Consider the following 144,179-nt stretch of genomic DNA (forward strand, 5'->3'; position numbering starts at 1 on the left):
GTTTAGAATTCTACTTACAATTCTTTCTCATTCTTTGTTTTTCTCCTTGAAACAAATTTGTCTTTCAAGATTGAGCATTTTGTGTTTGGTTATTGGTTGTAGTGTTCATTCAGAATATATTTATTGAGTTTCAGCCATGTATTAGGCACTAAACTGGGTTATTTGGGGACTCTGAAATATAATTTGGAAAAATAATTCATTTAATGATATGCACTTATTTTTTCAAAGGCTTCATAAAATGATCATTAGCTGTTGTAAGTTTTTGAAAAGATTTTATCTGTAGTATTAAATATATCTATATATTTTTTTACTGATTAAAAATTTTTTTAGAGAGAAAGGAAAGGAGAGAGATTGAGAGAGAAACATGGATTTGTTGTTCTACTTATTTATGTATTGAGTGGTTAATTCTTGTATGGCTCTGACCTTGTAAAGAATCCACATCCTTGGCATATTGGGATGACGCTCTAACCAACTGAGCTACCTGGCTAGGGCCCTATTATATTTTTAATTACCTGAAAATTGTAGAATATATATGAGTTTCTGAAAATCAGTGCTTTAATATTAAGCCTTAAACATTTAGTAATTTCTCAGGGACAGATAGAAAATTAATTAGGCTACTACCTCTTTACATTTAAATGTATAACATTTTGAACATTTAAGATGTCAATGTGAACTGGAAAAATAAAGTATAGCAGTATTTATGACATCCTTACATACTTGCTTCTAAATTGTGATATTCTGTTTATTTAGATGAGAAAAAGTTATGCATGTATAAGTCTATTTGGGCTGCCATTACAAAAATACCATAGACTATGGGTGGCTTAAATAACAGAAATTTAATTTTACAGTTCTGGAGATTGGGAAGTCTAAGATCGGGGTGCCAGCATGGTAGGTGTGCTTAGGTGACTCCTGTGGGCCAGAGTATGGGAAGAGAAAGAAAAAAAGATCTATCCTTCTTCTTCCCCTTTCCCACCTCCTCCTCCTGCTGCTTCCTTTTCCTTCCTCTCTCTCCTTCCTTCCCTTCTACTTCTTCCACCAGTCCTATTGGAATATGGCCCTTCCCTTATGACTCATTGAATGTTAATTATTTCCTGAAAGCCTCATCCCCAGAATGAGTAACATTGGGGTTTAGGGTTTCAACATACGAATTCTAGGAGGACACAATTCAATCCATAGCAGTTGGTGAGCTCTATTTAAAGAAAATGTTTGATTGAAAAAAACAAAAACATAAAAGTAAAATGTGACGTATAAAAGTCTTCACATATAAAATCAATCATTCACATTATAAAAGAGGAAGGAACTAGATGCAATATCATTGGCCAGGCATTTTATATACTTGATCACATTTCATTATCCCTCACAGTAACTGTGAGATGGCATTATTTCTATTTTATAGGAGAGGATGTTGGAACCAGAGAGAGGGGTGAGCTTAGATCTGTCTCTCTAGTTTTCATGATCTTGTCAGTGTTTCCCCATGAAAGGAGCTTTTATTTCCAAAAGTAGTCACTTTCTGGATCCCTATAAACAGTATGTTCCCCTGGTAAATTGCAAATATTTTACTTTGCACTTTCCTTTCTATCCATCTTTATATAAAGAGTGTCCTCTACTGTATGAGCTTTCACATTTTTCAAATGTGTTATTGGTATTTCTAATTAGGGGGATAAAATGAAATTAAACATATGGAAAGCACTTTGAAATTCATAAAGGTCAGAAGATTGTTACAAGTATGATCATTTAGTTATAGATATCAGAAGATTCTGATAAGTGGTTGAAAGATAGCACTTAAATAACCATTTATTGACTTATTAAAAACCATTAAATTTTTTAAAAAATATATTTTTTTATTGATTTCAGAGAGGAAGGGAGAGGGAAAGACAGAAATATCAATGATGAGAGAGAATCATTGATTGGCTGCCTCCTGCACACCCCTCCTTGGGGATGGAGCCCACAACCCGGGTATGTGCCCTTGACTAGAATCCAACCTGGGACCCTTCTGTCTGCAGGCCAATGCTCTATCCACTGAGCCAAACCAGCTAGGGCAAAAACCATTAAATTTTACAATAGAATATAAACAAGTCTATTTTGCCACTCTCCTTAGCAAACTAATGTTACATATAAGTTGTAATTTCAGATACAGTCAGCATTAGAATAATAATGACTGAGCAAACAAATCTTGCTTGTCCACTATATTGTACTTCATGTCAGTGTATGGTCTCTCTCATGTATTTAAGAATATCTTTAACAGTGCTGGGTACATAGAGGAGACATCTTTAACCTGAGGCCTCTGGGCCCCTAGAGGATGGTAAATCCAGTGACAAATTGTGTTTTTATTTCAACATATTGTTTCATTTCAAGTAATAGATATGGCTGTATTCCAATAAAACCTTATTTTCATCCAGCAGTGGCAGGCAGGGTTTAGCCCATAGGCTGTAGTTTGCTAATCCCTGATGTAGAAAAAAAGGGAGAAGGGAAAAGAGATACTGCTGGAAAAATTGTAGTCATCTTTATTTTAGGGAGTAGGGGAAGGAGGCTACAGAATTTAATCATTGGAAAAGTCAGCCATCCTTTTTGGGGAAGAGTTAATTGGTCTTTTGGTTTTAGAAGGGTTAGAATAACAGGAGTCAAACTGCTCTGCACAATGAAAAGGGTGTTTGTGTTTGTAGGTGGTGAAATTATATTCTTTGTTTTCTCTGGAGGAGATGATCCTGGAGAAAAGGACTGTGGCTTTTCATCTAAGTGAAGGGGGTGGCACAGGGGTCTGAGAGAGGGACTTAGGTGCGATTCATTCAATTCAACAAATGTGTATTTAACCTTCACCATGTGCCAGTTTTAGATGTTAGGGATAAATTTGTGCATTTATAAGCGTACTTTCAAACTGAGGGAGACACAATAAATAATAAGTGAAGAAACAGTATAATATGTTATAAAGTAAGTGTTCAGAGGAAAATAAACTGAGAAAGGAAATAGAGTGGTATGGGTACAGGGTTACAATTTTAAATAATGTTGGGTGGGACACTAAGAAAAGAACCGAAGGGGGTGAGAAATCAGCCATGCAGATTGAATAGTTAAAAGAAGTTAAGTGCATAAGAGATGCATCTGTGTGGACACAGACAAGATACAAATAAGTTTAGGGTGGCAGGCGAACACCAGAGGGATAAACTCATGGCCCACGGGCTGCATGTGGCCCACAACGAATATTTTTGCGGCCCAGCCAATATAATGTGATCAAGATGGTATGTAAGAAACATTTTAATAAAAATTTTGTAACTTAATTTTTACAATATCTTGATATACATTATTAATAATGAACTACAATGTTCGCTAATGACTGATTACTATAATTGTGTTGCATTCATTTCCCTAATGCGCCTTACGCGCAGGCGCACCATCTCTCTCCACTAATACTAGCAGCGAATATTCTAGCAGCCAATTTCCACATCATTAGTCTTGTACTGACTTGTTTGGTGTGTGCAAGAGGAAATATTTTGCTTTCGGAGAACAAAAAAAATAGGTTTATTTGAGTTATGCTTATTAATTTGTGCAGTTATTCAGTGTCTGGTAAGTTGATATTCAAGAAAAAAATTAATTTTTATTAAAATGTCTTGTTAACAATTACTCAGTTATTTCAGCCCTTTGTATTCAGCATGTCTCGATCAAAATAAACCTATGTTTCTATGAAAATTGAAGCTTTTTTTTGTGTGGCCCACATAAACTTAAACCTTGTTTATTCAGTCCGTGTTAGCCTTTGAGTTTGACATGCTTGCAGCGGTCGCCAACTGTGGTCCGTGGATCACTGGTGGTCTTTGAGGTCCGAAAGATTGGCGACCCCTGGACTAGAGAATGGGACTACTAAACTGCAGACTGTTGAATTGCTCAACAGTCGTTTTAATTTATGTGCAATAGGTTCTCAAAACCTTAGAAGGAACCAACCCTGTCAGCTTGATCTGAGACTCGAAACCTCCAGAACTGAGATGATTATCTGCTGTTTAAGCCACCCAGTTGTGGCACTTCGTTACAGTAGGCCCATGAAATGAATCCCGGACCTTTCCTAATTTAGGCAAACTTAGCCAAACATCCATGGGACTGCATACTCCCCGAGGGAGCAACTTTTTCTAAAGGACAGCTGTTGGCCGCCTAAGCTTTCTTCTAGAAAGCCAACTCACTGTCTCAAGTTGCTGAAGGCGCTCTGCCACCAAATGGATTTAATGTGTCTGATTGGTTAAAGTCTATTGTGTCATCTGTACGCTTAAAGATTCTTAAATGCACAACCAGTTCAGATAAATCAATTAAAATCCCCAACACTAATGTGGACCTTTTTTATTTCTAGGAAACCATTATAGGCCTCAAAACAATTTCTACATCAGATACTACATATGAAAGCCAGAAAGTGTAGTAGTCTTACTTAAAATATTCTTACTCTTCTTGCCTCCCTAAAAATTACATGTATTTTTCTTTCCATTTTTGGGGTGAGAAGGGGGACAGGGAGGGTTATTGATAGCAAGTGGCCTATGATCAAGGGAAATGATATCAGTAAATTGTCAGTTTTCTGTCAGTCAGAAATAAGTTTTCTTATTGTCTTGGGTTATAGGTGTTCACTAGAAAGAAGAAATAACTACCAAAGACAAAGAGCCTATCTTCAATTTTATTGTTTGGAATCTGCAATTACAAAGTTTTTTGAGGTCATTTCTTAAAACATTACACAACACATACACACATATTTAGAAAAGTTATAAAAATGTTCTTTAAAGTTTGTGCTCTAGTAGAATTTATTCTATTTTACAAGTCCAAGCATAAAAAATATACCCCAAATGCACTTCTAATTTTCCCTACAATCTTTTTTGTTTTTATTTTTATTGATTTCACAGAGGAAAGGAGAAGGAGGGATAGAAACATCAATGATGAGAATCATTGATCGGCTGTCTCCTGCACGCCCCCTACTGGGAATCGAGCCCACAACCCAAGTATGTGCCCTTGACCAGAATCGAACCTAGGACCCTTAAGTCCGTAGGCTGACACTCTATCCACTGAGCCAAACCAGCTAGGGCTCCCTACAATCTTACTGACATTATTTATAGTGAATGTGTATATACATAGAACTGAGGACATTATTTTACTGCCACAACCTTTATACAGATGTTATGACAAGTATATTCTATGTCAAGGGTACTTAATATTTGTAAACATTAAGAAATAAACATATTCCCTCTCCAAACCTCTAGCTACTGTTTGCTCACTATTTTTAACTTTTTTATACACATAAATATATTTGGAAATGTGTATAAATCACAAACATACAGTTCAATGGATTTCACACACTGGACAAGCCTGTCACCAACCAGATAGACATGGAAAACTGTAGCACCCCAGAAACTCCTCCCATACTCCCTTATGGTCCATACAAGTTTCTGTTTAGTTTTATTTTGTGGTCATTGTAGGTGCTCTTTCTTTCTTAGGTGCTCACTGTTTTCTAAGGTGAAGATTTCCCTTCTCATTGGATCATGCAACACTGAGCAGGTCCACATGTTCCCACAACCACCTTTGGGCAAAAATTATCTCTTCAGTCTGGGTATTTCCTGAGCACCCACTCAGAGGGGCCCACGCCCAGGTAGGAGCTCTCTTATCTACTAGTAGACTTGAGAATGACTTCAGAGTGACTGTTCCGGGTTGGAGGCAGAGCTGACTTCAAACTGCTGTTGTACACCGTTTTGAAAAATCAACTCTTGTCTCCCCTCAAGGTGTGCCATGATGGGGGAGTGTGTGTGTGTTTGTGGTGTGACTAGAATAAGCACAGTATTGGCACTTGCTGGGGAGGTTTAGAATGACACCTGGTCTAAGAAGGTTCTCTTCTCATGACACCTTAAAATTAAGAAGAAAGGAAAGAGCACAGAAGCAGAACCGATGGAATCTCGTAAACAATTAATGCCATGTGCCAGGCACTATGCTGCTACTCTCAGGAAATATCTATGTAAGAAACCTATGTCCTTTAGCTCTCTTCTGCAATGAAAATTGGTCCTGGGTGCCCTTCCTTCCCTTCCCTTTCTTCCCGCCCCTTGACCTGGCCGGTCCCATTATCTGCTGCATCATTTGTTCCTTGACTCATCAAAGGAATGTAGGAGGCACAAGAAAGAATGATGCTCTTATTTAGTCCATGCAACTTGCTATAACAGGAGCTAAAAAGGAAAAAGAAGAGACCAGAAATAAAGCAGAAATTTGTTATCCATGAAGAGAGGAGCCCATTAAGTATTCTGAACAGCTTAAAATATGCATATGCAAACTGAAGATGGTGGTCTTCCTCTCTCAGGGCTCATTTTAAATTCTTTTCCTGTGTGTTCACTAAGTTGTTGATCCTGAGTGATGATGTCAATGTCTTTATTTACGATCTTCTAAGCTCAGCTTCTAGGAGCCTGTGAAGACGGTCTGTGCCATTATAAAGAAAGTTCTTAAAAGGCAGTTTCACACACTAATGACAAGGAGAGTTTTTTGGCTATTGGTATAAAACAAGGATAGCTGCCAAAATTGAGAGGAATATTAGATAAAAGTTTCCATGGTAACGGCTTCCTGCAGAAAACGTGATCCGACCTTCAACTGCTGGATAAATGACTTTCATTTTTGAGATGTATTGAGAAACCACGTTGATATCTTGGTCACCTAGGAAAACATGGACATTATTTTAGTGACAGGAAAGGTATCAATAGTCAGAGAGGAGACAACCAATGCATTTCTCTCAAGTCCTTTGTAATTGTAATTGGGGGAACAGTCCTTTCGTTGTAGAGGTAAAGTGTTCCGGAAGAATAGAAGAGTGCTGAGCACAAGTGCCTTTTCGTGTTCCAGGTGTGAATGCAACTCAGGGGAAAGGTTGTGGACATCATTGCCTTTAAAGCACTTGGGGAACGGGGCAGGAGAAACGAGTTGAGACATACAGTGGCTTCCTTTTGCTTGCCTGCTCCAGAATCATTTCCACATAATTGCTGGAGAGGCAATGGGGCTTCATTTCCAAAAGGAGAGCTAATAAAGAAATACTAATTGCCTACTACAACAAACCCTTAGGAACCCAGCAAAATTTATTTTAAAAATACCACTCTATAAATCATGTATCTGATAAGAGGTTTGTAGTAAAAAAATATATAGAAGTCATACAAGTCAGTAGAAAAAAATCTGGTTAAAATTGGGCAGAGGATTTGAATAGACATTTTTCCACAAAAGTCGCACAGATGGCCAACAGACATAGAAAAGATGCTCAGGAGAACCAAGATGGCAGCATAGGTAAACACCTGAATTTGCTGCCGCGCACAACCACATTAAAACTACAACTAAAAGACAAAACGAATATCATCCAGAACCACAGGAATGCTGGCTGAGTGGAAATTATACAACTAGAAGGAAAGAGAAAAGCAAATTGAGTCCAGTAGGAGGTGCAGAGGTGTGGAAGTGCGGAGGTATGGAGGCGTGCGTGAAAGGGGCTGGCAGCTGGGTACACTGTTGTCTTTTTCAATTGGAAGGGAGATACAAGCTCCCTCCAGTTCCGGGTGAGAATTTGGGGACCCAACTCATACGGAGAGAAACTGGACTGTCTGGCATCGGGCAGGAACGTGAGGGCGGCTTTCTCCCAGAGGTGCTTGCAGCGGTCATTGTTCCTGCACGAGTCGCGGGACACAGATCCGGGGACCTCTCCGAAGCAGAGCAGACTGGCAGCCATTGCGGTTTGCTCCGCCCTGGTGATTCCTTGAGATCCCTCCCCACCCAATTTACAACCCCACCCAAGCCCTGCGCAGAGGCTTTTGCATATGAATGGCCTGGCCTTGCTCCACCTAAAAACCTGGGCAGACTCAGTGAGTGCCAAAGCCCCACTGAAGCAAGTCCTGCCCCATAAGGGTGTCTCCAGCACAGCAGTTCTCCCATTGTAGACACAACTGGTCCTCACAGCCAACTGGCCTGGAGGTCAATTCTTCCGAGGGATACCAACAGCAATTAAGGCTTAACTACAACAAGACTGTGCACACACCCCACAAAAGGGTGCACCAAGAGTGTCCACCTCAGGTACTTAGTGAGGCTGAGCCACTGGGCCCTATAGGACACCTAGCACACAAAGCCACTCTATCAACATAGGGAAGCAGCCAAAATGCGGAGACAAAGAAATAAGTCACAAATGAAAGAAATAGATGAAAGCAAACTACTGGATATAGAGTTCAAAACCATGGTTATAAGGTTACTCAAGAATCTTCTAAAAATTTCTGAAAAATATAGCGAGACCCTCAAGGATATGAAAAAGGACCAATTAGAAATTAAGCATACACTGACTGAAATAAAGAATAATATACAGAGATCCAACAGCAGACTAGAGGATCTCAAGAATCAAGTCAAAGATTTGAAATACAAAGAAGCAAAAAACACCCAACTGGAAAAGCAAAAGGAAAAAAGAATCCAAAAATATGAAGATAGTGTAAGGAGCCTCTGGGACAACTTGAATCGTATCAACATCCGAATTATAGGGGTGCCAGAAGAAGAGAGAGAGAAAGATATTGAAAACATATTTGAAGAAATAATGACAGAAAACTTCCCCTACCTGATGAAAGAAGCGCAGAGAACCCCAAACAAAAGGAATCCAAAGAGGACCACACCAAGACACATCATAATTAAAATGCCAAGGGCAAAAGACAAAGAGAGAATCTTAAAAGCAGCAAGAGAAAGACACTCAGTTATCTACAAGGGAGTACCCATATGACTGTCAGCTGATTTCTCAACAGAAACCATGCAGGCCAGAAGAGAGTGGCAAGAAATATTCAAAGTGATGAATAGCAAGAACCTACAACCAAGATTACTTTATCCAGCAAAGCTATCATTCAGAATAGAAGGTCAGAGAAAGAGCTTCACGGATAAGAAAAAGCTAAAGGAGTTCATCACCACCAAACCAGCATTATATGAAATACTGAAGGGTATTCTTTAAGAAGATGATGAAGAAGAAAAAGGTAAAGATAAAAATTATGAACAACAAAGGGACAACAAATACATATCTCTCAACAAGTGAATCTAAAAATCAAGTGAATAAAAAATCTGACGAACAGAATAAACTGGTGAATAGAATAGAATCAGGGGCATAGAAAGGGAGTGGACTGACAATTCTCGAGGGGAAGGCGGTGTGGGGGGTTCGGGAAGAGACTGGATAAAAATCGTACACCTATGGACGAGGACAGTGGGGGGTGGGTAAGGGCAGGAGGTAGGGTGGGAACTGGGTGAAAGGGAGCTATGGGGGTTAAAAGGAACAACTGTAATAATCTGAACAATAAAGATTTAATAAAAACAAGAAAGAAAAGATGCTCAACATCACTAATCATCATGGAAATGAAAATCAAAACCACAGTGAGGTATCCCCTCACACCTATTAAAATGGCTGTCATAAAAAAGACAAGGAGTGTTGGTGACGATGTGCATTGTTGGTAGGAATACAAATGCACACAGCCACTATGGAAAACCTTATGGAGGTCCCTCAAAAAATTAAAAATGGAGCTACCATATGATCCAGCAATTCCACTCATGAGTATTTATCCAAAGAATATGAAAACACTACATAAAATATATGCACCCCATGTACACTGCAGTATTATTTTCAGTAGCTAAGATAAAGAAGCAACCTAAGTATCCATCAGTGGATGAATGGATAAAGAAATTGTGACATACATATATATAGGTGGGGCAAAAGTAGCTTTACAGTTGTTCATATGGAAAACAATATAATAAGAATATAAGAATAAATTCTATGTTTCAAAGCATCACAACTGTACACTTACTTTTGCCCCATGCTGTGTATACACACTATTCAGCCATAAGAAAAAAAGAAAAAAAAGAAATCTTGCCATTTGGGACAACACAGATGGATCTTGAGGGCATTATGCTACATGAAATAAGCAAAAAAAGACAAATATCATATGATTTTACTTATATGTGGAATTCAAGAACAACAAAACCAACCTAACAGATACTGAGAACAGATTGGTGGTTACCAGAGGCAGGGTAATGAGGGGTGGGAGAAATGGGTGAAGGGGATTAAAAAGTACAAACTTCCAATTATAAAGTGTTGGGAATGTAAAGCTCATATGGTGACTATATCAATACCACATTGCTACGAGAGTAGACCTTAAAATCCTCATCACAAGAAAAATATGTATTTTTTGTAACTATGTATGGTGATGGATGTTAACTAGACTTGGGTGCTTTCACAATGTATACAAAGATCATGTCATTACGTTGTACACCTGAAACTAATGTTATATGTCAATACAATCTCAGTAAAACACACACACACACTCTAATACTTAAAAAAGACCTCCTCTCTGGTTCTCACCCCTGGGAATACATTAGAATCACTGGAAGAGACTTTTCTCCCTACTCAATTAAGTTAGAATCTCTTAAAGTTGGGGCCAAGGTACTGGTAGTTAAAATGCTCCCTAGTGGTTCTGATGTGTAGCCAGGGTTGAGAACCCTTAGGGCCCAGGCCCCCTCAGCCTCTGGTTAAGTTCCTCTTCTCTAACACCCATTGGCCAGGGTGGGCTTGGTGCTGCCCAGCCATCAGCCTCTGCCTCGTGGCACTAAAGAGAACACCTTGTTAAGCTTGCCTTTCCATTTTCTGGCGTGGAGTGCACAGAAGTCGCCAGTGCCTTTCCCTGGGAAGGGCTGCCTCCTCTGCCCTGACTGCTCTCTACCTCCTTGGAACCAGCAGCTGGAATGGTGGTCTGCCCTGGCAGGGCTGCGGAGGAAGCTGGCTGAGCTGCACCCCGAAGATTCAGGGGAGCTGTGCCCGTGTCTTGCAAGCACACTGATTTCTCCCTGGAGAAGAGGAAGGGGCAGTGTATTCTCTCGGTGGACTTCATGCACATGATGTGGTTCTCAAAAGGCTTTTTAAAAGGCTGGTGTCTAATGGCCCTAAATGGTGACAGAAATACTGACTGGCTCAAGTGTGGTTCCCATAACGTGCTCCACCAACGTGCTGGGCTGAAAGGGCGGGGTCATCTCCCATGCACCCCTTGACCCACTCACACTAAAAGCTTCTTGTAGAAAGCTGAGATGATGTACTATGATGATTTTCCACGGCCAACCTAAAGTTCTAGAGCAGGGGTGGGCAAACTTTGACTCGAGGGCCACAATGGGTTCTTAAACTGGACCGGAGGGCTGGAACAAAAGCATGGATGGAGTGTTTGTGTAAACTAATATAAATTCAAAGTAAACATCATTACATAAAAGGGTACGGCCTTTTTTTTTTTTTTTTTTTTTTTAGTTTTATTCATTTCAAACGGGCCGGATCCGGCCCTCGGGCCGTAGTTTGCCCACGGCTGTTCTAGAGGTATGTTTTTTCTGTAAATGAAAAAATTCATTTTTCAAAATTTAAATAGCTGTTTATATGTACATAAAAGAGTTTTAAAAACAGTTTTGATTTATAAATGCATTTTCCCTGGTGTGGATGGCTGGGTATGGGTGCTGGGAAGGGACAGGCACATGTTCCCACACACGGGAGGGAGTTGGCCTCTGCCTTGGCCTCTCTGGCATCGTGAGTAGCTCCCCCCTTTGGACCAGCACTGTTGTTCCCGAGTACCTGTGGGACGTGGAGAGAAACAGGCACCTGTGCTTACCTGAGTTATGTTCTAGTACCTCTTCTTTTAACATCTGGAATCCATCTCCACCGCTGGCAAGGAAGCTCGGGAGGACCACCTTATACACCTCATCCGTTCTGAGAGGCTCGTAACGGGGCACTCGGCACCGGGTGCAGAGAACATCTAGTTTGACCACTCTGTCCCCAGGTTTTCGGGAAAGATCATACACCACGTGGATTCCTAGAAAAGGAATGAGTCTGTGTGTTTTCACTGGACCCAAAGGGAATTTCTGTTTTCTGAGAAAAAGATATTGGCCAAAACCTGGAGCCAGGGCCCTGGGCTTGGTTTCCATTGAGTTTGAGCGCGAGTGAAATTTCAGCAGGAGTTGAGGTGACATTGCAGCTACCCTTCCTGGTTAGGGTGAGTCCTTGGGAGGCCCGAGAACCACTGGAGGAAAACGGGCTCTGGCTGAGAATGGGCAAGGACTGGCTCTGTGGGAGAAACTACGTCTTTCCAAAATCCCAAATGAATTGGCTCAGCAGCTCTGGCAAATGAGAAATAGATGAGAGGGCAGGCCATTTGTTACAATGCTGACGAGTACAAAATGGTGATAATTTGGACGTGAGTGACTTCCACAGGACATACGACTCCCCAGCACCAGGCTGGAGCATCAAAACCCGCTGTTCCCCCCACTCTCTCCTGGAAAAATGCAGAATGTGTGTGTTACCCCTCAGGCAGCAGGCCCGAGCCCAGGCCCCCCACCTTCTGCAGCCCCTCAGTCCCAAGCGTTCTGCAGAGGGAGAGCGCCACAGTCACACCCATCGAGCGGGGCCACCATCTACAGTAAAAAAAAACAACCCAAAACGAGGCCAGGATATCCTTTCAGGATCAAGTAAGAATGTTAATGTAAAGGTTAATGCACGGGGCTGTGGAATTATTGACAAAAGCGTTTCAGAAGTCCTTGGCAATTTCAGAAGAATTTATTTTCATTCGATGTTCACTGGGATTCGTGGGATGGGCAGGCAGGTTTCCTCTGCATTGGGAGATGTTGAGGACTTGCCCAGGTCACCGTGGAACCAGACCACTGTAGGGTGAGGCCAGGACTGGAGCCCGGCCAGAACAAATGTTCCGCCCAATTCGAACCCCTTGCTTCAATAATCAGGTGTGTCTACACAGCAGGCTGCCCCTCCCGGAAATCGTCCGTGTCAATAACTGATTGGACGCTGCACGCCTCTGAACCTCTGCAGGGTTCCAGATGGTTATGATTAGAACACAGGAAGGACTTTATTTTATTTTATAAAGAGTATTGAATGTTTGAACAACTAAGATTTTAAGAGAAACGACTTCAAGGCAGCTGGCCCGTTCGAGTTAGGAGGGCCTGCGCCTGCATAGGGCCCACCTGCTGTCCCAATCGGACTGTCAATACTGCTCAGTGCTGGGCCTCGGAGCTTTGGCGCTGACCTCATCTCGGTGGTCTGCGAGTCCGCATCCTTTAAAAGACTGTGCACCAGGGTTGGCCTTTGGAAAACCTGAACAGGCCTGGCCACAGAGGTCCTGGTGAAGAGGAGCGAAGCCCACCAGCTGGGAATCCCACCTCACCCGGGAGGGACTTACCGCCCACCTGCAGGAACTCGCCGGTGGACTGGCCGTAGCGGTGCACGCTGTGCTCGAAGGCCTTCTTCAGGGTGGAGCCCTTTACTTGGACCAGGTCAAAGGTGCCTCCGAAGGGTAAGACGGCCGCCAGGTTCTCCCACGTGATCGTGCCTGAGGGTGGTCACAGAGGAGGAAGAAGGAGGTATCTTGAGAACAAGCATTCCCCAGACCAGCTTCCTTTAGGGCTGGCGGGGGAGGACGGGGGGGTGGGGATGGGAGGCGATTAGGTCAGCACCCGGAGTCTAAGTGGCTCCTGACACAGCGCAGGTGGGAGTGGATTCAAGAGGCCCTTGGCCGTGCCCTCCCCCCTGAGCAAGTTGGCAGGAGCTGGTGACCGGTTGTGGCTCCCGTCGCCTGTGCCTAGCCTGGACCTCCTGGCATGAGGCTGGGTCTGTAGTGAGTGTTAAGCACTGCTTAGGTCCTCCAGGCAGACAGCATTTCCCTGCCGCCTGCCCCTGATTGAGACAACGCGACCAGCTTGGGGCTTACACCAAAAGGGGCTGGTTATGACAGTGTATCAGGCAAGACAGCCTGAGTGTCTGAGCCGCTGTCTGGCTGGTGTAGTTCACCATGTAAGTAACCCTGGATGTCTGTAAGTGCACGGAAAGGATTGAATCCAGTGGTATGTTTCCCAGCACAGAACAGTGTTGCCTTTCTCTTTCCAGATATCAGCGTGCAGGCTGCCAATACCTTGCATGAATCAGCAACAATTCCCATTTAACGTTGTGAGTCAGAAGCTTAGATCAAGCTTGGGGTCCACAAACCTCAGTCTGCTGCCTCCACATGCAAACACACCTGAGAAAACACGTCTGTGTGAGTATGTGTGTGTGTGTCTGGGCGAGGCAGGACTGAGTGGCAGTTAGCTCGCACTGACACTGTGGTGCGTGGCAGGCTGCAGGGCTGAGTCTGCCCGTGGGGGCGGCCACCCCGAGCCCAGGGCCCGAGCCTGGGGAGCATACCATTGTTCCGCTCGTCAATGGGAGACCGGATGCCACCGCCGTTTAAAATGCACATGGACACGTGGTTCCAGGACATTTCATCCAAGTGTCTGAGGTTGTTGTTAATCTGCAACGGTAGCAGAGTTTACGTGAGTTATTCTGGGTCTTCCTCCTTGAAATCCCGTCCAGGAATGTGGTTGGCTCCCCTGAGGACATGAAGCTGCTTCTCCCCGCTCCCATGTTCCCAGAGAGCTCTCGAGAGTCATCAGAATGAGAAGACAAATAAGACTTGGTGACCCGTCTCAAGCTCCGAGCCCCTCTCCTAAGACCCCGTGCTCTCCATGGGCCTCAGCGAACCGGCTCTGAGTCAGGCCAGGCCTCCGTTCGGACTGGCCTACGGGGCTGTCCCTCCAGGGCCTGCCCCACACTGGCTCCTGAAGGCGGAACCTGAAAGCCTTTTGACTCCAGGCCTCAGGCCCACAGGACCCTGGCCTCCACGTCCAGGTCCCCAGCCAATTCCCAATCAGCTATTTTGAAGGCCCAAGGACAGCCTCCTGAAACTGGGGAGAATCAGTTGCATTCTTACTCTTCTTTTACAAAATATATGTTTAGTTACAAGAAATAAAATGAATATATTCTCGTTTGGAAAAAAAAATAGTGCAAAACGGAGAGTTTTCTTACTCCGGCCCCAGTCTCTTAGCGGAGAGGTAAGCACTGCTTACTGTGGAGAGCGGCCACAGTGTTTGGACAGGTTCAAGCCTCGGATTAATGAGAGGGCACAGTCCTCTCATGGCCACGTGCAAGCCCCAGCCTGGAGGGCAGAGCCCTCCCAGCACAATTATAGCCAACAGCTGTAGTTGTAAGCTTGAACCTATGGTCCGAACACGTGGCCCCACGTGTTTGAGTGATGTGGGCTTGATAGAGTTCAGGTGCATGTAGTTGAGTAGGATTGAAACCCACGAGAATGTTGTAAACATCTTGACCACGCCCTTACTTTGCCTCGTGGAATCTGCTATGAAATAAAGACACGGCTTGTAGTCCGTGGTGTTGTCTCTCCATCAGAGAGGGCAGCGTCCCACTGAGACCCAGCTTTCTTTTCTTGTTTGTCTTTTCTCAATCCTTCACTGTCCCCTCTCAGGGCCACCCTTGGCGGTGCTGGTGCGGCACAGCTTACGGCCTGGGGTGTTTCCTTCCGGACCTTCCTCAAAACATCACACATCCTGGCGAATCTCCCACTCACAGCCATGGTTTTACCGTGGAGAGTGTGAACACTCATTTACACGGCAGACATTTACTGGGCGTGGCTGCGTCCCAGGCATGTGCAGAGCACAGGCCGAGAAGTGTCCCGTGGGTGTGGGCTTTGCCTCTGACTGGGGAGACCTTGGCCCAGCAAAGCCCCCAGAGGGGTGGGCAGAGTGGTGCTTTGCAGGGTCACCTTGCTCAGCCTCAGGAGTGGTTGGCATCGTCGTGAGTGTGTGTTGTCACCCTCTGCTTGTGCAGGAGGTTCTGGTCCCACCAGCCCTCGTTCTCTGGAGCCAAGAGGACAGACCCGGGAAATGCAGTCTCCACGTTAGGCCCAAGCAGATGTGTTTTACCTACTGTGTCTACATCCTCAGAGGAGCAGAGTTTGCGTATTCTGATCATCTTACAGGAAAAGCAACACCCAAAATTCAGACCAACAATGAACACCTTACAATAAAGGCTTCAGTCCTTGCAGATCCAAGCGATGGCCAGCTGGTCTCGCTCACACTCCTTCCCAAGGTGCTCAGTGTGAATCCTGCCCAGCTCTTGTCTGGGCACTGATTTTGTTTTAAAGGCTCAGTTCTATAACCATCAGGTTGTCGCCCTGCATCTTCCCTCCCCCTCTCCGTCTCCCTCTTCCCCTCCGTTAGCCTGGGCCCTGCACCCCGTGGACCACTCACCATGGCATCACAGATCAGGTTGCCCATGTTGCACTCCTGAAAGCGGCACGACTGACTGGAGCCGTTCAGGTAGACGACGGTTTTCCCCAGCTCCTGGGAGGAGTAATTGTCTAGTTTGACCCGCCATTTGTTAATGTCTGCTTTTATGGTCGGATCTGGAAGAAAAATAAACAAATAACAACAACAAAAAATCAGTCTGTAGTTAAAGCCGATCCCACACTGGCCTCCATTTTGAGGAAGGAATCCAACACCATTCCGCAACCTGTGTGAGTATGCACTGCTTTACCGTGCTTCTGTGCATTGTGGTTTTGACTATGCAATTTCCTTAGGAGCCTCTATTCTGTTTCCTGGCACTAAGACCTGGAACGAACCTTTATTTGAAGATGTGCAGCGTCTCCGACCATCAGTTCATCACCTCTGAGTCCCGGCTGGCCCGCCGGCGATGGCGCTGGCGGTGCTGGTGGGTGATGAAGGCCCAGGGGCAAGCACACAGGCTGCTGAGGTTCTGCCGTTTGCGTGGCCGGCCCCTCCCTCTGGCTGTTGGGAGGTCTGTGTGGGGACCATTGCCCTTCAGGGCACTGTGGCCCCTCACGGCCCCCCTTCCCTGACCTGATCACGCGAAGCAGCAGGCGGCAGGTGAGAGGTGTAGGAGTGTGTCTGTGCGTACTGGATGAAAATGGATGACATAAGATGTATTTTTCACTCCGAGACCCAGACCAAAAAGGAAGAAAGACACTCCTTCATTTGATAAATGCAGCTGAAGCCCCTGAGCTGGGGCGACTTGCCCCAGGCACACTGCCGTCGGGCCGTCGGGCAGGGCAGGGCTGGAGCCCTGCTCTGCCGGGTCGGAACCCCTTTGCTTCAGTCGTCAGCTGTCCTCTGGACGTGAGCTGAGAGTGGCTTTCCCACGCCAGGGCCAAGCTTGAAAAGGCCAAGAGGCAGGACAGTGTCTGATGCTAAAAGGACTCAAAAAAGCAAACAGGGATTTGTGGCATTTGGGTGTTTTAAATCTCTTTATCCACAAAAATGATAAATTCAGGAGAAGCCCAATTCTACAAAATATTATAGTCTTGTCCTGAAATAATAACAAAAAAGGGAGGAAAAATCCAGCCACCTAATTTTGGGGTTAGTGGGACATGGCCCCGAGTTTCACATACCTTCAGGAATGCTGCTGTTGAGAAGAATGGGATTTCCATGGGACGTGATGACATTTCCTTTTGCATCAAACTCAACCTTTAAATAGCCTAAGTATTTGCCAAAAGCATAGGCCTGGACCACAGGAACCTTCCGTCCGTCGTCGGAGGTGACGATGAATGGGTAGTTCCCAGCCGGCACCTCTTTGGAAGGCGGGGTGCCTAAAATAAAAGGGCCAAAGCTGATCAAGTCAGCCCTTGTACACGGCTGGCTGCGGGCCAGCAGGCCACTGGCCCAAGGACAGTGAATTCTGAATTGATGACTTGCCAGCCACTGCTCCACACAGCTGGTCTTTCAGAGCCCGTGGGGCACCTGCCATGTGTCCGAACGCCCCTTTGCCACACAGATCCTTCCATTCTCCCCTCAGCAGGCATTTGCTAAGCTCTTCCTGAGGCCAGGCACTGTGCCTGGTGCTGTGGGGACAGAAAGATGCAATACCGCTAGGATGATCCGCCCTCCCTCCTGACCCAGCCCCATTCTCACTACCCACTTCACTGCACTGCACTGTAGCTTCCACACCCGTAAAAGGGGTGAAAGAACTCCTACTTCACAGGGCTGCTGTGCGGATTCAATGTCTGAACTCCCTGGCCCAGTGCCTGGCACATGGTAGATAATAAACGCATATTTCCTTCTTGTGAGGTGATGGCAACCTCTAGACACGCTAGACATACACTCCAGACCAGGGGTGGGCAAACTTTTTGACTCGAGGGCCACAATGGGTTCTTAAACTGGACCGGAAGGCCGGAACAAAAGCATGGATGGAGTGTTTGTGTGAACTAATATAAATTTAAAGTAAACATCATTACATAAAAGGGTACGGTCTTTTTTTTTTTTTTTAGTTTTATTCATTTCAACTAGTAGTTTGCCCACGGCTGCTCCAGACCTTAGGACTGTTAATGAACAAGAACAGAAATGACAAAGGGCTGCCTTCAGGTTTTGCTGCTAAATCCTGGGTCCCCTCAGATGGCTTTCGGAAGAGCCACATTCACCCTCTGGCTGACCAGCACGCACACTACCTGTCCACCAGACCGCACATGGAAGTTCGGCTGATTTCCGTCTCAAAGGGGACCCCTGAGAGCCGTGGGAGCCACTCATCACCCCACTGTGCCTCCTGGGCACGTGTCTGCATGAGGGTGGGGAGCCCGGCCACAGGATACAGGGAGCCTCGCATCACCAGCACGTTTTAGTTCTGTGGCTGCACCCCTCCTTCAGGCACGCTGCAGTTCATAGCTACCTCCTCAGCGACAATGACCTAGTTTGGGTTGTCCTGATAGAACAGATACCCTTGACCTGCCACTGGCCCTATCACCTCCCTCCTTCCTACCAGATGTTAGGGGTCCAGGGAACTTCAGCAGGCATTGCTTACTCATACGGACAGGTTACGGGAGTCAGCCAAGAGCCAAGCCGGGGCTATATCTCATTTAATCCTCCAAGAATCTCACGAGGCAGGTCCTATTTTTATCCCTGATTTATAGACTAGCAGACTGATTGTCTTAGGACTTAGGCTCATGTCCAAGGTCCCAAGGCTGGTATGCGAAGGGCACATTGAAAAGCAGGCTGTGAGGCACTGAAACTCTGTTCTCTCCTCACCCAACACAGCCCACAGTGTTCTGTTCTCCTATGACCAGCAAGAGCTGGTGGCCAAAGGCCCCTCACCGAGCCAAGTGCAAGCCCGGGCGGCCCCTCGGGCCCTATGCTGTTTCTGGGCTTGTCTTTACACCTAAGATGAGATGCAGTGCATGTGATGGAAACCCGCCCCTGCTCTGCTCCTGTGCGAAGGGCACCCCCTCCAGCTCAGTACCCACAGAGAAGTGCTGCAAAGGCCAGCACTCACAAGCAGGAAGGGCTGCTGCCAACCTTCATTCCCCATTTTCTGGAAAAAAAGAAAAAAAAGAAAAAGAAGTCCTTAGCACTTTATTCTTAGGAAAGCACCTGACTTGAGGAGCCGTGCAGGCCTTGTCCCATCTCCACCTGCAGTGTACAGTTTTATGGGCTATGGCAGTTGTGGATGATCTGGAGCAGTGCACAGTAGCAGGGAAGATTAACATTCTCATCATGCTCATTCTGTTCTGTGGGCAAGCCTGGAACCTGCTTTTAGGGGGTCAGGGGGTGTGGCAGGCCCCTCCCACCTTCTCAGCTGGGGTGGGTTACAGTAGGTGGTTCTCTGAGCCCCGAGAAGCTTGGGGAGGCGCAGTTCCCAACATATCCACAAGGTGGCGCAAAATACCCGTCCAGGAGGAAACAGCATTAAATGCGTTTTGGAAAGGACTGGCAGTTTCCTGGAAACCCAAGAGAAGGGTTAGCCTGTATTTTTCTGCCTTCCATAGAAATATCTGAACTTGAACAGAATGTAAGCGTTAGAAATCTGAGGATGGTCAGATGCCCCATCAGATCAGCACGTTTTCTACACACAGGAGCTACAAATCCCAGCTCCCATCCGGCAGGGAACACTCTCCAATCCTGAAAGCCCATGACGCTCCTTTTCTTAGAAGAAGAGACGTGTCCTCGGTGTCTTACTTGGACTCAATTAGGTACTGGGAGGCCACTTCCTCTGTGGCGAATCCCTGCCGCCATGGCGGAGCCCTCTCTGCCCCCCCTTCCCCTACTTGGGACCCCTGAAAACCACAGGCAGAGAAAACAACCCCGGACTCCACATTTCCACACCATCTTATTTTCTGCCAAAGACGTTCATACCCAAAATATCCACTCCACACATCTGTCTTTAGAAACCCAGCTCGTCATCTTGGCAGAAGTTATTCACCAGAACTCTATTCCAGCCACGCGGCAAGGAAGTAATCTGGGAGTCAAACTTGGAGAGGCAGAAGTTGTGGGCTGGCATTTAGAGTTGGTCAGGGGGGCATTTCCTAGCACAGAGTGGGTGCCTGAGAGGCCCTAACAGGGAGTGTCCCACCGGGGAGCCCTGGCCACAGCAGCCCCTCAGGACCCTGATGGTGTCAAGGCCAGAAGGGGCTGAGAAGGTGGGTCATGGTGACCCGGCTGCCAGGGAGCAGGACGTTCACATGGTTTCCAATGGGCTGAGTGAATTACAAGTGGTTTTAAAAAAATATTTTTATTGATTTCAGAGAGAGGAAGGGAGAGGGAGAGAGAGAGAGAGAAAGAAACATCAATGATGAGAGAGAATCATTGATTGGCTGCCCCCTGCAGGGCCCTTCCTGGGGATTGAGCCCACAACCCGGGCACGTGCCCTTGACTGGAATCGAACCTGGGACCCTTCAGTCCGCAGCCCAATGCTCCATCTATTGAGCCAAACCCGATAGGGCTATAGGTGTTTTTTTTTTTTTTTTTTTAAATCATCACCCAAGAACATGCTTATTGATTTTAGAGAGAGGGAAAGGAAGAGAGAAAGAGAGAGAGACAGAGAGAGAGAGAGACATCGATCAGGCGTCTTCCAGTACTTGCCCCAACTGGGAACAGAACTCACAACCTAGGTATGTGCCCTGACCAGGAATCGAACCCCCAACCTTTTGGTGGACAGGACAGCACTCTAACCAACTGAGTCACACCAGCCAGGGGAAAATTATAGAATATTTTAATGCAATCCATATTATGTTTTTTTTCTTTTTATTGAATTTGTTGGGGTGACTCTGGTTAACAAAATTATACAGATGTCAGGTGCACCATTCTACAACACATCATCTGAATACTATGGTTTTTCATATATATGGGAATCGGTTTAAGAACTTCCAAACTGCTATGAAGGACTGGATAAAAATAATTGGTAATTAGCATATTTCACATCATTGCTTCAGTCTTTCTTTTAAATTACCTGGAGGTGCTCTCTTCCAGCAGACACTGCTTATCTGTCTGCTTCTCTACATCTCCTCAGGCAAGGTCGCAGTTATCGGATGCCTGGCTACAGCAGCCTGAGTGACCTTTCTGCTTTAAAATGTGCTCCTGCCCTAACCGGTTTGGCTCAGTGGATAGAGTGTTGGCCTGCCGACTGAAGGGTCCCAGGTTTGATTCCGGTCAAGGGCATGTACCTTGGTTTTGGGCACATCCCCAGTGAGGGGTGTGCAAGGAGGCAGCTGATCGATGTCTCTCTCTCATCGATGTTTCTAACTCTCTATCCCTCTCCCTTCCTCTCTGTAAAAAATCAATAAAAAATATATTAAAAAAATAAAATGTGCTCCCTGCTTTAAAATATTTCCTGCTGGCCGTAGGCAAAACAATGCAATTTTTGGCGTGAATATCATAAACTATTGTATCTTCACGACGTGGCTCTTTCTTTCTTTACCAGCTTCATCTAGACTAGACCAACAGCCCTGCACATCAGCAGTCGGTCCTTTCATTCCTAGACCACACCCACCTCCACAGCCTTCCATGAAGGACTAAGACCTGGAGCTAGAGACCTACAGGAGAATTACATCATTGTACTTTAGTTTGTTCATCCGTGAAATGAAGAAAATAACAATACCTGCCTTGCTGGGTTGTTGGGAGGATTAAAGAAGTTAATGCAACAAGTGAAGCTGGCTTAGGCAATTGCTCAATAAGATTAGAGGTAATCAGGTATCAAGCTAACTCTTGGACATCTTTCTGACCTTAGCCCAAATGTCATTTCCTCAGGAGAACACTCCTATCATCCTGAGACTGACCTCCTCCCCCACAGGCGCCTTAGGTCATCCTTAACTCAGAATGTCCTGTCTCCCCATGTTTCCTTGCTGTCTCTGAACCTTTCATGTATGTGGGGTCGCTGACTCTCTCATGTATGTGGGGTTCCCATGTGTATGTATGTTAGTTAAATTTGGTTATTTTCTCTTGTTAATCTGTCCCATAATTTAATTATTAGACCAGTTGAAATAACCTTGAAGGTAAAAGAAAAGTCTCTTTCAACTGAAGGACTTGTATGCATGCATATAAGCATAACCAATGGACATAGACACTGGGGGGTTGGGGAGGCCAGGGGATTGTCAAGGGCGGGGAAAAAAAGGAGACAAATGTAATACTCTTTGTAATACTTTAAGCAATAAAACAATTAAAAAAAGAGAGAGAGAGAGAAAAGTCTCTTCCTCCCCTAAAATGTGACATGATTGACTGATTTGCACACTGGTAAGAAGAATCGGACAAGGTCAGTGTGCAGAAGAGACTATTCCACAGTGTGACCACTGCCTGAGACCTAGGCCAAAAGAGGTTGCTTCCTGAATCCCAGGCTGTCGGGTTGACCCTCTCCTGCTCCCCAGGCATGCTGGTTCCTGGCACAGGCTGTCACCCCTCCCCAGGCAAGTTTGCAAGTCACCTTCCCCTTATCTGGGGCAGGACACACCCGTGTCCTTATCCATCCTGCCCTGTCTCTATGACCCCTGAGCACCTGCCACGTTGCCCTGACGTGTCTTCCTCATGTGTAAAGTCCCTGAATAAACTCCACAAGCACTGTACAGTTTATTAAGGGCCGCGGTATCTCTGGAATTTGCCTAGCACATAGCAGGTTAGGTGGTGGATAAATGTTTGTTGAATGACTAAGCTGAAGTAATTTAGCCAACACTTTTCCATAGATCAGACAAGATTTTGATGCCTTTTCTGTGGTGAAACCCATTTGTAGAGAGGGGCAATGCCTGTGTGCCCACCCCAGCTCCCCACAATTACATTTCCTCAACTAAAGCTCGTTTGGGCTCCCAAAGCGAATCAGGAGCTGGGAGTGAAGAGAACGGGTTTTGGTCCAAGCTCAGTTTCAATCTGGTTTCGTGATCGTGGGAGAGACGTGGAGTTCCTGGGGTCCGCATGTATTTCCTAACTCTATAAAGAGAGGTTTGATTGGATTGGTGTTTTAAGCCAAAAGTGGTTTCAGGTTTCGTTGTTGTTTTTTAAAGCTCTGAGCATGGTTAGCACACAGGAACTTGTGTGGCAGTGAGAGCCGTGAAGCAGGCTGCTCAGGTCGTGAAGCGTGAGGTGAAGTCTGGCTTCAGGGTCTGCCCGGCACTCTTCAGGGCACCGTGTGGAGACTGCGGGCCCAGGTGCCCTCCACGCCCAGCAGTGAGGCCAGCTGCCGTGTGCCCTGCCTCTTGTACAGGAGCAGCTCCGGGTGCCCAGGGCTCCCTCCCATCTTCACAGCAGAGGTAAGAGGTGGTTGTCAACGAGAGTGCCGAGTCATGGTCTCCCTGGCCACCTCTGTGCCCCACCATGATGCGCCCACTGCCATGGTCCTCCAGGGAACCCAAGGGGCCACATGATGTTGTCCATATCCAGACTGTGTTCCTCGTTTCTGCACATGGTTCAATTTACTCCTCACATTCTTGCTCTTGGGCTTTCAAAGACAACTGGGAGGTCGAAAAGAGATTAATTATGCATCTTCAGGTAGTACTCAGCATGGCACCCAAGGAGGATGGTCTACAGCAGCAATTTTCTTTTCTTTTTTTAAAAATTGAATTTATTGGGGTGCAGGTTTCAAAAAACATCATCTGCACACACGGCATCGTGCACCCATCGCCCCAAGCAAAGTCTCTTTCCGTTCCCATCCCCCCACCCCCCTTTGCCCACCTCCACCGGGCTCCTTCTGGCTATCACCACACTGTTTGTTGTCTGTGTCTATGTGTTATATATACATGGCTTTTTGCTTAATCCCTTCACCTTCTTTCATCCAGTCCCCCAAACTCCCTCTCCTCTGACAGCTGTCAGTCTGTTCCATGCATCCATGCCTCCATTTCGATTTTGTTCATCAGTTTATTTTATTCATTATATTCCACATATAAGTTGGACCATATATGGCGCTTGTCTTTCTATGACTGGCTTATTTCACTTAGCATAAGAATCTCCAGATCCATACATGCTGTCACAAAAGATAAGCTTTCTTTTCGTTTTTACAGCTGCATAGTATTCCATTGTGTAAATGTAACACAGCTTTTTTTTACCCACTTATCTGCTGATGAGCATTTGGGCGGCTTCCAAATCTTGGCTATTGTAAATAAGGTTGCAATGAATATAGGGGTGCATATACTCCTCTGAATTGGTATTTCAGGTTTCTTCGGATATATACCCAGAAGTGGTTTCACTGGGTCAAAAGGCAGTCCCATTTTTAATTTTTAAAAATTTTAAATATACTTTTATTGATTTTAGAGAGGAAGAGAGAGGGAGAGATAGAAACACCAATGATGAGAGAGATCATTGAGCAGTTGCCTACTGCACACACCTTACTGGGGATTGAGCCTGCAACCCAGGCATGTGCCCTGATGGGGAACTGAACGGTGGGTCGATGTTCAACCACTGAACCACACCAGCTGGGTTTGAGGTCTTTTTTGGTTCTACATAAATTTTTGGAATATTTGTTCTAAATCTGTGAAACATGCCATTGGTATTTTAATAGGAATTGCATTGAATCTATAGATTACTTTGGGTAGTATGGGAATTTTAATGTTAATTCTTCCAATCCATGAACATGGTATATGTTTCCACTTTTTGTATCTTTCTCAATTTCTTTCTTCAGTGTCCTATAATTTTCTATGTACAGATCTTTTTACCTCCTTAGTTAAATTTATTCCTAAGTACTTTATTTTTTGTTGTTGTTGCAATAGTAAATGGGATTGTTTTCTTAATTTCTCTTTCTGATAGTTCATTATCTTATATAATAAAAGCCTAATATGCTAAGTGTCCAGTCATCCCGTTGTCTGTTCAACCAATCAGAGTGTAACATGCTAATGATATGCTAAGGCTGCTCAACTGCTCACTATGACATGCACTGACCACCAGGGGGCAGACAGTCGACTGATCGACCAGTCGCTATGATGTGCACTGACCACCAGGGAGCAGACACTTAACACAGGAGCAAATAAATAAAATCAGAAATGAAAGTGTCGCTCAGTCAGAAACCAGGGTCATGGCTGGAGAGCACAGCGGTGGTGGTGGGAGCCTCTCCTGTCTCCGCGGCAGTGCTAAGGATGTCCAACTATGGGCTTAGGCCTGCTCTCCAAGGGCTCCCGGACTGTGAGAGGGCACAGGCCTGGCTGAGGGACCCCCCCGCCCCTCCCCTCTCCGCCCCAAGTGCATGAATTTCATGGACCAGGTCTCTAGCTGGTGTATAAAAATGCCACCTGTTTCTGAATATTAAATTTTGAATTTGCTACTTTGCCAAATTTATTTATTAGATCTAGTTGTTATTTTTTTGGTGGAGTCTTCAGGGTTTTCTATGTACAATATCATGTCATCTGTGAATAATGACAGTTTTATTTCCTCCTTCCCAATTTGGATGCCTTTTATTTCTTCTTGTCTGAGTGCTGTGGCTAGGACGTCTAGTATTATGTTGAATAAGAGGGGTAAAAGCAGACGTCTCTGTCTTGTTCCTAATATGAGGGCAAATCTTTTAGTTTTTGCCCATTGAGTATGATGTTGGCTGTAGGTTTGTTATATATGGCCTTTATTATGTTGAGGTATGATCCCTCCATTCCCATTTTATTGAGTTTTTGATTTTTAATCATAAATGGGTGTTGGACTTTATCAAATGCCTTTTCTGCATCTATTGATACGATTATGTGATTTTTAGCTTTCATTTTGTTTATGTGATGTATCACATTTATTGATTTGTGAATATTGTACCAACCCTGCATTCTTGGAATAAATCTCATTTGTTCATGGTGTATGATCTTTTTAATGTATTGCTAGCTATAGTTTGCTAATACAGTGGGGCCTTGACTTACGAGTGTCCCGACTAACAAGTTTTTTGAGATACCAGCTGTCTCTCCGCCGATTTTTTGCATTGAGTTGATAGAGTAATTTGAGTTAACGAGCTCCTTAACGAGCTTGGTCTCAGAACGAATTAAGTCAAGACCCCACTGTATTTTGTTGAGGATTTTAGCATCTATGTTCATCAGGGATCTTTGTCTATAATTTTCTTTATTTCCAGGGTCTTTATCTGGTTTTGGAATTAGGATAATGTCGACCTCATAAAAAGAGCTTGGAAATCATCCCTCTTCCTGAATTTTTTGGAATAGTTTGAAGAGAATAGGTGTTAGTTCTTTTTGGAATGTTTGGTAAGACTTACCTGTAAGTCCATCCAGTCCAAGACTTTTGTTTGCTGGGAGTTTTTTTGATAACTGCTTCAATTTCATTTGTTGTAGTCAGTCTATTCAGGTTTTCTGATTCCTCCTGATTCAGTTTTGAAAGATGGTGTGTTGCTAGGAATTTATCCATTTCACGCAGGTTGTCCAATTTCTTGTCATATTGTTGTTTATAGTATTTTCTTACAATCCTTTGTAATTCTGTGGTGTCAGTTGTTACATCTCTTTCATTTCTGATTTTATTTATTTGGGTCCTTTCTCTTTGTTTCTTGATGAGTCTGCATCAATCTTGTTTATCTTTTCAAAGAACCAGCTCTTGGTTTCATTGATCCTTTGTATTGTTTTTCTTTAGTCTGATGCTATGTCATTTATTTCTGCCATGATCTTTATTCTTTCTTCTACTTTCTCTGGGCTTTGTTTGTTGCTCCTTTTCTATTTCTTTTAGGTGTAGATTGTTTATTTGAGATTTCTCTTTCTTCTTGAGGTAGGCCTGTAATGCTATGAACTTCCCTCTCAGGACTGCTCTCCCTGTATTCCATAGATTTTGGGTTGTATGTTCATTTTCATATGTCTTCAGTAACTTTTGACTTCTTTCTTGATCTCATTGTTAACCCAGTCCGTGTTTAATAACATGTTATTTCGTCTTCATGTATTTGAAAGTTTTTCACTTTTTTTTTTTATTGTTGATTTCTAGTTTCAAACCATTGTGGTCAGAGAAGATGTTTATATGATTTCAATCTTCTTGAATTTCTTAAAACTTATTTTGTGGTCTAACATGTGGTTTATCTTTGAGAATGTTCCAGGTGCACTTGAGAAGAATGCATATTTTGCTGCTTTGGGATGAAATGTTCTGTAAATATCAATTAAATATCAATTAAATCTGTCCAATCCAGTGTGTTGTTTAAGGTTGCTGTTTCTTTATTTTTTTGTCTGGAAGATCTATCTATTGATGTCAGCTGAGTGTTAAAGTTCCCTACTATGTCTGTATTGCTGTTGATCTTTCTCTTAATGTCCATCAAGATTTGCTTTACATATTTAGGTGCTCCTATGTTGGGTACATATATGTTTACATGCATGTTTTTTAAATTCTTGTGGCACACTGGTTGAAAATCACTGGTCTAGGTGAAGCTGGCCTGAAATCCAATCCAGGCTGCACTCAACCCTGACTGGTTATAGGAGCATCAAATCAGGGAGCTCTACATGGAATGGGCTACCACATCATTCACTCACTCAGCAAACCTGTACAGAGCTCCAACACCTGCCCAGTGTTGTGGATGTCCACTGTCCACGGGCCAGGCCTAAGGTCTTGTTTCATCTATATGGGGCTGGGAGAGGCTGCTCAACCGAAACAGAGCAGGCAAGGAGTGATATCTCCTTCTCTTCTGAAGGATCTAGCCTACCCATGGCTCAGTACCCTTCCAGATACCAGACTTCCTATTCACTTTTTACACTACAGAACAGGGCTTTATGAAACAAATGAAAAATAAAAACAAGAGTCATAAAAACACAGTCATTCTGAAACCAAGGCTCCTTATGACTTCCATTTAGTTTCAAATCCTAGCTCTAGAAATCATATTCCTCTCCCCCACACCCTTACCCTTCGGAGACCTAACCTTTTCTCCTGGATAATCAGCAACCCCGAGGCAGCAGGGGACAGTAGCCTGGCACGGAGTAATGGTCACAAGACCTGGACCTCCGCAGGCTGGAGATAACATCTTAACCTGAGTTATGCTTCAGCTCCTGAGCCCTAAGGTGGAATGGCCCCCTGGCTACTTTCCCGTGAGACCAGACGGAGGGGCCCAGAAAACACCTCAGAACTATCCTCCACTCACTAACAGTGTTCTTTCCAGAAGCAACACCTAATTTCTGGAGATTAATAAGGAGGTACACACAACCACAAATTCATGTAAACCTGATATGTTTCTGTAGGGAAAATCAGTATTTAGCTGGAGAAGGCATTCCCAAGGTAGTGGTCACATCCAGTGGTCCAGTGGGAAGTGCTGTGTTTGTGCTAGTGAGGGGGGTCTTAACAGCTGATTCCCACCAACCATTCCTTTCAGTTGGGTTGGTGAGCAAAGGAGTGTGCAGTACACACTTTAAATAAAGAGAACCTGGAGATCGTCTGGCATGGAAGACCCAAGCTCTGCTTCCAAAGCCTGACAAGGTCTTTACAAATTCCCCTGCAGATAAGCCTCGAAGAAATTAGAGGTAAAAGTACGTTCACTGCACTACCCTCAAGAAACTATAGTGTTCTGCCAGAAAATGTTTTACCTCCCCTGATTTTGGAAAGTAAGCAATCAGCCTCTTTGCACAGATGACTTTCTGGGGAACAGGGTGTTCGAATGGAAGGGATCAATCCTGTTATTCTGCAGATAGAGAAACTGATGTCTACTTCCACCCACGGCCACAGCCAGCCAGGCTGGCTGGTATAACCCAAGAATAACTCAGAGTCGTGGGAGGCCGAGAGACAGCACCTTAGGAGTTGTCCGCCTTTACGGGCTGACACAGGACAGAGTCCCCGGGAATACCTGCTGCTGCTTTCAACCTGCACTCACCTTGCTACCTTTTTCTCCAAAGGCAACAACCAGGACTTAATTTCTTCAGAGAAGATATGTGCGTCCCAGCCCTTGTCCCTGCAGCTGTAACATTTTGTAAGCCTGGTTTTGGGGGGGGGGGGAGCGTTCTCCTCTTCATTCTGACATGTGCACCGGGGTTGTAATCAATAGAACCTAGACTGATGCTCAACATTTGCAGAGGGGCTGTTTATGTACTGTTTTTGTCATACCTCATTTAAAGCTGAGTTTTAAAAAATTTATTATTTTATTTTTTCAACTACATTTATTGGGGTGACATTGGCTAATAACAGTATCTAAGTTTCAAGTGTACAATTCTACAACACATCGTATGTACTAGTACACTGCATTGTGTATTCACTACCCAAAGTCTAATCTCCTTCCATCACCATATATTTGATCCCTTAAGGGGTCAAACGGAGACTTCCAGGCTTCAATCTCCCCCTATTCTGCAGCTGAGTTTTCAAATTAAGTAAACAAATTAAGTAACAAAACAGAAAAAATACTGGGTGCAATCCAGATCTTTGTGAAATTCTCTTTCAGGTGTGTGTGTGTGATGGTGTGTGTGTGTGATGGTGTGTGTGTGATGGTGTGATGGTGTGTGTGTGTGTGTGTATGTGTGTGTGATGGTGTGTGTGTGTGATGGTGTGTGTGTGTGATGTGTGTGTGTGATGGTGTGATGGTGTGTGTGTGTGTATGTGTGTGTGATGGTGTGTGTGTGTGATGGTGTGTGTGTGTGTGTTTGTGATGGTGTGTGTGTGTGTGATGGTGTGTGTGTGTGTGTGATGGGGTGTGTGTGTGTGTGTGTGTGTGGCAAGTCCTGTATGTGTGTTGAAATGATTTTCAGCAAGATTTACAATAGCAAGAGATGCATTATTTTTAACTATTTTTTTTTAACTAATAATATTTAACTTAACTTTATGCTAATGCAATTCAAACAATTCAGTGGAGGTTTGTGTTTTTGTTTTTTTTTTTAAAGCTGAAAAAATGTACTTAAACAAGGAAATACGCCTCATCCCTTCCTGTGTCCTGGAATCCCCTTATTACCTTTGTCAGCTCATTCCTCAAAATGATGGGTATCAAAACTGAAAATTTTCACAAGAGCAAGTTTAATCTTGCCACGCAATCAGAAATCGTGCAACGGATGGCTAAGACTCCAGAGGCAGTGTTCTTCAGAGGCTGTAACCATCCCCCTTGAGATTTATGGGTAAGCAGCTTATACCTTTTACCCATACACCTTTCTTCCATCGAGTCATTCATCATTAAAGTCGGCTACTTAGCAAAAGGCACACAGTGTTTTGCAGGACTTCATGGGCTGGAACAAAGTGGCAAGAACAAAAGGACAGCTGCAGAATTCGTGGGAAGCCAGGCGGAGCCAGCAACCCTTTTCAGACCCAGCAGGGCACGCTAACGGATGGCCTCACCAAGGCTGTGGATGGAAGTGGTGCTGTAGGAGGGCTCAGTTAAGGTAAGTCCCGAGGAACCCGGGAGTGGCTTCAGCATCCGAATGGAGAGGTTCGAGCCTGAGATTGTTCATGCTCTGTCTTCGTCACAACTCATTTAAAGCTGAGTTTTCCAAAATATGGGCTGGCTACAGTATGAAGAGATTAAGGGTTGTAACCGGCACTTAGAAAAATGGAACAGAAGAACAGAAGAGATCAGGGTGCATTCTGGGTGCTCCATAAAAGTTTCTTTGCGTTTGTGTGTTTATGTGTGAGAATGCACACGCACGCAGACACACACACACACACACGCAATGCCGTTCTTACTATGGATTATAGCAAAAAAGTTCGAAATCACTGCTCTAAGCAGGAAGTGTGGGAAGCACATCTCCAGCTCCCGCGATGTGTCCTGGGGCTCTGACACTGCCGCAGAGAAAAGCTCAGAAGAGGCTCCAGGGAAGGCTTTCGTGAGCCTTGTCTACAGACCAGGGCCAGGACTGAGACACGGACGCCGGGCCCTGTTCTGAGGCTCTTGCCCTCACCCACCCTTACACACCGGCGTCCCAGTGACCCTTAGGATAGGTTCTGTGACTCCCACCCTCACTCTACAGCGAGGGAAATCAGGCCGAGTCAGGGCCGAACCCCCAGTGAGCGGCACACGCAGAGCACTTGACGCAGTGCCGCTCCGGACTTTCCCGTCTTGGCGCAGTCGGTCCCCGTAACTCTCCCAAGGTGCTTCGTGGCGCCCTGATGTTTGATCGCGCCATTCCCCGCACCGAGAAAGCGCACATCCCTGTCTGTCCATCCCCGTCCTCGCCACACGGATGTACTTACTGCCTGCTACGTGCCTGGGGCTGTTCTCACCACTTTATATAGACATCTTTTCCCATTAAACAGCAGAAAATTAAACACAGGGGTGACGTTTGATTGTCTAATCTGTTAGAAAAAAAGACACCACCCACTGTTTTCTAACCCACCACATTGCCTTCACACTCACGGATGGGTGTAACCCACTCTGAAATTCTTTAGCCTGTGTCTGCCAACAGGGAGACGACGTGAGCCGGCCTTGGGTGAGCCCCTGTCAATCCTGGCATTCTTTTCTCACAGGAAAGCCAGCCCCACCATGTGCAACAGTTCACGGTGTCACCGGTCTAACTGGCCTATTTCACCCGAGGGCAGCCTCCACCCCCTGCTCACCCGAGGGGGTCAGACAGCCCCCCGCGAGGTGCCACCCGGGCCTGTGGGCCACTTTCGGGTGAAGGCGATCGAGACCCTACGAGACCCTACGGCCCAGAGGAACGTTTACTTCTCCCTTAAAGAATGTAAATGGGGGCCTTGCCCAGAGTGAGAGTTATCACCAGAAACAATGTCCGTCTCACCTCTCTACAGGGCAGGGGCGACTTCCCAGTGCTGAGCACCTGGTCTTCAACGGCCTCCTCCCCCCTGGAGCCTCAGGCGCCTTCCCTCATCCTTAGCGCAGAACGTCACAGTTACCACCTTCCAACCCTCAGTCTCTGGCTCCCGTGTGGGCGGCTCCCATAGTTATGCATGTAGTAATTTTGGTTATTGTCTATTTCTAATTTGTCTCATGTCTATTTGATGACAGAACCTTGAGGAGACGTTTGCTCCTTGTCCACACTCTTCTCGGTGACAACCCTTTGAAACATCTTCTGCGGTTTGGGGTGTAGTCTATCTTTGCTTTTATCACGCTGGAGAGGCTACCCCGAGATGTGCGAAGGAGCCACCTCTTCCAGGAGTGGCTTGTTCCCCACCAAGGCCTTCCTTCTCGCTGCAGCCAGGCCTCTTCTTCTTCCTTTGCTTGAAAACACTTTAAAGCTCCATGCAGTGGTGGTGTGGGGCACCGAGCCAGGCTCAAACATTTTGGGGCATTATAGGTTAGTTTCTAACTAAAACTATATAACACCAAGGAGAGAAGGGGAAGGAGGGGAGAAGGAAGGAAGGGGGAAGGGAGGGAGGAGGAAAAAGGAGAGGAGCAAGAAAGGGGTGGATGAAAAAGCAACTTTTCTCTGTAAAGTAAGCTCACAGGTGATCTGATCATAAATCCCTAACTGGGCAGGTCATGGTGGGTAGTCACAGCCCAGGCCTATAGCTTCTTTACTGGAAGGTTTTAAGCCAGCTCTCCCCATTGCTCCTGTGCATCCAGGTTAATACACCGCTGAAATGCCAGCAGTAAGACGCCTGGGGTGGAGTATTCACCCTCAAGAGAGCACACAATCCTGTCAACTATTCTGTAATCCAGCTGCCACCTTGTTTTCTTCAGTCTTCCTTATTTCCTCTCTTTAATTTCAAGTGCATAAAATAGACTGCAAAAATTATTTTTAGGAGCATCTGAAATCTTGCCCCCAGCATATATCCTGTTTGGCTCCAATAAATGCTCACAAAAATTCTCCACAGCTTTGGATGTTTCTTACATAGGTAAAGGGAGAGAGAGAGAGGACTGAGGTAGAGGGGGCAGGAGCAAGAGATAGGGGAAGAAGAGGAAGGAGAAGGGAGAGGGAGCAGGGGAGGGAAAGAAGGGAGGCGGGGGAGAGCTCACACTCTCCAGAGGGGCAGGGGCGGCGTGGCTCCATCTCAGAGGCCTGGATGCAGCTGAGTCAGGACTTGAACCCAGGGTTCCAGCTCCTGCACCTGTGAACCTACAAAGCAAGCCCTGTCCCTTTGAGCGGGGAAGGCCTTATTTACAGTAGCTTGTTTATGCTTATACATTTTCATATGACTTATTGCTTTTTTTTATATAAACTGACTTTTGGTTGGGGTTCAGTAATCTTTTTGCTATATATATATGTATATATCTATATTTGTATATATATAATGTATATTTACAATATACATACATGAAACTGACAATCATGAAAGCAATAAACTGTTCTTAGTAATGTCTCTGAGTGAGATTTACACCTATTACCTTTCAATGTGTATTACATATGTATAATATATTACATATATAATTTCTGTAATATGCTAAACAGTAGTAAAAATAATAATAGCAGTTGCAAAGGCAAAAGAGACTAAGCTATGTAGACCCCTGGCTGGTATAACCCTTCTGAAGCAATTACCTGTGTAAAGGAACGTGTTGGTGTGTCCTCCCACCACGACGTCCACGCCCCTCACTTTCTGAGCGATGAGTTTATCCATTTCAAAACCAGAGTGTCCCAGTGCAATAATTTTGTTCACATTGAGGGTCGTTAGCTTATCTACTTGCATTTGCAATGCAGGGATTTCCTCTTCAAATACTAAATTTGGCCCTAAAAGGAACAAAACAAATACAATGGGTATGTATTAATACTTTTTATTATACTACTTATTGTACACACTAACATGCTAAGTAAAAACATCTTAATCTGCTAAAGCTCTTAAATGATTAAGGCCAACACATTTTATTTATTTACTTTCTTAAAAAATATTTTTATTGATTTCAGAAAGGAAGGGAGAGGGAGAGAGAGAGAGAGAGAAACATCAATCAGCTGCCTCCTGACGCCTCCTACTGGGGATCAAGCCCGCAACCTGGACATGTGCCCTTGACCGGAATTGAACCTGGGACTCTTCAGTCCACAGGTTGCTGCTTTATCCACTGAGCCAAACTAGCGAGGGTGTCAACACATAGTTTTTAAATTAAATATAAAATCGCTACAAAGCCCCTTTCTGCCCATCCAGGTTATTGATTCTCAGTTACATTCACTTAATGTTGCATTCATTTAAGGTTGTGGATCATATTATGCTGCTCAGAATTCAAGCTCAAATTATGAGGAGGCTTCAGACCTGCAAGCCTATTTTTGTTTTCTATTCTATTTTTATATGTAGACTTCCTTTACACCAATGCAGAAAATGCTAAGGCTTTGTTTGCAAGTTTAGGATAATCAGTCTTAAACTTACAACGCTGTCAGCAACTAGTTCTTGTATGCCAATCTTTTTTTTTTTTTTAATATATTTTTTATTGATTTTTTTTTTTTTTTTTTTTACAGAGAGGAAGAGAGAGGGATAGAGAGTTAGAAACATCGATGAGAGAGAAACATCGATCAGCTGCCTCCTGCACATCCCCCACTGGGGAAGTGCCCGCAACCCAGGTACATGCCCTTGACTGGAATCGAACCCGGGACCTTTCAGTCCGCAGGCCGACGCTCTATCCACTGAGCCAAACCGGTTTCGGCCTTGTATGCCAATCTTAACACGCGGGCTGACAACTCCATTCTGCTCACTGGCTAAAGGTCAGCATGAGAGTAGCACTGAGCTCTGCATAGACAGGGGTCCCATCTGGGTATTGAGAGTGTTCATCTTCACTGGCTGCCTTCTCCCCCCACAGTGGGGACAGACCACTGCCTGTTGGCAAGTGTGGGTGAGACTGCACAGCCTTGCCCTCTGTGGGCTGCCAGCATGTGCTACTAGGTGTGGCAAGACCACCAGGCTCTGTCCCTGCAGCCAGGCCTCAGCAAGCCTTGAGGTCTTATGGCCTTTATTGGCACAGAGTGATTGCAAACACAGACAGACACACTGCCCTGGAGTCACACCCAGCACTCAGTCACAAAGGAGTCCTCCAGATCATCTATCCCAGTGATGGCGAACCTATGACACGCGTGTCAGAGGTGACACGCGAACTCATTTTTTTGGTTGATTTTTCTTTGTTAAATGGCATTTCAATATATAAAATAAGCATCAAAAATATAAATCTTTGTTTTACTATGGTTGCAAATATCAAAAAATTTCTATATGTGACACGGCACCAGAGTTAAGTTAGGGTTTTTCAAAATGCCGACACGCCAAGCTCAAAAGGTTCGCCATCACTGAGACTCCTGTAAGCAAAATTTCTAATAATCATCACTAAAATGAAATTGCCGAAACATGAATAACATCTTGTAAAGAACTTTCAAAACCCAGGATCCTGACAGCTCTAGTGGGTAAAAGTGTTCATCTCTTCAAAGACCAGCAAGACTGAAATGAAACCCGTCCCTGTGACGGGAGCAGCTGAGACAGCCCGTCAGGCCTGCTGCTGGGACCGCATCCTTCTGAGCAGAAGGGACACTTCTAAAACATTTCAGAAGCCCGTGATTGTACACCACCCTGTGGCTCCACACGACCTCAGCAGCATCTGTACACTGTGCGTCATGCAGTGTGCAAAGGTGTGGTCACCCGTGGGCCAGCTGTCTGCCTGCGGCCTGGGGTCCATGACCGTCCCCACCTCCCCTCAGGGGATCTTGACCCATGCTGCTCAGGGTAAAGTTCAGCTGACCTTTCTGTTGTTTCCAATGGCCTGGACCTATTTTAACAGCAACAATAAATATACTGCTTTCCTAATTGTTAAATAATTATGTGTCCTTTAGCAGTTCATTCTTTTTAAAATCTTATGTTTACTGATTTATTGGGGTGACATTGGTTAATAAAATAATATAGGTTTCAAGTGTACAATTCTTTTTTTTTTAAATTAAATCTTTATTGTTCAGATTATTACATTTGTTCCTCTTTATTCCCCCCCCATAACTCCCCTCCTCCCAGTTCCCGCCCCACCCTCCGCCCTCACTCCCCACCCACTGTCCTCATCCATAGGTGCACGATTTTTGTCCAGTCTCTTCCCGCATCTCCCACACCCCTTTCCCCCCCAAGAATAGTCAGTCCATTCCCTTTCTATGTCCCTGATTCTATTATAATCACCAGTTCATTCTGTTCATCAGATTATTTATTCACTTGATTCTTAGATTCACTTGTTGATAGATGCATATTTGTTGTTCATAATTTGTATCTTTACCTTTTTCTTCCTCTTCCTCTTCTTAAAGGATACCTTTCAGCATTTCATATAATCCTGGTTTGGTGGTGATGAACTCCTTTAGCTTTTCCTTATCTGTGAAGCTCTTTATCTGACCTTCAATTCTGAATGATAGCTTTGCTGGATAAAGTAATCTTGGTTGTAGGTTCATGCTATTCATCACTTTGAATATTTCTTGCCACTCCCTTCTGGCCTGCAAAGTTTCTGTTGAGAAATCAGCTGACAGTCGTATGGGTATTCCCTTGTAGGTAACTGAGTTTCTTTCTCTTGCTGCTTTTAAGATTCTCTATCTTTTGCTCTTGGCATTTTAATTATGATGTATCTTGGTGTGGTCCTCTTTGGATTCCTTTTGTTTGGGGTTCTCCGCGCTTCTTGGACCTGTAAGTCCATTTCTTTCACCAGGTGGGGGAAGTTTTCTGTCATTATTTCTTCAAATAGGTTTTCAATATCTTGGTCTCTCTCATCTTCTGGCACCCCTATAATTCTGATGTTGGTACGCTTGAAGCTGTCCCAGAGGCTCCTTACACTATCCTCGCGTTTTTGGATTCTTTTTTCATTTTGCTTTTCCGGTTGGGTGTTTTTTGCTTCCTCGCGTTTCAAATCATTGACTTGATTCTTGCGCTCCTCTGGTCTGCTGTCGGGAGTCTGTATAATATTCGTTATTTCAGTCCGTGTATGCTTAATTTCTAGTTGGTTCCCCAATATAAGATCGAGGGTCTCATTAGTTTTCTTGTAGATCTCATTAAGTTTATCGGCGGCTTCTAAACAGTTCTTGAGAGACCTTAAAAGTGTGGTTCTGAACTCTATATCTTCCATTGACAATTTTGTCCTGTTTCTTTGTCTCCGCATTTTGTTATGCTTCCTTGGTGCACCCCCTAGTGGTCTTTGTGCGCAGTCTTATAGTTAAACCTTGATTGTTGTAGCTAATTCCAGGGAGGGTTTGACCTCCAGGCCAAGTGGCTATGAGAATCAGCTGTGTCAGCAGTGAGAGAACTTCTGTCCTCTAGGGAGGTGCTAATCTAGCCTTTGCCTGAGGCTATCCGGCAAATGCCTGTGTGCAGGGCTTGGGCGGGGCGGGTCGCACAGGATCAACAGGGTGGGCCGGAGAGAGCAGTTATGGCGGCTCTCAGTCCTGTCCCCAGGGGCTCTGCCTCTCTGAGTCCCAGCACTCGCTGCAAACCTCGGAGAGAAAGCTGCACTCGCTCTGACCGAAGCCAGACAGTCCCGCTTCTCCCGTTTGAGTCTGGGTCCCTAAAGACTCGCCTGTATCTGGAGCTCAGAGTCTGCGACTCCCTCCCGATTGAAAACGCCAACCGTGCCCTCCGCCGCCAGCCCGCTCCGCGCACTCCGCACCTCAGAATTTGACTTCAGCACTGGGCCTCCTCTGAGTGTCCGTATGTGTTTTTCTTTCCTCCTAGTTGTAGGACTTCCACTCAGCCAGCGTTCTTGTGGTTCTGGGTGATGTCCTTTCTGTTTTTTAGTTTCACTTTTGAAGTAGTTGTTCAAGGCAGCAAACTCCGGCGTTAACCTATGCCGCCATCTTGGTTCTCCGGTTTCAAGTGTACAGTTCTATAGTCCATCATCTGCACTGTGTACTGTGTGTTCACTGCCCCAAGTCAAGTCTCCTTCCGTCACCATTTATCCCCCTTTCACCCTCTTCTACCTCCCCCACCCTCCTTTCCCTCTGGTAATCACCACAGTGTTGTCCGTGGCAGTCAGTTTTGTTTTCTTTACTTAATCCCTTCACCTTTTCACCCCCCACTGAGTCCCCTCCCCTCTGATAGCTGTCAGTCTGTTCTCTGTATCTATGACTGTTTCTGTTTTGTTAGTTTAAGTGAAATCATGGTACTTGTCTTTCTCTGACTGGCTTATTTCACTCAGCATAATACTCTCTAGGCCCATCCATGCTATCACAAAAGGTAAGATTTCCTTCTTTTTTTTTCTGGCTGAGTAGTATTCCATTGTGTAAATGTACCACAGCGTCTTTATTCACTCGTCTACTGATGGACACTTGGGCTGCTTCCAAATCTTGGCTATAGTAAACAGCTGCTATGAACATAGGGTGCATATATTCTTTCAAATTCGTGTTTCAGGTTTCTTCGGTTATATTTCCAGAAGGGGAATCACTGAGTCATAAGGCAGTTCCATTTTTAGTTTTCTGAGGAAACTCCATACTGTTTCGCACAGTGGCTGCACCAGTCTGCGTTCCCACCAGCAGTGCACGAGGGTTCCCGTTACTCCACATCCTCGCCAACTCCTGTTGTTTGCTGATTTATTGGTGGTGGCCATTCTGACAGGTGTATCAATTAATTCTGGATGAAAATCCTTGTTCCTGATAGCTCCTAGTTTCCCTTTTTTCTTCAAATATGGAAAGAAAATCAATTTGGGAATTTAGAAAAAATGTAATTCTCACTGGTAGTGTTTCTGTGAAAGTGTTCCTTCCTGTAAAAGTGGCTCAGAAATGTTTCTTGAATGGTTTTAGGGTTATACATAAAAGCTTGTGTATAAGTGTATATAAAGATATATGTCTTCTAAAATATATATATATGCAGATATCATCAGGCCATTCAAGAATATATGCATATTTCCCAGAAAGCCAGATATAGCAAAGTCATTCCAACCAGAAAAGACGAACAAGGCAAAGGCAGAAAGGAGAGTTAACTAGACATGTAGTAATCAGACCAGAAAAGGAAAGATAAGCTAAATGGCGTAGTACCCTCGCTCTAGGCACCCTGACCCCATGGGATGAGGGCAGTGATTATGTGGCTCTTATTCTCCAGTAAATGACTCTGCACTGTTTAGCCCTGGATTTAAGTAGATTTCTCCTCCAATTTTAAATGCAGTGAATTACACAGAGACACTGTCATCAAGGAAGTTCACGAAACGGGAGAGCGAATGTCCTTAAGAAGTAACCTAGGACGATGTGGGAGCCACCAGACTGGTTTTGTCAATGCCATCCTAGGCACACTGTTTCCCAACACCACCCCTTGTTCCTCCTACTACCTACAGCCCATCAAAATAGTGCCAAGCTCTGATTTGGTGCCTCTATTTTCAAGCCAGGAGTGCTATAAACGTAGAAAGTACCTGGCTTTGAGAGAACAGGAGTTTCTCTTGAAGTGTATCCAACAATTCCCACCGATTCACCATCAACAGAAAGGATTTTATACGGCAAATAAAGATTTTCTATTTGAGATGCTAGCGGCCCCTTCGCTTTGATGTTTGCACTCAGAATTGGAAATGTGGCCTCCCTGAGGAGTGGATCAATCAGACCTTCGGCACCATTATCAAATTCATGATTTCCCAGGGCCTAGTAGAAAAAGAGAAGAGAAGAAGAATTAGGTACTCTGGAATTTCCAATAAAAGCACACTTTAAAGAAGACCGCATTAGCCCAGTGGCTCCCACACGGGCAGGGCTGCAGGAGGCTGCTCCCAGGGCCTCTGCCCTCCTCCCGCCCGAGGTTTATGCAGTTGTCCTGGAGTTGGGCCAGGGACATCCAGGTCCTCAGGCTGGGCTGCTCCCTGGGTCCCACACCACCGACGGTACTGGAGGTAGCATCAACACAAGAGTCGCCAGGAAGCTGGCTAGACATCCATGGTCCTGCCAACCCAGATCTGGGGCAGGGCCTGCATTCACCAGGTGCTGCCCAGCCTTTTGAATTCTGTTTTCCCTCAGAAACCCACGTTCCAATCCACCCACCCAATGGTCCCAGCCTCCATCTGCAAGAGGGAACCACTAAAATCTATGGGACTTTAGCCAAGGCGCCTGGCAGGTTCTGTTGACAGAGACCAGAGGCCTCGCCTTCTCCTCCTCCTCACAGCCCCACGTCTCCTTGGTCCCAATTCCACAAAGTTTCTTGCCAAGGACTCTTGCCCTCTAATTTTTCTGGGGAAGTGAAGACCCCCACAGACAAGCAGGAGAAGGCCTGCTCCGCATTTTACAGGGTGGCCCTGGTTTCTTTCTTCTGTCTGCCCGGGGCTACCCCCTGCTTCATTCCCAGCAGGCTCCTGTCTGAGAAAGAACAGGTGAAATGACCGCGCCCCTGCCGGGTTTCTGGGCCCTCTCTGAGCTCAGGGCTTTGTGAAGAGGTGGGGAAGTTTTTTTAAAATATATTTTTATTGATTTCAGAGAGGAAGAGCAAGGGAGAGAGAGATAGAGACATCAATGATGAGGGCGAATCATTGATCGGCTGCTTCCTGCACGCCCCACATTGGGATCAAGTCCACAGCCCATTGAACCATGACCTCCTGGTTCATAGGTTGATGGTCAACCACTGAGCCAAGCCAGCTGGGCAAGCTGGGGTAGTTTTTTAATGCAAACCTTGCTTCCTACCTTCTTTGCTCTCTCCCATTCCCTACTGCTCTGGGAGTAGCTATTGGGTAACAAAACAACCATCTTAATACCTGGCAGTTTCCCCTGGAATAATACCAGCAGGACACAACATGCCAGCCACCTTCCCTGAAAAGCCTGTACCCCTTTCTCCATCGGCTCCTGGAATTAGTCTGTCTCCTTTGGGCACCTGCCTATCTGCTCTGGTTGCCAAGGCAGTTTTGCTAACCTAGTATTTAACCCAGTAAGTCTCAAAATTTCTAAGCCCGGCTGGCTTGCCTCCATGGTTGAGCATCAGCCTATGAACCAAGAGGTCATGGCTTGATTTCTGGTCAGGGTACAAGCTGGGGTTGTGGGCTCGATCCTCAGTGTGGGGAGTGCAGGAGGCAGCCAATCAATGATTCTCTCTCATCATTGATGTTTCTATTTCTCTCTCCTTCTCCCTTCCTCTCTGAAGTCAATAGTAAATATCTCTATATTTAAAAAGCCAGCAACCGGAATGCCAGAATGACTGGAATCACCAGTCGCTATGATGCCCACTGTGGCCGGCCAACAGGCCTGATCAGGGGCAGGGCTGGCCGGCTAACCTCCCGTGGCCCCTCCCCCCGGCCAGTCCCGTCCCTGATTGCCCCCTGGCCCCAATTGGGGGCGGGGCCGGACAGCTAACCACTTGTGGCTCTTCCTATTGGCCAGCCCCGCCCCTGATCAGCCCCCATCAGGGCGGGTGGGCTGGACCCCACCTGTGCACGAATTCGTGCACTGGGCCTCTAGTATTTTAAATAAATAAATAAATAAATAAATAAATAAACAAGCAAACCAGTGAGTCTCAAAATTTCTAAATACCACAACAGATTTGCTTTACTTTGCAGGTCATCTGGGAACAGGCCTGGAAGTACTGGCTGGTGACCCTTAGTCTAAATTAGCACCCCCTCCTAGTATTCTCTTTGTGGGGGTCCTGCCATCTCCATCCTGCTCCACCCTGTAGCCCCTTGCTGGCCACACAGACACTCCCTGTGTATCTGCTCACACGACTGTGTATTATGTCCTACAGTGTACACATCTACACAGAGAAAGCAACACAGTGTCCTCACTTTCCCACCTACCTGTCTCCCCAATTAAATGCAGAATTTCTAAATTTGCTTTTTCCTCCATTTCTGAGAACCTACTAATTTTTACCTTTTCCTCTTACCTAATTACTTCCCTCTTAAAAGCTGACCTAGTCAAGTTTCTCCCAGTCTTGGGTAACCTCTTACTCATGGTTTCTTCCTATGTTGAAATGTCTCTGTTAGATTTCAGTAACTATCTTGCTTAACTGTAAAGTTTTTTAAAATGAATGTTTCTATAGTTCTTTTAAAAAATATATATTTTATTGATTTTTTGCAGAGAGGAAGGGAGAGGGATAGTTAGAAACATTGATGAGAGAGAAACATCGATCAGCTGCCTCCTGCACACCCACTACTGGGGATATGCCCGCAACCAAGGTACATGCTCTTGACTGGAATCGAACCTGGGACCCTTCAGTCTGCAGGCCGATGCTCTATCCACTGAGCCAAACCGGTTAGAGCTCTATAGTTCTTAATGAAAGACGATCCAATATGTCAGCCACCTTGCAGTTTACCAACCAGCGTTATATGGCTGGACTGCAGCAAAACTGACGTTATATTTTTCATTTATTCCCTCTCTGCCCAAACTGCCAATATCAATAAAGCCAGAAACCCTGGAGCAGCCAAATCCTTCCCACTCACTCCCCCCACTCCCCTTCCACCAGTATCTCTCCCCTTCTTCTAAATGTGGGTTCATTTCCATCCCACTGCTACCTGCTTCAGGCCTCGCCTCCTCTCTGGACTAATGCAACAGCTTCCTAAATGGGCTCTCGGCGGCAGCCATTGCCATTTCTAAACCCTCCTGCATGTTGCAGCCAGCACAACCTCTCTAAGATGCAAGTCTGACCTTGTCAGTCTTAACCTTCTGGTCCTACAGAGGCTTTCCGCTCCGTCTGTGATCAAATTCAACACCCTGAGCACTGTGGACCATCAGGCTCTTTGAGATCTGGTCTCATCTTACCCTCCAGCCTCATTTCTGACGCCCACCCCCTGACGTGCAAGGCAACCAGGCAGGGCTGACTCCTCCACTCATGAGCAGAGACCTGGGCACATTTCTAAACCTCAGCTCCCTCTGGAAGGGCACTGAATGAACAAAACAGAAGTCACGATAAAAGTGAGCCAGCATTTACTAAGCACTTGCCTCACACCCGCATTACGCAAAGTGATTTCATACAGAAAACCTGGTTTCCTGCTGAGGTTGGTATTACATCTATCCTCACTGTGCAGGTGAGAGAACCTGACATCTGGAGGCACCACATCAGTGGTTCTCAACCTTGGCTGCACGTTAGAATCACCTGGGAATCTTTTTAAAATCCTGATTTCTGGGCCTCCTCCTCCGGAAATTCTGTTTCTTTGTTATGGGGTGGGGCCACAACAAAGAAACAGAATTTCCGGAGGAGGAGGCCCAGAAGTCAGGATTTTAAAAAGATTCCCAGGTGATTCCAATGTGCAGCCAAGGTTGAGAACCACTGAACTACATGAATTGTTCAATTCACACCATTCGTATGTAGTGGAGCTGGGACTAGAGCCCCTTCTGTTGGACTCCAACCTTCTCAAAACTTGATGCTTGGATGTAAAGGGCGTGTATAAGGCCTCGTATATAGTGGGCACTCAAAACCAAATCCTGCTTGCAGTTTTTCTCGCTCCTCACTTACCTTTGTCCCTTTGTCTATGACAAACGACGAGAGAGTGATCTATACATAGATGGGTGGGAGAGAATAGCCTTGTTCAACGATGGCTTCGGCTCCTGAAGTCTGATGCTCCTTCTGGAAGACAACTTCCCAAGAACCCTTCGTTGCATTCCTTGTCTGAGTTAGATGTCCTTCCTCTGCCCTGAAGGTCACGTCTGTGCAGCCCTCGCCGACCCTGCACCTGCCCACTGGCCTCCCTAATGCCCAGCACAGTCCCTGGAGCAGAGCAGGGACACACCATCGAATGAATAAATGAATAAGCAGAAGTATCTCCAACACATTTCTTTCTTCCACACACAGCTAATTCTTCCTACAAAAATTCAGGCAGAAAATCCCTTTGCAAATACTTATTTTCTTTAGCAACTCGTATTTTCATTTCCCCACCGTGACTCCTGTTCGTCTCTCTTCCTTGGCACATATTAGAATGTCATGACGCCTAAGCTCTTCAGAAGGGGGACCATGCCGCTCCCCCAGGCACACTGGGCTCCCCCCGCCCTGCTGACAAGCAGCAGCAGCTCAAGAAATGTTTTGAAGAACTTAAACAATAAAAGGTAGAATAAACAGAGCAGATCACTGTCCCGTGTTCTTCTACTTCTTATAGAGCATTTGTAGCACAAGCACCAGAGAGTTTAAAAGATTCATACTGCAGGAGTACTCTGCCCTTTCTGTGCCCTCTGAAAATTGCCTTATGTGAGTGAGTGCCTGCCAATTTTTTGCTGCTCTGCCCACAGCTTCCCTCGTGCCTTTAGCCACTAATCCTGATCAGCTCTAACCCGTTACTTGCCACTCCTTGCTGTAATCCTCACACCAGGCAAGTGATTTTCCTGACGCTAAATCATATTCTTAAATTCTCCTTTTCTCTCTTCTGTTATTTTTCCCTCCAAACATTTTATTTCTACGATTGGGTTCATTTGTCCAATAATCCTATTCATTCACTAATTCTAGCCAATGACAACCTTGTATATTTTTATTATAAAAACTAAATTTCATTGTGCTCCCCCTTCCTCTGTCCATGGCAGATGCCAATGCACTTTCCTGTAAAGGAAGTTGAGCCTAGTCCAGTGATGGCGAACCTTTTGAGCTCGGCGTGTCAGCATTTTGAAAAACCCTAACTTAACTCTGGTGCTGTGTCACATATAGAAATTTTTTGATATTTGCAACCACAGTAAAACAAAGACTTATATTTTTGATATTTATTTTATATATTTAAATGCCATTTAACAAAGAAAAATCAACCAAAAAAATGAGTTCGCATGTCACCTCTGACACGCGTGTCATAGGTTCGCCGTCACTGGCCTAGTCAATGACCTTCTTCAGTATTTCCAAGCAATTTCCTTTCTTAGACACATTTTCAGGTAATTATGGGGTGATCCCATCTCTAATCATTTATTTCCACTATACTGTATGCTAAAAAGAATTTAACTTAACATTCACTTACCCTCTTTTGGATACCAGAACCATAGAAATATAATGCGAGCTTCTGGTCTAGACCCAGCTTCTCACCCTCACTGCTTCCTTTGTGCAGGAAGAGCCCAAAATATGACTGAAAAACAAACCTGATGATTTTATAGGAAAGAAACTTTCCACACTCTCCATCTAGCCCAGGCCAGGATATGGGACCACCCACACACCTGAGATGCTGTCTGCTGTTTAAAGCTAAAAACAAATGAGAATGGAAGGACAAGAGGAAATCTGCTTCTGCTGTGACTGAAATCCTGTTGTTGTTAAATGAACTCTGCGGAATACAGGCTGATGTTTTTTAGCACCTTCTGTGGTAGTTGTCAATATTTGCATTTGATGGGATGGTCTGTGGGAGTCCAGCGGTGTTGGAGAAACTCTCAGTTGACTAAGGGTAAGGCCCAGAGGCTTCTGAGGTCATATGAATTGTGATAAAAGGATGAAGATATTCTAAGACTTCTGACTCCAAATTTCTTGTTTTGATTATTAAAGCCCTGGCTGGTTTGGCTCAGTGGATAGAGTGTCAGCCTGTGGACTGAAGGGTCCCAGGTTTGATTCCGGTCAAGAGCACATGCCCAGGTTATGGGGCTTGATCCCCAGTAGGGGGCATGCAGGAGGCAGCCAATCAATGATTCTATCTCTCTTTCCCTCTCCCTTCCTCTCTGAAATCAATAAAATATATTTAAAAAATACCCTGCTGTCAGGAGGAAAAGCTTGTGTCTAAACTTTGGTTTGAAATTCTTACAAATTCTGGACACAGGCCAAAGTGAGCAATTTATATATATATATTTTCATGCACTGGGCCTCTAGTATGTGTGTGTGTGTGTGTGTGTGTGTGTGTGTGTGTGTGTATGAGGCCCAGTGCATAAATTCGTGCACCAGTGGGGCCCCTTGGCCTGGCCTGCAGGATCAGGCTGAAACCAGCTCTCTGACGTCCCCCAAGGGGTCCTGTATTGCGAGATGGCGCTGGCCAGCCAAAGGACCCCACTGGTGCATGACTGGGACTGGGGAGGGACGCAGGAGGTTGGCTAGTTGAGGAACCAAGGGAGGGCTCCAGGGCGTGTCTGGCCCATCTCACTCAGTCCCAATCGGCCCAGCAGTAAGCTAACCTACTGTTTGGAGCATCTGTCCCCTGGTGGTCAGTGCATGTCATAGCAAGCAGTTGAGTGGCCTTAGCATATCATTAGCATATTATGCTTTGATTGGTTGATTGGCTGACTGGTCAACCAGACACTTAGCATATTAGGCTTTTATTATATAGGATATATATATATATATATATTTTTTAAATTTTCTTTTTTCCCACCACCATTTATCCCCTCTAGGTCCTCTTCCACCTCTACTCCTCCCACTCTCTTCCTCTGCAATCACCACACTGTTGTCCATGACAAATTTTCAGATAATTATGAGGTGATCACATCTCCTATCATTTATATCCAATGCACTGTACACTAAAAAGAATTTAACCTAACATTCAGTTATCATCTTTTGGATACTAAATTAAATGAAAGGTACCTAATATCCACCCAAATTGTACTGCATGCAAACAAATGCATGATGTCATAATGCCACTCTGTGCCACACCTGCAGTATCTCCAACACCAGAGTCTATATATATATATATGTGTGTGTGTATATACCTATATATCTATATCTATCTATATCTATCTATCTATCTATCTGATCCTAATATGCAAATAGACTGAACGGTGGAATAGCCAAACAACCGAACAACCAGTTGCTATGACATGCGCTGACCACCAGGGGCACAAGCGGAACATGGTGGGCATTGGCCACAGTGGGATGGTGGAGCAGGTGTGTGGGGGTGCCAGACCAAGGTGGGGCGAGTCTCTGGTGGTTACTGAAAATTCTTTGCTCCTGCATACCATAGTCCCACCTGGAGCTGGCACCTGCTGCCGGTGCCTGGTGCCAACCCCGATCGCTCAGCACTGTTAGTGGGTGCAAATGGCAGCTGCTGGCCCTGATTGCCCCTGAGGGCTTCTCCACCTCCCCCTGCTCCTGAGGGGTGATTGGGGCAGCAGCCGCTGCTTGCATCCGCTGATGGTGCCAGCCCTGCTTGCACCCACTGCTAGCGCCGGCCCCAATTGTTCCGTGCCATTAGTGGTTGTGAGCGGGGCCGGTGCCGTCAGCACATGGGAGTGGCGGTGGCAGGAGCGGGGTTGCGGCAGAGAGGGGACCAGGGATTCTGGCGGGAGGGGCCAGGTGGGGGCAAGGAGGCTGGGCCAAGACCTGCCCCGGTGCCCACTGCAGCCTCGTGGCCCACAGTTCCTTTCAAGATGCATGAATTCGTGCACTGGGCCCCTAGTAGAAATATAATGTCCATGGCAGGTGCATTGATTGAGTCAGTCTTTCCCACTGAGTTTGGACTGAACCTCAGAATCCTGCTAAGCCTGCCCCTGCAGGGAGCTACTGTCAATCAACTAGACACCAACTAGTTCAACTTGAGATGAAATTGTTTTTCATGCTTACACTATGATAATAATTATAAATGTGGAATCTCTATTGACTTTTAGCAACAATAAAAGCTGAGTAACAAATACTGGAGGCAATACTTTCGAATAAAAAAGAAAGAATCTAAGGACTTAAATGTAAGACGGGAAACCATAAAAATCTTAGACTCCATAGGCAGCAAAATATCAGACATATGTTGTAGCAATATCTTTACTGATACAGCACCTAGGACAATGGGAACTATGGAGAAAATAAACAAATGGGACTACATCAAAATAAAAAGCTTCTGCACAGCAAAAGAAACCATCAACAAAACAACAAGAAAGCCCACTGCCTGGGAGAACATATTTGCCAATGCTATATCAGATAAGGGTTTAATTTTCAAAATTTACAGAGAACTCATACAACTTAACAGTAGGAAGATAAATGATCCAATCAAAAAATGGGCAAAGGACCTAAATAGACACCTTTCAAAAGAGGACATTCAGAAAGCCAAGAGAAATATGAAAACATGCTCAAAGTCACTAATCATCTGAGAAATGCAAATCAAAACAACAATGAGGTACCATCTCACACCTGTCAGAATGGCTATCATCAACAAATCGACAAACGACAAGTGCTGGAGAGGATGTAGAGAAAAAGGAACACTCGTGCACTGCTGGTGGGAATGCAGACTGGTGCAGCCACTGTGGAGAACAGTATGGCGTTTCCTCAAAAAATTAAAAATGGAACTCCCATTTGACCCAGTAATCCCACTTCTAGGACTAAATCCCCAGAAACCAGAAACACCAATCAGAAAGGATATATGCAGCCCTATGTTCATAGCAGCACAATTTACAATAGCTAAGATTTGGAAACAGCCTAAGTGCCCCTCAGCAGATGAGTGGGTTAAAAAAATGTGGTCCATCTACACAATGGAATACTATGCCGCCATAAAAAAGAAGGAACTTTTACCATTTGCAACAGCATGGATGGAACTGGAGAGCATTATGCGAAGTGAAATAAGCCAGTCGGAGAAAGATAACTATCACATGATCTCACTCATATGTGGGATATAATGATCAACATAAACTGATGAACAAAAATAGATCCAGAGACAGATGGCAGGGGAGGGGGGGGTGGTTAGAGATCAATCCAAGGACTTGTATGCATGCATATTAGCATAACCAATGGACACAGACATTGGGGCAGTGAGGGCTTGCCCTTAGGGGTGGGGTGGGGGAGGTCAATCAGGAGAAAAAGGAGACTTACATAAATCTTTAAACAATAAAAATATATTAAAAGAAAGAAACAAAGAAAGAATCCTTTCTGACTCCTCTGTCTTTGCCATGTTTGTGCCAGGAATGGTGTGGATGGGTCCTGCAACTGAACTCAGTCGTTGCTCAGCCAGTCTGCTGCCGACCACACTGTCCTTCGAGGCTATGTGCCAACTTGCATGGTTGTTTTTTTTTTCGTTTTTTTTTTTTTAAATTGTTTTATTGCTTAAAGTATTACATATGTCTCCCTTTTTCCCCCGCCCTTGACAATCCCCTGGCCTCCCCTATCCCCCAGTGTCTTTTGTACATTGGTTATGCTTATATGCATGCATACAAGTCCTTCAGTTGATCTCTTACCTCCCCCCCCCCCCCTTCTGCCTCCCTACCCTCCCTGGCCTTCCCGCTCCAGTTTGACAGTCTGTTTGAGGCAGCTCTGCCTCTGTATCTATTTTTGTTCATAAGTTTATAATGGTCTTTATTATCCAGAAATGAGTGAGATCATGTGGTATTTTTCCTTCATTGACTGGCTTATTTCACTTAGCATAATGCTCTCCAGTTCCATCCATGCTGTTGCAAATGGTAAAAGTTCCTTTTTTTACAGCAGCATAGTATTCCATCGTGTAGATATACCACAGTTTTCTAATCCATTCATCTACTGATGGGCACTTAGGCTGTTTCCAGATCTTAGCTATGGTGAATTGTGCTGCTATGAACATAGGGCTGCATATATCCTTTCTGATTGGTGTTTCTGGTTTCTTGGGATATATTCCTAGAAGTGGGATCACTGGGTCAAATGGAAGTTCCATTTTTAGTTTTTTGAGGAAACTCCATACTGTCTTCCATAGTGGCTGCACCAGTCTGCATTCCCACCAGCAGTGCACGAGTGTTCCTTTTTCTCTACATCCTCTCCAGCACTTGTCGTTTGTCGATTTGTTGATGATAGCCATTCTGACAGGTGTGAGATGGTACCTCATTGTTGTTTTGATTTGCATTTCTCGGATGATTAGTGACTTTGAGCATGTTTTCATATTTCTCTTGGCTTTCTGAATGTCCTCTTTTGAAAGGTGTCTATTTAGGTCCTTTGCCCATTTTTTGATTGGATTGTTTATCTTCCTTTTGTTAAGTTGTATGAGTTCCCTATAAATGTTGGAGATTAAACCCTTATCGGTGATAACATTGGCAAATATGTTCTCCCAGGCAGTGGGCTTTCTTGTTGTTTTGTTGATGGTTTCTTTTGCTGTGCAGAAGCTTTTTATTTTGATGTAGTCCCATCTGTTTATTTTCTCTTTAGTTTCCAATGCCCTAGGAGCTGTATTGGTGAAGAAATTGCTTCCACATATGTCTGAGATTTTGTTGCCTTTGGATTCTTCTAGTATTTTTATGGTTTCCCATCATACATTTAAGTCCTTTATCCATTTTGAGTTTATTTTTGTGTATGGTGTAAGTTGATGGTCTAGTTTCATTTTTCTGCATGTATCTGTCCAATTTTCCCAACACCATTTATTGAAGAGACTATCTTGACTCCATTGTATGTTCTTGCCTCCTTTGTCAAATATTAATTGAGCATATTGGTTTGGGTTGATTTCTGGGCTCTCTATTCTATTCCATTGATCTATATGTCTGTTCTTGTGCCAGTACCAGGCAGTTTTGAGAACAGTGGCTTTGTAAGACAGCTTGATGCCTGGTATTGAGATCCCACCTACTTAGTTCTTTCTCAGGATCACTGCAGCTCTTTGGGGTCTTTTTTTTATTCCAGATGAATTTTTGGAGAGTTCGTTCTAGGTCTGTAAAATATGCCGTTGGTATTTTAATGGGAAGTGCGTTGAACTTATAGATTGCTTTGGGTAGTATGGACATTTTAATGATGTTGATTCTACCAATCCAAAAACATGGTATGTTCTTCCATCTGTTTATGTCTTCCTCTATGTCTTTTTTCAACGTCCTGTAGTTTTCTGAGTAGAGGTCTTTTACCTCTTTAGTTAAGTTTATTCCTAGGTATCTTAATTTTTTTGGTGCGATGGTAAATGGGATTGCTTTTTTAGTCTCTCTTTCTGTAAGTTCACTATTGGTGTATAGAAGTGCCATAGATTTCTTGGCATTAATTTTGTATCCTGCTACATTGCCAAATTCATTTATTAAGTCTAATAGTTTTTTGATGGAGTCTTTAGGGTTTTTTATGTATAATATCATGTCATATAAGGACATGATATTATAAGGACGGTTTTCCTTCTTCTTTTCCAATTTGGATGCCTTTTATTTCTTCTTCTTGTCTAATTGCAATGGCTAATACTTCCAGTACTATGTCGAACAGGAGTGGTGAGAGTGGGCATCCCTGTCTTGTTCCTGTTCTTAGGGGAAATGGTGTTAGTTTTTGTCCATTGAGTATGATGTTGGCTGTGGGTTTGTCATATATGGCTTTTATTATGTTGAGGTATGATCCTTCTATTCCCACCTTGCTGAGAGTTTTTATCAAAAATGGGTGTTGGATTTTGTCAAATGCTTTTTCTGCATCAACTGATATGACTATGTGGTTTTTTTCTTTCAATTTGTTTATGTGATGTATCACGTTTATTGATTTGTGAATACTGTACCATCCTTGCATCCCTGGGATAAATCCTACTTGGTCGTGGTGTATGATCTTTCTGATGTACTGCTGGATCTGATTTGCTAAGATTTTGTTGAGGATTTTGGCATCTATGTTCATGGGGGATATTGGTTGTAATTCTCTTTCATTGTGTTGTCTTTCCCTGGTTTTGGTATTAGGGTGATGCTGGCTTCATAGAATGAGCTTGGAAGTGTTCCTTCCTCTTGAATTTTTTGTAGTAGTCTGAGGAGGATAGGTTTTAGTTCTTCCTTGACTGTTTGGTAAAATTCCCCTGTGAAGCCGTCTGGTCCTGGGCTTTTGTTTGCTGGAAGCTTTTTGATGACTGCTTCAATTTCTTCCATAGTTATTGGTCTATTGAGATTTTTAGATTCTTCCTGATTGAGTTTTGGAATGTTGTATTTTTCTAGGAATATGTCCATTTCCTCCAGGTTGTCTAGTTTGTTGGAGTAGAGTTGTCCATAGTATTTTTTAACAATCATTTGTATTTCTGTGGGTTCTGCTGTTATTTTGCCTCTATCATTTCTGATTTTGTTTATTTGGGCCCTCTCTCTTTGTTTCTTGGTGAGCCTGGCTAAAGGTTCATCAATCTTGTTTATCCTTTCAAAGAACCAGCTCTTGGTTTCATTGATTTTATGTATTGTTTTTTTTTGGTTTCTATGTCATTTATTTCTGCTCTAATCTTTATTATGTCCTTCCTTCTGCTCACTCTGGGCTTTTCTTGTTGCTCTCTTTCTAGTTCTTTGAGATGTAGAGTTAGATGATTTACTACCATTTTTTCTTGTTTGTTGAGATAGGCCTGTAGAGCTATAAGCTTCCCTCTCAGGACTGCTTTCATTGTGTCCCATAGGTTTTAGATTGTTGTGTTTTCATTGTCATTAGTTTCCAGGATGTTTTTAATTTCTTCTTTGATCTCATTGGTAACCCAATCAATATTTAATAACATGCTATTCAGCTTCCAAGTGTTTGAGTATTTGGGGTTGTTTTTATTGTAGTTTATTTCTAATATTATACCATTGTGGTCTGAGAAGATGCTTGGTATGATTTCAATCTTCTTGAATTTGGGGAGACTTTGCTTGTGACCCAATATGTGGTCTATTTTTGAAAATGTCCCATGAGTACTTGAGAAGATTGTATATTCCGTGGCTTTCGGGTGAAATGTTCTGAAGATGTTAATTAAGTCCATCTGATCTAATGAGTCATTTAGGATTGCTGTTTCTTTGCTGATTCTTTGTCTAGAGGATTTATCCAGTGATGTCAGTGGTGTATTAAAGTCCCCTACTACGATTGTATTGTTGTTGATCTCTCCCTTGATATCTTCCAGGAGTTTGTTTTATGTATTTGGGTGCTCCTGCATTGGATGCATATATGTTTATCAGGGTTATATCCTCTTGTTGTATTGATCCCTTTAGTATTATGAAGTGGCCTTCCTTATCTCTTGTTATGGCCTTCACTTTGAGGTCTATTTTGTCTGATATAAGTATTGCTACCCCAGCTTTTTTTTCATTTCCATTTGCCTGAAAGATATTTTTCCATCCCTTCACTCTCAGTCTGTGTGAGTCCCTTATTCTGAGGTGGGTCTCTTGTAGACAGCAAATATATGGGTCATGGTTTTTTATCCATTCAGTCACTCGATGTCTTTTGATTGGAGCATTTAGTCCATTTACGTTTAAAGTTATTATTGAAAGGTACTTGTTTGTAGCTATTTCTTTTTTTGTGTGGCTGTTTTCTTTCTTAGCTTTTTATTTCTTCTTTTTACACCAGTCCCTTTAGCATTTCTTGCATGGCTGGCTTGGTGGTGATAAACTCCTTTTTTTGTCTGTGAAGCTTCGTATTTCCCCTTCAATTTTGAATGATAGCCTTGCTGGATAGAGTATTCTTGGATTCAGTCCCTTGTTTTGCATCACTTTGTAAATTTCTGTCCATTCTTTTCTGGCCTGATGTGTTTCTGTTGAGAAATCATTTGATAATCTAATGGGAAATCCCTTGTATGTAACTTTCTGTCTCTCTCTTGCAGCCTTTAAGATTCTCTCTTTGTCCTGAACATTTGCCATCACAATTATGATGTGTCTTGGTGTGGGTCTTTTCGGGTTCACCTTGTTTGGGACTCTCTGTGCTTGTGTGACTTTTTTCTTCCCCACCTCAGGGAAGTTTTCTGATATTATTTCTTCAAATAGGTTTTCTAACCCTTGTTCCTCTTTCTGTTGTTCTGGCACCCCTATTATTCATATGTTGTTTCATTTCATGTTGTCCCATAGCTCCCTTAGGCTCTCCTCTTGTCCTTTAATTTTTTTCTCCAATTGCAGTTCAGTTTGGGTGTGTTTTGCTTCCCTGTCTTCTAATTCGCTAATTCGGTCCTCCGCTTCTCCTAGTCTACTGTTGAAACTTTCAATGGTGTTTTTTATTGCAGCTACATCACTCTTCATTTCTTCTTGGTTCTTACATAATTTGTTGATTTTTTTCATCCGTTTCTTTTTGATTCTTACATAAGTTGTTGATTTTTTTCATCTGTTTCCTCTTGCTTCTTGCATAAGTTGTTGATTTTTTCCTCCATCTGGTTTATGCATTCTAGGACCCTTAATCTGAATTCTTTTTCTGTCATGCTGAATGCTTCTGTTTCACTTAGCTGCTTTTCTGGCAAATCCTCCTTTTCTTTCCTTTGGGGGTTTCTTTGTCTACCCATGTTTGATCTCACCGACATATCTAGATGTTGAGTCGTTCAGGGGCTGCTCCTTGGGTGGCAGTGGCTTCTCGGGCTGTGGTTGCTCCTCGGGTGGTTGTGGTAGCAGCTGCTCCTCAGTTGGCAGCAGCTCTTCTGGTGGGTGCTGTTCACAGCTATGGTGGCTCCTCGACACAGGGCAGTCCCAGGGAAGGCAAGCAGCGAGGCTGGGAGGACCATAATCTTTACTGGTAGGATAATCTCCTTCAGTCACTTCCTTGTAGCTTATCAGTCTGCATGTTTTTTTAAAACTCCTCCTAGGAGGAGCTGCCATTTCATTCATTTCCTGCGTTCCCCCATAAACAAATGCTCCCATTGGTATTGAATAAACGGGTAAACAGAAGAAATAGTGAGGACACTCCTCAGGGCGAGAGGAAGGGAACAAAGCACGTGGTGTGAGAGTGGGTCAGTGGTGGTGGTGGCTAACACAGGGGGGACCGAGGCCGGAGCTTGCCACTGGCATAACCATTAATTGGCCTCCAAAATCCATTTAAAATGTACCTAGCACAGGGGAAATCACCGATAAATATTTACTGAATGAACGAACAAGCCAATAAATAGTTGGCGAGCAGGAGAAGAACAAGCCAATAAACAGTTGGTGAGCAGGAGGAAGAAGGAGAGAATGAATCCCCAGGCTGGAGTTGCTGGTCCTCAACCCCGGGCAGTTCCCTCCACAGCCTCTTCCAAGAACCTGGGATTCTGTGCCCGGGTCCCCACATCTGAGCTGCAATGGGAAATGGGCTACAAGACACAGTCTCTCTGGCCTTGGTACCAAACCAGTGAAGAGTTCTGTTTTGAAAACCTCTAATGAATGGCCACAGAAGCCACAGAATGATAATTTCACCAGGAAACTGGGCCACAAAAGGCAAGCAAGCTGCCAAGCCTGAAAGCAGAAAAGTCCTTACAGGCCAAGAACCTGTGAGGCCTCACTGAGGACAGAGCCCGCATTCTCAACTGGGAAATGTGTCCCCAAGTAAATGAGGCTGCGGAGCGCTCACAGAGGCCCAGCTTGGACCAGCTCCCGATGCAGCATCCTGGGTTAGTTTGCCTCGACCTGCAGCAGAATTTTTATTCCGAGTTTTACCGGAACATTTAGATTTTTCCAAGTTCTGAAAGGCCTCCACCCCCTGCCCCACTTCATTTCAGGCCTGCCCGGCTTGACCCAGGCCAGGTGGGTTACAGACACAGCGAAACTGCACGGGCCCAGGAGGGGGCTGCTGGGACAGAGGCCTGGAGGAGACACTAGATCATTGTTTCTCAACCTGTGGGTCGTGACCCCTTTGGCGGTCGAAAGACCCTTTCACAGGGGTCACCTAAATACATCCTGCATATCAGATATTTACATTATGATTCATAACAGTAGCAAAATTACACTTATGAAGTAGCAATGAAAATGATTTTATGGTTGGGGGTCACCACAACATGAGGAACTGTATTAAAGGGTCGCGGCATTAGGAAGGTTGAGAACCACTGCACTAGATGGAGTTGTCTGGGAGTGAGATGGTGGTGACTGCGCCCCCGCCCCCACCCCTCCCCGAGGCTCCCCATTCCTCCCTCTGTGCAGGCCAGTGAACCCTCTGCCAGGTGGAGCCCCCGGAGAAGGGCACTTACTCCTGGTAACTTATGAATGAGACACGTGTTGGGATGCATGTGGTCCCAGAGGCTGGGAAAGAGCCTCCACCACCACTGAGAAACACCTGCAGAAGCAGCGAAACAGCCGGCAGCTCTCCCTCCTCCCCTTGGCCCTCCCTCCTGGCCATCCAGCCTTGAAGTCCTGTTGCTTCTGCTCCGGCCTCTTCCCCGAAGTGGCCTCCTCCTTCACCGCACTCCACTGCCCCACTCTGACACATCACTGCTCACCCAGCCCCTCCCAGAGCCTTCTAGCTGGTCTCTGGTCACCAGGCTCACACACTTCCCAGCCATTCACCTCAGGCCGCCAGACTGCCCTTCCCCAAACACCCAACTGCTTCCTGCTTCAGGTCTCTCCGGGGCTTCCCACCTCCCACCTCCCACAAAAATTTCAGTCCTGACTCCCTGGAAAGCCCCTCCCTGGTCTCCCTGAGCTGCCCCATTCTTTTCTGACAAACTTCAGGGGCTCTGAGTTTCAGGAACACTAAACTACTCCCATGCAATGAGCTGCCTCAGACACAGCTTAAGCGTGACTTCCATGAGAAGCCTTCGTGCCAGTTCCACTGTAGATGCTGGTCTCTGTGCGTCAGTCATGCGGGGCACGCATGTCTCTGACAGCATTCGTCCTCGCTGTGGCTGTCGGTCCTCACATCTTTCTCCCAGAGGTGGGAGTGCTAGCAACTGTCCCTGTACCCTTGGTGACACCAGATGGGAGCCTGACCAGTGCCCAGCAGATGTTTATTGAATGGATAACAGAATCACTCACTTCTCTTCTCCTTTTAAAGATTTTTAAAAATTGATCTTTTTTTTTTTTTTGAGAGAGAGAGAGAAAAGGAGAGGGAAAGAGAGAAACATTGATGTGAGAGCAGAACATCCACTAACTGCCTCCTGCATGCCCCCTACTGGGGATCAAGCCCAAAACTAGGGCATGTGCCCTGACCAGGAATCAAACCAGCAACCTTTCGGTGCAGAGGACAATGCTCAACCAACTGAACCACACTGGCCAGGGTTTCCCTGCTCCTTTTAAATGGCCTCCATTTTATTCTGTAATTTGGTATGCGAGTCATTAAAACTTTTCAAAAGAAGGCAGGACATAAAAACAAACTTGGTAAAATAGTTAAGCAATAACTTAGTTGTAATGAGAAGGCTAAGCCCTATTTTGTAAAACTACTGTTTAGAATTCTCTTCTATTCTTTAGATGGCCTCTTTTTTTTTTTTAATGTTTTTTTTTTAATATATATTTTATTGATTTTTTACAGAGAGGAAGGGAGAGAGATAGAGAGTTAGAAACATCGATGAGAGAGAAACATCGATCAGCTGCCTCCTGCACAACTCCCACTGGGGATGTGCCCGCAACCCAGGTACATGCCCTTGACCAGAATCGAACCCGGGACCCCCAAGTCCACAGGCCAATGCTCTATCCACTGAGCCAAACCGGTTTCGGCTAGACGGCCTCTTATTCTAAAAAAAGTAACTTTGCTTTCTAGCCTGCTTTAGCCTGCTTGAATACTGAGGAAGATAAACTTAGCTGTCTGACCTTGTAGGCCAGAGACTAGATATGCCCATACTCTCAATGCCTTGCCAGGTGCATTTTTTAATTGGATAGAACTGTGTAGTTTCCAAGGCCACCAGCAAGATAACCACTAAGCACACACAGGGCTGGCTCTTTAATAAAAAGGGAAGTTCTGCTTGTAGCTCTGCTTAGAATTTGAATTCATTTTCTCTAAGCCCATCGCGGTGAGTAAAGTGTGACTCCAAACTCGCTGAGCACTGCTTGATTTATGCCGGTTCTCTGTAACATTATAATGAGAGGAAACCAAGTTGCTTGGAAGCTGGTAAGAAGCTTAGTCACCTGCATCACAATTCAAGGCCTGAGCCCCCGGTAGCTCCTCGTGGCAACTGGCCCAGTTCTCTTCATTCCGTGTATTTTTATTTATATTTCTACTACTATCTCATTGGCACTAGTTTGTGAATGAAATAAGTACTTTTTTAAAAAACAAAGTTTGAACTGTTCCGTGTGTGTCTTGTATGTGCACATGTGAACTTTATTTAGATTTCATGATTGCAGTTAGGGAGAACATGGAACATTTTAAAAGTCTCTCTCTGTCGGAAATCTGCTAAGGGACCAACTATTTGGTCAAAGGACACCTATATCTGAATTAGAAAGGGAGCATGTCATAGCCTCAGCTTTGTTTACAGAAGACTCACTGGTAAAAATCACCAGTGAACTTGACATAAGGGAATGTCAAGAAAGAGAAGGTGTTTCTTTTTTAAAAAACAAAGACAAAAAAACATGACAAAAGAAATATTAATAGTTAAGACTTTCCTGCTACATGGCTAGATCCTGTTTAATTCTTCAATTCCTTTAATTAACTCCTTTAATTCTTATGATGCAATGAGGTAGATGCTATTATTTGTCCATTTTATTTTATTGATTTCAGAGCAATAGGGGGAGAGGGAGAGAGAGAGAGAAATAGAAACCAATGATGACAGAGAATCATTTATCAGCTGCCTCCTGCACACCCCACACTGGGGATCGAGCCCGCAACCCAGGCATGTGCCCTGACCAGGAATCAAACCGTGACCTCCTGGTTCATAGGTTGATGCTCAACCACTGCGCCATGTCGGCCAGGCTATTTGTTCTTTTTAGAGATGGGGAAACTGAGGCATAGGGCTCACACCACTAGCATGGCGCAGAGCAAGGAAGTGAACAAGGGTAGTGAGGTTTCAGCATCCAGGTCCTTAACCACTCTGCAGAACTGCCGCTGATGTAAACACTGGGAAGGGATAGGTATCATTCAATAATTCATTTCTTCCAGGGTCCGAGAGTACCAAGTGTGAGGCCACAGTCTCAGGAAGCTGACAGGACAGGCAGGGGTAGAGCAAGACATAGCACATCTATCCATCCATCCATCCATCCATCCATCCCTCAAACACGTGGGAACATGTGTGAGACAGCCCGGCAAAGATGCAGGCACACCCTGCCCGCTAAGGACCGCAGGGGCTCAGAGTATGAGCGTCACCTTCATGGCGCCATCAGGGGAAGCCCATAGGCAAATGATATCACCTGTGCAAACAGATGAGGCAATGAAAACATGAGTGCTGAGGCAGTCAAAAATGCCCCAAGTGAAGACAAGAGGCTTAAACACAATGTCAGAAGGAAAACAAATGAAGAAGAATTGACTTAAGAGCAGTGCAATTTGCATGTTGCAGTAGAAAAGAATTTGTTTAATCCACAGATACCAATTGTAATAATGTCAAGAAGACATTTGTTGGAAATTTGCAACACAGGAATTTAGTCATTTCCACACCAGCTCACTCACTAAGGACTGGAGGTTGCAGGCAGTCTACCCTGTAACCTGAGAGTCAGGGTTCAGATCCTCATCACCCAGGAAGACTCAACAATAACCTTAGGAGGGGAGGATTACAAACTATGTTTGGTTTGGCTGATACATTTCTGGCATCGAAACCACTTTTCGTTCTGGGGTGTGTTCCATCCTCCAGTCTTAAGCCAAGGCGTTGGCCCTGGCAGGTGAATGTGGCTTCTGATGGAACGGCAGAAATAATGGAGGCGCTCTGCCCAGCTCATCTGCACTTCAATGTTTGTTGAATGAATAAACAAATAAGCACTGAATAGATAACATTTCCTATTTCCCGTATCAGATGGAAAATTTTACAAACTCTCCATAACCTGCAAAATATGCATGTCAATGTTATATTTAGAATTACCTGTTCAACTAACTGAGGTTCAGGCAGGTTTCACTACACCTCGAAGGGGCTAGAGGGCTCCAGCTGTTTGTATTATGTATGGTATACTAGTAGAAGTAATTACTCAAGCGAGGGAAAAGAAGTGTCAAGAGAATTTTCAAATTCTAGTCATGCGGTTGAGGAAAACAGAGGAAGGGATTTACACAGCTGAACTGGTGAGCGAAGTACGGAAGGCTGCCAACTTGGTTTGTGATTTGTTTGGCTTTCCCATTTTCAGTTAAGCAAACACAGATGCTACAACAAGGACAAGCTAAGAAGTTGCCGTTGCTTTCTGCTTTCTCTTTTTTAAATCCTCACCCAAGGATATGTTTTTATTGATTTTTTTGTTTTGTTTTTTAGAGAGACAGGAAGGGAGAGAGAGAGAGAGAGAGAGAGAGAGAGAGAGAGAGAGAGAGAGAGAGAGACAGCTATCAGTTGTCTCCATTCCGTGCCCTAACCGAGGATCACACCCGCAACCTTTTTGGTGGATGGGACGGTGGTCCAGCCAACTGAACCACCTGGCCGGGGCTGCCTTCGCTTTCTTGAGGTCAATCCCGCCCAGCCCAGCCCTGGTGTGGAACTCAGAATGGAACAGAGGAAGCCGAAGGGCCGAGACCACACATGCAGCATCACGTCACTGAGGCTTGGGCACCCACAACCCCCAGACACTTGTAACTCCTGAGGTCTGAGCTTTAGAAACACTACCAACCTTCGTTGCCTTTAAAAAAAATACCACTGCTTTCAGGCTTTCCAAGCTAACATTGCTAATCGGTTCTTCCCGGCTTTATTGAAAGTAACTCTGAGAGTTTCCTTGATATGAGAATATCACATTCCTTTGTAAGAATTTTATTTGCAAGCACTTGACTCTAAGGTGGCTTCTCTTGACTGTAGGGATTAGTTTTCTGGGGAGGCGGGGAAACGCTCACTGTCACAATCCCTGTGCATAGGTGTCAGATTCGCTTTGCTTTGCTTATCCCCCATCCTTCACAGGCCCTACCCAGCCTCTATTTGGTAAAGGTGGGCACTGCCCCCTCCATCTACGGAACAGTAAGTTTCACCCTAGCAGGTCTTGTTCATTGTTCTTAGTACTTAGCCCTGAGCCTGGCACATGGTCGTGCTTACTGAATATTCGCAGACTGAATGAATCAATGAGCAGCAAGGACAACAGGCTGGGACCTAGGCTCATCCTCCTTCTATTCCTTAGGCCAGTGGTCGGGAAACCGCGGCTCGAGATCCACATGCGGCTCTTTGGCCCCTTGAGTGTGGCTCTTCCACAAAATACCACGTGCAGGCGCGCACGTACAGTGCGACTGAAACTTCGTGGCCCACGTGCAGAAGTAGGTTTTCGGCCTGGGCGAGTCTATTTTGAAGAAGTGGCATTGGAAGAAGTGGGGGTATCTGTCGGTTGGGCTACAGGAGACGCTGGGCAGGCGGGCCGCGGGATACGCAGCGCGGGGGAGGTACATTGTTTTGAGGTACGTTCGCATAGGTCGACCCCTTCCAACTCTCCCATCCACACTCCTCTATCTGAAACAAGTGTACAAGACAAGTGTGGATGGGAGAGTTGGAAGGGGTTGACCTCAGTGAACGTACCTCAATCAGATTGAGGACGTTTTTAGCAAAGGCCAGTTTAGGAGTACCCTAATTAAGTGAATAACAATGTACTTACCTATATAGTTTAAGTTTAAAAAATTTGGCTCTCAAAAGAAATTTCAATCGTTGTACTGTTGATATTTGGCTCTGTTGAGTAATGAGTTTGCCGACCACTGCCTTAGGCCATCATTTTCTATTACCAACAGAGTAACACTCCATTCAATATCCGGGACCCTCTTTATCTGGAAACAATGGGAGAAGACCCAAACCACCTCTCCACAAGGAAACAGCTGCCATGAAAGTAACCGTGAGGGAGAAATAAGAGAGTTGTCAAGCAAACGTAGACCTGGGTGTCAAATTGAGTCCCACGTTATGTTGGCAGATTAGAAGCAAGACAGAGGGCTGGGCAGGGGCTGAGATGCTGAGGAATGACATGCAACAGACTACCTTCTCCAGTTCCTTCATCTTATAGACGAGGAATCCACTGCCCAAACTCATACAACTAATGAGCTGGAAGAGGCCGCTGTAAACCTGGGTGTTCAAATCCTTTTCCACTGCCCCTCTCTGTCACAGCCACACAGGTGTCCAATCATGTCCAGTAAGGCCAGGAAAAGCCTTCAGATCGCATCCCTGTGCTGCAAATAGCAGGCATTAGCTGTCAGGGGGTAAGCTTAAGTAGAAGAATCCGTGTCCCTGTGCAGTAGTGTCAAAGTCTGCTGACTCTCCCGTTGCCCCTGGCTTGAACCCTCTTAGTCATCTCTTGATTACACCCTCTCCTGAGCCACTCCTGCCAAGAGAAGGTGAGCATGGTCAGCACTTCATGACCCCTTACTGTGGGCCGGCAAGGTGCAAAGTGCCGGGAGCCGGTCCATACTTGCTGTTTCAAGGGACCTGGCATATATGGCATACTGTTCTTAATATGTTTGCTCACCTTCTTGGCACTATGTGTTTTAACCAAGGTCTCTGAGAAAGGTTGTTTCCTCAGGTAGGGATTTTCCCCTGAAGTTAGGGAGGGAATAAAACCTCTTAACTAAGTACCAGGCGGGTAATTAATCACTTTAACTACGAACAATCATGCTTAAGCTACATAATCTTTACTCCCTGGAATGGAGATAAGAAACGCCCTAACCTTTGGAATAGAGATTGATAGGATTGGAATCAACTGGTATAAATACAGATGTAACAACACAGAACTTAGAACACAGAACTAAGAAGACAGAACCTACACAGAACCTACAGACAGAAGAACTTCGCTGGAGAGAACATGGCAAAAGATCCTGGACTGAACCTGACTACAGAAATTGGCAAGAGAACCTGACTAGAACCGGTGACTGAACCTAGCAAGAGAACATGGACACAGAACCTGGCTGGAGAACCTAGCAAGGGAATATGGCTACAGAACCTGGCTGGAGAACCTGGAGAACCTAGCAAGAGAACATGGACACAGAACCTGGCTGGAGATCCTAACCAGAACTTCGCTGTAGATCCAGACCAGAACTTGGCTGGAGATCCTGGCTAGAGATCCTGGCTAGGCTGCTGATGAACTGAATGCTGCCTCCATGTCATTCCTTCTTAGCCGACTCCATCCACACCTTTGGGGACCCCTGGACCTGCTGGGGTTGGACCCCGGCAGCAAAGCACTTAACATGTGTCATCATCTCCTTTAAACCTCTGGGATGATGACTATCATCATACCCACCTTTCACATGTGGAAAGTGAGGGTTCATGAGATTAAATGACCTGCTCATAGTCCATAGATTCTAAGTGGCAGAGAGAGGACTTGATTCTAGACAGAATCACCTGGGGAATTTATCCTTTTAGCCACAGGCCATGCTGCCGGCCTATTGAGGCTGGCTCCCCCCAATTCAGCCTTTCTTTCCCCATCTATAGAAAACAGTTCTCAGCATCTCACACCTACACTACTGCCCTGCCTCTTCTCCCAGCCTCTTCTGTGGCATCTTCTCCTTCCATCCATCTCTGCTCATCTTCCCAAACTCTGATTCTTCTATGTTGCTGAGAGGTTTTTCTCAGTAACCAATTCCCTGCAGACACCAACGGGGTGTTTGACAATTCAATCCTGACACTGTCTACCTGGTGTGGGTATCAGATCCCACAAGGTAGGGGCTCAGGCCTACAAGACTGCCCCCACTTCAGATGCTCGCTGCCTGTCCTGGGCCACCTGTGCTACTGACCAATCAGCTATCAAACCTTCACAGGTTTGACAGTTCACTAGAATGACTCATGAAACTCAGGAGAGTGCTTTAGTTACTATTACTGGTGTATTATAGAGGATCCAACTCAGGAACAGCCAAATGGGAGACATGCATGGGACAAGGTATGGTGGGAAGAAGAGGGGTGTGTGGGTTTCCATGCCCTCTCTGGGCATACCACCCTTCCAACACCTCGTGTTCACTGACCCAGAAGCTCTTTGAACTCCATCACTTAGGGGTTTTTAATGGAAGTTTCATTACAAAGGCACAATTGATTAAATCATTGGCTCTTGGTGGCTAGCTCAATCTCTGGTCCCTCTCCAACCCAGGAGGTTGAAGGGAAGCTGAAAATTTCAAACCTCTACCCATGGATTGGTCTTTCTGGCCACCAGCCCTCATTCTGAAACTATCTAAGGGTCCCCAGCCACCAGTCATCTTATTAGCATATACAAGACGCTCTCAGAAACTGGGGACAAAGACCAAACATTTCTTTTTTATTAGACCACTGTCAGGCTCTCCTCAGAAACCTCCAGTGGCTCCCCTGACAACAGAGGTGATCCCAAACTTTTCAAGATGCCTGTAAGCTGTGTACCTCACCTCCCATGATTGCTGGCACTTGCCATGGTCCAGGCTGGTCCACCTTGCAGATTCCTGCCTTTGCACCTTTGCCTCATCCTCCTACCCTTTAACTAAATCAAAACATATCTTAGGACACTATTTGTTTAGAGATGTGAGGAACCTCAGAGATGAGCTGGTTCAAATCCTTTATTTTACATACTAGAAGCCTGGTGCATGAATTCGTGCACCAGTGGGGGGTCCTCGGCCTGGTCTGTGGGATTGGGCTGAAACTGGCTCTCTGACATCCCCCAAGGGGTCCCGGATTGTGAGAGGGTGTAGGCCAGGCCGAGGGACCCCCCCCCCCCCTTGTGCACAATCGAGGCTGGGGAGGGATGTGGGAGGTTGGCCAGCTGGGGAAGGACTTCGGGAGGGCTCCAGGGCGTGTCAGGCCCATCTTGCTCAGTCCTGATCAGCTGGACCCCAGCAGCAAGCTAACCTATTGATCAGAGTGTCTGCCCCCTGATGGTCAGTGCACGTCATAGTGACTGGTTGACTGGTCCACTCTCTGCTCCCTGGTGGTCAGTGCATGCCATAGCACTCGTTGACTGGTCGACTGTCTGCACCTTGGTGGTCACTACACGTCATAGCGAGCGGCTGAACGGCCTTAGCATATCATTAGCATATTACGCTTTGATTGGTCGAATGGCCGACCGGTCAACCAGACACTTAGCATATTAGGCTTTTATTATATAGAACTAGAGGCCTGGTACACAACATTTGTGCACTGCAGGGGGGGGGGTCCCTCAGCCTGATCTGCACCCTCTCGCAGTCCAAGACCCCTCAGGGGATGTCCGACTGCTGGCTTAGGCCCGCTCCCTGGGGGACATCCCCCGAGGGGTCCTTAGTACTGCTGCGGAGGCAGGAGAGGCTTCTGCCACCGCCGCTGTGCTTGCCAGCTGTGAGCCCGGCTTCTGGCTGAGCAGTGCTCCCCCTGTGGGAGGACACTGACCACCAGGGGGCAGCTCCTGCATTGAGCATCTGCCCCCTGGTGGTCAGTGTGCATCATAGCGACTGGTTGTTTTGCTGTTCGGTCAATTTGCATATTAGCCTTTTATTATATAGTATAAGGAACTAGTGACTCAGAGAGGTGATGCCATACCCCCAGATTATAGATTATTATCATCAAAAGGCAGAGAGATAATAATCTAATTTGAGCTCTGAATTTCTGGTGATAAGTACCAGGGACCATAAGCTTCAAATGATAAAGTCATGTAAACTTTCAAAAGTACAAACTGCAAGGCTAAAGGAAAGATTAATTTGATTATACCAAATGAAGAATTTCTGTTCAATTAAAGACACTATAGACAAAGTTAATGGACATAACATAATCAAAAATATTTTCAAAGTTTAACCCATTAACTGCCATGATTACTTGAATTTAATTAAAAAAGGACCACCACTTGCGTCTATAGATGCGTATGGCATACAAATGGTTAAAAATGATCACAGATCAATACCTAGAACTTCTGGAAATCAAGAAAAATAGAGCAAACCCAATTTTAAAAAAGAGCAAATAATGTGAACATGCAATTAGGAAAGAGGAAGCCCCCCTCAAAAATCAACAAATATATCAAACTCACTATTTATTAGAAAAATACAAGATCAAGCAAGCATGTCACCTGACACCTGCTGGAAAGCGGGACAATGCCACAAGGTATGGGTAAGGATAGGGCTTCACATCTTCGTGGGGAAAAGGGGGAGGGGGAGGGGGCTCCAGTCACTCAGGAAGCAATGTGGCAGCCTTAGTCAAAGTCAACATATACGTGCCTGTGGTCAGCAATCCTGCCCAAAGAAATGCCCACAGCGGGACTGGCAGGAGGCTATTAGGAGTAGCATGCTTGTGGAATTACAGCAGAATTTTCGTGATCTCTGTGAACCCATCACTGGGGCGTGGGGGAGGGGGGGAGATCTCTGTGGGGCATGATGCACAATTATATGTATGTGCACGGTAGACTCAAAATGACAGGGACAGATCATACCAGTTTAGGACGAAAGTAAGGACAAGAATGAGCTGAGTAACATAATTTAAAAACAAGCACCTCAAATAATAAAGGTTCTGCAAGTACACACAGGAACAAAACATAACCATCTCACACGTTACAATGGTTGCCTAAGCGTGACATGGGTACCTGGCTAGTGGTCCCCTGGGCGAGTTAAAGACAGGGGCAGTGGTCCCCACCCCAGCTGCTGGCTCAGGCTCCCTGGGGCAATTCGTTAAGGCTAAGGCCGCGGTCTTTTGGGCAGAAAGTGGGCTCAGGGGCCAGGCCTCGGAAGCAAGGGCAGCTAGAGAGGAGGCTGCCCTTCCTCACAGCCCACCCACCTCAATGGTGAGACTCTCACTTGTAGAGATGAATTCGTTTGGCTTTGTGCTTGGGCGGCGGGGAGGATTTCATAAGTCTGCTCAATGAGTAAACATTAAGGATAGTTTAGACAATGGGGCTTAGAAAAGACGGTGGAAGGGATGGAAGAGGGAGGTAGACTGTGCCAGGTGGTCAGAATCAGACAAAGGGATGGCTGTAAAACCCAAGCCTTCCCTTCCTCTCAATCTTTTTTTTTCTTTTAGAACCCATGGAATGAACCTCTGCTGAGCACTGGGGAGGTTCAAATTACTTATCACTTGCATCGTTCAGTGCAGGGTGGGGTTATCCCTCCTGCTTTACAGTTAGGGAACAGGAGGCCCGAGAAAGTAACCTGGCCTCCCTCCCGGTGGGAGTGAGTGCATCCACGTTGTCCTCCTGCTGCCCAGGGACACCAGGCCTCCCCCGCTCTGCTGTCCTGCCTCTAGAGCTGTCTGCCAGCAGGGTCTGTGAGGTCTGCAGTCTCACCCTGGGACCTGTGGGCCTCTCAGAACTGCTCCAGCAGCCCTCACCCGGCTGCAGCAGGTCTGGGAAGTCTACGCCTCCTCAGAGACTCTGCTGGAGGGAACTCCTGGGGTTTAGCTGGGTTCCAGCAGCTTCCTCTTTGCCACCCACACCCGAGTCCTTATTTGTGGCTCCTCTAACCAGGTCCGGCTTTTAGAGAACTGGAGATTGTCCCTCCACAACTGTTTTCCACTCTGGAATCTCCAGTTTCCTGAGATTCAAGAAGTGGGCAGTGGGTAGGCGGGCAGGCGGGCAGGGAAACCTTTATAGCGGAACACCAATAATTTCCTGAGAGTAGTATAAACAAAAGGACAGTGAAACATCTCTGCAAAACAACAACAGGGCAGTGTTTTGCCACATGCTAAAGCATTGCAAGAACTAGGATTTGATGCAGGTCAAAAAATTGTGCTCCTCAAACCCCAGAATTGCACAAAGTCCTGATGAGATGCTATCAGGAAGGTGGCTTTCAGCCAGCCCCCTTGGAGCTCCTCGCCCCCTTCACCCCCTGCCAACTATGTATGTAGCCTCAAGCCCCAGTCCAGCCACTCTGAGTGAAACTTAAAAGAAAATAATTCCATCCAACATTCTAAAAAGCATTCAAAGCATTCCTGGTGGTGATGGGTTGGAACTTGCAGACGGCCCCCACCTCGCCCAGAGTCCTGTCATAAACACTGGATAAGATGGTTAACACCAGGAGCTCAGTGACTTAAAGAGGAAAACAGTATTATCAGAGAAAACTAGGAATTCTTCCCCGCCCCCCCACCCCAACCACCCCAAAGGAGTTTACACAACTGTGGAGAAAAGGGTGTCACAGAAAGAAAAGTTTACAAAGTTGTGGTTTATATGTGAAATCAAAACAAACTCATGTAAGGTTTATTCTACCCTTCTGGAGGGGAAATGGAGAAGTAGGCTAATAACAATTTAATTAGATAAATATTTATCTGGCCATTACTGTGTACTAAGCATCAGGCAGGTCAGGCTGTGAAGCCACACAGAGTTCTTGGGACCCACCATTCTTCTGCTGAGCACCCCATAAACACTGGGGCTTGGGGATCCCTTTGAATTGCTGCTGCTTTGAGAGGTTCTGATAACCTTCAACCCAGCCATCTGCCCTTCTCTCCTCTCTCTAAAATGAGCTTTCTTGTTGAAGAAAACGAAACAACTGTACTCTCTTATCACCTTTTCCTGTCCTTCTTTTTCTAAGTTTCCAGGAAAAAATCCAGCATTGTGCTTTGCCGACCTCTGTGCTCTTCTCATACAAAGTGTCTTACTAGGCCTCTGTTCCCCAGACTCGCCCACACCTCTCCTGCCCTTCCCCAGCCAGGACTTCACAGATTGCCCTGGACCAGCCGTGGGCAAACTACGGCCCGCGGGCCGTATGCGGTCTGTTTGAAATGAATAAAACTAAAAAAAAAAAAAAAGACCGTACCCTTTTATGTAATGATGTTTACTTTGAATTTATATTAGTTCACCCAAACACTCCACCCATGCTTTTGTTCTGGCCCTCCGGTCCAGTTTAAGAACCCATTGTGGCCCTCGAGTCAAAAAGTTTGCCCACCCCTGCCCTGGACCCTTGCTCTGTTCTTTCTCTTCTGACACTCCTAAGTTCTGGTTCCCAGGTTCTCCACAGACTTCCTTCCTCAAGGGTAGTACACAGGGTTAAACTTGGGGGAGGGGTTTGCTTAAACACGCAAACTGGTTATACTTATTCATTCCTGTGTAACCCTCTCTGCTCCTTCTCCAAAATTCAGTACAACAAATAAGGCAGCATCTTTACCAGAGAACTTGGGAGCTTGGACTTAAACTCTTGCACGTGTTCTAGGAGTCCCTTGTCTCTTAAGCTGGATGCTTCCTAAATCTCTGCTGCCAAACTGGTTTTATTGAAGTCCTCTGAAACCCCAGCGTTTTCAGCATTCTGGTCCTCTGTGGAAATTTCTTTCGTTTCTTAGATTTACACAGCAGTGTCTGGTAAGAAGAAGAACTAACATGTATAGAAGCTGCATGCACTTCGTGTCAGGCAACTCTGCGAGGTACACAGAGTTCTTACCCCCACTTTTTAGCTGCCAGAACGGAGACACGGAGACAGTAAACAGCTTGCAACACTTAAGGTAGCTGAGCAGAGCACCTAACCTGAGGCTGGGAACTTCATCAAGGTCAAGCTGGGGTCAAAGGGCTCTGGAATCCATACATAACAGGTCTCCTCTTTTGGAGCTGGTGCCCAGGATCATGTACCCAAGGACTTTGACCTGAGTTTTCCTTCCAGTAAAACCGAGATGAAGCATTCTAAGACAGCGGGAGCAGCAAGTGAGCGCGATGCGTGACAGGTCTACTTGAGAGCTGCCCAACTCCGACGTGCCCCAGCTTATTCCTCTGATAGGCAGGGCTGGTTTCTGCTCCCCTAACTACTCACATCTCATGGTGGGAGCGCCAACTTCAACACGTTTAGATGCATCATCCGAGAGACTTCCGCGTCTGTACCTACTTGGCACGCTGGCCTTTCTCCCTACCTCGCTCCCAGGCGCTGGCTGGCCACCCGGTGCCAAGCCACGGGCTCCTCCTCCTCCCCGGCTTCCCGCTCAGTTCCCACTCCTCCCGGGGCTCCGGGGCCACCCGCTTACCATGGCGTCGTAGCCCAGGGCGTTCATGAAGTGCGCCACCTCCGCCCCCTTGTACACGGTGAACCAGATGGTGCCCTGGTACTGGTCGCCGGCGTCGAGCAGCAGCACGTGGGGCTCGGAGCTGCGCAGCCGCTGCACCTGGGTGTACAGCCGCGCCACGCCGCCCACGCAGCGGTCGGGGTGCATACACTTGCTGGAGTCCTCGCTGGTCTGCTCCAGCCGGCTGTGCACGTCGTTGGTGTGCAGGATGGTGAGTGTCCAGGCGCCGGCCGCCGGCCACAGCAGCGCGCCCAGCGCGAGGAGTCGCGGTGCCAGGGCCCGTGCGGCTCGGGGACACATGGCTGCGGCGCGTGGAGTGGGCGCGGGAGCAGGCGAGCCGGGCGGGCGGCGCGGAGCGGCGGGAGTGCGGGCGAGCGCAGGAGTTAGGCTCTTTGCAGAGCGGGGCGGGGCGGGACGGGGCGGGCCTTCTGTCCGCCGGGAGCCCAGCCCCGCGGCCAGGCGCACGCCCGCTGGGTCACCCGATCCGACCCAGGCACCCGGGCGCCCGGGCGGCGCTAGCGGCTGGCACCCGCTCCCGCAGTAACAGTGGGAGGCTGTTCCGGGCGAGGAGCGATCCCCGGCCGCGATCCCGGCCCCACCCGACCCGAGAGCCCGGGCGCGCAGTCCCGCTGCTGGTGGAGTGGGAGCGTCCATCCTGCGGCCGCGTCCTCGCTGATTCTCGCCTTGAGGCACGAGTTTTTCTAAAGAGAAATCGCACGGTTCGTGTTGGACTTGTGGCTGTGCGAGCGGGTCCCTGGAAGAAGGGAAAGAGGGTGAAGAAAGGAGGTGCCAAGAAAGACGGCGACGTGAGGAGTGGGGGGAGAAGAGCAAAGAGGGAGCGAGCGCAGCGGAGAGAAGCGCTTTGCTTTGGGGGCGGTGGGAACAAACGGGTTCTGGGACAACCAGCGCTCTCCTTCCAGTCGTCGTGAGAACTCACTGAGGCTACTTTGTTCAGACGTGGAACCTCAGAAGCTAAGAAATCATTCGAATCCAGCCCGGGGTTATTTGTGATTAAAACCGTAATGATACAACTGCAGCGGTGCGGTGCGTAGACGGCTATTGGCAGCTAAAACAAACCCTGAGCAGTGAAATGAACAGCGGGGGGTCGGGATGCCGCCTTTTGTTGCTTTTGTAGGCATTCTTTCTCTGTCTGTCCTGTTTTTGAGGGTCTAATGTGTTAAGGATGGCGAACGCGCGTTTTAAGCCAAAGCTTTTGGCAAGGAAGGTAATAGGAATGCCTACAATAAAGTAGTCATCGTTCTAATAGAATTAAAAATGGCAGTATTTCCCTCTGTTGAACAGATCGATTTCTTTGTGCAATCAGTAATCTAGCCGCTTGGGTTGCCGGATTGGGGTGGGTGGGTGGAAAAGGTGAAGGGGATCGAGAAGTGCAAACTGCCAGTTATAAAATCAGTACAGCATAGGGAGTATGGTCAGTAATCGTGTAATAACTCTGTAGAGGGTCAGAGGTGTGCGAGCCACATCGTGGTGGTCACTTCACAGGGTATGTAAGCGACTATCACTAAGTTGTACATTAATAGAATATGGAATAGCAGCTATAACTAGAAAATAATGTAGCCACTTTGGGAAGGGAAGGAGGGAATTACTTTGGCGCCCCTGCTAGGTGTCCCATCGTGTATGCTTTACAGAACAGCAGATGTAGTCCTTACACGTGTCCGAATGCATCAAGCATTTTTTAAAAAGCATTTTAGGATGAAATATACATAAGATTTACTACTTCAACCATTTTTAAGTGGACAACTTGGTAGCGTTAAGTTTATTCACATTGTTTTACAACCCTCACCACCATCCATCTCCAGAACTCTTTCATCTTCCCAGACGGAAACTCGGTAGCCATTAAACAATAACTCTCCATTCCCCCTTTCCCTCAGACCTTGGCAACCATCACTGTACTCTGTCTCTATGAATCTGAGTACTTTAGGCTTCTCATACAATATTTATCTGTTGCAACTGACTTACTTCACTTTGCATGATGTCCTCAAGATTCATTCATGTTGTATCATGTCAGAAGTTCCTACTTTTTATTTATTTAGTTCAAACAGCAGTCTTTTTAAAAGTTTTATTTATTGATTGATATATCGGTAGAAGGGAGGGAGGGTGGGAAGGGTGGAGAGAGAGAGAAAGAGGGAGAGGGAGCAGAATTTCCTTCCTTTGTATGTATATATCATATCTTGTTTGTTCATTCATCCATCGATGGACATTGGTTGATTCCACCTTTTGGCTACTGTAAATAGTGCTACTTGAACCTGGTGTACAACTATCTTTTTAATTTGTTACAGAAGCAAAAGAAGGACCCTTGGAGCTTAGGAGAGAGAAAGGCAAAGGGAGGGAAGGCCAGGCGTGTTCCCAAGAGGGAGAGTGCACCCAAACTTTAATATTTTGATGAAGTGCAATTTATCTATTTTTATCTCTTGTTGCCCATGGGTTTAGTGTCATATCTGGTAAATCATTGCCAAATCTGATGTCATGAGGCTATTTTAAAACACACACACTTATTTAGGTAAACTTAACTAAAAATCTGAGACCTGCTTTGAGGTGAAAACAGAAATCTGCACTGAGTGGCCAGATTGTTATGACCACCCCATTAGTTCTTCATTGACACTTCCCCAAATACTGAATATTGAAAACTTCCTAAGCAAATACTCTCAAGGTTTTATTATTATTATTATTTGCATAACTAATTCACTTCATTTTCATTGTACTGATGGGGTGGTCATAATAATCTGGCCACTCAATGTAATTGCCCACAGGCATCCTGCCACGCTTGGGTTACACAGTTCACAGTGTATTTTTCTTTTACTGATGAGAACACTTAACATGTTATTTAACCTGGCTAAATAATTTATCCAAGAACATTCAACTTGTAGGTGGAAGGCAGATTTTGAATCCAACTGAATCCAACACTCTTGTTAAATTATTAAGTCCTCACAAAAGTGTAAAGGGATAGAAGTTATTAGTCCCCTTTTATTGTAATAAAACTGAGGTTCCACATGTTAAATTAATTGTTCAAGATTTCACAGTTGAACAGGTTGCCCCTCTTTTATACATGTAACTATCTTTCTTTATTTCTTTTTCTTAATTGATTTGAGAGAGAGACATTGATTGGTTCCCTCTCATATGACCAAACTGGTGATCGAACCTGTAACCTGGGTACGTGCCCTGACTGGGAAGTGAACCCACCACCTTTTGGTGTAGGGGATGATGCTCCAACCAACTGAGCCACACTGGTCAGGGCACATCTATAATAATAAAAGTGTCATATGCTAATTAGACCAGACAGCCAAACGACCTTCCGGACATAATTCCAGACATCCTTCCGGATGAAGCTGTAGTGGCAGGGGCCAAGGCAGAGGCGGTTAGGGGTGATGAGGCAGACAGGTGAGCAGTTAGGGGCAATCAGGCAGGCAGGCAGAGTGGTTAGGGGCGATCAGGCAGGCGATCGATTAGGAGCCAGTGGTCCCACATTGTGAGAGGGATGTCCGACTGCAGGGGTAGGGCCTAAACTGGCAGTCGGATATCCACCCAGGGGTCCTGGATTGCCAGAGGGTGCAGGCCAGGATGAGGGACCCCCCCCCCCCCCCGCTCCCTGTACGAATTTCATGCACCAGGCCTCTAGTGAAATGATATTTCACACAAGTTCTCTGCCTACTCACAATGTTTATATCTTGCTGCCCTTCCTCTTGCCAATCTATCATATTTGACAGGAGCAGTTCTTGGTCTGGGGATTTCTGAGGAGACTCAAGAAGCTGGACATCCTCTCTCACTTTTTTAAAAATATATTTTATTGATTTTTTACAGAGAGGAAGGGAGAGAGACAGAGAGTCAGAAACATCGATGAGAGAGAAACATCGATCAGCTGCCTCCTGCACATCTCCTACTGGGGATATGCCCGCAACCCAGGTACATGCCCTTGACCGGAATCGAACCTGGGACCCTTCAGTCCGCAGGCTGATGCTCTATCCACTGAGCCAAACTGGTTTCGGCCTCTCTCACTTTTGCCACAGTCTCCTGGTGGCCACAGCAGAAAAATCAGTGTATATCTGCCCCTTTCATAAACCAGACCTAATAAAGAGGGTTGGGTCTGAGTTAGTGGGGACACGTAGAATGTATAGAGTGTGTGGAAACAATTCTTCTTGCCCACTCATCCACTCTGCTACCTCAGCTCAGACCCACCAGCTCCACCGCTGGGGCAGACAGAAGTTCAGCCTGCAGCCTCCCTCGCAGCCACTCGACCACCCAGCAGAAGTAGCCCCAGCATCTCCCCTCCCACGCAAATCAGGCCTTGCCCCCTTCACACAGTGGAGGCCCACCCTCCTCCCAGCCTCATCAGAGGTGACATGGGATTTGGGTCTCCCTCCCTCCAGGTGAGATGGTGATGCTTCTCGCAGGCAGGAGGACCTATGTCACTCCTGAGTGGGCAGGTTTGATAATCACTGTTACCTTCTAAGCCCCTTTCTGCCATCACATGATGGAGCCATGTTGCTGGGTTCTAAGTCCAAAGAATTCAAATACATGATTCTGTTGGATCCCACCAACCACCAGGAAGAAAAAGAAAGGTGCACAGAAAACTAGATAAGTCCTTACTCCGGTTTATAGTGGAGGGTCAACTTGAGAGCTACTGTGACTCTCAAAGGGGAGACTCCGAAAGCCTTGTTCTCTGGTGAGCAGGCAACAACTCAAGCACTGCTTTTGCTCAGCAGTTTCCATTTACCATGAGCCCTAGATATTAATATCCTAGCTCTTCAGAAACACTTCCAAGGTGCTTACTTTCACATGAAATCCTTAACATGCTGGGTTAAAAGTTAAATTTTGCTTCAAATTCTTGAACATACAGTGGTGTCTGTTTCCCAAGTATGCAAGCACTCATGCTTTAGAATTAGGGAGAATTGTTCACATCATTGAATAACATAAAATAATTTAGTGCTTTGCCTGTAGTATGTACACAGTTCATATTTTATTTGACGCGAGAAAAGTCCAAAGAAGGTGGGATCGTCACCTGTTTGTTTATTCAGCAAATATTTGTTGAACACTTAGCATCTGGGGGACAGTCAGTCAGGCTCCGGGGCTAAAATGGGTTACCGGACAGACCTGTCCTTAAAGCTCTTACCGTGTAGAGGAGGCCAAAGTGTTTACGGGTTGAACTGTGTCCTAGCAACAAGATATGTTGAAGTCCTAACACCCGGTGCCTCAGAATGTGGCCTTATTTGGAAATAGGGTCTCTACAGAGGTAATCGAGATAAAATGAAATCATTAGAGTGGGCCCTCATCCAGTATGACTCAAGGGAAATTGGACACAGAGACAGATATAAATTTAAATGCAGCCTTAGCCCAGTCAATCAGGAACACCTGATCAGCATAAGATGGGCAATCTGCTGATAGATGCCTGCCAGCCCCTCTAAGGAAAGTAAACTTGCAGTAACCAATTTGCTTTTTTTTTCCCTAAGACAACTTCTTTATTCCTGCTTTCTTCTGGACATAAAATCTCTTGCTTTGTGTATCTCTTTGAGTTCCTTTTTAGCTGGTAGATTGGATGCTGCCTGGATCATGACTCTTTGAATAAAGCCACTGTGATTTTTATACTCAGTTGAATTTGTTCCTTAATAAGACACACACAGGGAGAACATCCTGTAACTGGAAAGCAGCTATCAAGGAATGCTAAAGATTGCCAGCAAACCATCAGAAACTAGGAGAGGGTCATGGAACAAAATTTTTCATCACAGCCCTTAGAACTAATCCTGTTGAAATCTCATTCTTCTAACCCCCAGACCCCTGAGCTAGTAAATTTCTGTTATTTAAGCCACCCAGTTTGTGGTATTTTGTTATGGCAGCCCTAGGAAAGTAATAGATGAAGACAAAATGAAGCAATCACAAAGCTGTGTGACGTCATCCAGGTTCTTGGAAACTGTGATTTTAAGCAAAGTGATGTATAATGAAACCAATTTCACCATAGGCTAATTGACATAAAAAATGACTTAAGTTCCTTTGGCATATTTCTGGTTACAAAATGATCATGAAACTTCTAAATAATGACCTAAAACACATTTACTAGTAATATATGTATATTTTAATACATTTTTATTGATTCTAGAGGGGAAGGGAGAGGGAGAGAGAGAAACATCAATGATGAGAGAGAATCATTGATCAGCCGCCTCCTGCACGCCCCCTATCCAGGATTGAGCCTGGGACCTTTCAGTCCACAGGCCAAACCAGGTGAGCAACACATTTAAACCAGGTGAGCAACACATTGTATACATTTAAAAGAGGTTAATATAAACAAGTAAGATAATTCTTTCCCAACCCACTTATTCCAGTTCAGGGTTGTGCCCACTTATCTGGGCAGCTCAGCTCAGGCTCGAGGTGAGACCCACCCTGTACAGACCGCCATCCCATCGCAGGGCCACGCACACCCACACTCACACTCACTCAGACTGGGACAGTTTAGCCATGCCAGTTCATCTTTGGGATGTGGGAGGGAACCTGAGTATCCAGAGAAAATCCACACAGACCTGGGGAGAACCTGCAAACTCAACAGACAGTGGCCCGGCCTGGAATTAATTCTCATCACCCCCTCTCACCCCTCACGCACATACACCAACATTATAACGAAATGAAATGGAGCAAAGCTACATTATTTGAGACCCTGCTGTATAGGCACATGTATGTGATGCTGAAGGGGTGATCAGAAGCCACATTATGGGCCCACGTAAGGAGTTCAGATTTGTCCCTGGGTCAAAGGGAAGAAGATATTGGAGAGACAAGACCCGAGGCTAGCCAGCAGGCACAGGCACAGAGAGTTTCTTTTTATGTTTTTAAACCACAGAAGAGGGCGTATTCTTCCCTTTCCCAATTTGTTTTTTCTGACAGGATAGAGGCTTTCTCAGTGGGAGCGAAGCCTCGGGATCCTGGGCAGCAGAGGGAAGGTACAGAGGAGGACTGAAGGTTAGCGGTGGGGGAATCTTATGCCGAGCACTTGGCCTCATCCAGCCGCCCTCCTGTTGGTTTGCTCAGATGCCACCCAGGCCACATTAAGCTGCTGTGGGATGGAAACCATGGATGGACCATTTTGATTTCATGTACCTGCTGATTTTTAGCCAGAATGCCTGTGAATGAAATTATAAATGTTATGTGACTTAAACTGCTTTTAAAAGCAATAATTCTCTTTCTTTCTTTCTTTCTTTCTTTCTTTCTTTCTTTCTTTCTTTCTTTCTTTCTTTCTTTCTTTTTTTCACTAGCTGAGTTTAAAGATCAAGAAGGAAATTTGTGTTTGGGTTGATAAGAAGAAGCCAAAGAATTGATAAGAAGTTTGTCTGGAGGCCAGGACCTTTCACGGACAAAATGTCTAGATTCCAGAGAGTGGCAGAAAGTGTGAACGAACCTTTTCTTTTTCTGTTTTTGGTTTTTAATTTTTATTCACTGATCGTAGAGAAAGAGAGGATAGAGAAGACAGAGAGAGAGAGAGAGAGAGAGAGAGAGAGAGAGAGAGAGAGAGAGAGATTTTTATTGTTCTACTTATTTACGCATTCATTGGTTGACTCTGACCAGGGATCAAACCCACAACCTTGGTTAATCTGGAGGACACTCTAACCAACTGAGCTATATGGCCAGGGCCACAAACAAATCTTTTCTTTAGTAACATGCTCATTTTTAATATTTTTATTTTATTGATTTTCGAGAGAGAGGAAAGGAGAGGGAGAGAGAGAGAAACATCTATGTGACACAGAAACATTGATCTGTTGCCTCCTGCACTTGCCCCAACCAGGCATCAAATCTGCAACCTGGGTATGTGCCCAGACCAGGAGTCGACTGGGAATCAGACCAATGACTTTTGGTGCACAGGACAATGCTCCAACCCACTGAGCTACAGTGGCCAGGGCTATGATCATTTTTTAATGATATTTATATTTTGCCAAATATCTATTTTCTAAATTTGGGGATTTTTGTATTAAATGTCTTTTAAATTTCAAAATATGCAAAAAACTGGAAAATATATGGATTTACCTTGATTTTAAAGAACATAATTCTGTGTTTCATTCTGTACTGATACATGTAGTTATTACACAGTACAAACTTGTGAACTTGCAGCATGGCAAGAATTTGGATTTCTGTATAAAAACAAAAATAGCTAAAGTCTATGCAAATGTGATAAAATACGATATTTCAATTGTAATTAAAAATGCTCATAAAACTCAGTAGCAAAAACCCCAAACAACTTAATTAAAAAATGGGCGGAGGACCTGAACAGACATTTTCCCAAAGGAGCTCTACAGATGAACAACAGACACATGGAAAGATGTTCAGCATCAATAATCATCAGGGAAATGCAAATCAAAACCACAATGAGATATCACTTTACACTTGTGGGAATGGCTATCATAAAAAAAGACAAGAAATTACAAGTGTTGGTGAGGATGTGAAGAACAGAAAACTCTTGTGTTCTATGGGTGGGAATGTGAATTGGTACAGCCACTGTGGAAATAGCCTGAAGGGTCCTGAAAAAATTTAAAAAGTGGAATTATCGTATGACCCAGCAATTCCACTTCTGTGGGATTTATCCAAAGAAAATGAAAACATGGATTCAAAAAGATATATGCACCCCCATGTTCATTGCAGTATTATTTACAATAGCCACTATATGGGAACAACGTTAAGTGTGAATGGAATATTATACCGTCATAAGAAGAATGGAGTCTTGCCATTTGCAACTTTATAACATGGATGAAACTTGAGGGCATTATGCTAAGTGAAATAAGTCAGGCAGAGAAATAAAAATATTGTATGATCTCACTTATATGTGGACTCTAAAAAAAGCAAACAACAACAAACCAAGCCGGCAAATGCAGAGAAGAGTTGGTGGCTTGCCAGAGGGGAGCAGGGTGGGGGGTTGGGCAAAACGAGTGAAGGGGGTCAAAAGGTACAAGCTTGCAGCTATAAACTAAGTCGTGAGGATGTCATGTACAACATAGTGACTATAGTTAAAACTGTATTGCATATTTGAAAGTTGCTAAGAGAGTACGTCTGCTCATAATTCCACCTACTTTTAAAGATTTTCTTCTTCTGAGTGGCAGAGGAGTACTCTCCATGATGTTCCAATTTTTTGACCAAAATTTAAAATAAAAAAGCCACGTTTCAGAGATCTGCTTCTGATGAGGCTGTTGGCTCTGTGGCCGTGGAAAAACTTGTTCAGGGCTACATGAGGGGGCTCTGTTACAGTGCCCGTCCGTGTAGCGAGCAAGAGTGACTCTGACCCAAGGAGGGTCCTTCTTTATGAAAGTAGAAACAGATGTACGACACAGCGAGGCAGGAGTTCTCCCTGTGCGAAGAATGAGATGTGTTTCTTTTCAGACAAAGTTCTGTTTGGCAATTTTTCTTCTTCTTTTCTTTATTTAAAAAGTCATTCAAAAAACATCCAGTTTTTGTAGTTTTTAACAAGGACTAAAAAAAAGGTATAAGCATGTTTCTCTGATGGCATCAGCAAGCATATAAGGAACAAAACAAGGTAGTTTCCACCAGTTGCCTGCTGAAGGGGAAGCTCGAGGTTGCCAGTTCTTCAGCAGTATGCTTCCAATGTTTAAAAGAACATCACATATTTGACAGCACTGCTTCTAGGCTTTCCCCCAGTACAGACAGGGAGGTTTCAGAAAGCTTAAATCATCGTGCTGGGTGGGACATAATAAAAGTTCTTTTTTTTAAAAAAATATATTTTTATTGATTTCAGAGAGGAAGGAAGAGGGAGAGAGAGATAGAAACATCCGTGATGAGAGAGAATCATGGATCGGCTGCCTCCTACAAGTCCCCCACGGGGGATCGAGCCCACAAGCCAGGCATGTGCCCTTGACCAGAATCAAACGCGGGGCCTTACAGTTCACAGGCCAACTCTCTATCCACTGAGCCAAATGGGGTAGGGCTGTATGAGTTCTTTAGAAGCCAGATAATCACAGTGTACCGTGCTATCCCAAGAACACACGTGGGCTGCGCTGTCTAACAAATGTAAAATTCTCTGTAATAGACTCAGTAATTATTTAAAAAGAAGTTTACAGGTGTGGCTGCCCCAAAGCTCCTGCAGAAAAATGAGAATTCCAGTTGTCCTGGAGACAGGGTCAGGAATCCAGTGTTCGTTCCAAGGCCACCTTCTGGCTCAGCGATACCTTTGGACTGGGACTCCAAAGGTTACTAAATGCTTTTGCATTTTTATTGCTACTTTTGAATCACTCCCTTGCTTTCCAGAGGGATGAGATTCCTGAGGCTGTATTTCTTCACAATGTCTCCAGAGTTTTCCTCATGTTTTCGTTATAATTAGTAATGCTCCAATTTATGTTTCTAAGCAAAGTTGCCTTTTGCTCTGTAATGCCTTCTTTTTTCCTCCCATCAGAAATCCTGAAATTTGGAAGAGTGTAACCATTTGTGTGAAGAAAAAAAAAAGCTACCTATTTATAGCTGTGTTTTTAAAGAAAAACAATACAAATAATACATACTTTAAAAAATTACAAGAAAGGTAAGCATTTTAGGAAGACCACAGGGCTTGCCATTGGTCTTTATCTTAACCATTTCGTTTAATTCTCACAGCAGCCTTTTCAGTGTTGAGGATAATAAGGCACGGAGAGATGAGAAGCACTTGTCTAGTTCAGGATGGCCAGGTCTGACTCAAAATTGAACAGATTTTTATCTCTTTTGAATGGGAAGCAGGGTGGATTGGAACGATCACACTGAGACCTTTGTCAAGACTCTTGGTTCCACTGTGGTATAATTTCTCATTGTATGTAAGAAGAAACAATGTAATAGTCTACTCTCCAAAGCTTGCACAACAGGTTCTGGAGGGATTGCCATTGGTGACATGGTGGTGGCTGATGCAAGCCTGTGCTTCCTTGTAGGACGGTGGGAGCGCTGGGGAACCACAACGGCCCCTAGAATGATTGACAGGGAGGTGGCAGAGGAAGTGGCAGGTAGTAACTGGAGCTCAAGTGTCATTTCTGTGGAGAGCTGAGGCCCATTCACTCCCATTAAAGAACACCAGACTTACAAGGTAGGGAAGACTGATATTAGCATGCTCACGCTGTCCCTTCCCTTTGCAGAATACCAGTAGTTACCAAATCTTCAAGGGCAGCCAGTAGCAGCCAGCGTCCATCAAACCCTTTCCATGTGCCTAGAATTGCAGACCAACCTTTTAAGTCTCATTTAATGATCACAACAACCCTATAAAGTAAATACTTTTGTTGTCTTCGTTTTGCAGAAAGGGCAACCGAAGACTTGAGAGTGTACTAGTAAGTTTCTTGCTCAAGATCATAGAGCTGGTAGATTAAGAACAACCCTGCTTTTGATCACTAACCTATTTGTACCACTTCCATTGGCTTTTGTGTTTTTCCACAATTGTGAACCCTGGATTTCACTTAGCTGAGAGGCTTCCCAGTTGAGAAGCTTAAATAGGTCAGGAATGCTCTGAGGAACTCAACCCCATTTTCATCAGAATTAATAACATAGGATCAAACTGATTTTATTGTCTCAGTCCTTTAACCTTCAATCTGACCCAGAACCAACCTCCCAAGGGTTATATTTTCACTGTGCCTGTCAACTCAGGCCTTAAAAAAGTGTGATAAAACCCACTGGGTCATGGCATATAATTCTTTTTGGATTCTGTTTGATAGCATTTTGTTGAGAATTTTTATGTCTATATTCATAAGAGATATTTATTTGTAGTTTTCTTATTTTGTCATGTCTTTGCCTGGTTGAGATATCAATCTTTTAGATTGAATTGAGAAGTCTTCTTCCCTCTTTTATGTTATAGAAGAGTTTGTGGAAGTTTGCTGTTAATTCCTCTTTAAACATTTGGTAGAACTGACCAGTGAAGATTTTGGATTATAAATTCCATCTCTTTATTTCTTATAGGTCTATTTAGATTTTCTTTTTTCCCCTTGAATATGTTTCAGTAGTTTGTGCCTTACTAGGAATTTATTATTTCATCTAGGTATCTAATTTGTTAGCATGCAATTGTTCATAGTATTCCTTTATAATTCTTTTATTTTTATAAGGTTGGTAGTAATATCCCGTTTCATTCCAAATTTAAGTATTTAATATGTCTTTTTTTTTTCTTGATCAGTCTAGCTAAAGTTTGTCAATTTTGTGGATTTTTAAAAAAGCCAATGAACAATTTTTTTTCTATTCTGTATTTTATTTCTACTGTGCTCTTCATTATCTTCTTTCTGCTTGCTTTAAGCTTAGTTTGCTCTTACTTTCCCAGTTTCTTAAGTTGAAAGATTAGGTTGTTGACTTAATACAATCATTTACAACTATAAATTTTCCTCTAAATGCAGCTTTTACTACACCCCATTTTTGGTATGTTCCATTTTCATTCATCTCAGAGTAATTTTTAATTTCTCGTGTGATTTCTATAAGGCTGTAATGCTTGCTTAATTTCCACATATTTGTGAGTTTCCCCACATTTTCTTCACTTATTTATTGCTAATTTGATTTCATTATGGTTGGAGAACACCCCTTGTATAATTTAAATCTTTGTTTATTTATGGAGGTTTGTTTTATGGTCTGGTAATTGCCTATCCTGGAGAATGTTATGCATAAACCTGAAAAAGAATTTATATTCTGTAGCAGTTGGGTGGAATGTTATTTAGATGTCTATTTTGTCTAGTCAATTTATAGTGCTGTTCAGGTCTTTTATTTCTTTTTTAATCTTCTTCCTAGTTGTTCTATCCATTATTGAAAGTAAAATATAGAAGTCTCTAATTGTTATTGATGAATTTGAAAGGACAGACTGTGTCCCTGACTCCTTTTCCAAGAAAAAAACCACAGAATGTATCAGTTACTCAGCCCACCCTTAAATCAGCCAATGGGAATGCAAGGGGAACTAACCCAAGGCCAAAAGTATGCTGACCACCCCCCTGTCTTTGTGTAACCAGACCCTAGCCGCACCCTGCCCTTGTGTCACTAGCCCCCGGCCCTCACTCAAGCAACTGGAATCGGCCAAATCAGTGGTCCGAGTGTGCCCCCACCCCCCGACCCCAAGCCCTATAAAATCTTTGTTCTCTTGGGACTCGGGGCTCTTCACATGCTGCCGCTGTGTCGGTGGAGTAGAGAGACCGAGCCCAGGCTTGAATAAAGGCTCTTTGCATTTGTATCGGACTCAGCTCCCCAGTGGTCTGTCTTTGGGGATCTTGAAATCTGGGCATAACAAATTGGCCATTTCTCCTTGCAGTTCTGTTAGTTTTTACTTCATGAATTTTTAGGTTCTGTACTTATGGCATACATGGTCACAATTGCAATTTATTTCTATTGATTTTTTTCTTTTTAGTATTGTCCCTTTCAACTTCAGAATTTCTGTTTGGTTCTTTTATTTATTTATTTTAAATAATTTCTCATTATTGGTATTACTATCTGCTGAGATAGTGTTCTCATATGTTCTTTAAATTTCTTATACATGACTTTCTTTCTTTTTTTTGAGATTTTTTTTTAAATTAAATCTTTATTGTTCAGATTATTACATTAGTTACTCTTTTTTCCCACCATAACTCCCCTCCACCCAGTTCCCACCCCACCCTTCGCCCTCACTCCCCACCCACTGTCCTCATCCATAGGTGCATGATTATTATCCAATCTCTCCCCTCACCCCACACCCCTTTCCCCCCCACCCCAAGAATAGTCAGTCCATTCCCTTTCTATGTCCCTGATTCTATTACAATCGCCAGTTCATTCTGTTCATCAGATTATTTATTCCCTTGATTTTTAGATTCACTTGTTGATAGATGTGTATTTGGTGTTCATGATTTGTATCTTTACCTTTTTCTTCTTCTTCCTCTTCTTAAAGGATACCTTTCAGCATTTCATATAATACTGGTTTGGTGGTGATGAACTCCTTTAGCTTTTTCTTATCTGTGAAGCTCTTTATCTGGCCTTCACTTCTGAATGATAGTTTTGCTGGATAAAGTAGTCTTGGTTGTAGGTTCTTGGTATTCATCACTTTGAATATTTCTTGCCACTCCCTTCTGGCCTGCGAAGTTTCTGTTGAGAAATCAGCTGACAGTCGTATGTGTACTCCCTTGTAGGTAACTGCTTTTCTTTCTCTTGCTGCTTTTAAGATTCTCTCTTTGTCTTTTGCTCTTGGCATTTTAATTATGATGTGTCTTGGTGTGGTCCTCTTTGGATTCCTTTTGTTTGGGGTTCTCTGCGCTTCCTGGACTTGGAGGTCTATTTCTTTCACCAGGTAGGGGAAGTTTTCTGTCATTATTTCATCAAATAGGTTTTCAATATCTTGCTCTCTCTCATCTTCTGGCACCCCTATAATTCGGATGTTGGTACACTTGAAGCTGTCCCAGAGGCTCCTTATACTATCTTCGTATTTTCGGATTCTTTTTTCATTTTGCTTTTCCGGTTGGGTGTTTTTTGTTTCTTCGTATTTCAAATCTTTGACTTGATTCTTTGTGCTCCTCTGGTCTGCTGTTGGGAGTCTGTATAATGTTCTTTATTTCAGTCAGTGTATGCTTAATTTCTAGTTGGTCCTTTATCACAACATCGAGGGTCTCATTAGTTTTCTTGAGGATCTCACTACATTTATTGGTGGTCTCACCAGTCTTCTTGAAGATCTCACTACATTTATCGGCGGTCTCACCAGTCTTTTCGAGGGCCTTATTAAGTTTATCGGCAGCTTCTAGCCAGTTCTTTAAAGACCTTAAAAGTGTGGTTTTGAACTGTATATCCAGCAGTTTGCTTTCCTCCGATTCTGTCGTTTGTGTCCTGTTTCTTTGTCTCGGCATTTTTTATGCTTCGCTGTGTCGATAGAGTGCCTTTCTGTGCTAAGTGTCCCAATTACCTGAGGTAGACACTCTTGGTGCACCCCCTTGTGGGCTTTGTGCACAGTCTTGTTGTAATTAAGCCTTGATTGTTGTAGTTATCACTGTGAGGAATTGCCCTCCGGGCCAATTGGCTGTGAGAATCAGCTGTGTCTGCAGTGGGAGAACTTCTGTGCTGGAGACACCCTTCTGGGGGTAGACTTGCTTCGATGGGGCTTTGGTGCTCACTCCATGATTTTCTTTAGTTCCAAGAATGTATTTATGATAGCTGATTTAAAGTCTTTGTCTAATAAATCCAACATTTGAGCCCCCTCAGAGACAGTTTTCATTAACTGCTTTTTATCCCCTGAAAGGGACCATTCTTTCCTGTTTCTTTGTGTGTCTTATAATTTTTTTTTGTTAACACTACATTTGAAATAATATAATGTAGCAACTCTGAAAATCAGACAACCTTGTTATTGTTCTGTTTGTGATTGTGGTTATCATCATTGTTGCTGTTTGTTTGTTTAGTGACTTTCCTGAACCAATTCTACAAGGTCAATTGTGGGAAGCCACCTATTGTCTTCACTAGCAGAGAGGTATGGACAAGGAACCCGGAAGGCTGGTGACCCTTGAAGCCCTGGCAAAGGTCAGGGCTGTGCACCCACTGTTAGTCCAGACAATGGTAACTGAAGCAACTTCCCCATTTATTATTATGTAAATCCTTGCTAAAGGGCAAGTCTGCCTGTTACTGGAAATTGCCTGCCTAAGGGCTATGGGTGTATTCCAAACCAATGAAAGGTTGGTGAAGCCTGAGCACCAGTGGAAGTCCTTCCCATTGAGTGGGACTTGCCCGCCTGCCCCCCGAATATTTCCAAATTGTCTCTTGTCTTGTATCTCATTTGTGTGCGGCCCCTCTTCCAGATCCTGAACCCTGAACCACCTGGGACGTGAGGGGAAAACAAACACATAAACATTACACAGTCAATATTCTTTGTTATGTATGGCTTCTAAAGTCTTTGCTCAGTTAACTTAGTAATCAGTTAATGATTGGACAGACATGTCTTTAAATGCCTTGAACCAGTAAGTCTTCCAAACTTTGCAGAGGGATTTTCTGTGCATATTAGGACATAATTCAATGTGTTGACAGGCAATTTACAACTCTACCCTGGCCTTCACTGTATGCTTGTGCAGAATCTCAAGGCTGGCCAGAGGTGAAAAAATTAGGACCTTCTCAGATATTTCCTGGGCATACTCAGAGCTCTGTACATGCACATGGCATTTAAAATTTCTAGGAATAGTCCGACCAGCATAGCTCAGTGGTTGAGTGTTGACCATGAACCAGGAGGTCACAATTTGATTACCAGTCAGGGCACATGCCTAGGGTAGCGGGCTCGACCCCCCAGTGTGGGGTATGCAGGAAGCAGTGATCAATGATTCTCTCTCTTCATTGATGTTTCTATTTCTCCCTTCCTCTCTGAAATCAATAAAAAAAAAATAAAAAAAATTTCTAGGAATATGTTGAGCTTTTCAAAGTACTCTAGGAACTTCTTATTCACCAGCTTTTCTTTTTACATATTTTTGGTCAGCTTCTTATTTACCCAACTGGTCTTGCTATGTTAGGCAGCAGTAATTGCCATGGATTGTTTTTTTTTTTCTTAATCCTCACCTGAGGATATATTTTTATTGATTTGAGAGAGAGAGAGGAAGAAAGAGAGAGAAACATTGATGTGAGAGAGAAACATTAATCAATGGCCTCTCATACATGCCCCAACCAGTGATTGAACTCACAACCTAGGTATGTGCCCTGACTGGGAATCAAACCCACAACCTTTGGATGTATGGGACAACACTCTAGCCAACTGAGCCACTTGGCCAAGGTGCCATGGATTAATATTTATTTATTTATTTATTTATTTATTTATTTATTTATTTATTTATTTCAGAGAGGAAGGGAGAGGGAGAGAGAGAGAGAAACATCAATAATGAGAGAGAATCATTGATTGGCTGTCTCCTGCATGCTCCACACTGAGGATTGAGCCCATAGCCTGGGCATATGCCATGTCCAGGAATCAAACCATGACCTCCAGGGTCATAGATGGACACTCAGCCATTGAGCCAGGCCGGCTGGACCATGAATTGTTTTTGACAAGCATGGTGGGGAAAAGGCTAGTCTACTGAGCAAGTGCTGAGTTAGGTCAAATAAACATAAACCTTGCGAGTGGATATCTCCAGGGAGCTGCCAAACAGGTCACATAATGACAATTCTTTGAGAAAAGAAATTTTGGAAAGTGCCAAATCTGTATCACCACCCTCAGTGACTTCTAGGTTGCTGGTCTAACAGCTGCTATGATTATAAGACTGTTAGGTTTTAAGACTATCGTGGGACAAATTAAAATTTCAAATGTTATCTTTTATTACAGAGATTTAGCTATTTTTCTTGAGGAAACAAAGGAAAATTGGCGTGTTACAAGCCTTTGATTAATTGCCAGAATTCTGAAGATGTTGACTTTGACCATTTTTTTGCCCATATGCTTATTGTTTTTATGGAGAAGCACATTTGGGAAGCTTTTTTCTTTTCTGCTATTTTGGAAGCTTTGGAAAAAAAGATATTGTTTTTTCCCAGCAAAAAGCAATTATACTAAAGCTTGTTCAGAAGAGAAACAGAAACTCTCTACTCTTTTTTTGTTTATCTCTCACCTCCCATGTCTACTGTTCAGTTTTGATCACAATAGCTGTCTTTGAAAAGAGTCACATGGTTTTCTGATTCCTCATTCAACCCCTTAAATCTTAAAGAGTAAGGGTTTGAGATGTCTTATCTTTCAAGTCCATACTCTTTCTTAACCACTGCAGGGTAGAGCCCTATTTAAAAGTGTGCTCCCAAGACCAGCAGCATGGAGCTGGCTAGGGGATCCTCGGAAATGCAGAATTCAGGCCCCACCCCAGAATCTCATTTTAACAAGATCTACTGGTCATCCATGTGCCCAGTAAAATTCTGGAGAATTTCATGCTTTAAATCATAACACTTAATTTAGTTATGAATGTCCTTTGAATCATGTTATTTATTAATCTTGCTCTTTTTAAATGAATTGAACCTTTTATGAAATCTAACAGAGATAAGTTTTATAAGACACTAAATACAGTGTAAAATTGCCACCCCTTTTCTGAGGATATAATGACAGCTGGGGCTGGCTCCTGACCGCATTCTGATATCATGCATCCTTTCATATCCCCCTTCCTTCCTCTTCCTTCCTCCCACTGCTCAAGAACTGATTAGGACCCAAGGATTTTGGCTCTGCAGACTTGAGGGACATGGTTACACCCTCACTGGACTACAAAATCAAAAGTAATAGCAATGCTTTTGTCTGTATAGTTTTTCTGTGAAGCTCGGGTGTGAGCTAAGCCAGTAAGCAGTGGTGCCAGACCTCATGCTGGACATCAAATGAGAGAAACAAGCAGCACATCTTCCCCTTTTTTGCAGCCTAGCAGTTCCAGGAAACCTTAGGAAGCAGGGGTGGGGTTGGGTAGGGGAGTGCGGGGGGGTTTGCGGGAAGGATGGAAGGACAAATCAACAACCTGGTAGGCACTGAAGATCTTAAAGGGTTAGGATTGGGTCCAAGTCAAACCAATGGTACCAGACATCTCAGGAATTAGGGCTTTTCAGATGTAATTCATCAGAATTCATTATAGCCAGATCAGAAGAACCTTTCTTGAGGGAATTGTCTTACACCTGAAAACACGACAAGTATTCTATGTTTCCCAGGATGTTGCATTTTATTTTTGTAGAACCAATAAGTCTGGGTTTATCTCTGGCAGGTGAGAATTTCCAAAGGGGTGGGTGGATCACATCAGCCGCTCTGCAGGGCCTCTCAAGTTACCCAGTCAGACAACTTAATCATATTCAGTATCAGGAGCACTTCAGCAAAGATGTAAACCCCACTTATTCCAGGAAAGAAATAAGTGGGATTATTCTCTGATTCCTGGTCTAATCAATAGCCTGGATGAGCCTGAACCCTCATGCTGATAAAGCCTGGCATGAAAACTCTACTCAATTGACATGCCTTTGAGAAACAGGCAATGCCTTGTTTCAACAGACATCTGAAAAGTTCTGAGAGCAGGTTTTGAGTAATGTAACTCCTTTAACTTATATCAATCAGAGAGGTGTTTCTTGGGTTGTTTTAGAGTCATATCTTTCTGGAGTCAGGGGATTGCCTTGGACTGGATTAGGCTTCCTGTACATGACGTCACTAAATGGACTTGAGATAGCATACCAGACACTGCATCAGGCTCCGCCACCCACCGCTTTTCTCCTCCTCTCCCCCCTTCTCCTTCCTTTTCCCCTTTCTTGTCTTCCAACTCCCCGCCTTTTATTGCTCCTTGGCCTATGTCTGGGAGCCCCAGTAACATTAATTAATCAATTATCCAATAGACATCTTCTATGCATCAGGCATGGTGCTGGGCACTGTGGTAGATACAAAGATGAACGCAGCATGTATTTGTCCTTGATGAACTTACAGCTTAGCTAGAGAAATAAGCATAGACAAACATAAAGATGGTCTCACACAGGCAGTACTATGTTATAAATACAAGTACTGCAGAAATTCAGGCAAGGAGAGATCACCGTTGTCTCAAAGGATCAGGGGAGAGGACTTTCCAGGGCTGGGGGGACTTGAGAAATAATGAGGAATTATTAGCTCATGTAATCTTATTGATGTTTCTTCAAGAAAAACAAACAAGTGCTGTTGAGCCCTGGACTAGTTCTTCTGGACCTATACTTTGGAAAAAAAAGTTATTTCTAGTTCAAAGTGAATACGGAACTTCTGGAACAGATTTTCATTATTCAGATGTTTTCTTAACGTAGTATCTATAGAATAAATATTATCTATAATTGCTAATAATTTTCATGGCAATTTGAGTATCTAAACCTAAATTTCCAAGCATATGCTGATTCACTTGAACTTGTAGGAAGCATCCTCTCTAAAGTCCAAGTTAGGCCTGGCCAGTGTGGCTCAATGGTTGAGCATCAACCCAGGAACCAAGAGGTCACCAGTTCGATTCCTAGTCAGGGCACTTGCCCAGGATTTCAGGCTTGATGCCCAGTAGGGGGCATGTAGGAGGCAGCCTACTGATGAAGTTTCTTTCTCATTGATATTTCTATCCCTCTCACTTCCTCTCTCTCTAAAAACCAGTAAAAACATATTAATAAAATTGTGAGAAAATATTTTTAAAAAGTCCAAGTTAGTTGTGTCACTAACTCTACTGCTCCCTCTTATCTAAACAAAGTGTGATGAAAGGTGCTGAGCACTTGAATATATTAAACTATGGAAACAACTATGCATTCACTGAATATCTTCCTGTTAAGACTTGGGTGTGGTGAAAAATCAGAGCAGTTATGTTCTTCCCTAAGGACCCCCCAGAAACAAAAGTAAATATTGTGGCAAGTTCCTGTACAATTATCTCATTATCAGCAGGGCTGTGAAAAGTTTCCCCAAAAGCCAATTATGTATCAGCTTTTGCCCATCTGTGTAAGTCTTGGCACAACCTCTGCATCTTAGAACGGTCAAGGTTGAAAGGTCTTGCCCTTTCTTCTTCTCACCCTGGCTTTAATTGGCTTTGATTTGACAATTGATCTGCTTCCTCATGCATGAACTTCATTTCACTTTCCTGAAAGGAAGAGAAGGCTAGAAGGTTAAGCAATCCCATTTTTTCATCGTATTTCCTTGACTGTTTTCCCTACACTTATCCTCTCCAGGTTGTCTACTTGACACATATAACTACTGGCCAGTTAAGTTTGTTTTAGGTTCATCTCTATTAATGTGATCACCCTAAGTACAGATTTTGTTATCTGCACTTGCTATTTTTCCTGCCTCTGAGGTCATCTGAAAAAAACCACAAATATCTTTTGTAACAGATACTTTATTTTTCTTATCATACAAGCATCATAATCAAATCAGGAAGATTTCTGGTGACAAGTTCTGTTAGAGATAAACCTTAGATCCATGCGAGTGGATGGTGTGATGGAGAGTCATGAAAGAAAAAAGTTAACTTTCTCACTCCATGCAATTTTTGAGCTTTCCATTTGGCTGGGTTTGCCTTCTGTGTTGACTAATGGGTTGGAAATCCCCACCTGCAATTTGCAGCAATTTTCTACTTCAAGACCAGAAAGGTCATTCTAATCTCTCACTGTGAATGGATTTCAAATTGCCTCTGAGTGAGTGACAAAGTACAACTCTTTATTAAAGTAAGTGGGGAAGCTTGATTAAGTTTATCTCTCAAAGTCAATGTTCTTTTTCCTTTTGGTCCCTCAGTGCTGCTTTGTTCATATAGCTGCTGACTAAGGAGTAAGGTGTTGGTGTTGGTCAGCGTAGACTCTGTTGATCAAGGATGATTTTAGGGCCGAAGGACTCGGAAAACTACCTGGATAACCTGGAAGGGAACGCCGTGTCCTCTTGGACCTCTGGGTTTCACCTTGCTTATCTTGCCCAGGGTTGCTTTTACCCCTTGGACATTCTCCTGAATAATATTATTGCTTGTCTTTAGTGCTCTTTTCCCTGTTTTGACCAGTTTCCTCCTTGTTTGCTGAATATGTCTCACATTTTCCTGAGGTCAGTGCCTGGCTCACTGGCCAGGAACCTCAGCAACTAAAAAGCACCAAAATAGCCTTTTCACAGAAAGTCTTTAAAACATAACTTGGGGGGACTGACGTTTTAAAGCTGAGTACAAAAAGGGTTTGACCACAAATTCTTGTTGCCATGGATGTAAAGTTTCACTTGTTTTCTGATTGTGTGTGTGTATGTGTGCGTGTGTGTGTGATGTGTTGGTTCTGTCTTTTATACTCTATATTCTTTGGAGGGGCGGGGTCTGGGGGACTCCCCTCATGACCGACGGAAGGAATTCGGCCGCCTTCCGGGCCCCGGGCTTTCCGTTCTTGAGGGACTTCTTACTTCTTCCTTCACTTCCTTCATTCCTTCCTTCCTTCCTTCCTTCCTCCCTCCCTCCCTCCCTCTTTCTCTTTCTTTCTCTTTCTTTCTTTCTTTCTTTCTTTCTTTCTTTCTTTCTTTCTTTCTTTCTTTCTTTCATCCATCTATTCTGTCTCACTCTTCTTTACATAGTTCAGTGTAATTTTTTTCTATTACTCCTACCATTAAAACACCAGAACTGGTGGTCAGGCAGTCCACAGAGGTATGGCTGTGATGATTGTCAAAATACAGAAATGCTCTGCATCTGATGACAAATAACTGTTGCCACAAACCCCACCCGAGTGCTCCTCTGTGCCAAGGGATCCCCCAGATCTCTCCCAATCCAGATTCATACCTGCACAGCTGACAGCAGAATATGAGTACTTCTTTGATATACTTCTGCCTGCACCCATTCTGCTTAGTTTGGCTATACCAGTTATTACATTATTTTGATTGCTACCTCCTCGAAAAAAAAGCACTTAATTCAGAGAGTATATGGTTATTCAGCCAATTTTAGTTCTGAAATTCAGCCAAGATCTTTGAAGGAAGCACACGAAATCTCCGAACAGCAAGAATAGATTCCACAAAGTTCAGGCACCAATGATCACACGCTTTCCTCTTAAGGAAGAACTTTGTGACAATTTTAGATGGTCACCATATGGACCCAGCTATCTTGCTGAAGTGTGAGCTTCCTGTCACTAGAAGCAGACTTGAACGACTTCCAAGGCCCTTGCCAAGCAAATGATATTTAAAAATTAGTCAACATAACAAATTCTTCTATGAAGTGCATACCTAGTATGTCACATGAAACACGTAGGAGCTAAATAAGTATAGAGTCAGGTGCTACCTTAAGGCCTCTGTTTGCCTCTTTTCTGTTTAGACATCTGGTGGCTGCAAGAGTCAACTGAATACAGTGTCAGCCTGTAATTATGGGCCTTTATCCTGGAGCATTGCTCATCCATGGCAACCAAGAGGACAGGGAATGAAATGACAAGCATGTGTGGGGGCTATCAGGATGCTGGGAGGGGAATGGTTTGATTTCAGGAATAAGCAGTTGAGCTTTGCAAGTACATGGCACAATGAAAGGAGGATTTATCTTCTGGGATGAAACTGAAATGGAAGGAATTCCTAGTCTCCTGCTATGGATGAGGCGGCCATTGCTATGAGTCACTCAGAGGGACATAAATTCTCCGAGTATGGTGTCCAGGTGAAGGGGTGCTGATAGCCAAGGGCTGTGCTCTGAGGAAGGGTGCAGGTGAGCTGTTGGGAGTGAAGGAAACAGAAGCAGGAGTCTAGGGAGGATGTCGGTATGGCTGCTGCAGTGACTTCTCACAAGTTGGCTCACTTGGATGTACTTCAGTTTTCTCCTTTGTAAAATAGGGATGGTAATATTCCCCCCGGGACCTTTTCTTAGCAATGGTAACTTCTGTGGTTGGTCATGATAAATGTCAGTGATTATTTTTGCTAGCAGCCCAGGAAGCCAAGTGGCTCCTGGAAAGGAAAACATCCCAAGGACCTGTAGCTGTGAGACCCCCCGGAGGCCATATTCTCTGATCATAATCTTAAATTAAAAAATTCCAACCCCAGGAAAGTTGAAAGAACAGAATAATTAACACACAAATACTGTACTTCTAGACTCACCAGCTATTAGCGTGTGTGTGTGTGTGTGTGTGCACATGCGCGGGCGCGCACGCATGCACACTTTAGTTTTATAAGCCATCTGCAAGTAATATGTTGGCATCATGACACTTCACTTCCATATGATTCTAAATAATGCATAAATAAAGACATTTAAAAAATCCTCATCCAAAGAGTGAGGATATTTTTTCCATTGATTTTTAAAGAGAGTGGAAAAGAGGGGGGATGGAGAGAGAGAGGAGAGAGAGAAACATCAACATGAGAGAGACCCATCAAATGGTTGCCTCCTACACGCACCCTGACCAAAGGCAGGGATCGAACCTGCAACTGAGATATGTGTCCTTTGATTGAGAATCAAACCTGAGAATCTCTGTGTGCAGGCCTACGCTCTAACCACTGAGCACACCATCCAGGCCACAAAGACATTTTTCACTTTCCTATTCAATAATCCTAATATTTCCATAACCAAGGGAACATAATTTATTGACATCCAACACACAGTCAATAAGCAAATTTTCTAAATTGTTTCCAGAAGGTTGTCAGAGTCAAGGTAAATGCATTACACTTGCCTGCTGTTGTTTTTATTTTAAAAAATATTTTTATTGATTTCAGAGAGGAAAAGAGAGGGAGAGAGAAATAGAAGCATCAATGATGAGAGAGAATCACTGATTGGCTGCCTCCTGCACATCCCACACTGGGGATCGAGCCAGCAACCCAGGCATCTGCCCTGACCGGGAATCAAACTGTGACCTCCTGGTTCATAGGTTGACCGTAAACCATTCAGCCACACCCGGCAGGCTGCCTGCTGTTTCTTTCACAGACTTTATAGAAGCCTCTCTTTGGCCCTCTATTCTTCCTTATAGAATCTTTGACATGCTTAGGCCAAACTTCCTGCAGAGTACTTTGTGTCTGTTACTATTTCTTTGTTGTGTTGTATTTCTTAGTCAGCCCTTCTAGCCCTGGTCTTATGAGTCATGGTTGGCTTCGATGCTGTACCCAAGGACCTGGGTGTGAACTAAGGGTAAGCCTCCAAAGGACTCCAGGTTCACTCAATCCCTATTTCCCACCACCCTTAACCTAGGTTTACTACAAAATCAGTCGTGTTTCCTACACCACGACCTCTGGGTCATTTCTAAAATGTGAAGCAGAAAAGGAGCAGGGGTGTTTTGATTCAGTTTTCATCTGCAGTGATGATGTGGGCTCACTCTTAAGGCGCCAAAGGTACAGTAGGGGTTGAATGCAGATTTGGAAGAGGATTTGTTGTTTCTGGCTTGAGTACCTGTGAAGAAATCTTCTCCCCCTGCGGCTTGACCATCACAGACTCACCCACTGTAGGCTGTAGACAGGGCTAGCTAAGACTGTTATGAAATGTTGGGTGAGTGAAGAGGACAGAAAACTGGGCTGTCATGGCCACGAGCGTCCCCAGCATTTACACAGGTCCTCTTATTTCCCCAGGAACCTATAATCGTGGAGACGGAGGGATCATTTTGCAGATGAGGAAATGAGCCCCAGAGAGAGAAGGTGATTTGCCCAATGCCACCCAGCTGGTTGGTGGGCAGACCTGAGATTTAAGCTTGTCCCCTAAATCCAGCCCTGTGTTTTGCCTGTTACCCACAAATATGGAGCCATTAGCTTTTGCATTTAGATGCCGGAGAAAAAAGTGTGAAATGGCAAATGCTGGGGGAGAAGATTAATTCAGCAGATGTGAGAGTCTCTCATAGTTAACCCGTTGTGCACCAGTAGTTTTATTGCTAGCTTTACCCAGTGGCCAGATAAGTTTCTATTGCATGAGTACAAAAAACGTTTTACAAAGTATCATACTTTAAGAAGATATTAGCTTGTAAGAACATCTAAAAAATAACTTCAAAATGCAATGGGTATTTAATTTTAAGGTGTGCCTTTAACATTTATGTAAAACACGTGTAATATGAAAACACACGAATGCTCGTGATCTGCCCCCAATATGTTAAAATGAGAAGCGTGTTCTGCTCCCATATCCTTGACCTTCAAACATGACAATGTGGCATTCTCTATGGATGGGCAAGAGTGCTTTGCTTCTTAAAAACTCTTTCCTTACTGGTCTGTCAAAATCATAGGCTTTTGACCTTCAGAGTTTGAGTCAAGACACTGTGTGTTTGGGGATAGGAAACATTTTCTTGGATTGCTGTAATGGATTAGTTGTTTTATAAATTGCAAACTGAATCATTTTTGGAACTATGTGTTGTTGTTTTTTTAACAGGCATTCTCCTTCTGAAGTAATTTTGCAAAAATCTCTCTTCCTCCTCCACAGGCATATAAATATCATTTGCAATGACCAGGTGTCTGCCTTTACCTGTCTATTACAGAGGGAGTTTTCAGAAGTTCCAACTATACCAAATTTCAGATCATGGCCTAGCCCTAGATTGTACTTGGATCTTAAAAATAGAATTTTTAAGGTAATTTTTCTCAACCAAGTTATAAATATTGCTGTGGTTTTATTTTTGTACATAAAATATATTTGTTCTACAGGTCTCCTTTTTTTTTAAGTTAAAAATATATCTTCTGTTCCCTATAGAAAAGAAGGAAGGAAAAAGATTAAAAAAACATCAACCACTTAAACTTAGTCACAGTTTAATATTTTGACCAATTGTTTAGGTTGTGATTTTTCAAGCTCTTTCCAATGTTTATGAAAGTCTTTTCCAGGAGCAGTGAAGGAAGGAAGAGTCAGTAGATACACATTTGTATCAGATGTTTTGGCTGCAAGGAGCAGAAACAAGTAAAAAAAAATAAACCTCCAGACCACTTTAAATAATAAAGTTTATTGGCTCACATAATAAGGAATCTAAAAGTGGTGTGGCCTTCAAGGCACATTACTCTTATGATCGATGATGTCATGAGGGACTCAGGTTCTTTCCATCTCACCGTTCTGCTAATCACAGTATGAACTTTGTTTTAAGGCTGGCTGCTCTTGGGGGTCAAAATATACTTGACAGTAGCAATTGGAGCCATAGAAGTCCTGGTCAGGTTTATAAAAAATTTGGAAGAGCGACCATCTTTTCCTATGGTTCTCTCGAGTGCCAGGAAAAATTTCCAGAACAAGTCATGTGCCCTGAATTGAGTCATTTGCCCATTTCTGAACCAAGTCCTGTCATAGGGAGAGTGCCATGCCTAGACCCTGTTATTTTAGGGTGTGTCCCCGGGAAGCAAACTCTGAGACAATTTGTGTGCATGAGGTTTATTGGAAAATGCTTTCCAATCCACACTTGCTGGGGAATGAAGGAGGTAGCACTGGACAAAGGACAGAGTTAAAAACTTAGTTCCACAGGGACAGAGCTGTCCTTTCTCGCATTAAGACTGCCCAGCTTTACACCTCCACTTGACCAGTCACTGGACGTGAGCTGCCTGCAGGGATACCGTGTGGCCTTGAGCAAGTTCGCTGTCTTCGGCTTGCCTGTCCAGGGCAGTTCCTAGAGAGGGACTCAGCTGAGAGCCATCTATCATCAAAACTCCTAGTAGCTGGAGGAATGGATGTTCTGGTCTCAAAGTGTGGGGATCTGGGCAGCACATCACAACACACATTGCATTTTATCTCTTGATCTATTTGGGTCTACTTTCTTTGATTGATATGCTCTGGGAAGAGCTCCTCCAGGATTCTGATTGTTCTGTGCTCCTGGGAAATTTACAAAAGGAAGGCTAGAATCAGGAAGAATTGCTACCCCCTTGAGGGTTGAGGAATTGAATAATCAAATTGCCACCCAGTAGCTAGTTTCTTCAAAAGATGGCGCCACTGCAGTAGTAGGCAGATTGGGAAAGAATATCAGAATTTGAAGTGCCACCAAGCTAGCAGGGAATTTACCATATTTTTTTCTTCTTCAGGTATCTCCAACCTGATCTCAACATAGTCAAAATCTGGAAGTCCATCCTGTAAAACCGACAGAGACCCAGAAAAATCCCTTTCGTTTTGACTTGAGGAGCAGAAATGAGAACTCTTAAAGCTCAGAGATTGAGAGAATCATCCTGAGTTTTGTATTTCCCTCCCTTTTCCTTTTTCTCCATTCACTTCCACCTCAGGATCTTGTGCTGGAGGTAGTGGCAGCAAAGGAGCTAGCATGGAAAACTGCAGAAGCCAAAATTCGGAGGGAATTTTTCATTTTTCATTTGGTATAGCTGCAGTTCCAAGAGTCAGAGCCAAACAACTCTCCCCAAGCTCCCACCCTCCCCCTTTCCTGTCCTTTAGTCATTTGGACCCCAGATGAGACTTAATCACTGAAGTGAGTGGTTTGGGGCTGATGGGCTGAATAAAGGAGGCCCAAGGACCCAGAAAGTACTAGGGAGGTAGGAGAGAAGGAAGAGATTAGGAAATGGATCCCATAAAACTGTTTGGAAACATCTGGGCTAATCTCCAACCTGTCATGGTGGCTCTGCTCCTAATTAGCATTCCAAAGACTATGAGGACTGAGCTAACAGGTAGACCTCTTACCAGGTCTCAGATTAATCAATAGGTGACACACTCACAGGACAGTTCTGAACACCATTTAAAGCCTTTGAAACTTGAACTGACATTATTACCACAGCACACAAAAAGTGAGCTGGAACTTATTGCTTGAACCTAACCAGGTCAAGGGCCTGCTAAGATAAAAATACAAACATTCTATCTGGGATTTAAACAAGACCCCAAGTCTCATAAAGTGATATTCAAAATTTCCAGGACACAATCCAAAATTACTTGGCATTTGAAGAGCTACGAAATTCTCAAAAGATAATCAATAGATGCCAATATGAGATAGAGCACAGATGTTGGAATTATTTGACAAAGACTTTAAAACAGATATTATAAAAATTCTCAAAGGAAGAATTGTAAATAAGTTCTGAAATAAGATTAAAATGGAAAGTTAAAACAGAAGATATAAAGGTGAACCAAATGGAAATTTTAGAACCAAAAACACATTAACCAAATTGAAAAATTAACTGGAAGGATTCAATAGCAGAATGAAGATGACAGAAAATAGAAATTATGCCAGATTAATGGAAATTATTTGGAGAGAAGAAGGCATGTGATGCTAGAAAAAAATCTGAAAAAATAATAGTTGAAAACTGCATCTTTGGAGAAAGACAGATAACTATAAATTTTAGCAGTGGAGCAAACCCCAAATAAGATAAAATCAAATAAATCCATGCCCAAACACATCATACTCAAATTCCCAAACCATCAATGACAAAGAAAAATTATTGAAACAGCTAGAGAGAAACAATGCATTGTCTCTAGGAAAATAATGATTTGGTGACAATGATTCTCTCCTTAGAAACTGCAGAGGTCAGCCCCCGGAGTGGCTTCATTGGTTGGAGTGTCATCCCATGTACTGAAAGGTTGTTGGTTCGAATCCTAGTCAGGGCACATACCTAGGCTGTGAGCTCAATCCCCAGTTGGGGCATGTATGGAAGGCAACCGATTGATGTTTCTCTCTCACAACTTTCACATTGATGTCTCTCTCTCTCTCTCTCTCTCTCTCTCTCTCTCTCTCTCTCTCTCTCCCACCCCCACCCTTTCTCTCTCTAAGCACCTCCTTGGGTGAGGATTAAAAAAATAAAACAAAACTGTAGAGGTCAAAAGGAAGTAGAACAACATTTTTCAAGGTTTGAAAGAAAAGAACTGTCAGCCCAGAATTCTGTATACAGCAAAAATATCTTTTGGAAATAAAAGTAAAATAAAGACATCCTCAGATGAAGAAAAGCTAAGAGAATTTGTACCCACCAGACCTACTTTAAAAGAATTGCTAAAGGGAATTCTACAAATGAAAGGGAAATAATGCCAGAAAGAAACTTGGAACATCAAAATAAAGAAAGAGCAACAGAATTGGTAAATCTTGGGGTAATTACAATAGACTATTCTTCTCCTCTTGAGTTTTTTTAAATTATGTCTTATGGTTGAAAACAAAAGCGTAATATTGTCTAATTAAGCTTTCAGTATACATAAATGTAATAAATACCTCTAACATAAAAAGGGGCAAGGTAAGGGGAACTTTATGTTTTTAAGGTTTCTCTATTCTAACTGAAGTGACAAAATATTGCGTATAGCTATATTGTGAAAAGTTAAAAATGCATTTATAATCTCTAAAGAAACCACTAAAAAATTACACAGAGATGCTGTCAAAATCACAATAGACAAATGAGAATAGAAGATGAAGACCAAACCTGCTGCTGGGATCTCTTTGACCCCTTGCCCTGCGATTCCTCCTCCCCTCAGTGATTAAGGGGCCCTTATTCCGCATACCCGAATCTCTACCCTTACAACTTGCCCAGGTATTTAAGTTCCCCAGACCTTGTCTCAAGGCCTGGAACATGTCCCCAAACCTGGTAGGGGTTAAGGTGACAGGAGAGAATTGATAGAAGACATAAGCGCTGAGGAAGCCCTCAAAGGATAAGTGAATAGGAGGGAGATGAGGGTGGGGAAGAGTGCAGGGGGACAGTGTGAACAGAGGCTCGAAAGAAGGGACACCCATGGGGGGTAAAATATGACAGCAGGAATGGCGACATATGGGGTCAGCATGCAAGCAGGGGAAAATCAAAGATACTTCCCCACTACCTTTTAAAGAGGTTGACTATAGCATTTATACCAAGCCAGTTAGAAGCACAGAAGCATTTGAAACTTCTGAAAGGCAAAATGACATGGACCCATTTGAGCTTCAGTTTCAAATTTCCCTGGCCTCTCTAACTTGGAGGCACATATGACTTAATAGTGATTATAAGAAGGGTTAGGAGACTTTCTTCCTGCCTTCATTCAGACAATATTTGTTGAACTACTAGGTTCCTGGAAATGTTCTAGGTGCTGCAAATAAATAAATGATAGACAAAATCTCTGCTCTAGTTGGGAAAGCATACAATAAGCAATTATACGATATAAAGCATTTCCAGGTGCAGAGGGGTTGCCCTAGTACACTGCTATGAACACAGGGGTCCATATATTATTTCCGATTGGTGTTTCTGATTTCTTAGGATATATTCCTAGAAGTGGGATTACTGGGTGAAATTGTAATTCTCATTTTTAATTTTCTGAGGGAACTCCCCATATTGTTCTTCACAGTGACTGCACCAGTCTGCATTCCCACCAGCTGTGTAAGAGGGTTCCTTTTTCTCCACATCCTCTCCAGCACTTGTCGTTTGTTGATTTTTTTTTTTTATGATAGCCATTCTGACAGGTGTGAGGTGATACCTCATTGTTGGTTTGATGTGCAACTCTCACATGATTACTAACTTTTGTGAGAAATGGCTCACCTGTCCAAATTTCAAATGATGGACTAGGAAACAGAAACATGGCGAAAATGAGACTTTTAATAACACTCTCAAGAGCGGGTGCCCATTGTACATGAACACACGTGGGGCAGGGGACATAGCCTATTTATTTAGACCCTCCTCCAGTTCCTCATTGACTGAATACTATTTGGCCACCTATTTCCTAATAGGTCGCCTAGGTCTTGCTGTCTCCCATTGGGTTACTTAAAAAAAAATGGGCTGGGGCCTTTTCTAGTTGCTCTCACCTCCATTTGTCTAAGCCAGTGGTCGGCAAACTCATTAGTCAACAGAGCCAAATATCAACAGTACAACGATTGAAATTTCTTTTGAGAGCCAAATTTTTTAAACTTAAACTATATAGGTAGGTACATTGTTATTAATTTAATTAGGGTACTCCTAAGCTGGCCTTTGCTAAAAACATCCTCAATCTGATTGAGGTACATTCGCTGAGGTCGACCCCTTCCAACTCTCCCATCCACACCTGTCTTGTATACTTGTTTCGTCTATCTCCTTTCGTTCATCCTCTCTATATGTCCAAACCATCTCAACATACCTTTCTCAATCCTCGACACTACATCTTCTTTCACTCCACAACGTTCCCTAAAATTAACTTAATAAACTTTACTTAAAGTTTTAAGTCTTAGTTAAACTATAGGTACATTGAATAAAACTTGATATCATACTTAATAACAATATTATTTATTGATAAAATTAAATTCCTTACAATTTACCTTACAATATCCATAAAATTAAATCATGACAATGACTGACAAACACTAATGTGAACAATGGCCTTGCATCTCCTTGGAAAGTTTGGGTAAGTCAGGTTTGTGTGTTGTTGCCCACACATGGTATTTTGTGGAAGAGCAACATTCAAGGGGCCAAAGAGCCGCACGTGGCTCGCGAGCCGCGGTTTGCCAACCACTGGTCTAGGGGAATCTTCCTAGGACATGGGCTCTCAGCCATGTGTATAGCTCATACCTTCTCCCCACCCCCAACATCCTCTTTGCTCTGGGGAAATTCAGTGATGACCTGGCCACATGCTGTTTCTTTTCTATGAAGATGAATCATAGAGGCATGCTTCCTACACTTTGAGCATTTTTTTCATGTGCTTCTTGGCCTTCTGTATGTCCACTCTGAAGAAGTGTCTATTTAGGTCCTTTGCACATTATTTGATTGGATAGTTTGTCTTCCTTTTGTTAAGCCGTATGAGTTTCCTACATATTTTGAAAATTAACCTCTTATCGGATGTATCATTGGCAAATATGTTCTTCCATGCAATGTGCTCTCTTGTCATTTTTTTTTTTTTTTTTTTTTTTTTTTTTGCTGTGCAGAAGCTTTTTATTTTGATGTACTAGTAGTCCCATTTGTTTATTTTCTCATTAATTTTCATTTGCCCTAAGAGATGTATTGGTAAACATATTGCTACAAGAGATGTCTGAGATTTTTCTGCCTATGGTTTCTTCGAAGATTTTTATGATTTAATGACTTACATTTAAGTGTTTTATCCATTTTGAGTTTATCCTTGTGTATGGTGTACATTGGTGGTCTGGTTTCATTTTTTTATTTGTTCCTGTCCAATTTTCCCAGCACGATTTATTGAAGAGACTTCCTTTACCCCATTGTATACTTTACCTCTTTTGTCAAATATTAATTGAGCATAATGGTTTGGCTCAATTTCTGGGTTCTCTGTTCTGTTCCATTGATCTGTGTGTCTGTTCTCGTGCCAGAACCAGGCTGTTTTGAGTACAGTGGCTTTGTAGTATAAGTTGATATCTTGTCTTGTGATTCCTCCAACTTTGTTCTTCTTTCTCAAGATTGCTGTGGCTATTTCGGGATCTTTTTTGGTTCCATATAAATTTTTGGAGAGTTTGTTCTAATTTGTGCAATGACAATACATGATTTTAAAGGTAAATACTGACCTTTGTCAAGGAATCTACAGGCTTAGGATGGGACTACCCTCCATGACCCACATTTAGTTAGGAATTTTTACATAGAGACTACCTGGTCCTGCCTCTTGTTCTTTTGTATTTCTCTGCTTCTGGGCCTGATCCCTCTGCCAAAATCATGCTCCATCAGATCCTTGGTCAGGCCAAGAAGTATCCACGCTTGAACCTCCACTTTGTATTTATTGGAGACGAAAGTACTGGGGCAGCGCTGTGTATCTTGCACCTGGCATTGTTCAATCCAGATGTCTGCTGGGACAGAAAGAATAACCCAGAATCCTGGAACAAGCTGGGTCCCAATGATCAATACAAGTTCTACTCAATGAATTTAGGTTACAGCAAACTGAAGAGAGAAGGTCTAGACTTCTTAATGAAATGTTTCACTGAACAGCTGCTTAGAATGAAGGTCTTCCAGAGGCCATCTGCACCATTGTCCACTTAACGGGGAACTATTTCCCCTCCAAATGCTCGAAGACATGTTGGAGTATCGTGTTGGGCTTTACACCGATTAATAAATATCTGAAACTTCAAAAAAAAAAAAAAAAAAACCACCCTGTGTGGTTGTGTTAGTCTCTGGGTTTTTAAGGCCTGCTGCCGGAAGCCAGTCCATCCTTACTGCTTGACACAGTTGCTGCAGGGAAGAAACATCTGCACAGCATATGTTTCAAGGGATCTGGCATATATGGCATACTGTTCTTAATATGTTTGCTCCCCTTCTTAGCGCTATGTGTTTTAACCAAGGTCACCTCTCCGAGAAAGGTTGTTTCCCCAGATGGGGATTTTTCCCTGGAGTTAGGGAGGGAATGAAACCCCTTAACTAAGTGCCAGGTGGGTAATTAATCACTTTAACTATGAACAATCACGCTTAACCTACATAATCTTTACTTAGGATAATCTTCTTCAGTTACTTCCTGGTAGCTTAATAGAACAATAGAGTAACTGTGGAATGGAGATAAGAAACACCCTAACCTTTGGAATAGAATTGACAGGATTAAAATCAACTGGTATAAATACAGATGTAACAAGACAATAAACACAGAACCTGGCTGGAGATCCTGGCTAGAACCAGGCGAGAGAACCCAACCATGCTGGTCAACTGAACGCTGCCTCCGTGTCATTCCTTCTTCACTAACTCCGTCCACACCTTTGGGAACCCCTGGACCTGCTGGGGCTGGACCCCAACAGCCTGTCATGTAGGCCTCCCCTGAGCTTGTTAGGTTTAGTATGTAGCCCCCTTTTCCATCTACACTTAAAACTCTAGTACGTTTCAAAAGTTTTCAATGGTGTAGGAAAATAAGTGTAATTTATTATGCAAAAGCCCACATTTTCTATTTAGTAACTTGCAAAAAAAGAAAGTTAGAAAAAAGCTTTTATACTTTGTACGATAAGCAGGCATCACTTTAAAATCAAATAAGCAACATGAAAAAACAATGTCTGAGAAAGGAGGGCCCTGGGTAAGGCTTTCTTCTTAGCCATCCCTATCAGCCTTCCAGCAAGGAGGTTAGGAAATTGTTATCTGGGTTCTTTGGAAATGGCAAAGCTGAGGTGATCTGGGACATGGCTTAAGGTAGTTCCCCTGTTGGGTTGCTTGTTAGAGGAGGGAGAGCATGAGGAGAGGCCATGTCTTGTCTCGCTGTGCTCGCCTGCACCCCTCTGAGGGTGAGGGGAGCCCAGCGTGGCTCTGTAAGAGCTGCTCCCTGCCCCTCAGAGCTGCCATCTGTCAGTCCTGCTGTGAGGTATATTTTAAAAAATTATGTTGTATTGATTTTTAGAGAGAGAGAAGAAGGGAAAGAGAGAGAGAGAGAGAAACATTGATGGGCTGCCTCCTGCATGTCCCCTGCCCTCCTGCACGTCCCCTACTGGGGATGGAACCTGCAACCTGGGCGTGCGACCTGACCAGGAATCAAACCAGTGACCTCTTGGTTCATAGGTGGACACTCAATCTTTGAGCCACACCGGCTGGGCTACACAAAGGGACTGAATAGGATGGTGGCTTTCCTGTGAGGGAGCGTCTCACTGAAGAGAGAACAGATGGACAAAGGAGCTTTAGCGTGGACCGTTCAAGTGGAGGAAGGCCAGAAAGAGGAGGACAATGGAGGTTGTCTCTAAAGGGCAGGGCCCACCCAGGTCACAGAGTTCTCCAGGCCAGAATCAAGACCGGCTTGACCTGCTTGGAGCTGGGGCAGCCATTCACCCTGGACTTTGCACAGGCTTATCAGGCATTAACTTATTGAGACAAGCACCCACCCTTAGAAAGAGGAAGTTTTCACATTTTAAACAGCTTGGCTTTAGCCCCACTTTTCCTCTGGTTTAAATCAAAGATGTGTGTTTCCCTTAACTATAACAACTGGCTTTCATTTTCTGTGCAAAGCTTTGTGGCTCTCAAAATCAGCACAGTTTATTTAGAATTCATAGCCGCAGCTTAACTTGGTCTGACAGGACATGGATTGGAATGACATTTGAGGGCTTGCGGTCTGGAGCGATGTATTGTTTTAGCTTAGAGAAAGAAATGAAATTTCCACTTGTAACTGGTGTGTTCTCTGTGCCTGGTGAGGAGTCACACCCGTGATTCCCTTCCATCAAGTAGGGGGCACCGATGAGCTCTCGCCTGCGTCCTGGTGTCTGAGACCCCTTCATTCAAGTTTGCAGACGGTTATCTTTTGGGTGTGACCAACAAAAGCAGAGGGAAGTAACTGGGTGTAAGTCATCTGCCCGTCATTTTTAGGCCTTCGAGTTCATTCCAATTTTGGAAGATAAATGAAAATTCCTCCTGCATCTATTTATTTGCATAGTGCAGATGGGCCTCACCCAATTTCCTGAACTCAGCTCGACTCACCTCCCCCATAATGCCCTATTATTCCATCAAGGCTAGAGCACTGGGCCAATTGTGTGACTGTAAAAAGATTAGGATGTTCTTTCTTTTGGAGTTATCTTTGGATTCAGAGTTCTAAATTGCTTTACTTTTTCTGATGCATTGATGAAAGATGCTCTAAAGCAGGAGTCCTTAAACTACGGCCCGCGGGCCACATGCGAATACAAATATTGTATTTGTTCCCGTTTTGTTTTTTTACTTCAAAATAAGATATGTGCAGTGTGCATAGGAATTTGTTCATAGTTTTTTTTTTTTTAAACTATAGTCCGGCCCTCCAACGGCCTGAGGGACAGTGAACTGGCCCCCTGTTTAAAAAGTTTGAGGACTCCTGCTCTAAAGAATGCTCTTTGGTACTGTCTCATATAGTCCCCTTAAAAGAAAAGTGGTTGAAGGGTAACACTAGCTATGCTATTCTTAAAGCTGGGTTCCCAGAGTGCCTTGGATTTCTTCATTTATTCTGATAAATGAGTAACCCACTGAGTAAGGGCTCTCAATAAGGTCAGCCTGCCTTTTGCCTGGACAAACCCTGGGCACCAAACTAATCCATCTTGAATCACTAACAGAGCATGCCTGCTTCAAGACCTCAAGTGTTTGGTTAAAGCTGCATCAATCCAGTGAGTCAATCGAACTGGCTTTGTTTTTAAGATGTTCCAGAGTGCTGGCTTACTCCGCTGGTTCCCATTTCCTGAGGATGTGATTCATTCATACCCAGCAGAGGGGAAAGAACAACATCTGAAAACACACATACGGACAAATGGATGAAACTCTACTTTTCTGGCAAACCTGTCTCTTGCATTTCTCTATGTGTCCAGTGTTGGAGATGACGTTATTGAGGCTGCAAATGGGAGTGTGAGGACAGCTCCCTCCTGCCCAGCCCAAGGCCCCAAGAAAAGAGGGACTTTCTGCTCAGTGAAGACAGGCATAGGGCCTTTTCGGAGTTGGGGACATATGTTTCCTGACTGAGGATTCGCAGCTAAAGCCATGTTTCTGTGTCTTGTCCCAAAGCCGTCCATGGGGGCCCAGGGCAGCTGGGGTGGGGCCTGCTCTGGAATCCAGCCTCCTCACTATCTCCCTTCCCTGGCTCCTGGCTCCAGTGTTGTGTTTCCTTCGTAGGCATGGTGTCTATTCCTTTGTTTAGAGAACATTCCAGTCTACAGGAAACCTCTGGGCCACATAGGCTTTATTCTCTCTGACTAGGAAGTTTTATGGCAGCCAAATGCCTTGTGCTGACATGCCCATTTTTATGTATTCTGTAAGAATGCTTGGCTCCACCTCAACCTGGCATTCAGCTTGATTTAGCCATACCCATGGCTAGGTTCCATTTATTCATTCATTCATTCATTCATTCATCCATCCATCCATCCATCCATCCATCCATCCATCCACTCCCTTATATATTCCACCAATATTTGTTAAGTGCCAGCTATGGGCCAAATACTTATTCAATGATTCATTTATATGAAGACATTTTATTTACTGGAATTCTAGGAGGAACTTGGAATGACAGCGTGGCCCCCAGGAGAGAAGCAGGCAGAGGAGGACAGGGCTAGACGGGGCTCCCCCAAGGCTCAGAGTGCAAGGTGACAGCTGGAGTGGGGCTTCTGGAGACCAGGGCATAGGCCCGGCTGGCTCTGTGAGAACGAGAGGGCACGCTTCCCCTCAGGACCCTAGTTGGTAAGTATACTCTGCTTTACCTTCGGTTTTGATGTCTTTCATTTAACATTATTTTGTATTTATAATAAAAATCCTTGTATTTATTTTCATGGCCACATACTTTCCACTGTAATGGTCACTTGGGTCTTTATTTTTTGGTCACTTGATTCTTTAGAGATCAGCTCAAATACCATTTTTAATTCAAATTTAAAGAAATCATCAAATTTTGTTTTGTTTTGTTAATCCTCACCCGAGGATATTTTTTCCATTGGTTTTTAGACAGAGTGGAAGGGAGGAGGCGAGATAGAGAGAGAGAAAAACATCGATGTGAGACACATGCACCCCGACCAGGGTTGGGGATCGAGCCTGCAACCTAGGTACATGCCCTTGACCAGAACCGAATCTGGGACCCTTCAGTCCACAGGCCAACACTCTATCCACTGTTCCAAACTGGCTAAGGAGAAGCCTCAAATTTTACCCAATCTAAATTCTGTCTGCCAACTCAGAGTTGCCGAAATATTTGAACTTAGAATTATCTGGATTTGGTGCTTCTTTTCCCAAGAAAAGTTAGAAAAACACCAATGTACAGGATTTCCTCCCCACGAAGTTTCTTCATATCCAGGTATTTTCCGGGGGCCCCACAGGCTCCTGGAATCTTCATCAGTCCCTCCAAATGACCTGCAATAAGTTACAATCATAGTCCCCCCGGTGTGCGCAGCAGCTTCAGGCAAGTCCCCACACCAGCATTTACACCTAAGACCCTCCAGCTTGGAATTTCTGAAGCTTTCCCTTTGCATAAGGACAAGCGTGCCTTGGCAGCATGCCTCCCCGTTCAGCGCTCCCCATGGCAGGTGAAATAGCTTCCATGAGTACCAACTCTGCTCTCCTGCCCCCGTGCTCCTGCTCCTGCCTTCTCTGCACCTACTCTTGTCTTTTTAGATCCTTGTCGCCTTAAAATACTTTCTCGGGTCCCTCTAGGGCAGAGGTGGGGAACCTTTTTCTGCCAAGGGCCATTTGGATATGGCTGCGCACTCCATGGGACTAAGATTGTAACTTATTTGTAACATCATTCTGCTTAATATAAGTCACTTAATATACATTTATGTCCTATGAAAAAAGCTCCTAGATTTATTGAATTTTGAGTCCCACCTGTGGATGCGTTGGCAGGGCCAGACCAAATGACTTTGACAGCCTTATAGGGCACATGGGCTGGAAGTTCTCCAACCCTGCTCTAGAGCAGCGGTTCTCAACCTGTGGGTCGCGACCCCTTTGGGGGTCGAATGACCCTTTCACAGGGGTCGCCTAAGACCATCGGAAAACACATATATAATTACATATTGTTTTTGTGATTAATCACGATGCTTTAATTATGTTCAATTTGTAACAATGAAAATACATCCTGCATATCAGATATTTACATTACGATTCATAACAGTAGCAAAATTACAGTTATGAAGTAGCAACGAAAATAATTTTATGATTGGGGGTCACCACAACATGAGGAACTGTATTAAAGGGTCGCGGCGTTAGGAAGGTTGAGAACAACTGCTTTAGAGATGAGCTCCATATAGACAAATGTTAATGAGTCTTAGATAGCCTGCTATTTCCCAGAATGCCAAGCAAAGCAGTTTGTCCATAGTACTAGTAAATACTCAATGAATTTGATGAATGAGTACATAAAATTGGGCCAATGGCGGGAGCAGTAGAGAGGAATGAGACAAAATGCTGCATAATCTATACCTTTTGAGTGAAATCATAGGGAGGATTGTCTTTAAGATGCCAATAGGTGGCCATGGCCCTGTGCTTACAGGGAGGAAGAGAGAGGATGTTGGGAATGATTCTAGGAAGTCCTGTGGCTCAGGCCTGATGAAGGTTTGGGTGGAGGTCAGGAGAGGTTGAGTGGGCGTGACAGGCTTATTGAGGTTGGCATTGCTTTTGAAGAAGTAAAATAGAAATGGGAGGAGGAGTGTAAAGAAAACTTAGGGCAGTGGGAAGTTTGTTTTTCCAGCATTTAGAGGCCAGAACTCCATCATCAGTCCATCCTGTGTAGAGTCTGAGTTTGAGATCTTGCTGAAGGTCTGAAAGACAAAGTTGGGAATTGTTAGGCCTGAGCCTTTTTATCTCAATTAGGAGAGATATAACAAGATCATATGAATTATTTTAGGACTTGAGTCAAATGGTGCACTTTGGCTGTGTGTCATTCTGCCCTGAGAGGAGACAGTTTTTAGTAAGTATCCATGTATACCTAGTGTTTCATAGCTCTGCATTTTCACCAAGGATTACTGAGACAAGTTCTCTACTCTCTCATTCTGTGTATCCTGAGATAGACGGATGTTGCAGACAGAAGTACACAGCCAGGTGATATCAGGTATTCAGACTGAACTATACTGGAAAGGTACATGGCTTAATTTATGCTCAACAGAAATGATGCTTTTTTTGAGAAAGCTTTGCCGAAAACTGCAGGACTTCTATTCTGCTTGTCCCTTCTCTCAGGCAGGCACCTCTTCGTCTGCACCAGGTTGTACACAACCATTTCTTAAGGCTTAGTTCAAATGCCATGCCTTTTATGGCACCTTTCTTGACCCTCAAAGCCCTTGGGACTCCTCCCACCTCTGAACCCCAGAGTACTTGCTTATCATACCGAAGTGGCTGCTAGTGTTGTGCTAATTAAAAGAAGGTGCCTTCTCATGGTGGAGAAATTAGAATCTTTTCTGAGGTTTCTGCAGTGATTCAGTGTTCATTATTTTTCTAGCTTTTTCATGAAGATAATGTACACATTTAAAACATCCTAAAACGGCCCTGGGTGGTGTGGCTCAGTTGGTTGGAGCACTGTCTCATGCACCAAAAGGTCACGGTTTTGATTCCTGGTCAGGGTACATACCTAGGTTGCAGGTTCGATTCCCTGGTTGGGCACCTAGTCAGGACCCCTATGGGAGGCAACCAATCGACATCTCTCTCTTCTCTCTCTCTCTCTCTCTCTCTCTCTCTCTCTCTCTCTCTCTCAATTAAAAAAAAAACAGCCTAAAGCATTTAAAAGGCATATCACTTTCAATAACTGACATTTTACTAGCAAAGTTATGAGCACCTCCATCATGAAAATTCTTTCCTCTTACTTTTTAAAAATAATACTGATGATCTAATGGAAGTGATTTCCCCTTGTTTTTGTTAAGTCTTCTCTTCCAGAGGTTCCTTCATGGAAAAAAAATTAAACAAATAAGGCTGCAATTGCAAGTACAGAGCCAGGGTGTTGTCTTGGGACTGGTGTGGGGCCTCTATAACCCAGACACGCTCCACTGTGTGACTTGGAGCGGAGCACACATTGCGTATTCTGCTGGTCTGCTTCCTCTCATCCCTGATGGACACCAGATATAAGGCCTGGCTCCAAATGTCTGCTTATTCATTTGCCAACCACGAGTAACGTTGACCTTGTTGGGAACACGGCTTCAGAGTTCCAAAAAATCTTATCGGTGGTGTTTGTAACCTGATGACAAATAATAAACATCTATTTAATTCATGAAGTAGTCTGTTTCTCTAAGTATACTGATAACAGTAGGAAAGTGCATTTCAGTTCCAGGGTGAAACTCACAAGACATTGCCCTAAGCCTCCAGAAAGTTCTTCTAAGAGATATTAATGATAATGACCATGTTGGTGATGATGATGATGATAAAAGTAGCCATTTATTTAGTACTTACACTGCACTATCAACTTTGTGAAACAAAACTCTCACAACACACTGGGATCCTAACTGTAAGGCAAAGGGAGCTCAGAGAAGGTAAATGATGAATAAAGGGCAGCCAGTCTCCTCCCAGAGGCTGGAAAAAGTCTCTGTGAGCAACTGATTCCTCCCCTTCAGTCTGGAGGCCAGGCAGGGTGGGATTGCTTGGTGGTGTTCATTTTCTCTTTCTGAATGTACTTGTGGATGAAAAAAAGGGCTTTTATAGAAAATAATTCAAAGCATGATCTGATCATAAATCCCCAAATGGGCAGGTCATGGTAGTCCTGCCCCAGGCCTATGACTTCTTTAGTGAAAGATTTGAAGCAGCCCTGGCCATTGTTCGTCAGAAGTAATGCCTATTGATGGTGTTAACCCTAAAGGGAGCACACAATCTTGCTCACCATTCTGTGATACAGTTCCCGCCTTGCTTCTCCTGCCTCCTTAATTTCAAATGTATAAAAGAAGCTGCAAAAAGTGTTATTCTCCAGAGCATTTGAGATCTTGCTCCCGGGCACATGTCACCAGTTTGTCTCAAATAAACTCATACACATTTCTTATGTGGGCATATCTGTCAAGTCCCAGCCAGCTGTCACGCTCTGGGGGCATCTTCTACTTCCTTGCCTCCCAAATACCTAGCTTGGTTTGAAAAGAGTCGGCACATACACGTAGAGTCTTGGATTATTGATTTCTAAGTGGGCAGTCCTGGGCATTGGTCTGGTCAGGCAGAAACAGAGCCCACAGGGGCAGAAGCGTCTGAGTCTTTACTGACGGCAGTGTTTGCTACTTTCCCCCACAGCAGCTGTGAACACAGTTCTTGTTAGCAGCCACAGCTTCTATTTTAAGCACCTCAAAGGGCCTCCTGGTTGCTGAGGATTATTCTAACTCCCGCTTAATAGTGCCTTAGTGTTCCTGAGCCTGCATTTGGGACGCACGCAGTTTTTTGTTTCTGTTTTCCTCTCTGTCTGCTCTCAGGTCCGCCTCCTTCTCTCTTCTGTTTCTTAAAAAGGTCGCCAAGAAAAAGGCTCTGTTAGGAAGCGCTTTGCCCGTGGCTTCCTGGTTTTCATGTGACTTTGAACATTCTGTTCTTTGAAGGCAGTAGTAAAACTTGGGTACTGAGGAGATTCGGCATTAATTAGGTAGTTTTATATTTGTGAATAAAACTGGTAGGAGATCACAGCCAACCTGAATAAAACGACCTCTTCTTAGCTTCGCACCATAATAAAGGTTAAAAAAGAAAGAAACAGTCCACATAGGAATGATCTAAAAGTTTAATCCAGATGAAACTTTTCACACTTTTATTTTGCCCCAGAATAGTAGCTCATAAAGATCGTCATCTTGGTTTAGAGGATTTTCCCGGAGTCACTTACATGTATTCAAGGCCTCATTCTGAGCAGGGTCTGTGCTAAGCCCTGGCCCATTTTTAACGCACCTCTGAAGACTCTGAGCATAAGCTGAGACTCTGCTCCAATTTAAGGTGTCAAATTAGAGATATTACAAAACAGGGGCCTGGAATTGTTAAAAGTTAATAAGCAATCGTGTTTTATTACTGCTTTTACATTTATTTATTGTTGATTTAGGCTAATCTCATTAATGTGGAAAAATATAAGATGTAAAGGTTGACACCCCCCCCTCCCCCACCACCCCACCAAGAACTTCCTGTGTGAATTGTGCAGCCTGATTAAAAATATTACATGTTGGCACTAAAATTATGGGCCTCTCCTTTTACCACCCACAGTGTCTGGGGAAAGTAGGGAGGAATAAAGAGAAGCTATTTAGAATCAAGGAGTTGTTTCTACTATCCTGGGGCTCTGGAAACACAAAGTCATGGATTTGTAGGAGGAAAGAAAATATGATGGACACATGAATAGGACGGTTAGCTTGGTGGAGAGTAAAGGATGTGGGTTGTGTGAGTGGTTCATTACTTGCCTCACTTGATTGAGCTTTTGGAAAACTTGAGAAATTCCAAGTTGTTTTTCTAGCCTGTTCAGATGAAAAAGGGGGGCCACATATGAAACCTGCCAAGCTCAGGAAAGGCCCACACGGCAGGCATTACAAACCCAGAGACCAACGTAACCACATACAACGCTAACTAAAACAGCGCTGGTGGGTACTTATGTCCTAGGTCTGGAGCTTCCTTGACAAAGGTCATTCTTTACCTTTGAAATTGTCTATTGTCTTTGTGTATCTAAGATAACATACCTTTGAAAGGTCAGAGTAATTTTTCTTTTCCTGACCCCTTGAAGACACAACCACCTGCTCAAGAGTACAGACCACATTGTTATTTTGTTCCCCTGCACATCTCTATGTGCTGTAAATGTTAACTAGTCTGTGGCCACCGATGTAAAAGAAGTATGTGTCTCTCCATTTTACTTTTTATCCAACCTCAGCGACTTCCCCTCTGCTTTCTCCCGCCTCCCTAATGTACCATCAGCGGATTTCAGTAACCCTCCTTATGGTTCCTCCTTTGATTCTAATGTATGAATAATGAGCTGCAAAAGCCGCTCTTCTCCAGAGCCTTTTCTCAATCCACTGAGATTTTGCTTCCTGGCAGTTGTCATCAGTTCGGCTCACAGAGACTCTTACAGGACTTTTCTTAGGCTGGATGCTCTCTCGTTGACACCTGAGAGCTGATTACTTTTTGAATCTGGACGAGTCACTGTACATTTCCGTAAAGAATCTTTGAGAAATGGTGGAGGAAGATTTTTTTTTTAAATTATGTTTTTATTGATTTCAGAGAGAGGAAAGGAGAGGGATAGAAAGACAGAAACATCAATAGTGAGAGAGAATCATTGATCTGCTACCTCTTGCACACCCCATACTGGGGATCGAGCCTGAAACCCAGGCATGTGCCCTGACCAGTAATTGAACCATGACCTCCTGGTTCATGAGTTGAAGCTCAATGAGTGAGCCACACCAGCAGGGTGAGAAAGATTTTTTTTTAAATATTTTTTTTAAATTGATTTCAGAGAGGAAGAGAGAGGGAGAAGGAGATAGAAACATCAATGATGAGAGAAAATCATTGATCGGCTGCCTCTTGCACGCCCCATACTGGGGATCAAGCCCTCAACCCAGGCATGTGCCCTCGACTGGAATCGAATCTGGGACCCTTTAGTCCACAGGCCGATGCTCTATCCACTGAGCCAAACCAGCTAGCAGTGGTTCTCAACCTTGGCTGCACAGTAGAATCACCTGGGAATCTTTTTAAAACCCTGATTTCTGGGCCTCATCCTCCAGAAATTCTGTTTCTTTGTTACTAATGCTGTGGCCTCACCCCATAGCAAAGAAACGGAATTTTATTGAGCACGATAGCAGGTGAGGTGCATGCCCCATTCCTTAGTTCACCTGCAGAGGACGGCTCCTGTGCGCACTGGAAACTTCCCACCTTACGTATTTACATCTCTTGGCTTCCCTTCCTGCAACCAAAAGAGTTTGTGCAGCTCATGTAAAGGCTGCAGGAAGTGCTGGAAATTAATGCTCCTGAGGCCACCCTTAAGCAGTGAAGGGTGAGAGTCAGTGGATAAATATTCTAGCTTTGCCACCTTGGTGGGATAATTCTGAAGGATGCTTCTCAGAGGGTCCTCAAGGGGGATTGAGCACCTGCTGCCCACAGTGGCAATCAGCTGATTGATGCACGCTTTATTGTTATTCCTTCTTCCCTTGCCTTGCTTTCCCCACTTGTGTTTCATGAGACCATCTTTCCAATAAGCTACCTAACCCAGGGTTGCCTCAGTTTGCTTTTAGAGAAAGCCAGAGGCAGACAAGCACATATTGTGATTACACCATGTGGAGAGCGGCTACAGTGTTTGGACAGGCTCAAGCCTCGGACTAATGAGAGGGCACAGTCCTCTCATTGCCATGTGCAAGTCCCGGCTTGGAGGGCAGAGTCCTCCCAGCACAATTATAGCCAACAGCTGTAGTTGTAAGCTTGAACCTATGGTCTGAACATGAGGCCCTACGTGTCTGAATGATGTGGGCTTGATAGAGTTCAGGTGCATGTAACTGAGTAGGATTGAAACCCACGAGAAGGTTGTAAACATCTTGACCATGCCCTTACCTTGTCTCGTGGAATCTGGCTATAAAATACACAGCGAGTAGTTCATGGCGCTGTCTCTCCATCTGGGAGCAGTGTCCCATGCAGACCCAGCTTTTATTCTCTTGTCTGTCTTTTCTCCATCCTTCACCGCCCCCTCTCAGGGTCACTGAACCTGGCTGAGCTGGCACATAAGACACCCTGGGGCTGAGTATTCCATGGCCGTGCCGGCTTGCCATAACACCAGAGAAATTCTCAAGGATCTAGTAATGGAGACAGAGAAGGGACTAAGCAAAAATGCACCACCAGCAGTATGTACCCATGTACTTTGAATGGTACAAAAATAACAGAGAAAGGACAGATGGTTTCGCTGTGGGATAAATAGAACCATGGAGGAAGCAGGACAAAGTCAGGACTTGAGGAATGACTTGGAATTTAATTATTTTCCTGTGGGGTTGGGAGGATGGCATTGAATTTGTGGTCTGGGGCTGAAGGGGCCTGGAGAGGAAAGGAAAGGGAAGGAAACCAGCATTTACTGAGTGTAGGTCCAGCCTACAGGGACACAGTGATCAGGAGCACAGTCTGTACACACACAATCACATTTAATCCCCCAAATAACCACATGAGCAAGGTATCTGCCATAGTCAGCTTGGCTGCTATAACCAAGTACCATAGACTCGCTGGCTTATAAACAACAGGAACGTGTTTCTCATGGTTCTAGAGCAGCAGTTCTTAACCTGTGGGTCGCGACCCCTTTGGGGGTCGAACGACCCTTTCACAGGGGTCGCCTAAGACCATCGGAAAACACATATATAATTACATATTGTTTTTGTGATTAATCACTATGCTTTAATTATGTTCAATTTGTAACAATAAAATTGGGGGTCACCACAATATGAGGAACTGTATTAAAGAGTCGCGTCATTAGGAAGGTTGAGAACCACTGTTCTAGAGGCTGGCGGTCAGAGATCAGGGTACCAGCATGGCAGGGTTCTGGTGAGGTTGTTTTCCAGGATGCAGACTGCTGAGTTTTTGTATCCTTACTTGGTGGGGAAAAAAGCTAGCTGTCTCTCTGGCCTCTTCTAATAAGGGCATTAGTGCCACTTATGAGGGCTCCACCTATGATCTAAATATCTCTCACAGGTTTAAGGCTTCAACATATGAATTTTGAAGGGACACAGATATTCGGTTCATTGCAGTGTTATATATACTAGAGGCCCGGTGCACGAAATTCATGCACAGGTAGGGTCCCTAGGCCTGGCTGGTGATCAGGGCCAATCAGGGCCTTCCGGCTGCCAGCTGGAGCCTCCCTTCCCTGGCTGCTGGCTGCCTGCTGCTGGCCGGGGCCTTCTTCATTCTGTGCCACCTCCTGGTGGTCATCACACATCATAGTGAGCAATCAAACTCCTGGTTTCCAGTCGAACTCCTGAGGGGACAATTTGCATATTAGGCTTTTATATATATATACTAGAGGCCTGGTGCACAAAAATGTGTGCACTCGGGGGGGTGGGAGGGGGTCCCTCAGCCCAGCCTGTGCCCTCTTGCAGTCTGGGACCCCTCAGGGGATGACCACCTGCTGGCTTAGGCCCGCTCCCCTGGAGATTGGGCCTAAGATGGCAATCAGACATCCCCTGGCAGCCAGGCAGCCCTTGGGGGATGTCCACTTGCCAGCGGGGAGCAGGCCTAAACTGTAGTCAGACATCCTTAGCGCTGCTGAGGAGGCAGGAGAGGCTCCCACCACCACCGCTGTACTGGCAGCCATCAGCCTGGCTTGTGGCTGAGGAGAGCTCCTCCCATGTGAGAGCGCCCTGACCACCAGAGGGCAGCTCCTGCATTGAGCGTCTGCCCCCTGGTGGTCAGTGTGTGTCATAGTGACCAGTCATTCCCAGTCCTTCTGCTGTTAGGGTCAGTTTGCATATTACACTTTTATTATATAGGATAGAGGCCTGGTGCATGGGTGGGGGCTGGCTGGTTTGCCCTGAAGGGTGTCCTGGATCAGGGTGGGGGTCCCCACTGGGGTGCCTGGCCAGCCTGGATGAGGGGATGATGGCTGTTTGCAGCTGGTCACACCCCTTCAGGGTGGGGGTCCCCACTGGGGTGCCTGGCCAGTCTGGGTGAGGGGCTGAGGGCCGTTTTCAGGCTGGCGGGTGACTGAAGCTCCCAACCTCTCCTTTTTTTCTTTTTAATTCTGGGATTTATTTACCTTCTATGGCTGTCACTGGAGCTGAGAGCTGGCTTTAGCTCTGAGGCTCGGCTCCAGCTCTGAGACCTCAGCTGCTGAAAGCAGGTATCTGGGCTTTGTTTAGCTTCTATAATTGAAAAATTGTTGCCATCACTGCTGCTGTAAGCTCTGAGGCCGAAGCTGGCTGAAAGCAGGCATCTGGAGCTTGTTTAGCTTCTATAATTGCAACATTGTTTCTTAGAGTGCAGCTCAGAGGCCGGCAGTGGCAGGCGGGGAACGTTGGCTTCCTCCATCACTGGAGCAAGCAAGCCTCCTGTTTGCTTCAGCTGCCTGGCTGCCGGCTGCCATCTTGGTTGGCAGTTAATTTGCATATTGCCCTGATTAGCCAATGGGAAGGGTAGCGAAGTTACGGTTAATTACCATGTTTGTCTATTATTAGATAGGACTAGCAGCTCAATGTACAAAAATTCGTGCAAGAGTAGGCCTTCCTTTCCCCAGTTGCAGGCATTGGCTTCCCTCTGGCACCCAGACCCAGGCTGCTTCCCTCCTCCAGCCGCCCGCAGGCACCCGGGACCCTGGCTGCCTTTCCTCCAATCTCGGCTGCATCAGGAAGGACGTCTGGGATGACGTCTGGTCTAATTAGCATGTTACCCTTTTATTATTAAGATAGATAGTTTATAAAATAGAAAGCAGAGGCCCAGAGATTTAATTGATTGGTTTAAGGTGACACAGATAGTAAATAGCAGATATAGGGACCATATCTATATGAGCCAGTGCTAGAAAGTAGATTAAAATGCAGCTTATTGAAAAGTTTAATTTAATGAAACAGCATTCCATTGGACTGTAGTGCCAAAAAATGATGTTCATTATTTATCCACACTCCCATGTTCTGGCTCATTACTTGACAAAATCAAACTTGGTAGACAGTTTTAATCACAATTACTGAACAGATGAAGAGCCTAAAGATCTGGAGTTATCACTAGGTTCTAAGACACTACAATATTTTTTTTAAATGGAAAGATAGTTAATTCCCATCTTTTTTACATAATGTTAATGACACTAAAACATAAGGAAGGATGCTTTGTATCTTCATGCACCAGGCTCTTTTCTAGCTTCTTCTCCTTTTTAAAATAATTCTTTATTGTCGAAAGTATTACATATGTCCCCCTTTTCCCTCATTGATCCCTTCCAGCCTGCCCCTGCCCCCCACCCCAGGCCTTCAGCACCCTATTGTCGGTGTCCCTGGGTTATGCATATATGGTTGATTCCTTCCTGCCTACCCTCCCTCCCCAGCTTCCCTCTGAGATTCCACACTCTGTTCCATGTCTCTGGATCCACTAAGTTCATCAGTTTATTATGTTACTTAGATTCCACATATGAGTGTGATCATGTGATACTTGTCTTTCTCTGACTGACTTATTTCACTTGGCATAATACTCTCCTGCCGGCGACCAATTCCAGCATGTCATAATTTCAAGAGTTTCATCAAAAGGTTGATGAGACTTGGGGACTCAACAGGGTTGAGTCACACATGTAGTCACCTGTTGGGAATGGCTAAAGGCATTTCCCCAAACCTGAATAGGAAACTGATTGTGGCTGCCAGACAGCTAAAAGGCATCTTAATCTACATGTTATTGCCTCCTACTGGCCAAACACCTGAACAGCCGTAGGCTAATTCCCCCAAACTGAATGGTTCTGTACCCTTTAAAACAGCCGTGGGATCCGGCCCGTTTGAAATGAATAAAACTAAAGACCGTATCCTTTTATGTAATGATGTTTACTTTGAATTTATATTAGTTCACACAAACACTCCATCCATGCTTTTGTTCCGGCCCTCTGGTCCAGTTTAAGAACCCATTGTGGCCCTCGAGTCAAAAAGTTTGCCTACCCCTGCCTTAAAACCTTACCCTTTGAAGTGTATTATCTCCATCTTGCCTTAGGACAAATTGTGTTAATAAAAGCAAGGTTCCTAGACAAGGAGGTAGTCTTCAGTTCCTTTAGCTGAAGGTCCTCTGACCCCCAAAGCCTTTCAAAATTATATCTCATCTCCAGACTCTTTATTCATCTCTGGATTCCTATGTCATCTATACACAACCTTTTCCAGATTCCTGAACCCTTCTTGATGCTGGGACATGAACCCCGGCACTCTTCAGGTCCCTCCATGCTGTCTCAAAGGGTAAGAGATTCTTCTTTTTTACTGCTGCATAGTATTCCATGGCATATAAATGTACCACTGCTTTTTTAACCACTCATCTACTGATGGGCACTTGGGCTGTTTCCAAATCTTAGCTATTGTAAATTGTGCTTCTGTGAACATAGGGGTGCATACATTCTTTCTGATTGGTGTCTTGGGTTTCTTAGGATATATTCCTAGAAGTGGGATCACTGGTGGACCTACTTTCAATGACCCCTAACCTCAAATGGCAAATCCTACCTCAAGTCATAAAAGATATGATAGAATTAGCAGTTTTACTTTGAAAACATGGATGTAGTGAATTATGTCTGTTACAAACCGAAGGTCCTGTGCCTGCTGCTTTGAAAGGCCACAACTTAAAACGTCAGAGTTTGGAGTAAGGAAAGGTTTATTGATCGAGAAGGCGCCGACCGCCAAGATAAGAGGCCTAATGGAGCCTCTAATCTGCCCTGCTTGCTGGACTAGCTTAACGGTTATTAGGGCCTGGGGGAATAGGTATGCGGAAGTGCTGATGGGGCAAGTCTTAGCTGGAGGACTTTGGAACCTGGCCGTTTATGGGAAAGGGGCATCAACACTAGATCTTCCTGGACAACAGACCCTTTGCTTCTGAAAGGGTTTTAGTGTTCAAGTTCCAGTTACATACTGGGTCTTTGGTTCCATGGTTGGGGGTGGAGACTTCGGTTCTGGGTGCAGCTGGAGGCCAAAGTTCTCTCCTCTGCTCATGCTTTGGCTGCAGGACTTGCGGTTTTGGTCTGTCGTCTCTGCAAAGCAACCCAATATCTTGTTAAACAGGATAGGACCATTTTGAACAGGTTCTGCAGTTACATGTCCACTTAGCTATGCAAAAGGTTTTTTTTGTCTTTGCAGTCTCTTTAGCAAATTGACGGTAATGAGCACCACATTCATGAGAATGACCTGGGGAGATTGAAAAATACAGATTCTCGAGCCCTCCCAGGAGACTCTCTCAGTGAGTCTGAGCAGAAATGGGAATCTGTGCATTTAGTAAACACCCAAGCAATTCAGATAATTAGCTGGGTTTGGGAACCAGCGTCTAACTAATCCCTGGCATGTGTGTTCTTGTGTTAGAAAAGAGCCAGTCAAATGAAAGAAGAGTTGTTAGTCACTCGGGGAACCACTGAAAGTTTATTCCAGTGAGGACCCCTTTGAAATTGCTTGATTCCTTTCATTTGGTTCCATGTGTTCCCCCCTCCCCCCTTTTTCTGTCTTCTTCATTGCTTTTTATTTCTACATGAGCTCATTAATACAAGATCTTAAAGTACCCAACTAATTCTGGTCCAAGTTATGATTTAATCAGCTGCATCTATTGGACTTAGGTTCCAAATGTTTTCTGACTCACATACTCCTATCTCAACTATATGTATTAAAGAGGTATCCAGTGTACTCTGTGCATGCCAGCGCGATGGCAGATGATCGTAAACAAAGATCTAGTAAGGCCTTTTCTCAAGAAGTTCAGGGACTTTCTTTGTTAGATTAGCTATTTTCTAATTATACCATATTATTACCTTAAACAAAACCATATCATTGGAGATTTACTATGGTTTTTGTTGTTTATCACCCCAGCTCTGGTGACACACATTCACTGGTAAGGCTCTGACTGAATCAGGGGTGGTTGCCTCAGTTCTGTGCCTTGTGGCTGCCTTTCCACCAGCACAGCTCCAGCAAAGGTGGTAGAACCGTGATTGAGCACATTTCTGGGTTCCTGTGAATTTATGCCGTATTTCAATGGAAATAAACCCAATAGCCACTGTCAAAATAGATGACATTGCTGTGCGGCCAATGAAGAGATAATTTGGGCAGTTACATAGGAAATGTAATTCCTTGGTTAAAAAAGATATGTAAACTCAAGAACAGGGATCTTTCTTTTTACAGAAAGTCATTATCTATTATCCCTGGATGGTAACAAAAAAAAAAAAATTGATCATAGATTCTAGAATTGGCTTCAGGTGTGTTAGAAAAAGTAAAGGAATCAGAAGCAAAGGGAAATGGATTCTGTTTTTTTTTTCCTTATCTTCACAATTGATTAAATTGCACCTCATAAAAATTAAGAGTAATTGGGGAGGAGGTCACAGTAAACTGGAGAGCTGTATAGCAAAAATTGACTTACCTGGAATCCAAAAATAACCCTCTCAGAAGACACTCTGCCCAAAGTACCTTGTTTGGTTTAACACAACATGAATCTCCATTCCCTGTCATACAGCCAGCCTCCTGCCTGCTTACCTCTTCAGCATTTCTCAGTGCTTTTTTTAAAAAATGTTTTTATTGATACTTTTTTTTAGAGAGAGCGGAAAGGAAAGAGAGGAAGAGAGAAACATCAATGTGAATTTCTCAGTGCTTTGAACCCTGCTCAGTTTAATTTTTTTTTTACCTTTTAAGTTAAATTGATTGGGATGACATTGGTTAATAACATGTAAGTTTGAAGTGTATGATTCTAAAATACATCATCTGCATATAGACCCATAGTCTAGTCTCCCTCCGTTATCACATATTTGACCCCTTTACCCTCTTCATCCTTCCTCCAACCCCCTTCCCCTCTGGTCACCACCATTCTGTTGTCTTCGTCTAAGAATTTGTTTGTTTTATTTGTCCATTAGTTGCTTTCCATTTTATATCCCATATATGAGTGAAATCATGTTTTTTGTGTGTGCTTTTCTAACTTATTTTCTTTAGCATGATACTCTCAAGATCCATCTGTCCATGTTGATGCAAATGGCAGTATACTATCCTTTCTATGGCTGAGTAGTACCCCATTGTACATATGTACCACATCTTTTGTTTCGAGATGAGAACTAGAAGTCAATTTGTGCTGTGGGCTTCAAAATAATTAGTGCAAACTGCTCTTTGACTTGTTATCCATTTGTTCCTTCTTTCACTCATTTCTCAAATCATTTACCAAACATTTGTTGAGTATTTATCTCAAGTTATAGAGATAAGTAACAAACTATTTGTGCTCAGGAAGCTCAAAGTCCTGGAGAAGTTGGACATGTACATCAGCAGTTCATTAGGTGTGAAAGTGCATGCCCTAATCTCTGACACATAATAAGTCCTTAATGCATATTTGTTCATGTCTCCGAAACCTCTTTTCTCTGTATTCTTTCCAAAGTGAGGTCACTATAACCGGCAGCCCACATGGTTTGTGAGTTCATGTCCATAGAGACATCTCTCTAAGAGAGTTTGGAAACTCAGAAAGGAGACGTGGTGGGACTAAGGGAAAAGTAACAGCACAGACTATGAATTTAGCATAAAAAATGATTAACTGGCCAGCTGACTGTGATCAGTAAACTAGAGTCACCAGAGAACCTCAGCTGCAGGTGAACTGTGGCATGGGTGTAGGGACAGTGAGTTGTTAGAGGGTGGATTACACGGGAAGCAGGCAGGAGTGCTTTCAGACCACAGGTCCGTGAGTGAAATTTGAGCCAATTACAAGAAAATCTTACCTTCAAACAAGCCTTTTGGCTGACTATGTCAATTGGGACATGGAGGCGTAAAATGTAGAGGACTCATTTACTGGTATTTCAAAATCAAGCCCAAAATAATGGTAATGCTGCTCTTTTAACTTTTCCTTTGATGTCAGTTCTTAACTTGCATTTAAAAAAATGTTTAGATGTACCACAGTTTTTAGTCCACTCATCTGCTGATGGGCACTTAGGCTGTTTCCAAATCTTAGCTATGGTAAATTGTGCTGCTATGAACATAGGGGTGCATATATCCTTTCTGATTGGTGTTTCTGGTTTCTTGGGATATATTCCTAGAAGTGGAATCACAGGGTCAAATGGGAGTTCCATTTTTAACTTTTTGAGGAAACTCCATATTGTCTTCCACAGTGACTGCATTCCCACCAGCAGTGCACGAGGATACCTTTTTCTCCACATCCTCTCCAGCACTTGTCGTTTGTTGATTTGTTGGTGATAGCCATTCTGACAGGTGTGAGATGGTACCTCATTGTTGTTTTGATTTGCATCTCTCGGATGATTAGTGACTTTGAGCATGTTTTCATATGTCTCTTGGCCTTCTGTATGTCCTCTTTCGAAAAGTGTCAATTTAGGTCCTTTGCCCATTTTTTGATTGGATCGTTTATCTTCCTTTTGTTAAGTTGTATGAGTTCTCTGTAAATTTTGAAAATTAAACCCTTATCTGAAATATCATTGGAAAATATGTTCTCCCATGCAGTGGGCTTTTTTATTGTTTTGTTGATGGTTTCTTTTCTGTGCAGAAGCTTTTTATTTTGATGTAGTCCCATGGAATACTATGCCGCTATAAAAAAGAAGGAACTTTTACCATTTGCAACAGCATGGATGGAACTGGAGAGCATTATGCTAAGCGAAATAAGCCAGTCAGAGAAAGATAAATATCACATGATCTCACTCATATGTGAGATATAATGATCAACATAATTTGATGAACAAGAATAGACCCAGAGGCAAATGGCAGGGGAGAGGGGGGTTAGAGAGCAACCAAAGGACTTGCATGCATGCATATTAGCATAACCAATGGACACAGACACTGGGGCGGTGGGGGCTTGCCTGGGGTGGGAATGGCTGGGGTGCAAGGGTCAAGCAGGGAAAAAGGAGACATATGTAAAACTTTAGACCAGGGGTGGGCAAACTTTCTGACTTGAGGGCCACAATGGGTTCTTAAACTGGACCGGAGGGCCGGAACAAAAGCATGGATGGAGTGTTTGTGTGAACTAATATAAATTCAAAGTAAACATCATTACATGAAAGGGTACGGTTTTTTTTTTTTTTTTTTTAGTTTTATTCATTTCAAACGGCCCACGGGCCATAGTTTGCCCACGGCTGCTTTAGACCATAAAAAAAAGAAATGTTTAGGTAGGCCCGAGCTGGATGTCTAAGGAATGTATTACCTTTGGTTTTTTTCTTCTTCTCTGTTTTTATTTTTTTAAAAACTCAGACGAAGAAAATTCATTTTGCAACATATTTTTAACTTCTCAAGTACTAGTTAACTTGGATTGTTTGAAGAACAATCTAAGAATTAATGACTAAATCCAGTAAAATTTGGGTATGCAATGCTAAGTTACTTTGGACATGTCGCTGTGCTTCGTTGGGCTTTGATTCAAACACTGACTAAAATAAAGGATTAGGTTAGATGATCCCCAAGTTTCTTCCAGCTTTAATCTTCTGCTTGAAAGAATGCTGCAGTCAGTATGGATATTGTGAGCAATAATATCCGTCATTCTTAAAGTGACAGTCAGAAACTGCGCCGCTCGGGATGCAGGCTGATCCCATCTATTAGCATAATAGGCACCAGGCGTGTTTCATTAAGAGCTCAACAATATCTGTGGTGCCTGAAATTTCCACTATGGACCTTGCCTTCATTCATGAGGATGGGGAAACGCAAATGGACGACCCCCGTTCAGGAGGGAAATGTAAAAGGGGAAAGTTGGGGATGGGGTGGAGGAATGACCTGGGTAAACAGAGGAGGGCAATGTTTTATTTAAAGAAGGAAACAGCTGCTCACCTCCAGCCAGTTTTTACCACGTGGGAATATGGGGTTCAGGGTTGCCAGGTTGTCTGAGTTTTCAAAGGGTGTTGGATATTCTGATTTTCTGTGCCATCTCCTATTTTCAAAAAATTGGATCAACATCGTTTGGGCCAAACATGTCTTTGACTTAAGTTGCCTAGTGGGCTGTCAGTTTGCAATGTCTATTTAGGAACAACCAGCTAAGATACGCAAGCCCCAGAGAGAGAGACCACATGCTAAGGCCATTTTTCCAAATCTCAGCATCTAGTGGAGGGGGTTTTAGATTAGTCAGTGGAGGGCCTGGGCTCTGGCGAGAGTGGACCAGTAGCTGGGCTTTAGATGCACTGACTTTATCTGCCTTTGGTCCCAGCTTATACACTGAGCTTCTCTGGAGTGGGGAGTAGGTGCTTCTTCATTAGCATGACTTCCGTGTTGTGATTCTTGGATGGAGATGTGCAGAATCCAACTGGACAATGTTTCCATTCCTGGCAGATGTGTAGCACGTTCTATGAATATTGAATCACGTGGATAAACCACTTGCGTGGGGAGTCGCTGAGATACCTGTATGGAAGTCCCTCTTGTTAAAGAGACTCCAAAGAGGTGCAGCCCATCCATCCAATTACAGGAAAATCAGTAGGAAAGTCTGTATATTTGATATTTAAAGTATTTTTAATGTTTAAGATAATTTAGTATATTAGGGTATCAGGTTAGCTTTCACATTTCAATTTAAAATGTGTCCTTGATGTTTGGTTTACATACTTTTTTGTTCAGAATTTTACTGTTTACAGATAGCATGGCCATGTTTAAAAGAATTAAGACGAATTATATTGATACACGTTCTTTTATTAGATTTTTCTAAAATTGCTTAAGTACTTGGGAAACTTGCTTAGTAGACATTTGAAGAGCTGAAAAATTTGAATATATTACTTTTGCCAATTCAGTTTAAGATATTTAAGGGAGTTAATAAGTCCTTTTACAAATGGAACCAAACCTGAATCAACATTCCCCTTAGTGACTATTGAAATTTACTAGATTGTAAGTAGAATAAGGGGATTTTAAAATTGAACACAAATGCTTAAAAAAAACTGCCTTTTGAATTTGCAGTTCTTCTAAACTTAATCTTAGTTTTTTAAAAAGGACAGAGTGGCCAGGTTATAGAAAAACCTTTTACAAGTTCAGAAGCAGTCCTTAAGGAGCTCAAAGCCTCACTCTCACCCCCGATGCCTCCCAGCCTGGTACAGCTCCTGCCTCTTAGAGCCGCTTAATTAATAATGTTTGCTGAGCAGGTTGAGAATTGAGGTTGTTACTTAAAATGGGGGGAGTGATGCCCAAAGGGAGTGTGGGAGGATGACTGAAATGGGCCGTGATTGCTTTAAGTGGTGCCTGGCAACTGTCCATGTAGCTGTTACCTAACCAGAGGAATTCTGTATAAAATAAAGGACCCATCACCTGTCATTTCAGTCAAGGGAAGTGATTTATAATTTAAGGGAGTTACTTCAAGCATCAGCAGGGTTCCTTGACTTCTAGGACAACCCTTTCTTCTTGTGACTTGGACACAGGATTTGAATCGCCCTGGGGGATGGGGGGTGGGTTGGAAGGCTGTGACCTCTTTCCTGTAAAGAGTCCTGTTGCATGGCCATAAACATCATCTGATTCACCCACCTGAGGGCTCTTCTTTTGTCTTAGTTTTCTTTAGCTTGGAACAACCCCCCCCCCTTTTTTTTGTCTTTCACAACATTAACATTTTTGAAGAGCCCAGACTCTTGCCTCCACCCCCCATTCATTGTTAAAAAATTACCTAATAATCCTTGCCAGGTGATTGTCAGTCTTTATTTAAACACCTTTAGTGAAACTGTTAGCCTGGCTCTGGAGCCAGTCTGCTGAGTTCTAATCTCACCTCTCTCCTATGACCTTGGACAACCAAAGGTCAGTAGTACCCATTACTACTGTTAGAAAAGGCAACATTGATAATGTGAACTGTATATATTCAAATTTTTCTAATTTTGCCAATAATATCCTTTAGAACAGTTATAAGCTATTTTGTGCCCAGCCAAGGTGGCTCAGTGGTTGAGTATTAACCCATGAAGCAAGAGGTCCCTGGTTCAATTCCCGGTCAGGGTTAGGGTAGGGTTTAATATAGTCTGTAGTCAATTCAGTTGGTGTAATTTTCTTTAGCCCAGAACAATTTCTCTTCTTTTTTACCCTTGACACTGGCATTTTTGAAGAGCCCAGATCAGAGGTTTTGCAAAGCATTCCTCAGTTTGGTTGTATGTGAATGTGACTATTTGATTTTTGACAGTTCTAAATTCTGAGTTCTTCCTTTTAATTGGCTAAAAAATTTTGTTGTCATTTCTACCCATTGGTGCTAGTTTTAATTCTTGGAAGAGAATAAAAGTATTCTACATAGCAATTATTTGCTGAAAAACAACGAATGACTGTTAGTGAGCTTTTAATCAGAAAAAGAAAAAATCCAATAATGGTTTCTTGGTGTCTGGGAACACCAGGAGATGGTGCTCATCTGAGCCAAAGTACCCTCTGTTCAGGTATTCATTCCAGCAAGCCATGATGTTAAACAAAAAAGGTTGTAGCACTTGGCATCCGTTAATTTTCTTCTAGTTGAGACAGAGCTTAGCTTTGCTTGGAAAAAGGGGAGAGGTGTGTGTGCTGCAGAATAGTGGTGAACAAAATGTGTAATTCTTGCAACTACTAATCGTGCCAGGAAGGTTTTTTTTTTTTTTTTTTTTTAAAGGTTTCAGCTTTTGTTTTGTTTTTAAGAGAAAAACCATACTACTCATGTGAAGTCTCATTGGAGTCAAACATTATACATTCAGGTTTACATTTATTGTGCACACTATTGGCAAGCAAACCGCTTAGTGATTCATACTAGTGGGAATGTATCTAAAGATACAACTGACTAAACGTTCTTGATAAAAACAATGTGCCTCAGGAACTGGGAATGAATCAAGTTAGTAAGCAGTTACCGACTGCTCTGAGCAAAAGCCCTCAGAAAATTTCACCTAAAAGTTGAAAATAAGTCTTGACTACTAGAATGAAGTGAAGGGCAAATGAATGCAAAAGACTTAAACACCTGCTTATTAGAAAAGGTGTCACCAAGCAGAAGGCGGTGATGTCCGAGTGAACTGTGAGGAGCGTGGTTGTTAGTGGGGCGCAGAGGAGGGGCAGTGACGTGAAGTCCAGCCGTGCCTGAGCTCTGAGGAGGTCTGTTTAACCTCTTTCCACATCTATGAAAACGGGAGCCCTGCAGTTAATGCCGTCTAACATTCCTTCCAGCATGGGCACCTTTTAATTCCACGTTTCTCTGAGAAGGCTTGATGGAGAAGGTATTTGGCATGGGTAAGATCTGGGTGGGGTAGGAAGACTTGTCGCAGTTTAAAATAGTTGACCCACCAACTCTGGACTCTTTTTAAATAAATGACATCAAAATAAAAAAATAAATAAATGACATCACCTGCACCACCTCCACCACTAGCTTTTCACCACTGACTGCCTGTGGGGTTCTGTCTTGGGGATAAGAAGCAATGTTTAATTTATGTACCATGTGACGGCAGGAAGAATGATTTAAATCAGTCTCAGGGCTTTCATTGTGCTCTGCAGTGGGCGAGCTCTAGATTCTACTCATCTGCACTTTACTTTGTACAGATCTTGTCTCCTGAATCATAAACTGGACCCCTGACATGGCCTCACCCAGGTCTCTTTGCTGGTAGCCCTCTCTGGGTTAGCAGAAGCCCCATTTCCTTAGTAGTTTGACACTGGATAACTAGTTGATAGCGTTTCACCAAATAGCCACCAAACACAGTTTCCTCACATTCCCAGTGAAACGGGATTTTTGGATTGGAACCTGGATTCTTTGTCCACCAGAATCAAAGAATGAATCCATGGACAAAAGGTGGTATAGCAAAGGTGGAAATTTATTAAAGAGTAAGTACAGACTCCCACGTGGGGAGGGGGAAAGGGTCCCACTGAGTTCCCTTTCCCTATGGCTTACAAAGGCTGCAGATCCTGGTGCCTTGATATCCCCTCTGATTGGTCACTATTCCCTTAGACTGGTTCCTATAGTGACTCCTGAGCTCAAAGGTGGAACCTCACATGGGACATGTGAAGTTCTCCGCCCTCCCTTCCTTATTGCTTTCCTATTCCCTTTGGGCTTTCTCCTTCTTCTGGATGAAGGGCTTCCTTCTCTTTATTTTGTAAATATAAACCTTTTGCTGTTCCCAGCTCCCTCATTCTATGGAAATATACCTGTTGCAGCTTTTCAGCTTCCCTATTCTATGGAAATATACCTTCTGCTGCTCTGCTGCCCTGTGCTTCTTTCATGGTCCCCTTAATTTCCAAAAATATGTCTTTTTCACCCCCAAAATTCCCATTTCACTACCACCCGGGTTGTCACCCTTTTCTGGATTACAAACCCCTGTAAAAGAATCTGTTGAAAGCTGTGAAATCTCACGACAGGAAAAATAAAAGTATATATATGTGCTATGATCATAATTTGTATAAAATTCTAGGGCCTTATTATAAACTCTTACTGCAAACAGCCCATGAAATTAAATTTTTGTTTCTGTTAAGTTGATATAAAAAAATAATGAAATTGCCTTAATATATGATTTCTTTTTTTTAGCAACCCCCCAGCCGTCCCCTCCTCCCCCCTTCAGATGGACAGTGGTTGTCTCACTGGAATTCCTTTTGGGCTGAATTCCAGGTTTTCACTTACCCAGTACACCAACATGCTTTTGAGAATTCAGCTGCAGAAGTATAAGATCCATGTTACTGAAACAGTCTGTCTCCTATTCTGTTTGATAGCCTTTCTGCCATCTGTTTTTCTGTTCTTTTGCTGTCATGTTTGTAGTTGCTATTTTCGTTTGCACAGTTTTCCTCTGTCAGATGCGCTCCAATCCAGGTAGAATCCTGATCTACCTGTCTTTGCTCCTCCCTAAGGAGTCTCCCCTGGGTGTGGCCACATGCATGAGGCTGCCCTGTGGTCTGTCCTGGAGGTCATGTGTTGGTCAATTTCTTTTTGGACAACAGGTAACAAGATCCTCCTATTTGAGTCGTAAAATTTTTATACAGTCCTCCAACTACCATGTATAACTTTGCTTTTTTTGCTGATGAGAAACCAAATTGGATTATTCATTCATGAATATAAGTCAAGATTATTTTTCTTGGCTTCTTTCCTGCCATTCCCAGTTACCATTTTCTCTTACTTACACAAGTAGCAACTCAAGTCCGCCCTCAGTCTTCCAGTTTAGCCAAAGGCAAAGTGTGGGCTTGGCACCCCCTTTGCTGTCCAGAGGGATCTGTTCTGACTGAGAGCTGGCGGGGGCTCTGACGTTGAGAAGCCGAATTGAATCATCCAGGAGCTTGAAACTTCCTGCATCCTGAGCCCATTTCATCTGGGTGGATGCTTTGGGGCTTGTTTACCTTCCTTTTCTTGTGCTTTCCCCTGGGCTGTCAGCACTCTTGACTATTTATACGGATACTCCCAGGCAGTTTGGCGGAGTTCAATGTCTTCCTCTTCCATAGTCCAGCCATTAAAAAGGTGGCGCCCACGTCTGTGAAGCTTCATTTGAGAGTCCATTCCATCCAGCAGCGACAAGTTTTGACTCAGCATTTGGGTGTCTGTTTACAGTGTGGTACGAACTTTACCCCAAGTTCTAAGCTCAAAGAGCAGAAATCCCGGCACCTCAGAAATGGAGGGACCGAGGACAGCACAGGCCCTAAGCTTTTTACGTTGCTGACAAAGGATTTGAAGCCTAGAGTTGTTGAAATAACAAAACTAAATTTGCAAATGGAAAGCAGTTTCCAAAAAATGATGTAGTTTTCATTGGCATTTTATTTTTTAGCTCCAAATTAAAACATATGAGTCTTGTGGGAAAATAACCACATTCAACAGTTGTTTTCCAGGAAGAACAACTTTGGGAATTAAAGTGATTTAAAATGTATTTATTGTGACATCAGGTGCCAAATGGAAACTCCCAAAAAGTCTCACAGAAGTTGCTAAGTGACTTGTGATGGTTTACAGGGGTACCTCTTGCTTCCCCAAGCTTGAATCTGGGAAGGGGCCATAGCCACAGGGCATCAGAAACCCCTTCAGCCCCAGCCCACAGGAACCAGTGGGGTCACAACATCTCTGGTCCTCTGGCAGGCTTCCCGGAGGCCCCGCGCTGGCAGCTGCCAGTGTTTTACTGCCCCAATGTGAACTGTTTAACACTGTCGCCCAAGTGGGCTGTTGCTACTTCTGCTTGTGCTGCTGGGCTCAGCGTTTTCCTTCAGAAATGCAGAACTTGCCAGTTGTTAATGGCCCCATATAAAAGTATATGTGTTATTTCTTTGCTATTTTTTTCTCTCCTAGGTTCTTGATGAAGTCAGAGTATGACTGAATGGCATTGATCAGGGTAAACTCAAGATAGCATTTTTCACTGGCCGCTGCAGTGGCAGGTCTCCCATGCCAGGGAACCCCTTCTCTGGGGTCAGTGACTTGCTTCACTGCTCCCAGCCTGCTTCCTCCACATGCCCCTTCCTGAGAGAGGGCAGGTGAGTAGCCAGTAGCTTGATACACGAGGCCCTTGGTGCCTGTTTTTTGGGTCCTCTGGCATCATATCCCAGAGCAATTGCACACACTTGCACCTACCCTTTTGCTTCAGCTCTAGTCAATCCTTGTTTGTGGTTTCCATATTTGCAAATTTGCCTGCTTTATACAAGTTACTGGTAACCCCCAAACTAACACTGGGGGTGCCTGGGTGGTCACGGTGGCATGGGCCCGTGCAGAGTGGTGAGTTCCCCATGTGTTCCCAGGTGACACTCTGCCTGCTTGTCTCAGCTCTCATACTGTAAACAAGTTATTTGGTGCCATGTTTTCTGCATTTTGTTGATGATTTCACTGTTTAAAATGGCCCTTATGTGTGGTGCTGACATGCTGTCTAATGATCTCAAGTGCAAGAGGACTGAGATGTTCAATGTTCATGAGTCAATACTACAGTTTAAATAATGTGTCTCTAAACAGAAACACAGATCAAAAGAGGTTAAGTATTGAGTGACTGATGAAAATGTGACCAGAGGGTTGCAGGAGCCTAACCCTGTATTTCCCCTCTCGAGCAATAAATGGTTCAGTCACTTTTAATTCAGTGTTTGCTGAGACTTGACAGAACACAACTGATGCAAATGAGGATGATGCTATGTATGTGAATACTCGCAATTCTTTAAATAATGATATGCCGAGTACCAACTTGTCGCCTGCCTGAGGCTGTCCTCTGTCATCTCTGGCAGCTTTCCTCCAGCTCCTCAATCTGCCACCCCTTTATTATTCAAGACATAATTCATTAATCCATCTACCCCTCAACTGCTTCACCCACAACTCATTGTGTATATTCACATCAGTTATTTTTATATGAAATTGGAGGATCATTTCAAGGGGAAGCGGAATCTCACAAGTACAGGTGGAGCTGGAGGGAGGGGCATGATGCTTTGGTGGGGAGGCAGGTCTCATGGGGAGGAGAGAGACAGGTTGACAGATAGGTGTCTTCTCCTCCTCCTTTCTGGGAACATTCCCCCACACTCCCATAGTTTATTCTGGCTCTTTGGGGATGGCTCTGGTTTGGGGAAATGTGAATGATTTAAGATGGAAATACTTGAGGACAAAATATGAAATAGAAATATTTATAGAAAAACTCACAGCAACAGATAACTGGCTGGGAGTTTCCAAGTGAGCAGAACAGACAGGGAAGCCTTGAGAACACAGACATAAGTGGGTTCACAGGGAGTGACCCGGTGCCCACCCTCCTGCCCAAGTTCCAGGTGACAGTTTTCATTTGCATAGTTTGAACAGTCTGATTCAAGGATATGGGGAAGGGCACTGTACTCCTGCTGCCAGAGCCCACGGAGGCAGCAGGACTTCAGAGCAGAAATGACCACACTGACTGTGGAGCCGGGAGGGGTCTTAGCAGCCTCACAGAGTCACTTGCACATGCATTGTTCCGCAAGGACCATGAGGTTGGGAAAGAGGGATGTATATTCAGTCAGCAGGTGGCTGATGGGATCTGGTCTAAATGGTTGCTGGTGTGTCCAGATGCCATCGATAACAGGACTATTCCCCTCTTTCAAAATGTGCCTTCCCCTCCCTGGGCTCAGGCACAACCCCAGAGAACCACAAATTCACTGAGCTCCAGTTTCTGCCATCCTAGCAGAATGAAGAATTTAGGTAGAAAAATAACAAAGCCCTGGCACATTTCTTACACATGAAGTCATTGACATTTGTATTTACTAGGAGATTTAAAAATAGTCAAAATAATCACCCAGCAGAACTGTGTCAATGGATGTGCAGTAAAATAGAGCACGCCAGAAGTACTTGCAGGTTACACGTACTGAGGCTCCTAAGTAAACATGTAAATCTGTGGCATATTTGACACACATCATTATTTCACAAAACCTTCCATTCGTACTTTTACAGAGACCCTGTGCATCCTGGGCCAGCATGTCCAGCCTTAGCTTCTGCCCCTTTCTGCTGTCTGGCCCAATGCCTGACATTCGACAGGTAGTCAACAAACGATTCTTGAATAAGGACTAGATACAAAGATGCAAACCTAGTCACGAGATTCTGGAAAACTGACACCAGAGAACACTGTGGCCCTAAGCCAAACTATAACTGAGAGAAACTTCAGTTGTCTACCTCAAATCCATTCCCTCCTCCATGGGCCAGTGTGCCCAGGCCTAGGTGACATCCATTACTGACTAAGATGCTCAGGGCAGGTCTGTGTTCCCGCTTCCTCACCAACTTTTGAGCTCTGGTGGGCCCGTGCCCCAGTGCTGGCTCTCCTCAGACACCAGTAAGATGAGGGCTTGCATCCAGAATGTCTTCTGGGAAATCTCTCATTTTTCTGATGTGTTGAGTGAAACTCCTATTCTCACTTCTTTTTGCCTTAAATGTGTGAGCAACTGTTTCACAATCAAGAGAGAAAGTTCAAGAGAGTATGGAGACACAGGCTTCACACTGTGGAAGTGTTGGGCCAATGCTGAGAGCTGTCTGCTTCCAGACTGCTTGTTACATGAGAAAATAGCCTTCAGCAGCACCATTTACAATAGCTAAGATTTGGAAACAGCCCCAGTGCCCATCAGCAGATGAGAGGATTAAAAAACTGTGGTACATCTACACAATGAAATACTACACTGCTGTAAACAAGAAGGATCTTTTACCATTTGCAACAGCATGGATGGACCTGGAGAGCATTATGCTAAGAGAAATAAGCCAGTAAAGAAAGATAAATATCTCATGATCTCACTCATTTGTGGAATATAATGAACAACATAAACTGATGAACAAAAATAGAGCCAGAGGAAAACAAATATTTTAAAATATAATAGAAGTAACCCTGTTTTTTGCAGATTTTTAATATTTTCTACAACTTTTGTGATATCATCCTATGTTAGTACAGTTTTGGTAATATTATTATACTTAAAATATTTCTTTCTTGAGGTATTAATGTTTATTGCATGTAACATTATTATATTTAAAATTTTTTTTCTTAAAGTTAAAAAAAGAAAAAATATATATGCATAATAAACATTTTAAAAAAAGAACAAAAAAAAAGAAACGACATGGAATTCACTGAAAAGGAGCAGTAAACTGTACCAAATAGTTCGAAAACACTTGGACATCACTTCTAAACCTCAGGAAAGAGTGTAGGATGGTGTTTGACACTCAGGGAAATCACTGCTACAGAGCAGTGAGCACACTATAGCACAGTGTTTGCAGCCACTAAGAACTCACTGAAAAGGAGTAGAAAACTGTACAAAATTGTTAAAAAAGAAAAAAGAAAAGAAAATATCCAGATTGCTCAGGCCACTGTTAGATGTTCTCTCACCGCAGCCAAGGGATTTCGGAATGATACTCCGATACCGATGAAAAAGGCTGAATATATGATAAAGAAATGAAATGCAACTTCCCATGGCAGCTCGTGCTCTCCTGCTTCTTCCTCAGGAGAGCTCTTGAGCTGTGGTCTTTCTGAAGGAAGTGGAGAGTTGTGGCAAAGTATTGGTCAGAAGAGGGTAGTTGTTGCTGATGTCACAAAGACCAACATCTCAGTTCCTTAGTTGTAAAGACGGGTTCGATAAACTACTTCCCTCAAGTAAATTTGTCCAACAGCCTCTTGTTGCAAACACTGTGGGAAGCCAAGGGGCCACTGGGTATGGCCATTGCAATGGAAACGAATTGAAATGAACATAAAAATTCTGTTCCTCACTTGCTGTCCAATATGGCACCACTGATTCACATGTCTTCCAAGGACTCAATAGACATATGTGGCTAGTGGCTACTGTACTGGACAGTGTAGATACAGGACATGTTCATCATTATAGGAAGGTTTATGGGAGCTTTGCTTTATAGGAAAGGCCAGCAAGCATCCTATATAATAAAAGGCTATAACACAGTGTTTGCAACTACTAAGAACTCACTGCTTTTTAGCAGTGATTTCCCTGAGTTGTCAAATACCTATATGCAAATAGACCGAAAGGTGGAACAACTGGTCGCTATAACATGCACTGACCAACCAGGGGCAGACGCTCAATGCAGGAGTGGCGAGCGCAGCAGCCATGGGGGGAGCCTCTCCTGCCTACGCAGCAGCGCTAAGGATGTCTGACTGATGGCTTAGGCCCACGGGGAGCAGGCCTAAGCCATCAGTCAGACATCCCCCAAGGGCTCCTGGACTGCAAGAGGGCACAGGCCGGGCTAAGGGACCCCTCCTCAAATGCGTGAATTTTGTGCACCGTACCTCTAGTTTCCTATAAAAGAACAGGTGGTAAATACTTTAGTCTTTGCAGGCTATGGGGCCCAATTGCAGATAACATTTGTCTCTGTGGCAATGACTCCACTGCTCAGAGGCAGCTATAGATGATAAGTAAGCAAACGGGCCCGGCTGTGTTCCAATAAAACCGTTTACAAAAATAAGCTCTGGGCCTACTTGGTGACACCTGTTCCATAGTGTTCCATACTGCAGTGCTGGGCGTTCTGTGTGGCTTCAGCATAAACCACCCTAACCTGACTAATAATTCTATCCCAAGAAGGTGGTCAATAGAAGGTACTTTTGATATTGTTCTTAAAAGTTCCACACAAAACATTATCAACATATACTTAGAACAAACGTAAAGAATTAGAACTTGAAATCATTTTGTTGAGGGGGAGGTGTTAAAAATACCCCTGCTTCAGCATGATTTTATAATTTGATCACTTTGCAAAATCTTCTGTTCGGTTCTTTCCTCAAGCCCTAATATCATCTTGATGAATGAAGCGCTCAGTTGAATATGATGAAGGCTTAAAACTGGCACTAGGGATCATAAGAAAAACTCAGGGACATGGACAACAGTGTGGTGATTGCCTGGGGGTGTAGGTGAGGGGAGCTGGAGGAGGGTGTAGGGGGGATAAATGGTGATGGAAGGAGACTTGACTTGGGATGGTGAGCACACAACACACCATACAGATGATGTGTTGTGGAAGTGTGCACCTGAAACCTGTATCAATTTGTTAACCAGTGCCACTCCAATAAATTCAATAAAAATGAAATGAAGAAGTGTCATGCATGATCTGATTTAGACCAATCTGATTTCTTGTGTCTGCTGCATCATTTGCAGGGCTGCTCGCAGACCTCCCAGAGTGCTGAGCTGGGTAAACATTAACTCGCTTTGAACCTTGGACAAATAATTCACATGATCAGGCTTGCGTTTTCTAATTTTACCCGCTAGCACTTCCAAATTACGTTAGAGGTCTATGCTTAATTATCCAAAGCAGCCACCAGGCATGGGCGCTCTTTTTATTAGGTGACACCGCCCTCTTCTGGATGCCTTCTGTATCTGCACTCTGATTTCCCCCTCTCCCCTCACACCACCTTGCTTTGGTTTGTTAAATTTAGTACAGCCGCTTACTCAGGCTGAGCGCCTCTGTATTATCATGACATGAGCTCCAAGGTTTCATTTATGACCAATGAGACATAAGCATAGAGAGGGAATTTTAAGAGTCCCTTTACTTCTGTTATTTTATTAAAGTAAAAAGCCAAACTATACCATAAAATTATAGTTACAAGCATGCCAAAATTTCAAACAAATACCACATCTGTTTTCAAATACATAATTACACTGTGAGAATATAAAAACACGGGCAGGAATGACACATGCCAACTTCAGGACTGGGGTTGCTCTGGGGAGGGAGGGAGGTAAATGGTGTCAGGAAGGGACGCTTCCGTATCTATAAAGTTTTATTTATTCAAAAGAAGGATCTGGGGATAATATGGCAAAATATTTATGTAACAGCTGGGCTTGGAGGGGTAGATATCACAAAATACTTTTAGCTTCTCACTCTCCTTTTTTGTTGCATGTGCACAGGAAACTCTCCCTTCTCTACCCCTGGACAATATTTTGGGCAGATTCCAGAGCTTTTGCTGTCACGTTTAGATATTAACTTAGAATCTCTTTTAAAGTTTTTGTGAAGCTTTGTCTGATCTAAACAAAAGCTTTAAATTCTCCCTCAAGTACTAACATCCCCCCTGTACCTGGGTGCCGGGGCCTAACAGGCTCAGAAGCTAGTGATGTCAGCCTCTTCTATGCCTTAGTGCTGTCCCTTGATGGCAGGGATGGCACAGAGTGCTGTGTACACACCACACACACACACACACACAATGGATGAATGAGTGATATTTCTTGTTGTTGATTTCACTTTTTTTTTTCTTCTTCTCATTTATAGGACTAAAGGAGAAATTTCCTGGGCTTTGGGAAAAACCAGAATTTCCTGTGCTCTAGATACAGGCCCAACTTTTGAAAGTGATAGACATGGTGTAAATCCTGGCTCTGCCAATTGCTAGCTGAGTGGTCTCAGAAAGGTAGTTAACTTTCTTAGGTCTCAGTTTTGCAATTTGTAAAAATGGTTGCAATTATTAAATAAAATGAGACATGTGAAGCTCATAGGACAATCTCTAACAGTTACAAGAATTCAATATGTCGAGCTATTATTATTGTTATTAAATAATTACATAAAGGGCTGGAAATTATTCCTCATTCTATTACCTTGGTTGTCAATGTGGTCACAAATTCAGTTTAAAATGAGTTAATCTTTAATAACAAAGTGGTTTCATCAAACGCTGCTGCTGCACATTTGATTTAAATTCTATATATTTTATTTTATTTTGTAGGGATAGTTTATTATTACTCATTAATTTACTAATTCTATTAGCCATTTATTAAAAAGACACCTTTTCAAGTAATTGACATGTCATGAGCACTGACCTAAGTGTCAGGAATTTATCGGTCAGGGTAGGTAAGGTTAAGCTGTGGTAACAAATAATTTTAAAGTCCCAGTGGCCTAAAACAACAAAGGTTTATTTCTTGCTTTTCCTAATGTGCACTGGGGGTCGTTCTGTGTCCTCTAGTCCTCATCAGGGATCCATGATGATGCATTGGCCACTGTCTGGCAGAGGGGAAAGACTCCATGGCAAATGCACTTTGAGTCATCGGCCAAAGAAATTGACAATAGGGAAGGACTCTCCTACCATGCACCACGAAGGAGACGGTTATGAACTGTCCTTGTGGCAGCCACACAAGATCAAGCTGAAAAGGATACGATCTTGTCATCTTGTCTTTGAAAGAGTTCTCAGTCTAGAGGGGAAAAGCTAATTTTAACTAGATACTATGTGCAATAGAAACTCATAGGAAGTAAGAGCTGGGAGGAGGGAAGCTTTTCACAGAGATGTTGATGCTAGAGATTTTAAATTTTTTATTATTTTTTAATTTTCTAATTTAAAATTTTTAAAAATGTTGTGGTAAAATACACATAACAAAACTTACCGTCATAACCATTTTTGAGTGTGGAGTGGCACTAAGCACATTCACATTGTTGAGCTACTATCACCACCCTCCATCCATAGGACTCTCTTCATTTTGTAAAACTGAACGTCCATACTCACTAAATAATAACTCCCTATCCCCCCTCCTCTCAGCCCCGGGCAACCACGACTCTACTTTCTGTCTCAATGAATTTCACCCCTCCTCACATAAGTGGAATCATATAGTATTTGTCTCTTTGTGGTAGGCTTATTTCACTTAGCATAATGCCCTCCAGGTTTAGCCATGTTGTAGTATGTGTCAGAATTTCCCTCTTTTTATTTTTTTAGACTTTCCCTCTTTTTAAAGCCTGCATCATATTCCATTGTATTTATACATCACATTTTGTTTACGCAGTCATCTGCTGATGGACCCTTGGGTTGCTTCCACGGTGTGGTTATTGTGAACAGTGCCGCTATGAGTATGGTTGTGCATCGATCTTTTCGAATCCCTGCTTCAGGTCCCTGATATGTGCTCAGAAGTGGAAATGCTGGATCTGATGCTTGCATTTTAAGGAATAAGAAGTTTCCAAGGCAGACCAGTTGGGAAGGGTATGTCAAGTGCCGGAAGCCAATTCTAGCATGTCATAATTTCAAGAATTTCATCAAAAGGTTGATGGAACTTGGGGACGCAACAGGGTTGAGTCACACATGTAGTCACCTGTTGGGAATGGCTGATGGCAATTCTACAAATCTGAAAAGGGAGGATTGTTGGCTGCCAGACAGCTCAGGGCATCTTAATCTACATGTTATTGCCTTCTACTGGCCAAACACCTGAACGGCCTTAGGCTAATTCCCCCAAATCTGACAATGCCTCTGTATACAAAACCCTGACCCTTTGAAGTGTATATCTCTGCCTCACCTCAGGATAAGTTGTGTTAATAAAAAGCATGGGGTCCTGAGAAGAGGAGAACTTAGAACTTAGATCAGTGATGGCAAACCTTTTGAGCTCGGCGTGTCAGCATTTTGAAAAACCCTAACTTAACCCTGGTGCTGTGTCACATATAGAAATTTTTTGATATTTGCAACCATAGTAAAACAAAGACATATTTTTGATATTTATTTTATATATTTAAATGCCATTTAACAAAGAAAAATCAACCAAAAAAATGAGTTCGCGTGTCAGAGGTTCGCCATCACTGACTTAGATCTTAGTTTCCTTTAAGCTAAGCTCCTCTGACCCCCAAATGCCTTTCAAAATTATATTTCGTCTCTAGACTCCTATTTAATCTACGCTCAGCCTTCTCCAGATTTCCTGAACCCTTCTTGATGCCGGAACAAGAACCCCGGCAGTCAAGCAGGGAGAAGAGTGGGTGCGAAGGTCAGGGAAATGAGGGTACCAGAGCAGCAGAAAATTTGTTGTGTTTGGAAAACCGAACAGCGCAGGAGTGTTTGGAGCCAGTCAGGGCCAGAGGGTGGAGGCAGGGTCTTTTGTGCTTGCTCAGAGTCTTGGCTTTGACTCTACAGCTTTTGAGGGATGGTCTTAACAACAGTGTCACCCTGCCGGCTGAACACATGCTGTGCAAGGTCCACCGAGAGCCCTTGCAAAAGAGTTTACATGTTTTTTCCTTAATCAGTCCATTTTCAGATAATTTAAAAAGTGTCTCGTATGTTGTCGACACTCAATAAATTACTTAATAATGGTAATTTTATTAGAAAAAATAGAAGAGAAAATTCCTGTGATCTCCAAACTTTGAGTTCCTTTAATGCTCCACAGACTTCCTGCATCCTTTTCCAATTAAATAAAATGCAATATCAGGCAGCTGTTGTCACAAATGGCCAAATTGGTTTTCTTAAGTAGCCACTTTTATACCCGTTTCTGCTGCCAGACAGAACTTTAATAGCAGTAAGTACACTCAAACAGAAGAAGAAAGTAAATAAAAATTGCCAATAGCTGTTAACTTTGGACACCTAGCATGTAACACTCCCATGCCAGCATTGCTCACCCAGAGGTTCTTGGGACTCATATCAGAGAAAAAGTTATTAAAATCCTTATAAAGGCAAAAACGTGCTGTGAAAACCTAAGATGTGCCAGTACTTTATTAAGTACCAAATAATTTGTGTTAAACGTATATATTCAAGGTGCTTGTAAAAGCCACTTGGAGAGAGAGAGAGAGAGAGAGAGAGAGAGAGAGAGAGAGAGAGAGAGAGAGAGAGAGAGAGTTCTGGAAGTAGTCCCTGAAACTGTGTTCTTTGAAATACTACAGCATTCTCTACTGGCCTTCGTTAAGAATTTGTTGGATCTACCAAAGCCGATCTTTTCAGGGCCTTGCAGTGTTTAAAGACAGTGTTTGGATTGTCTTCGAAACAGACTAAGGAGACAGGCAGGTAGAAGAACCTATATTTCAGATAACACCACATAGATGTGTGTAAGTGGTTTTACCCCAAATGACTGACTAGAATAAATGAACCAGAATAATCTTTGAGAGGGGCTGGACTTTGGGGAAAATCATACTGTTTCTTTCCCAAATTTCCTACACCTTAATGGAGGCGAGATCAAATCTAAGGAGCAATAAAGCAATGTTGACAGAGAGAAAGCACTGAATACATAATGTGATTAGATTGTGTTTTGGTGGTATGGCTGGATTTTATGGAGCCCGTGTGCCTATGCTTATGTTTCTGTTTTTGAAAAAACAGACACACACACACAAAAAAACAACTTCTTTTTCTATGTGAATGTGACATTGGGGAGAAAAATTCGGTTCGTTGTTTGGAACCCTTGTAGTCTACCTTCATGGGATATCAGAAAGCCCTTGACTTAGGCCTTCCTATAAAGATGAGGGTCTTCTATTTTTAAAATGGAATGCCAAACATTGTCTTTAAACACTTTGCTGCATGTTTGAATGGGAGGGGGCAGGAAGAGCATGGGATATATATGACCTTCATTAGTCAGTATAGACGTAATGACACTTCAGATGCTGATCAGAGATCAACCTCGTGTTAGCATAACCCAGCATCTACCAAAAGCATGATCAAAATGCGGATACACAAGAGACGAAGTCATTGTTTTGTTTTCTCTTGTTTGCTGTTAGCGTCTTAAGCATGAAGTTGTCCAGGACGTCTAAGCCCCAGCCCCACATTGAGTTAGATGTGGCCCTGGAAATCCAGGCTCCAGTCAATTCCACCACTGACTTGTGTGACCAGGATCTGTTTTCACATCTGTATAATTGGAATACAGATGGCTGCTGGGATCACTTATAAATGTAGGTGTACATATCAAATACGTGTAAAATAAGTCCCATGTAAATATAAAGGACTTTTCAAGCAATTAATATTATTTGATAAAAATGAAAGTATGGGCTTGGGGTAAATGTGGCTGGGACGAAGGGAGAGAGCTCAGATAGACTCACTGGGTATCACTACACAGCAGTGAGGGAGGTTTGAAGGAGCCTGCTTCCTGAACTGGTGTGGAACCTCCATCCTGCCTGTTAAGCCAGGTGACATACGTGCACTCTGTGAGTCCACGTACGCCCAGGACTCAGGTGACCGCTTGGCTTCTCTTCACTGAGAATCTGCTTCTCTTGCTTTAATCTTCTCTTTGCCAAATTGGAGCCCCTGGCTCCTCACTCTTGCTCTGATTCTGCCCCTGAACTTGGTGTTTGTATTCAGTTGCTCTGAGGTTTGACTCTTCACACTCTCCAGTTGAATTTAGCTTGGAATGCCTGGATGTTGCCACAGCCCGCTTGGGTGACAACTGGTTTAGTTCAGCCACTGCCCCACTACGAAAGGGGAACTGGGCCATCTGAGTGTTAAAGGCTGGAACCAGTGTTCCTGTGGGATAAACCAATAATCATGGATTGGTCTCATGGATAATGTGACTGTAAGCCTTGGTTTTCTGAGATTTTCTCCACTTTAACTTTTTCCAGTTCCCCATGAGTCTACTTAACCTCAGCAGTGTGTGTCCTCATAGTGGAGAGCTGTACTGGGAGCCACTGTTTCTGAAAGTGTAGCTTGAAGTGCCAGACAAGAGCTCACTAAGGTGAAAAGTAACTGACTCTGACATACTTCTTTTGCTCTTGGCTTGACTTCAGTGGCTCCATCTGGGTGGTGTTGGTTGGTTGGCAGCATGGATTATTGAGTAGAGGTAGCAGGATAAGTAGGGATAGCCTCTCAACCACTATATTTTAATTCACTTGTGTGTTTACATGTCCATCTTTTCTTTCCAGGACCTTCTTCACTGGGAGTCCAGGTGAGATTTTACCTTGAATGCCCTAAGGTACCCATTGTACATAATGAATCAACTTCTATCCATCCATGGTATAAAGTATACCTCATCTTTGGGAAAATTGAGAAAATAGCCACTTAATTAATTTTCTCTAGGGCATCTGCTAGATCCTGGTGGAGAAAGGCTGCTTCTCTTGCTTTATTCTTGAGGGCAGGGATTATGTCTCCCTCTTTCTATCACCAGCACCAAGCACATTGTTTGGCAGGGATGGATGCTCAATGAATGTTTGTTTATTAATTGAATGAGGGAACATGAAACATTGGCTTTAACTACCCGAATCTGTTCCCTTCCTCCTCTTTTTAAAAACAATCTCTTCTCATGCCATTCCCATTTATGGACTGTCTGTCCTTCATCTTTCTTTCCAAAGCTTGTGAGAGACTGAATGTACAGACAATAGAAAGACCATATATAAAAATAGAACTCTGACCCACAGTCTGTAGCAAACAGTCCAGGAAGCCAACCTATTAACCATACCTCAGACTTGTAAGAAGCCAGACCACTGTCTCTATTAACCAATATAGGAAGTGAAACAATAATTCCTGTGACCAACGGGCCCAAACAGGTGGGCCTTGCTTTATAACAGACAGCTTCCCTAATTTTGCCCTCATTTCCAACTTAGGATCAACCAAAGAAAGTCAAATACGGACCCCCAATCAATGAAATAAGATGCCCCATTTTTAGTTAGCTCACTTTTAACTCCCCTGTGCCAACAGTTTCCAATCAGGGCACACCTGGAGCCTTCTCTTTTTTTTTTCCATAATAAAGTTTTCCCATCCGTCTGCTGGCTTTTGAATCTTTGCCAAATGTGGTGATGGTGGCTGACTCACTTGCTACAGCAAGCTCTGCATCAAAAGCCTTTCCTTGTTCTCATTTGGGTGGTCTTCATTCATTTATTAACACAATCTTCTCAACTTTAAAAAATAAATCCTCACCCAAGGATATGTTTTCATTGATTTTTCAGGGAAGGTACTCAAATATTATCTCTAACCTCTTCCTAAAGACCAGCACAGTTCTATGCTCCCAGTTATCAGTAATTATTACACAACTGATGGATTTATTTTATTTCCACTGATAATTCCTGTGGCAGAGTCAAGCTAGATGTTCACCAATTCATTGCCTTTTCCTGGCATACAGGAAAACAGTATTTCCTAGCCTTCCTGAGGATAGAGTGGCAACATTGGATTGAGTCTGGTCAATGAGGACATGAGCAAAGATATTACACTTCTGGTCGGAGCAAGTAAGAGTGGATGGGTTTTCTCTTCCTCTCCCTTCCTGTGATGGGGAGCAAAAAACTTCAAGATAGCCCTGGCAGGTATGGCTTAGTGGATAGAGTTTTGGCCCATACACTGAAGCAAGCATGTCGAACTCATGGCCAGGTCATGGGTTCGATTCCCAGTCAAGGGCACGTACCTGGGCTGCAGGTTTATTCCATGCCCCAGTTGGGGTATGTATGCGAGGCAATCCACCAATGTGTTTCTCTCACATTGATGCTGTGTCTCTCACCTCTCTCTCCCTCTCCCTCCCTCCTTTCCACTCTCTCTGAAAAAGCAATGGAAAAAAATATCCTTGAGTGAGGATTAACAAAAAAAGAAAAAAAAAGAAAAAAAAAGATGGTGGAGTTGTAAGGTGGGAGCTCCCTGGACTGCTCAGAGAAAAGCCTCACAAGATTGCTGACTGACCTCCAACAGTGAGATGAGCAAGAGTAAACCTTGGGTAACCCCGAGCCAATCCCCCAAGCGGTTAGCATAACCTCGGCTAATAATATAGTCCCTTTCTTTTACAGGTCACTGGGAAGACCTGTCCCTTGTACCCTGTACCCTCCGCTGACGCTTTCACCAAAGTAAACAATTTAACGATATTTTCATTGGGATGATTACTTCAGATACACTGCATTTAGGGCGGGCTTCTCAGGCCTGCGAGCTGTGCACCTGCACAGAGCCCTGCACTTAGAGGGGCCCCGCACTTGATGTAATGCCCTAATGCTGCTGTCTTAAAATTCTTAATTTATTTTTAACAAAGAACTCCAGATTCTCATTTTGTACTGGGTCTCGCAAATTATGTAGCCAGTTCTGACTGGGAGAAATGAGAGTGGGATTAGAGATGAGGTCAGCTTGATGAAGGTGGGCAGACTGCTTTTCCAACAAATACAAGATGCAACACTGAAGTCCTAGAGCTCAATGAACTTGAGAACAAAATCTTTATGTGAAATCTTCTCCATGGCCCTCCATGATATAAAATTCACCTCAACCTCAGAAAATTATCCCCCAAAGAAACAAAACCATCCTGCTTCTTTGTTCTCCTCCAGGGG

At 43.9% G+C, this 144,179-nt stretch overlaps 2 protein-coding genes and 1 long non-coding RNA gene across 3 annotated transcripts; 2 read left to right on the plus strand and 1 right to left on the minus strand.

Annotated features, from left to right (window-relative positions):
* Positions 1-4,628: 4,628 nt before the first annotated feature.
* NT5E (5'-nucleotidase ecto) lies at positions 4,629-69,429 on the minus strand. Its single transcript, XM_036316800.1, has 9 exons — positions 68,987-69,429; positions 39,167-39,389; positions 33,384-33,572; positions 17,253-17,450; positions 16,096-16,250; positions 14,195-14,300; positions 13,197-13,346; positions 11,622-11,822; positions 4,629-6,648 (listed from the first exon to the last, which is right to left on the minus strand). Exons 1-9 carry the CDS (start codon positions 69,323-69,325, stop codon positions 6,485-6,487), a joined length of 1,725 nt encoding a protein of 574 aa, XP_036172693.1. The 5' UTR covers positions 69,326-69,429; the 3' UTR covers positions 4,629-6,484.
* LOC118659979 lies at positions 69,117-97,850 on the plus strand. Its single transcript, XR_004968772.1, has 3 exons — positions 69,117-69,236; positions 94,705-94,849; positions 96,270-97,850. It is a non-coding gene; the product is annotated as an uncharacterized LOC118659979 (long non-coding RNA).
* A 3,628-nt stretch (positions 97,851-101,478) lies between these two features.
* LOC118659978 (cytochrome c oxidase subunit NDUFA4-like) lies at positions 101,479-102,177 on the plus strand. Its single transcript, XM_036316801.1, has one exon. The coding sequence runs from the start codon at positions 101,751-101,753 to the stop codon at positions 102,069-102,071; it is 321 nt and encodes a 106-aa protein (XP_036172694.1). The 5' UTR covers positions 101,479-101,750; the 3' UTR covers positions 102,072-102,177.
* Positions 102,178-144,179: the final 42,002 nt, after the last annotated feature.

Source organism: Myotis myotis, unplaced genomic scaffold (genome assembly GCF_014108235.1).
Source record: "Myotis myotis isolate mMyoMyo1 unplaced genomic scaffold, mMyoMyo1.p scaffold_m19_p_7, whole genome shotgun sequence".
NCBI classification, from domain to species: domain Eukaryota; kingdom Metazoa; phylum Chordata; class Mammalia; order Chiroptera; family Vespertilionidae; genus Myotis; species Myotis myotis.

What these genes read in the sequence shown, in the direction of transcription:
- NT5E (XM_036316800.1), bottom strand. Translation starts at nt 69,325, where the DNA reads ATGTGTCCCCGAGCCGCACGGGCCCTGGCACCGCGACTCCTCGCGCTG. An exon ending in TCCTGTTCTCTCAAAGCCAG is followed by an intron (nt 33,573 to 39,166) that starts GTACTTTCTACG and finishes TGTTCCTTTTAG; the next exon opens with GGCCAAATTTAGTATTTGAA. An exon ending in CGAGTTCCTGCAGGTGGGCG is followed by an intron (nt 11,823 to 13,196) that starts GTAAGTCCCTCC and finishes TTCCTTTTCTAG; the next exon opens with GAATCCACGTGGTGTATGAT.
- LOC118659978 (XM_036316801.1), top strand. Translation starts at nt 101,751, where the DNA reads ATGCTCCATCAGATCCTTGGTCAGGCCAAGAAGTATCCACGCTTGAAC.